At 48.3% G+C, this 143,479-nt stretch overlaps 2 protein-coding genes across 2 annotated transcripts; one reads left to right on the forward strand and one right to left on the reverse strand.

Annotated features, from left to right (window-relative positions):
- Positions 1–5,862: 5,862 nt before the first annotated feature.
- On the forward strand, positions 5,863–69,794 carry LOC140645735 (E3 ubiquitin-protein ligase RBBP6-like). The gene is given in 25 exon segments (XM_072849201.1): positions 5,863–6,028; positions 10,617–10,736; positions 13,377–13,441; positions 14,023–14,067; positions 14,972–15,060; positions 15,181–15,277; positions 16,118–16,257; positions 17,114–17,283; positions 18,024–18,127; positions 18,574–18,768; positions 18,872–18,927; positions 19,022–19,078; positions 19,644–19,900; positions 19,903–19,954; positions 20,578–20,631; positions 20,731–20,838; positions 31,123–31,219; positions 31,466–31,549; positions 32,968–33,065; positions 33,872–34,081; positions 34,417–34,587; positions 35,762–35,803; positions 36,863–37,004; positions 38,968–39,130; positions 69,532–69,794. Coding segments are annotated over 25 exon segments (3,045 nt in total).
- A 3,379-nt stretch (positions 69,795–73,173) lies between these two features.
- LOC140645736 (E3 ubiquitin-protein ligase RBBP6-like) lies at positions 73,174–83,482 on the reverse strand. The gene is made up of 5 exons (XM_072849202.1): positions 83,317–83,482; positions 78,665–78,764; positions 75,931–75,967; positions 75,335–75,400; positions 73,174–73,317 (listed from the first exon to the last, which is right to left on the reverse strand). Exons 1-5 carry the CDS (start codon positions 83,480–83,482, stop codon positions 73,174–73,176), a joined length of 513 nt encoding a protein of 170 aa, XP_072705303.1.
- Between the last annotated feature and the right edge of the window lie 59,997 nt (positions 83,483–143,479).

A 143,479-nucleotide genomic window follows, 5' to 3' on the forward strand; every position in this document is an offset into this window, starting at 1 on the left:
CTTGTGAGGTCACTGGTGTCTGAGGAGCTGTTAGCGTCGGAGCAGGCCCCGGGCTTGTGCAGGTGCTTGTGATGTCACATGTTCCCAAGTAGCTCATTGGGTCTCAAGGAGAAGCCACCTTGCTTGTGACGCTTCTTCCGATGTCACCGATTGCTGAGTAGCTGATAGGGCAGGAGCAGTCCCCTGGCTTGTGCAGCTGCTGGTGCAGTTATGAACTGCAGTTTTCACATCTTTGGAGAGAAGAGGCATTTAGCTGCTGGTTCTTAGCACTGACTGTTTTGCAGATCTTTTGCTTCTCTGCCGTGTTTCCTGCTCTCTGTCCCTGCCTCTCCCTTTCCTTCTTCCTCTCATCCTTTTCCCTCTGCCCTGCTCCCTTGCCCTGCCTGTGTCAGTCCGTCCCTCTGTCCTTGCTCCTGCCCTCCTCTGCTCTCTCTGTCCTTCTGTCCCGCTGCTCATCGCCATGTTCCTGGCCGCGCCCCCCCCCCCTTCCCCTCCACCCTGCTTCTCCCTGTCCCTGTGCCCGTTCCTCACCAGGGGTTTCCTTTCTCCACTCCCTGCCCAGCTCCCCCCTTGTTCCCACCTTCCCTCTGTCCTGCTCCCGTGCCTCTCCTGCCACCCCACTGCCCTGCCCCACCCCTCTCTCTGCCGCTCTGTCCCTATCTCCTCCTCCTCCTCCCTGCACCACCAAGGTTCCAGGACCTGGGTAGGCTCGGGGAGGTGGCCATGGAGCCTGGGGTGGGCCAGGTCCGGACATGGGGAGGGGGTCCTCGCAAGGTCAGACAGAAGGGCGGGAGCGCCCCGTGGCATGCCGGGAGCTGTAGTCCTGGGGCATGGGGCTGCTGGTCGGCCATGTCGGTCTGGGGAACGGCAGGGATCAAGGGAGATGAAAGGCTGTGGGACGGCTCTGCCAGGGACGCTGAAATGCCCTGAGTGCTGCAGGGGGATTTCTGCTTTGCAGCAGCAAATCTCCTCACTGCAGGAGACCGATCCTCCCTGGATGGCATCTTTGCTGGCTCTCTGTCACCCTGTCAGTGGCTTTTTGGGGCCCTGGCTGGTGGGACCCACAGGGCATGTTCTGAAACTTCCCTTCCCTAACTATTAGATCAACCAGTCTTTATAGCATTCAAGTGTCTTTACTTTGTTTGTATAGATATATATATGATGAGTTATAGAGATCTCTATATGAGATGTAGATATATATGATGAGTTCACATGATACACTGTGATGTGGTAGTGGAGTTTTCCTGGAGACTTTGGTATTGTTCATGCTGAAGGAAAACAAGCGAAAGGACAGCCTGGCCCTGGAAAGAAGGACTTTGCTTCTGGGAAGCTTAGAGCTGTCCATGAAGGATAAAGGATACCCTGGGTCAACCAAGATAACGCCAGCATCCTAGCCCCTCTGACATGTCTTTGAAGCCCTCCCAGCATCGTCTGGCATCATAGATCAGTAACTCCAGGGACAGCTGGGTCAATAAACAAGCAGCAAGAAAGCTGCAAAACTAGAGTTGCTTTGCACAGTTTGACTATGGTTAGTAACCGGTAGTGCGGGGTGCTAGTGATTAGTCAAGTAGTTTTGTACCTGAATGATTGGAGGGTATAGGAACCCTGTGTAAAAGCACATTTGGGGTGCCCCAGTTGGGCTGTGACACAGCATGCAGATGAAAAAAATCTTTGCCCTTGCAATTCTATACTTTGCGTCCTGGCCTCTTGCCTCGGTCGGCATGGGCCGGTAGCGAATTTTTCATGACAGCGGCTCGGGGCTCACCTGCGGGCAGGGGTGTTTGCTGGATGAGGTCCAGGCAGTGCTGGATGAGGCGGTAGAGGGGGACGAGCGAGCTGGGCAGCTGGTGCAGCGCCAGCTCGGGGATCTCAGCGTGCAAACCCCAGCCAGTGATGCCCGCTCGCTGGCCAGGCGCAGGCTGAGGTTTCGTGCTCAGCCAGTCCCTGCCTGGCCCCGCGGGGCAGCTGCGGCTCCTTCCCGGGGCTGGATCCAGCTCACCGGCAGTGATGCTGGTGCTGGGGCAGTGATGGTGATGCCGATACCAGGGTGGTGATGTCGGTACTGAGGCAGTGATGGAGGTCTCCGTCCTCCCGACGTTGATGCTGATCAACGTGGTTTCTCCCATGGGCACCTGCCACCCGCAGCGATGCCCCGTCCGCCCATCCTCTCGGTGGCCATCCCCAGCCCAGCTCAGCCACCCGCAAGGTGGGCAGGGTCTGCATTAACCCCCCCACCCCACCTCCCACTGTGCAGATGACCGCAGGCAGAGGGAGGTGCTGCAAAGCAAACACCCAACTCTTTTAATGAATTAAGCAAGAAACAGGGATCTGGGAGAGGGCTGGGGCTGGAGCGGGTGGGTGCAGGTCTCTGCCTCCGGATCTCCTCTGCATGTGAGCGCTACGCAGGACGGTGCTGGAGCAGTGGGTTATGGGTAGCCGTACTCGTTGGCTATCTCCATGTCGGTCTCCCTCTGCACAAAAATGGGCAGATGGCCCAGTGACATCTGCAGGGCCACCCGCTCCTGCTCCTCCTGGGCCAGCTCCTTCATGTGCTCCTGCTCGGGCCACTGCTCAGGTGTGATGGGCACCGGCTCCTCCAGCGGGGTGGGTGCAGCCGTGAGGCCCCCCCATGGCCCGAAGGACAGCAGGGAGTCGGCGGGAGGGCGCGGCAGCTGCGGTGGCATGCACAGCTGCTGCGGCAGCCCCTCCGGTGGAGTTTGGCCCCCCGTGGGCGACAGGCGCAGCCAGCTTGGCTGCTTGGGTTGGGCAGCCGCCCCGGTGGACGCCTTGATGCTGCTGCTGGTGCCGTCTCCCTCTTGCCATAAGCTACGGGCTTGGAGGCAGCCGGCCCCGTGCTGGGTCTCGGGGGCCGCTGGCAGGGCACTGGGGACCCCATGGGGCACGCTGGGCTCACTTGGGGCTCTGTGTTGTGGGGTGTTGATGGACCGGCTGCATTAAACCTGTTCCCTCTGCTGCACGAAGGAGCTGTGCCCCCTGGTGTCCCCCTGGCTTCTAGGTCGCTTGGCGGGCACGTTGTTTTTGTCAGATGCTCTCCGCTTGCTGCTTCCTGCCTGCTGCCTGCTGCCACCCGCTGCCGCGCTGTCCCCACCCAGCTTCCCCTCCCACAGGGCTTTTGAGTGTTTGGCCCGCTGGCGCACCACCATCTTCTTCTTTTTCTTTGGTGGCATGTTGTCCTGTGGGGAGGCCTCTTGCACCTTGGGGGTGCTGGCTGGTGCGGGGCGCTTGGCCTTCTTGCTGCCCATCTCTCCCGGTCTGGGCACCACCCGGCAGGAGACAATGCCTGGCGGCAGCGGCAAGCGGCTGAAAACCTCCTGGGGCTGTCTCCGCAAGGCCTCCTCCACCAGTTGGGCCACATGAGGTGGATGACACTGGGGGGCAGGCAGAGGGCTGGCCAGGGGACTCAGCAGCGGGATCCGCAGGGGGCTCAGCAGGGGACACTCTGGAGGAGTCTTCAAAGGATCCTTCCGGGGACTCTCCACAGGACTGTCCTCTGGAGACTCCTCTGAACTCTCCGGAGAACTCTCCGGAGAGCTCTCCTCAGATGTCTCCGAGGGGCTCAGTGGCAGCCAGGTGGGGAGGTCTGCCGCCAGCCCGCCCTGCTTCCCCTTGGGATCCTGCAAGGGGGAGGCCACCACCCCCCAGAAGGGGTTGGCGTCCCCCAGCATCGCCCCTGCCAGGCGGTCCTCAGAGCAGTCGCCCTCCTCCCTGTACTCCAAGAAGTCGGGGTCTTCGTTGAAGGAGGTGGTGCTGGCAAGGCTGTCGGGGACATCAGGAAAGGTGTTTTCTCCGTCCACCAGCATCACCGCTGCCACTTGCTCCTTGTTGCAGCTGCCCTCTGCCCTGTATCCAAGAGGTGGGGGAGCTTGTTGAGGGAGGTGGTCAAGTTGGGGCCATCAGGGCCATCAGGGACACTGTCCTTGCCATGCCCTAGCCCCACCGCCACCGCTCAATCCTTCGGGCAGCCACCCTCCGCCACGTACTTGGAGAGGTCGGGGAGCTCATCGAGGACCTCAGCGATCAAGCTGGGGATATTGGCGGTCAAGACAGTGTCCTCGCTGTCCCCTAGCCGTGCCACCACCCCTTGGCCCTGGCAGCAGTCACCGTCTGCCACATACTCGGAGAAGTTGTGGATCTCATTGAAGAATGTGGTGCTGGCGAGGCTGTTGGGGAAATCAAGGACATCAGGGATGGTGTCCTCACTGTCCCCCAGCCCCGCAGCCACCACTCACTCCTTGGGGCAGCTGCCCTTCACCACGTACTCGGAGAGGTCGGGGAGCTCGTTGAGGAAGGCAGTCATGTCGGGGACATCAGGGATGGTGTCGTCGCTGTTCCCCAGCCCCGCAACCACTGCTCGCTCCTTGGTGCCGCTGCCCTCCGCCACATACTTGGAGAGATCAGGGAGCTCATGGAGGAAGGCGGTCAAGCTGGGACTGTCAGGGACATCGGGGAAGGTGTCCTCGATGTCCGCGTTGTTGAGCCAGGTGAGCATAGGGTTGACCATGGTGTCCTCTGCCTGCTCAGCAAAGGCCTCGGCAAAGGCGGCTGGTCCCTGGTCGGACAGGTCTGTGGGCTTCCCTGGGGCTGCCAGGTTGGTCACCGCTGCTGAAAAAACAAAGCCAGCCAACCCAACCCCAGGGTTATACAAGCTTTCCTCAGCATGGCTGTCCACCTGCGGGCTCTGGTACCCCTCAAGACTCACCTTTGGGCTTTGTTGTGGTTCTGCTGGTGAGCGGAGCCAGGGCGGACTGGTGGGGGCTGGCAGCAGGGATGCTGTCCTCGATGGCCACCCCGTCCTTGGTGGAGGCCTCTGACTGGTTCTGGGCGCTGCCGTGCAGGGTGTGGAGCACAGGGGGGCCCTGCACCCAATGCTGAGCCGGGGGGCGGCAGGGTGGTGGGGGGCCGGGGTGGGCAGGGACGTGCATCGGGCGGGAGCCTGTTGGGTACAGGGGCTCCCCCTGGACCATGACCTGGGGCCTCAGCCCCATTGGCTGGTGGGGCACCAGCGTCCCCGTCACCACCTGCTGTCCCCAGCCATAGGCAGGGGGACAGGGAGCAGCCACAGGGGTCAGCGGCAGCAAATGGGGGAGCTGCAGCAGCTGCCCCGGGGCCCCCAGGGGCCCTGGCACCCCCTGCCAGACGCTGGCCTGCCCCAGCTGGTAGGTGATGGGGTGGAGCTGGGCAGGCTCAGAGGACACCGTCAGCCCTGGAACAGAGGGCAGCACGCAGGCAGTGACTTGTGCAGGCATGGCTGGAACGGTGAATCTCACGCTGGGCACCTCCATTGCCATCGGCAGCTGGAGAGGGAAGCTCTGTGTTGGAGGAAGCGAAGAGGGGTGATGGGGTGAGATTTTGGCAGGCAGAGTGGCTGGGGGGTTACCTGGAGGGCAGGAGCTCCAGGAGGAGTGGGAGCCTGCTGCTGTACTTGCCGTGGCGCTTGGTCAGTGTGGGGTTTGTTTGGGGCAAACAGCCTCCGTCCCCATGGCGATCATTCCGCCAGCACCTGGGTGCAGTATGCCATTGTGAGCGCGCAGTGACGCGCTCGTGGTGGCCCATGCGGTTGTCGACCGGGAAGCCCCTGGGCGGAACGCTGAGGCAGAGTCTCCTGAGTCGCCATAGCGAGCAGTCAGACCTGGGAGCGCTGCGTGCGAGAGAGGGAGCGGAGGCTGAGCGCCATTGCCTTTGATTGCCTTCGGCCCACTCCACCTCAGCCTGTGCTGCTTGCCCTGGCCCCGTCGGTGGGCCCTTCCCCGTGCTGCCGCAAGCCGTAACCTGGTGCAGAGGCCGCAGCACTTTCTGCCACGGTAGACGCCGTTGTGGAGCAGGCACCACCTAGCCCCAACCATGTCGTGCGTCCACTACAAGTTCTCCTCGAAGCTGAACTATGATACGGTCACCTTCAACGGCCTCCACATCTCCCTGTGCGACCTCAAGCGCCAGATCATGAGCCGCGAGAAGCTGAAGGCGACCCACTGCGACCTGCAGATCACCAATGCCCAGACCAAAGAAGGTGCGTAGGGACAGTGGGTGCGGGGCATCGGGGTCCGACTGACTGGCGGCATCACAGACCGCACTGCAGCAGCCCTGACCTGTGGGAGCTGCACTCTGCTCTTTGTGGCTTGTCCCCACGTAGCGTGAGTCAGTCTGGGGCCCATCCTGCCAGCAGGCAGGGGACTGGGAGGGCAAGCGGTGCCGGGGATTAAGTGGTGTGCGAAGCGATAATGTGATTCGGCCACGATCGGTAGCTGTGTCTTGTGTTGGGGGCCTCACAGAGCTGTTCTTCTGTAGTTGATGTTCTGACAGCTGCCTTCAGGTCTGTGTTTTAGACGCGAGCTAGGCGTAGAAGAATACGTGCTTAATGTACGATGTGTAGTGCTTACAAAAGTTTTGGTTTCCTGGAATTCTTCTAGGTAAAATGATAAGGAAGTGTGGGAGGATATCTTATAATACCAAAGTTGCCAGATTTCTTTGAGATCTGGCGGAGAAAGCTGAAAGTGATGGAAATAGAACAGATGGCTAATTAGAAGCAAAAAATGGGTTTGGTGACTTAATTTTGTCTTCAACTTGTTTGACTCCACTGCACTGGAAAACCGGTTTTGTGGCTGTTGCAGAAACTGCTCACTAGCAACATTTTGGATGAAGAGTGTATCTGGGAGTTATAATCTATGCAGACCCTTTAAAGCCATCTTGCACATGAGTATTCTCTGTATCTAAACTACACTTTGGAATGTCTTGTTAATATAGCTCCTTTTCTACAACAAAGACATTGTCATTCAGACGCTATTGAGCATCATTTCATCATTCATTTCTAACCGTGGTTTTTTATTCTGCTACTACGTGTTAACCATATCAGGGCAGTACTGCAGTTTTATGGCGGAACATTTATGGTGGATATACATAAGAAACATTCCTAAAGAAGTCACAAATTCTTTAAATTGAATAAATGGTGCTTGATTCTCAGAGATGATAATGGTTTCGTATTACTTAGTATGATGTTTCAGTTTGGTAACCTGCCATCGTGATAAGTTTGAAAGTGATGAAAAATGTTGGGATGTGACTTTTCAGAAAGAAAGACTTGTAAAGTGTTTCCATTCCTTAAACTTTAGATTTCTTTTTTTTTTCTTTTTCCCCCCCCTCTGGTTCTGTGACACTGTAACAACAGTCTTTTCTTTCCAATGTGTACTAGTGGTTTTTGTTCTCTTCCTGTTTGATGTATTGAAACTTAAACAGAACAATATGTACTCTGCGGTAACTGTAACTTCAGCCCTCGCATTTAAAGTAGTTGGACCTAAAGCTCGCTGTTTATCTGCAGATATTGAAACTGTTTTCAGGAGAATGTCCGTGAAGAGGCTTAAGAGCACAATGTTAGGGGTCTTAGGGATGCCCTTGGATTGCATGACATGCGCAGGTAGAGATACATTTCATCAGTCTTGAATTCTTCATGTAGTATTGAATACAGTTGTCAAGAGCTTTTGAAAAATGTCTAATTGGCTTCAAGGGCTTTGCTGCAGAATGGTCTGTGAATTTGGTCTGCAGTTGCCAATGTACTTTCAGGTTCACAAGTGCTAGCAGGCTGAATGGCCACCTGGCCGCTGTCACTCCTGTAACAGTTGGGTCTGTGTAAAACAGAGCCTTAAAAGCAGAATGCTGGATGGTAATAAACTGTGATGGAGCCCGATTATTATCACCCAAAGAAAAAATGTTTTGAAATAGGCGAAACACCTGAATTCTGTTATAGCAGGTGAGGAACAGAAAGCAAAGTTGTAGAGGAACAATTTATGCTCCTAAATATGTTACCCCATAAAGTGTTACTCTACTATACATACTACCAGTTTTGCACAGTGTGTGGCTTTGTTTTGATACGTGATCAGAATGCAGAGAAGAAAAAGCATCTGCTTGGCTCGGTTCTGTTAAATGTGGTGTTGCCTACAGGTGAAGTCAAAGGAGGAGTATCTTTCATACCTTAAAGAGCATCACTCTTGTTTAACAGTGACAAGATCCTCCTCTAGGTAGGTTGTGTTGCACCTTGACCTTTGTAAAATGAGGATAAAATTTTAAACTTGGTATATGAGTGACACAGATGCTTATTGAAGCTTTTGTAAGGCTGTTTTCCATGTGAAAATGCAAAAATCCCCCAGTGGTTTTCAGAGCAAAGCTAGAGAATACATTTCAGTGTCAGATATATGTATGCCAAATTTTTGGTTGCTATGCATAGCCGTGAATTTCAGTTTTTATTAATCAGATGTAAATGCTTCAACTCACCTTCAGAAGAGAAAGGGAAAAACTCAACCCGGATATTCTGCCTAAATGGGATGTTTGGAATTCTTACATGCGGACATAAAGTATTGGTTTTTTATAACTTTGTCTGTGCAGGAGTCCTGACTGAATGTTGAAATGATCTTGGAAAGAACAAAGTGAACCTTGAGTGAAGATGGCCTACTTGTTCAGATTTTTTGAATAATCTAACATTTTGCAGTCAGGAACTGTTACTTTTCCTACTGGAAATCTAGTAGTAGAAGGAATGCTAATATAAGCAAAAAGTAAACAGGACTGTAAATATCAGTGGAAAAAAATGATATGATGGACTCCTTTGAAGATGCTGGCAAGGCAAAATGGATGGTTAGCACCTATTTTAAAGGGCAGGGGGGTGTGTGCGTCCTCTTCCGTGCTTGCTATAAGAGGCATGTTCTATAAAGGCAGAATTCCCTTCCAAAGGCCTATGCTCAAGAATGATGCCTTTCAACTTGCCTCCTTTGAATTTGACCTGAATGTCTTGACCTGTCTTTTAGAAGAGATGTTCTCACAATATTGTGGAAGAACTGCGAACTCCAGAACTCAGGGTTTTGAGTACTCTTTCCTGCCCTGTAACTTTCTGACACAAAACACTTGGAGAATGTGCTCTTCTGCTTCTCAGGCAAAATACAGAAAAAAAGAAAACAACCCAAACCGCAATGGGACTCTGATCTTAAGCCAGTGGTTTGTGATCTGGACCACAGAGAATAGCCTGCATGACTCTGTTCAGCAGGTAGAAACAGCTGCTTTGGGCTTCTAGGACTGCAGCTGGCATGATCTCCCAGTTGTTTGTCTGGGCCTCAGTACTGTTTGAGCTCCTCCTCCATCACCGACTCCCAGTGCAGGCCTTTCTTGACAGGTGGCTGTGTGATGGTCAGATTTTCCTTTTGAGAAGAGCTCTAGGGGTTGGTTTTAGGATACGACTTCTGTAAAAGCTTCTGTTTTCATCATTAAGTGTCCTTTCTCCGACAGTTTGAAACTGCTCTGAATTGCAGAGGAAGCTTGCTGTTCGGTTTCTTAGGGGCCAAGATCAGGAATTAGTTTCAGCGAAATGATTTCTCGGTTTTCTGAAGAAGCATTCTGTCATTTGGAAATAGAAGTAAAACGTTCATTGTGTCGTTGAAATAATGTGTTCTGGTAGGTATGTTTTGGTCTAAGAGAGGTTCCTGCCCATACGAATAATATACTGAAAAAGGGAGCATAAATTGTGACATATTCCTATTTTGCCTGTGATCACTGAGCAAAACTGCCCTGACAGAGCTTGACTGGAGATACAGCACCTTTGGTTTTCAGACCATCATTCTGATTCGGTTTGCAAGTTAAGGGCTTTTAGTATGTACAGCTGTAGGCAGATTACAGGGAATGGCTGCTGATAGTGCTTTAAAATATTTAGTCACAGCCAGCTCGTGTAAGTACAATATACAAACCATTCTGATGGAGAGATCTTTGCGTTTTAAGCTGACTCAGTCCAAGTGTCTCAGGGAGTTGTGGGGTTTTTTTGTTTGGGCCTTACAGAAAAGGTCAGAAGGCTTTCCTCCTCTTCAGAAGACTAACATGGTGTAAGCCAAGGCAAAGCATGGATAGCTTCAGGCACACGCTGTTTTCGAAAGGCTCTTCAGGGCTGTCTTCATAAGCAATTTTGTTTGAGTCTCTCTGCTCTGCAGAAAGTGCATCAAAAGAATCCACGTCCCTTGGGCTGATTCAAACTAGATGATTAGCTTAAGAGAGGAGATACCAGCTCAGTTGGAGCCAATTCTGCCGTACTTGTGAAAGCAAGCTCAAAAATCTCCAGAATCTCTGTGATCCAACGTCTAACAGTGCCAGTTGTGTTTCCATGTCAATGTAAAGCAGTGAGCAGCTGAGAAGTGTGGCTATTGATGGATTAAGCTCCAGGAAATAGACAGAGATGGCAGGCTGTCTTCTGTGTTCTGTCAGTCTTCATGGGTGAATCGTTTTTAGTGAACAGCTATGAAAGCAACGGCGCAGCAAAAGCAACTTAAGCTAGGTCAAGAAAGAACCTCATGCAGTAGCAGGCTCTCCTTTAGTGACCTGTGAGGCCATTTTGCTGTTGGCGTTCAAACTATTTTAACAACATGGAAAAGATGTTGCTGCTTGTGTTTGATTCTCAGACCTGAGGATTTCTTGAAATGTCCTGTTAGTGAGTTGAGACGATAAAGGCGTGATGTTACCTAGACCATTTTGCTTTTTAATCTGAAAGGGATTCTGTGAAGTGCTATGTAATGACATATTAATATACACTCTTACGAACTGACTCATGTGTTTTTCTGTGTTTGTGTTGTTTTCAGAATACACAGATGATAATGCCCTGATTCCTAGGAACTCATCGGTAATTGTTAGAAGAATCCCTGTAGGAGGTGTTAAAGCTACCAGCAAAACATATGTTATGTGAGTATCCATAAAGCATGGTATTCTTTGTTAGGGGTTCCAATGTGTGAACTTTTTGGATGGGTATTAGTTTACAGAGGCATTCAGACTGTATCTTTCTCGTTAAAGCTGCCGTTAGTTTTTGTTGTCATGGGGTAGATTTTACTGTACCTGTCCCAAAGGAGAGTTACATTTTTAGGCCTGCTGGGGCATGGGGTTCAAACTCCAACAATGGTAACTTTGAAGAGGAGTTTTTGGGTTTGTTCTTGGGGTTGATTTTTCTGAGACCCAAGCTGTAGATCCTGTTTCCTCTACATGGAGAGATTCCTCATCATATGTGTTTGCTTTTAGTGCTTTTATAGTACAGACAGATAGGCATTGTAGTGTAAACTGAGAATTGTTCCCATCTCAGAAGAGTCTGATTCTCGGTGTTGCATTTGCAGTAGGCGGGGCGGGATATGGCAGGTATTCTTACGCCCCAAATCTGGGTTTTGTGCATACTAGCTATTGAGGAAAGACCAAGGGTTGCCAGCTGGGGAACCAGGCAAACAAGAAGTTGCATTCCTAAGTGATTCCTATTAGTTTCCTAAACACAATGCCTGTTTCCGGCAAGAGAAGAAGAATGCTATCCTAAAGCATGTTGCCTTTTCTGCAAGTACGATGAAGGAGTAGTTAATCCTTTCCAAACTTGAACCTCAGTAAGCAGTTTAGCACGTTACCAAATGTTACGAGTTCTCTTTCCAGGTCGGTTTTTACCCTAAGCTGATATGCGTGCTCCAGGATTTAATTCTGTATTCCTAAGCTGTTTGGAGGACAGAGAATCGGGTGTATTGATTAAAATTACAGCTATTCAAATGCCATCCTGACTCGGGGATTATTGCTGTCATTTCTGTATTCCTACAGTCCAGTTCTCTATCAGCTGCATTAGCATTGTTTGAATGGTCATGTTTTCCAGCCTTCTTCAAGATATGCCTCTCCACCACAATGAGTAGATAGTATTAGCTTGTGGTTTTGCCATGCCTTTCTGATGTTGCTTCTCAGTAAAGAAAGTAGACTGATGAGTTACAGTGTGCCTTGAACAAACAGTACAGCAGCATCCTGGTACCCATGAAGCATTTGCAAGCAAAAAGCCCTGAATTTATGTGGCTGTATGTGTAAACTTTGGGCATCTTACTGCAGTAGTCGTTGCAGTGCTTTCAGGCACTCCCTAGTAATGCTGGACGCCACAGCCTTGAGCTTATAAACATGGCCTTGTTTTGGGGGTTCATTTAGGTACGTCTGCTTAGTGCTGTCCTGTCAACGCATCCTCCGTTTCCGGTTGGGTGGCCCCCTCTCCTAGTATGGTACTGCTGCCCTGAAAGGAGAGGAGAGATGCTGCTAGCATCAAAGACCAAATAAATCCCTGTCTGTGGGGATAAGGAAAGAATGGCACTGCTGTTCCAGCGTTGCAAATGAAGCAGGCAGATTGGCTTTCTGTTCCTTCAGCTGGAAACACTGCAGAACCAGCTGGAGGAGTGGTGAATGTTTGGGCATGAGGGATGTATGCTGTAATGGTGGAGAGGACTTCAAAAACGCATTTCTCGCTTTGTAGTATGTCCTTCAAGGTACATGGATGAAGAAGGCATTGTGTGGTGATCTAAGGTATTTCCTTGTACTTGCTCACCTTCAGGAGGCAGGTGGCTGTAGTTGCGAGCCTGGTGGTGTTCTCGCAGTGGCAGGAAGCATGAGCCTTTCTGTTTGCACATCAATTCCACAGCAGCCTTTGAATTGCCTCTGCTCATGGGACACTTTGGAGGATGTAACTTTGTAACATCAAATGTTACAAAAGTGATGTAACCGTTTGGATGATAGTTTGTTAACACTATCAATGGTTGCATGTCTGATTGGTGATGAGTAGCATGCAGACACAGATCAATGAGTACGTGGAATCTCAGCAAGTTTTCAAATGGAATAACTATTTCCTACGATATTGTAGCATTTTCAAGATTATCTTAAAGCAGATTCAGGCAATTAAGACCTTTTTTTTTCTCAAAAATCGTAGGAACTGCTTTCAGGTGAGATTTCTGCGCCTATTTTTAGTCAGTATAGCATATGCAACACATTTAGCACATTTTGGCACTTTCATGGCTAAATATGGTAGATATCTGAACAGAGTGCTTGGGCTTCCACAGAGAAACACTGTTGTAAAGACGATGCTGCTGACATTTTTGTTATTTCTTTGTCAGATGGCTGATTTTTTTCTTTTCAGTAAACTTGCACTTCAAAGTGTCTAGAGCCTCCCTATTCTTTCTTAGAAACTGAAGTACTCTGTCTGGTACCTACTTGTAATGCTAGGGATATACGGATTGGCTAAAGTTACCTTTGTACTTTCATGGTTGATTATTTAAGAACACAAAACTCTAGTAGAGACTTCATACTTTTGATACTTAGTCGCAGAGACAAAATATCTGAGGACTTTGCTTGCACTGTTGTGTTCTGTATCTGTCAGTCTTGGAGTAATTTGTGACAAAGTAGAAATGTGATTTTGGGGGTTTTTTTTAGTTGCACTGCATGTACCAAGAGAGGACGGTGTCTGTATACGTATAAATGTCCACATTCAGTATCAGAACAGAATGTTTTGATGTTCAGGTTTTAGAATCTGTTTCACTGCTTTATGTTGGGTACAAGTGCCTTATTTTAAGTTCTGATCACCTTTCTTTCTTCTTCTAGAAGTCGAAGTGAGCCAGTGAGTGCAACATCAAAAGCAGTACGTAAAAACAGAATCTCAGCCTTTTTTTCTACACAGTTCTTCATTCTAAACAATGTAGCCTTGTATTAATTTTCCACACATTACCTTAGTAGATATTTTCCAGTAAAAGATACAGTAAAAGATACAGTAAAAGATAGTTTTACAGTAAAAGAAATGTTGTAAATACAATGCATTTGATTCAGCATAGTAAAAACTGAGTAATGCCCTCATTTGCACAGTTCTCCTGTGAATATTGGTATTTGTGCCTAGTAATGCATTGTATTTCGTATGGAATACGCTAGAATATTTCCTGACTGACTTTGTGTTGTACAGATAATGTATGATGGTTTTTGGATCATGCAGGTTGAAGGTTTGCACAACTGAACATGGTGCCATGTTCTACATCTGCCTGTCCATAGCTAGTGCTATGTCTGTCTGTATAGCTTGTTGTGCACTTTTTCTTTCTTGCCATAAAAATGGTTTGGAGTATTTTTTTACATTTTCACAGTGTATCACTTAGCTTTTGTGTTTGAATATGAATATGTGTTTAATATGAATATCTGTTGAACATGAATGTGTGTTTATTTTTTTGGAAACAGACTGATGACTCTTCTGCCCCTATTTCTCTGGCCCAGCTTATTAAGGTATATCTATATTCTCGTCAAGTGCTTAAAGAAAAAAAGTGTTTGGTTTGTAGTTTTAAATCTTATACTGTGATCCATAGCTGGATAATTCTTGTAATGTGAACAAAACTTTAATTTGATTTTTAAGAATTTAAAGTATTTCTTTTCAGTTTGAAATGTCTGTATATTTTGATACCGTCCTGTAAAGAGTAGTTGCCAGTTTGGGAAGATAGAAGGGGAGCACCTTATCAGCCTCAACGTCATGTTGTGGTATTACTCATCTTCCAGACACAAAGAAGCAGCACTTCAGAAGCTCTTTACTGTTTTTCATACATTTCGTTAATGTTGCATTGGAAACTAACACAATTTTCAGAGAAGAATTTAATTGGCTGTAAGTGATGGACATTTCAGGGGGCTTTGCAACAGCCGAATTAGAGGTGTTTCTGGGGCATGGACGCTTGTGTGGCCATTTCTGCATTTCTATTTATTGCATTTATAGATCCATTCTTTGGATGCTGCACAATTTCATAAATTGTAGTATATCTTCTCCTTCAAACAGTCTGGAGCTTAAAGATCAGTTTAAAAATCTGGATAATATATTTTTTTCTACACATATCTTCAGTCCACTTGGAAGAAAATGGTATTGGTGACACAAGCCTTTATGTGAGGTACAAACAGAGCCGAAGGTTTTGAGTGCCCAAGAATGCTCTTCTCAAGGAGGTGAACAGGCACATAAACACCTTGTAATGGCGTAAGGACTCCCCAGAACATCTCCAGGGCAGCTGTATTTTATAGAAGCAGCTGTTTTCATGCAACCTCAGCTAGCGCTGTGCTCTTTACAGGACTGGGTGAGTGGGGTTGTCTTTGGCTGTGTGGGCTTAAACGCATTTCTAATGCGTGTGTCAAACAATGCCTTGTTCAACAGACTGCCAATCTGGCTGAAGCCAATGCTCCCGAAGAAGACAAAGTAAAAGCTGTGATGATACAGTCTTGCCACCAGTATGATCCCATCAAGTAAGTGTGGATAATGTCAAATCTGTTCTTTGAAGATTCTGGAAAAAATCCTGGAGGTGTTTGTTTTAACAAGAGAGACACATGCATGCCTTTCTCTTCTTTTCCCAAAAAAACTTTTAGTTACGTGAAGAAACCCTTGGGTCCACCTCCACCATCATATACTTGCTTCCGTTGTGGAAAACCTGGCCACTATATAAAGAACTGCCCAACACATGGGGTAAGATTGTGGGGGACTTCTGGTGGTAGTTTGTTTTTAATGTGTTTCCCTTGGCAGTTAGGTAACAAATGCATGAACACTGCTATTAAGACTGGTTTCTCTTGGGGTGAAATAGAGAGGCTAGATGGCAATGTTGCAAAGCCCTTCAAAATTCAAGGGAAACCTGGAAATAGAAATGAAACATTTTCTTTTTTCTAGGTCATTGACGTTAAATATGTCCATAGATCGTTCTCTGTCAGCTTTGATGCTTAGTTTTATATATTTCACTATTACTGGAAAGTTTTCTGGTTTTGACTCTTTCTGATGACAGTTCACAGTTTTTAGTATTCCGTATAAACCCATGGTGTTTCTGTTGACGCCATCTATTGAATATTTGCCTCTTTTAACTACACCAGTCTCTGGCTGAGCATTCATGCCATTTGACCTAAGTCACTGAATGCATATGCATGAGGTACGAATTCAACCTTCGTATGGATAGGGTGAATATAAGTTTCCCCAGTGAGTGATTCAGAGCACCGAATGAAGCTCTCGCTCGGAATTGCGCTTTGGAGGAGGAGCGGGTTTGTGTCTCTTGTCTGAGTGGGTGGTGAGCTAAGGGGTATTTCACCCTTAGGGATCCTGAAGTGAAGCCAAAGCATGTCGAATGAGTTCAAAACACTGCTCAAGCCTTTGGGACATCCTGGCTATATTCCTTTAGGAAAATAAGTATTTCAGTTGAGCAAGCCTGACGCTAGGTAAAAGGAGATCCCTGAAGGCTTTTGCTGCATAAAATAATCATTGCAATGTCATTTGAAGTGTGGGTCTTAAGATGAGCTATGTCTGCATTTCTTTTCTTAACAGGACAAAAATGTTGAGCCTGTTCCCAGAATTAAAAAGAGCACAGGAATTCCCAGGAGCTTCATGATGGAGGTGAAAGACCCCACTACAAAGGGTGCCATGCTGACAAGCACTGGGAAATATGCAATACCAGCTATTAGTGCGTAAGTATGGACTTAAGTGGACTGACCAAAAAGTGAATGAGAGAAACCACGCGTGAATGTCTGAGGGGCAATGCAACCAAGTTGGCCAACCTCTGTAGTTACAGGGGAGGAAGCATTGTCATTGTCTCTTAACCATAAAATCCGTGATGCTTTCTAATATTACAATAGGGTGGTCCTACTGTTCACGGCCCTGGACCTGGGTTAAACTGGTGGTATGCTAAGAATCTGTACTTCTGCAAAACATTTCAGTAGTGTTTACAGTGGAGTCGTTCTGTTTGAAAGCTCGTTTTGCTTCTGGTTTATGTTTCAAAGGCTTCTTGCAACATTTGTCAACTAGCAGTTGGACTGAGATTTCCCCCCCCTCTTATCGAGTAGTTGCTATAACCTAAGAAAATACTCCTGTGTGCTGACGAGAGTGGCGGCTTTAAAATGCACTTGGTAGCACCTCTGTTTTTCTGTCATGGATCTCCTTTTGTAGAAGCTGTAACATAGAGTTCTTCCATTTGTAAAATGTCCTTACTCGGAGACTAACTGTATCCTGAGCCTGCAGTTTACATTTACCCTCTGGCAAAGGAGAGGTGGGATCCTTCTCACCTGATTTGTAGCTGTCAAACAATTGTTTTTCTAGTCTGAGCTAATTTCTTAGTTGATCCAATGAATGGGAGAGTTCTGCAGAAGGAAAATTGTGTTGTGGCTATAGAAAAGTAGTTTAAACTAAATGCCTACGTTGTAGAAGGCTGATGTGGAGGGAGGAGAACTGCAGCTGTTCTCTTCCTTTGATAGAATCCAAAGCTTGGAAGAGTTTTCCTTTACCAACGTTTAACTTTTTCCTTTTTCCTTCCCCACCCCCTTCCAGGGAAGCTTATGCCAGAGGAAAGAAGGAGAAGCGTCCATTTTTACCAGAGGAGCCGTCCTCCTCCTCCGCAGATGACCTTATTCCAGAAGAGTTGTTATGTCTGCTTTGTAACGACTTAATGAGTGATGCAGCTGTTATTCCCTGCTGTGGAAACAGTTATTGTGATGACTGTAAGTGTTACTCCCACGTTTGTTAATTCAAAACATCACAGCTGATCTTCTGAAAGCAGAAAGAGGAGATAATGGCATGACTTTGTTACCAGCTCTATTTAATACTTAAGTATACCCTGAACAGGAAAGGACTCTTCTCCTAGAAAGGGAAAAAGAAAAAAAGCAGAAAGCTTAGTACCTAGTGAAAGCCTCTTTACATGCAGAAGGACGAGTACGAGAAGAGCGCATAATTGTGCAGGTGATGACAGTATTAGATATCGAATGCATTTAGTTTGTCCACAGCCTTTCTCTCCTAAAAAACTGCATAGCCAACTCTGGTGACTTCCTGTGGTCTGCAGCAAACGCAGAGTTAGGCATTTAATCCACATTCTTCTCCACGGGAGAGCTGGTTCAAACCTTCAGAACTCAAACCTACTCATGGTTTTTTGAGACGTGTTTTATTCATTAACCTGGAGGTTGGTGACTTCTCACTGTACTAGATAGTGGAAAGAAGACTAGTCGAAACATCGAGACACAGCCTACTCTACATCTTCAAATGTTGCAATAGTGCAATGTCAAGACTGTCTCGTTATTTGCTGCATACTAAAATTTTTTACACTATTGAACACGTATAGCTTCATGCTTTCCATTCAAGACCATATTCACCCATTACCCATATTCGTGTTTTTATACTTGATTAAGACCCCCAAAATTTCCTCTGTTTGGCTAAAAACTGTTTGAATGATTCTAAACATACACAGGTATTAGAACAGCATTACTGGCATCTGAGGAACACACATGCCCAACGTGTCATCAGAGTGATGTTTCTCCGGATGCTTTAATTGCCAACAAGGCCCTACGCAAGGTAAGGTGATGACTTTTACATCAACTGTTTGTAAGAAAAGTCTATTTGTAAAAAGCTGAAAGGGAAGAAAAGACTAATTTACACCTCCTTAAGCAAGGCGAAGTTGAATAAGACTAATTGTACCTTTCAAGTACATTACCTGTTGTTCCAGGAGCTTACAGCTCTTTAGAGACAATCTGGCACATTCAGGTCACACTTTTGTTTAACATGATTGCCTCACTTTCAATTTCGGTGTTAACACTGAGGTACTTTAAATGCAGATACTCTGAGTTACCAGTCCTTGATATCGGTGTTTAATGTGATGTGTTCATAGATCTGTATGTTGATTTATTTAGGCTTGATAGCATTTCCCAGAGTACACAAGTCATTTTACTCTGTGGAGGCTTTTGTTCGTCTGTCTACTGAAGTTTCATATTGCCTTTTTGTAAATGTTTTTCTGCCTCTAGGCTGTGAACAACTTCAGAAATGGAACTGGCTACACCAAAAGGCTGCGCAAGCAGCTTCAGCAGCAACAGCAGCAGCTGCCACAACCACCACCTCCACCACCGGTCATGACTTTTGTCCCTCCTGCTGCTCTGGTGACTGCCGCTGAACACTCCAAGTCTTCCCCTGGGTCACTCAGCGGTGTGTTGGAAGAGAAGGTAAGTTTCATTTCAACATCTGCAGTGATTCGTGTATCTTAGTAGAGCTGATTTCCCAACTCCTTGCATTTATTCACACGGGCTGTCAGGTTCCTCTGCTAAGACATCCGGCATTTGCACGTCTTCTGGGCCTCCAAGGAAAATCAATACCCACAAGTGGTAAGTAACTATAACTGTAGAATTTCTTTTAAAAAAATGATCTTCAGATAAACTGAATGGGATTTTTTTCTTTTTCCTCTCCCCACTCCAAAAGGGCCTCAAAGGGGAGGCAGAACAATTCGCTCAGCCGGTGGCAGACCAGGCTGGAACTGTAAGTATGGCACAGAAATTCAATCTATTACTACTTGTAACCTGTTAAACGAGGCCGTAACACATAACTCACGCAACAGCTGGTTTCTAATGAAATAAGTATGCCCATAGAGTTGCAAGGCATACAAGTGGTAATTAATTTTAAAAACATAGGCAGCGTACGTGGAAGAAGTTACCAGAAGTTCAAGAGAAGTTTAATTAATATCTGTGCAGTCCTTTGAAGATCAGCAGTGTGAAGTATGAAGCATCTCAAGGAGTGGCAGAGACGCGGTGGGCACTTGGCACATGGGAGGTGGGAGTCTCTTAAGCAGGGGCAGCCTCCATCCAGAGTCGCAAAGCTGAGTATAAGGAGAGAAGACTGAGGGAACTGTTGGGGGGGAGGATGTGGAAGGCAAGTCTGAGGATCAAGAAATGAGTGTCATCTCAAATGAACAGAAAGCAGGGAGAAAAATGCTGAAGTTGGGAACAAGAAGTGCTCGCCACCATGCTCCCGCTTCCTTTGCTTTCCTCTTGAAAATCAGGGCAGAGCGTAACAAACAGTGACACGTGTTTGGGGGTTTCTTTAGAAGTTCAAATCGAGGACGCCAACGTAGTGAATGTACCCAAAGGCCTCAGGCCCCAACACTACCAACGTCCACACCAGCCTTTGTGCCTGTGCCTCCACCTCCCTTGTCTCCTCCACCACCCCATGCACTTCCTCTTCCTCCGGGGGTACCAGCACCACAGTTCCCTCCTCAGTTTGCACCTGGTCAGCCTCCATCTGCTGGGTACACTGTCCCCCCTCCAGGATATCCCACAGCTCCTGCACACATATCATCAGCTTGGTACCAACAGCAGTACCCACGGCTCATTCAAATACCATCCCAACAACACACGCACCTCCTTCATAGATTCACAGAAACATAGAATCATTTAGCTTGGAAAAGACCTTTAAGATCGTTGAGTCCAATCATAAACCTAAGACTGCCAAGTCCGCTACTAAACCATGTCCCTAAGCACCACGTCTACGTGTCTTTTAAATACCTCCAGGGATGGTGACTCATGCGCTTCCCTGGCAGCCTTTTCCAGTGCGTGATCACCCTTTTGGTGAAGAAATTTTTCCTAATGCCCAATCTAAACCTCCGCTGGCGCAACTTGAGGCCATTGCCTCTTGTCCTATCACTTGTTACTTGGGAGAAGAGCCCGACACCCACCTCACTACAACCTCCGTTCAGGGCGTTGTAGAGAGCAATGAGGTCTCCCCTCAGCCTCCTTTTCTCCAGGCTAAACAACCCCAGTTCCCTCAGCTGCTCCTCACAGGACTTGTGCTCTAGACCCTTCAACAGCTTCGTTGTTCTTCTTTGGACGCGCTCCAGCCCCTCAATGTCTTTCTTGAAGTGAGGGGCCAGACACTGAACACAGGATTCGAGGTGCGGCCTCACCAGTGCCGAGTACAGGGGGACAATCACTTCCCTAGTCCTGCTGCCCACCCTACTTCTGACACAAGCCAGGATGCTCTTGGCCTCCCTTATGTAGGGAGGAGTTTTACGGAGAACAACGGAGACTTGAAGAGGAGTAAGTATTTGGCTCAATGAAGTTGCGTTGTTTTTCATTTTTTTCTTTCGATAGCGTATCGGACTGCAGTTACACGGAGGTGCAAAAAGAAAGAAGGAGAAAGAAAGAAAAGAGAAAGTCCAAACCTGATGAGTTTATAACTGATTTTGCTGAGGAAGTGATGGGGTATGAAAGGATTAAACAGGAGCGCAGGCGATCGTTTTCCAGGTAACTGCTTTACATGTCTGTAATGGAGAAGCAGATTGTCCAGAAGAATCAGGAGGAGTTCCTCCACTCCACCTCTCTAACCAAGAGTCGTAACCTTCGTTCTAGGTCCAGGTCACCCCCAGAGAGAAGATACCATGCCCGGTCAAGGTCTCCAGTATTTAGAGAGCAGTCTCCCAGTAAACGGACTCTACCTCAAGGGGACGGAGGAAAGGAGTATTTGAATTAGATAGTATAGTTAGGAGTAATTAAAGTAAATGAAAGACAAAGCAAAACCATTCCCTTCTTGCTTGCTCTGACTGTCCCTGACTGGGGCTGTGGGTAGCCATACGGAGGGTGGAAGCCTTGCGTCTCTTTACAAGTCCTCTCTCTCTCTCACTGTAGAAGCACTGCAGCTTCGGGTGCTCCTAGTGTTGGAGACACAATTAGCTTTATTCTTACAGCTACCTCAGGTCTTGGTCTAAAGTGTCGGCCTTTTGTTTTGGTTGGTTTGTGTTTTTAATACACATATTTCTGTATGTATTTCAAAGCAGAACCTGGATCTTAGTGCGGTAGGAATAAAGCACTGGGAAGCTTGACAGTTCTTGTTGAACAGTAGAGCAGCAAAATTAAAATTAGTGAAGGTTTGTTTCAAAAGGATGCATGAAAGCTTTTGTTCTGCATATTTCTTTATTGTCTTGCTCTTCTGTTAGCTGTCGTTCTACACTTCCAAAGTTGTGCTGCTGTCCTCCTGTTACTACAGCCAAAGCAAGACAGTGGACCCTTTTTGCTTTAGTATTGGTGTTTCAGTAACTGCAAGGATCTCTAGTTGGTATTTGTCCTTGGAGGCTGCAGAAGTGCAGAGAGTCATGCCCATTATTTTAGCGCCGTCAAGCACAACTGTGATCCTTCCTGGCTGAATTTTTAGTGTAGCCAAGCTGTGGGGTTTTAGGAAACCACTGTCATGTACACGTAGCACTCCCCCAGTGAGATTAGCCTTTTCCTCCTGTTTTCTGTCCCCTTTCCCACTTGCTTTGTGTCGGTTTCTGTTTAGTCTTCTGTTTGAAATGGGAGTTAATACATTGACGGTCGATGATGGGGTTTGGGGTTTGGTTTCTGTTTGTTTGGGGTTTTTTTCTAGTTCTTCTGCAGTATTATCTCTAGGGTTGTACAGAAGTTTCATGGAGCTGTAGTTTCTACTTGACTGATTGGAGCGACTGGCAGGAAATACAAAAATACAAGAACTAATTAGCAGTTTATGTCCTGTTCTGTTTCAGTTACTGGTCAATACTGGACTGTTTAATGCTAGACACCAACAGAGAGCTTTCCCCATTTCTTGTTTGCTTCTGAAAAACCACCAAACTGTCGCGGTTGTGCCTGCCATGAGAGAACACAGGCCTGTTTTTCCACGTGTAGAAAAGAGTGGCATATGGAGCATGAAGCTTCAAAATACTTGATGAGAGTTCCTTTTTACCAGAACTAGGTACAAAATGTCCTGAAAAGAAGGAAAGGTGAATCTTCTGGTAAGACCTGCCATGGAAAAAGCTCTCTTTGTCCAGGTCTGGGTGTTCCTCTCCAAAGGCACATTTTCAAGAACTTTTTAGTTAGTGATACAGTAATGCTGTATGTGCTTTCCTAAACACAGAGAGAAGGAATGACTAAGTGGAGTGAGGCATCACCTTCTGCATGTAACTATTTTTCCCCAGAGCCTACTAACGCTGCTCCCCTGAATTCTTCCACTACGTTAGGCAATAAAGGACAAGAGCTTTTTCCAAGGAAGGGTTTGAATCTCTCTTCTGGTCAATTTAGTGACCTCTTGAGGAGAACTGTTTGGATACTATGGCCTGTGGTCTAATACAATACAGGAAAGGAGTTTTCTCAGCTTTTGGAGGCTCCTCTGTCACAGTAAACACCTTTATTTCAACAATGGGAACAGTTCATTTTTTTCTACACAAAGTGGTGGGTTGCTTTTATGGCTGGAGTTTTGGATTGGTGTTTTTCTTTGGGTTTTGTGAGGTATGGCGAGTTTGGCATTTTTAAGCTTATTGAGAGGAGGGGCAGAGTTCCTGTTTCAGGGCTGATATGCCTGCGCTTTGTTTTGACAGGCAACTACTGTGTTCATAAAAGCACAGCCATGTGCATTTATAAATGATGAGGCATTAACTGATTAATTTACAAATGACATAGAAAATATGTTTCCTGTAGTGATGCTTCCTTCTGAAATCAACTGAAATACTGTTTTCAATCCTTTCTAGCTGAAAATGGACAGCTTCCTTAGCCCTTGGACTTTTAAGCAGTTGTGAGCATTTGACAAGGGTCCCTCTCGGAGATATTCTGCAGGAATAAATTGATCTCAGGCGGGTCTGGCACCTTAGTTCAGGAAAGCCAACTATGCTAAAGGACAGCACTGAAAAATACGCTGAAGCCCTGTGGAAACTGAAGCGGCGTGATGATGGCTAAGTGCTAGAATAAGGCTGGCGGGCTGTACTGCTCTAATAGAAAAAGGCTCCAGCTGATCTCAGTGCTGTTTCCATGATCCTTTAAGTGCCTTTTATGTCACCTGGAAACCCACTGCGAGATTGATTTTTGGAACACCCTAAATGCAACGGAACAATAACAGTATCTCTCACTATCGCCATGGACAAGTTACTTGCAATCTCACATCCAGACCCCCTCAACTCCCAAATGTCCCCATATACAATTCCTTCCTCCATTTTCCAAATGGCCCTGAAGGAGGGGGAAAAGAAAAAAGTTAACTGAATCTCAGTAACCCAGATTATTGTCTTCTACTGCAATGTGCAAAATCATTTGGAAGGTAGTAAAAAAGCCTTCCAAATCTTTCTTCTCATGTCGCAGACTTATTTTGCTTCTAAAACACCAGAGGAAAAAGACAACACAGACAATACCACATATTCGATACAAGACCTTCAATACATACGAGACAATAAAGACCACACCGTATATGACGTACCATACATACAATACAATACACACAATACAATAGGAAATACAATATAAACAATTGTTACCGCGTTCACAGAGAACAAATGGTGCCCTTCTTACTGTAGCGACATAGTCAAGTTTGGAATACTTTGTGAGCAGATGGTTTCAAAATTTGCTCTTTGTGATTAGATAGAAGGGGGTCTTGAGACACTATATCCTTGAGTAGAATAGATAGAAGCCAGTCCTGAGACACTGTATGCTTGAGTAGAATAGATAAAGGAAAAGGGTGTTAGAATAAGTTGGGTTTGTATATGCAAGAACGGTGTAACCGAGCCAAAACCGACCTGAGCGTGCACGGAAACGGAGTTCAACCAGCGGACACGGTGAGGAAGACTATCGATGACTGCCAGAGGACCCTGGAAGACGACCAATGGACAGGAATGCGCAGGCATCAGGGACATTGACATATATGCATGAGTTCTAGGAAATAGTAGGAAGATGATAATCATTTCCCAGAAACCTAAGGAAGATGTATATTTTGATTGTCTATCATTTCTGTCGTTGCGCAATTCGGCGTGCGCATTAGGTGGAGCGATCCCCTGTGCACCCGGCGCCGCAATAAAGAACGCCTGCATTCTAAAACTCCAAACTGAGTTTTAGAGGGTTCTTCTTTTGCCAACTTAGGGTATCACAATGCACGTGATACATACAATACAATACATTCAATACGATCCATACAATACGAACCAGACCATACCATAAAATACATACAAGAAATAATTTACCATACGATAAAAGACAACACATACAATCCATATAACACAATGGAATACAAAATGCAATTAAAAAATACAGTACATACAATACAATACATACAATACCATACATACAATACCATGGATTAAAACATACAATGCAAAACATACAAAACAGGTACAAAACAAGCAACACATACAACACGTGCCATACAACACCTGACACAGAATACACACCAGGCACACAATACACACGAACATACAATACAAAGTGCAACACAATTCACAGTGCAACACACGCTGCACCACCAGATACATTGCACTGCCCTTTACAGCACATGCAATAGGTACCATACCATAGCATACCATACAAATACAATAAATACCAAACCATACACAACAACACAACACACGCAAAACATACAATATAGACAATGCAACGCATCCAATACCATAGATACCATACCATACCATACCAACCACAAAACAATAACTACAATACAATAAAGAGATTTCAATAAAGACAATACAATAAACAGAAACCAGGTGGATGATTTGCTCTGCATGGTGGCAGAGCTACGGGAGGAGGTAGAAAGGTTACGGAGCATCAGGGAGGCTGAGACAGAGACAGACTGGTGGTGCCCTGCTCTGCCCCCCGAGACAGGAACAGGAGCAGCAGCAGCCACCAGTAAGAACCCACGATCAAGGGGATCCTGTACCCCCCCCACCGGGCTGAGGGCAGCAGCTCTATTACCCTCTACTGCTCTTCCATGTGGGGGGCGATGAAGCTGCAACACGAAGTCCTAGGGCAATCAAAAGAGACCTCAGGGCCTTGGGACGGCTGGTAAGAGACTCCGGAGCACAGGTTATTTTCTCCTCTCTCCTTCCAGTTGTGGGCAGTGACACTAGAAGGAACAGAGGTACCCAATCTATTCACTCATGGCTCCGTGGCTGGTGTCATCACCATGGTTTTGTTTTTTTTGATAACGGGATGGCCTACACAGCACTGGGTTTGCTGGCGTCTGATGGGATTCATCCTTCTCAAAGGGGAAAGAGAATCTTTGCTCAGGAGCTTGCAGGGCTCATCGACAGAGCTTTAAACTAGACTCGAAGGGGGAGGGGAGTAATATCAGGCTTGGTCATGAGAAGCTGAGGGACGACGTGCCACAGTTAGAGGGAGCGGGTGCCAGCGAGGGCACTCAGCCTGTGTCTCTGAGATGTGCTGGGTACACTGGGGCACGGCTGAAGTTGAACAGAGTTGAGCTAGGGGATACGGAGGCAATAGGAGCCAAGAGGGAAACGCCAGTGAAACCCCTCAAAGCCCATAAGGGGTGTTCCTCTGTGAAGGAGACACGGACGACAGCCCAGCTGAAGTGCCTCTACACCATTGCACGCAGCATGGGCAACAAGCAGGAGGAGCTGGAAGCCATTGTACATCAGGAGAACAATGATACCGTTGCCATCACGGATGGGATGGCATGGTGGGATGACTCGCACAACTGGAGTGCGGCAACGGATGGCTATACACTCTTCAGGAGGGATAGGCGAGGCAGGAGAGGCGGTGGGGTAGCCCTATACGTTAGGGAGTGTCTGGACAGAGCCAAGGGCCAGGGCAGCCCCCTCCTCCTCCTCCTCCTGCTCCCTCCTGCTGCAAAGGAAAACAGGGCAAGAGCCCGTCAATGGAGACTGCCAGGCCAGCGCTCTTGGAGCCTGCCCTGCCCTGCCCTGCCCTGCCCTGCCCTGCCCTGCCTGCAGCGCGGTGCTGAGCGGTGCGGCAGCACGGGCAGGGAGAGAGCAGCTGGAACCACGGCTCTGGCTCAGCGGCTCCGGCTCAGCGGCTCCCGAGAGCAGGCGTGCCACCACGACAGCCTGGCCCGGCCCTCGCCCTGCCCTCCTCCAAGCTGTGGGGCAGCGGCAGAGGCTTCGTGTCCCTGCAGAGCCACGTTCAGCAGCCGCTGCCCAGTGTGTGTCCTTGCTCCTCCGGGTCAGGTCCTCCCTCGGGGGGCCAAACCTGCATGGCAACACTCAAGGGAAACATGAGCACAGCTCCTCCCGGCTCTGCCCAAGGAGCCGGGACCCATCCGCCCAGCTCTGAGGACGGAGCTGCGGCAGGCGGCACCTCGAGCGCTCCCGAGGGCTCGGCTCCCTCCTGCTGCAGAGCGATGGGGACCGACTTGCCTGGGGCAATGGGCAGCAACAGCAGCAGCATCCCCAGCTCAGCAGACGTGCCGCTTGCAGGAGGAGGCCTTTCTTTCCAAAACTCACCTGCCGAGTGGCAAAGTCCCCCTGCCTGGCCAGATGGGACTGGCGGAGGTCCTTGCTTGGGATCATCCTGCAAGAACCAGGCTGCGCTTAGAGAGCAGCCCCTCAGAGGAAAGGGCCACTGGCGAGCTGCCACCTGGCACCAGCAGCCTGAGCGCGGCAGAGCCGGGACCGTCTGCCCTCCCAGGCTCTCTGCCTCGCGCAGCAGGTTTCCTCCCAGCGCCGCCAGCAAGGACGGGCCGGCGTTCCTGGTGGCTCCCCAACCTTGTCAGCTCCCCAGATGGCACCGCAGGACCCTCCCTCCCTCCCTGCCACAGCAGCTCACCCCCCTCGCCGCAGATCCCTGGCACTCTGGCACAGCGAGAGGCAGGTGAAAGGCAGCCATTCTCACCTGTGCCTGTCCCTCGAGCAGGGTCTCCAGGCTCCTGGCGCTTAACGTCCTCCACTGGGCAAGAGAGAAGGAGTGGAAGAAGGTGAGGAGTGATGCTTCTGAGGCTTGGCTGGAGGACCAGTGCTCGGGGGTCAGAGCTGAGATGAGAGAGACACTCACGGCACGGTGGCGGCTCAGCTCCTTCTCTAGGAATTGGATCGATGTCAGCTGGGTCACACGAGCCCTCCTCGCTCCTTCTGGTTGCCTGTGCACAGGGAAGGGATGGGGGCAGACCTCAGTGAGACAGACCCAAGCCACCTCTTCTCTCTCCAAAGGGACCCCGATGCCCCCGGGTACCGCCCCGGAGCCAAGCAGAGAGCAGAGCTGCCTGCAGAGCTCCTGCCTGCCAGGCACTCAGCCCCACTTCCCCGTCTGCCTCTCCCTTCTGCAAGCAGAGGAAGAAGAGGCTTTCCATCCCTGCTCATCCCCCACCTGCCCGAGAGCCGCCCGCAGCCGTGGGGGCACCTCTCCCCATCCGGGGAGCTGTGTTCCCCCGTACGGCTGCACCTGAGCACCCCTCGGCTTACCCCAGCAGCGTGCCCACCCACAGCTCCTTCACTGCGCGAGAGCTGCAGAAAGAGAGGAGAAACAGCGTCAGGCCCCGCTGCGCCCCAGCCCCTGGGCAGAGGTGGGCGCCTGCACGGCCCTGCCCCGTGGGGAAGGACACAGGGGCAGGACGGAGTCCCGTGGGGCAGGACAGAGGGGCTGCCAAAGTCCCGGCTCCCTCTGTCCTGCCAGAGGAGCTGCTTTCGGCCTTCCCTTCTGCTGACCAAAAGGTGACCAAGGGAAAGATGCCCCCATCCCTCTCGTTCCGGCGGCCTGCATGCCCACCCCTCAGCCCCTAGCCGGCAAACCCAGCCTCCCTCCCTCCCTGCCGGCGTGCTGCCCGCTCCCTGCCCCGGCTCTGCACGGGGGGCAGAGGCCCCTCACAGGATGGCGTGGCCATGGCTGGGAACATCTCCTGCCCCTTGCCAGCCCTGCCCGCAGCTGCCAGACCCGAGAGGACAGGGGCCAGCACCGCACCGCACCACCCAGCCCCGCTGTGGGACGTGGCACCACGACTGACCCGAAAGTGGCAAGGCAGGAGCCGGTGGGCCAGGCGAGGATGAGGGAGGTCCTGTCCTTGCCGCCGCCTTCCTCCTCCTCCTCCTCTTCTTCCTCCCCCGCCGCCTCCTTCCCGCCGCTCAGCACCCACAGCTGGTCCAGGGCCAGGCGGAGCTGTGGGCGCAGGGCGGTGCCGCGTCTGCAGAGAGGAGAGGCAGGCAGGGAGCGGGAGGTGGCCTCCTTGGGGTGCCCCGGGGCAGAGCCCTGTCCCCCCCCTGCCGCTGGGACGGACACTGGTGCGTCCAGCGCCAAGGCCCCGGGCCCTGGGGCTGGTGCCAGGGCCCCCCTGCCCTGCTCCCGGGGCCAGGGATGGGGAAAGGCAGCTGGGGTCTCAGGGCCTTACTGCAACTTGGCCATCACCAGTTCCTCCGGGAGGAGGAGAAGACGCCGCTCGCTCCTCTTGCGGCCCCGGGTCAGCCGCACGTCCGCGCTCAGCACCGGCTCGGCATCGGCGAGAGCCTCCCTGCGGAGCAGAGAGCGGCGGGCATGAGCGATGCTGCCGCTGCGGGGCTGGGCTGCGCACGCGTGTCCCCGAGGCACGGGAGGAGCCCACCTGGAGCCGCAGCAGCAGTTGGCCTGGCCCATCCCGCCCGGGACAGGAGGACCCTCGCCGTGCACCAAGGACACGGCCCAGCCGGCGGCAGCGAGGATGGGAAGCGGGGTGCTGGTGGTGGTGCCGGGGCAGCGCTGCTCGGCCAGACCCTGCCTCCTCCCCGTGCCGCTCCGTGCCAGCACAGCTCCGTCCTGCCGGCACTGGGGGCTGTTGGCTCCAACGGACCAACGTTCCGACCCCAACGGAAACTGGGGGTGGGGCGGGGGGTCTGTTCTCTCTGGTGTGTAAGAATCCAGACCAGCATGAAGTACTGGCATAGCCTAGTGAGGCCAGGAGGGTTTTAAGAGGGAGCAAAATCAGTCCCAAAATGTGACCATATGGTGAGTTCTTGTGGCTGTGGGGAACCGGGCATGGCAACTCGTCGCGTTGCCTTGTCCTGTGCTCGGTCCTGCCTTCCGGTGCTCAACAGCAATGGTCCTCGCTCCTCTGCCAGCAGTTTAGTGGGGAAGCAGCGGCCAGGGTTTCCAGTCAGCAACGATGCGGTGTTGCCATCTGCTTAGCAAGGAGGTCCCTAAGCCACCGAGCCTCGGTCAGGAGTGTGTGCGGCTTTCCCCGGATTCCCCAGGCCCCTGCCGGGGACATCCACCGTCAGTCCCACCCTCTGTCCGCAGGTCTCCTGGGCCACTGCCATGAGGATGACAAGGGCATCTTTCCTCTTTCCAACATGGCACGGCTACCTCTTGTTAGGGGACAGGGAGAGAGGATGGACCCTGGGGACAGAGCCCAGAGACGCAGCTTCCCCAGAACTCCAGCTTTATCTTTTGTCCTTAACTCCGGCTTTTCAGTGCCGGCTCAGTGTTTTGTGCTCCCTGCACGGCTCAGGGGCATCCCGTGTTTGCTGCACCACATCCCATGAGAGAGCCTCTCTTCTCTGCCCATCCCAGCCAGGCCTCTCGCATCTACAGGACAACAGACTCTCTAGATGCGGCTGTAGTTCATGAGCTCGTTAGGGAAGAAAACAAACAAACACGGCAAACACGGGCTCCATCCCCTTTGCAGGGACTCGTCTCACACGTGAATTCTCTCTTCACCACTTAACCCATGGGGTTTCTAACTCACAAGTTCTCTAACTCACAGCTCCCAACGTGCAACTCCTGCACCTGTGTACTGGTTTTTGCTGGGATAAATTTCCTCACAGTAGCTTGGATGGGGCTGGGTTTTGGGTTTGTGCTGAAAGGAGAGACTGAGTTTTGTGCTGTACTCTATGATCCAGAAGTTAGTCTCTATGGTCCGGAAGTCCTCCAACAATGGTGGCCGACCTCCGGACCACAGAGACTAATTTTAGGATCCTAGAGGGCTGAGTTCCCTTGTGCCGTCTGTTACCCGGAAGTCAGTCTCTGTGGTTCTGGAGTCCTCCAACAGTGCTGGAGGCTCCGGCTGTGATTTTTTTTTGTTTTAAGTGGTGGATTTCAGTCTGAACCCCTTGTGTCCTGTATGTCTTTTTGTTTCGTTTGTGGGGTTTTGGGCTGTAGGGTGTTTGTATTCGCTGTTCTGTGTGGTGGCTGTTTCAGTTGTGGGATGGGTTGGGTTTGTGGCAGCGTGTGTTTGGTTTCTGTCATATTTGTTTTCTTGGTTGTGTCCGTTTCTGTTTGTGATTGGTTTGGATGGGGTGGGTGGGGCTGCTGATGTCTGAGGGTGTTTGGGGAGGGGTGTGTGTTGGGGAGAATTTTTGCATGTAATTTGCATAATTGATTGATTCGCATAATGAGAAGTCAGTGAGTATTCTACCTGGGAGTAATGACTGGTTGCAATAATGTGTGGTGATGATTAGTCTCGTCAGAGATTACTTCCATTTATGGTCGTAATCCCTGTGTATATATGTGCTGTAAGAAAAAAATTAAAAATAACAAATCTGGTGCAGCAGTAGAAAATGGCACACTCCCTGGAGTAATTTTCTTTTAATTAATTTATTTATTTATTTGTTATTTGTATTACAGAATCCACCTGTAATTTAGTCAAGCACCGCGGATGGAGCAGCAAGAACTCTTTTCTTGTTGTGTCTTCTTGTCAGCGGTTTGCTGGTGCTGTTGCGTTTAAAACCCCGTAGCTTTGGGGAGGACTCTCCCAGCCTTGTCCTGCAGCGAGGAGGCCTTGACAGCGGAGCCGGGCTCTGGTCTCCATCTGCTCCACCGCTCCTGCAGGTGTTGGCATTCGGCCGACGGCGATGTCTTACTGACCGCTTCTCCTTTCTTTGCCCCCAGCCGATGTGAGGGTGACCCAGAAAAGCTTCAGCTTTGCCCGCAGTTCCGTTTGCCCTTTTCCTTTGTGTCTGCTGCAGAGGGCAGCGAGGCAGTGAAGGTAAAACACAGCTGTTTGGCTCAGCATCCGTGAGACCCTGTACAGCCCAGGGACACGGAGACTGCGGTAGGCAGGGAGGGCAGGCAGGGGGCTGGTGCATCTGTGTGGTACTTGTCAGGCCCTGGTAGCTATAGGCAGTTGCAGAGGTTGGGGTTGTTTTTCTCCTGGGGTGTGGGAACAGTTTCCATCTGTGACAGAAACCCAGCGCCCCTCCCTTGCAGTGACAAGCATTCTCCTTCTCATCAGCTCTGCAGTGGTGCTCTCAAACCGGCAGCTGCTTACAGACAGAATGCAGGAGATTCCATGGACGAGGTCATGCGAGAACTGCAGGTAAGAAAGGCTCTACTTACTGCACTCCTCCCAAGTGCTTAGCAGCTCTGCTCTTTTTTCCCTCAGGGAAAGCAGAGCCTGTGGCAAAGGGTGAACTTTGCAGGCGTGGAAAGATTGGCCTTATGCTGGTGACAGCATGGGGTTTGTGTGCTGCTGGTGTCTAGGTGGGAAGGGGTGAGGTGGTGACCCTCTGAAGAGCCCACGCTGCCCTAGACCGACTGTGAAAGAACCACAGCAGAGTGCAGCTGTTGCTCTTGTGCTTCTCAGCAGTTCCTTGTCCTGCTCTTTTCCCAAGCTTTGACCTGCAGAAGAAGAATGAGAATTTGTCGGATAAAGAGGAGTGCTGCCCTGAAGAGAAGCCCCCATCTGCCTAAGGCCCGGACCCTCAGTCTGTTTTTTCCCTTGCTCTAGATGTCTGGGGCTAGTTAGAGCTGGCCTCCAGAGAGGAAAGTGATTTTTCTCGTGCCCTGAGAGCTCTGGGGACGGGCAGCTGGGCCTCTCCCCTTCTCGTGGGAGACTGTCTGGGCATGACCTTCCTTGGCTCAGCCCTAGCCACGGCACATCCCGTTCAAGGAAAGGGCGAGAGTATCCACGTGGTTGCTGGTTACTGCACACTTCTTCAAGGCACAGCTTGCCAGGAGAGCTAAGCCACTCTTGGACCTGCAGGGAAGGGTCCTGCCCAGATGCTTTAATGGTACCTACTGGAGAAAACTAATGCTAAAGAATGTTTTTACAAAGCTTTGAGCTTGCATCCTTCCTGCACTTCTGTTACAAGGCAGTCCCGTTACCATACCGTGCAAGTCCAGCTGCCAGCCCCCTCCATTGCTTTCCCAGCCTAGCCTGTGCTGCCTCTCTGTCCACCCCTGTGATCTCTGCTGCAGAGTTTCTTTGGGTTTCCTTCCCCGTTCTGTTACAGAGCAGCCAGATCCAGTAGACGTCTGACCACAGGGGATTTCTCCTTTCAGGTCTGCTAGAGCTGAATGAGGTGGACTCGCACAGCCAGGAGGCTTGTCCTATCCCAGCCTGATGGATGTGGCTGCTGCTGTTCCCATGCGTGTGTTCAAGAGACTTACGCGGCATTCCAAAGAGCCAGCTACACAGACACACCCACAGACTTACACAGTTAATGTCAACGGCAAAACAGGTTGACAGAGGCAGAGCAATGTCTTTACCAGCACCCATGTGTATGTAACCACCACTTACATATACATGAACGCAGTCCAGTCCTGTTCTGCCTTTCCAGATGGTCAGGACTGGATGTTCACTAGTGAAACAACACCATGTTGGGCTGATCTGAGAGCCACGGCCAACTGTAAAACCCTTCTCCCCTGTTCCGCTAAGGGACAGTGCTAACAATTAAAAAAGCCGACACTCTTTTGCAGCTTCTCCATTGTGTTTTTGTTTGTCTCCTTCCCAAGCTCCTTGTGTCCCAAAGACAGATCCTCTTTGTGACCCAGCCCAAGCAGAGAAATGGACTGTGGCACCAAAGGCACTGGGGTCTGGCGGTGTCTAACGGGTTTGGTGGGACCGTTCGGGTGACGCTGGCATGCTTACCCGTGACCTCGGCTCACTGATACTGTGTCTTCCTCAACCACAGCCATCAGCACCTCGCTGCTGAGGATTGCCTGTCCGCAGCCTGCTGGGAGCAGGAAATCCAGGCTGTTACCCATTTTTCTTCCCCCCAGAGAGTCTCTCCGAGTCTGGCCTGAGCCCTGGCTCCAGTACGGAGGACCGGACAGAAGGACGGAACATCATCACGTCCAGAGAGGTGGTGGCAGCAGGAGCCGAGGTACCTAAGGGCTGCCTTTGGGAAGGCCTTTGCTCAGCTGGCAGGGGTCAGGCACGAAGTGTCTCTCTGGGCTCCGAGGTGACTCCTGCCAGCAGCTGTCTGCCTTGTTCAGGACCGTGAGCTTGCATGGAGTTCCTTTGGTTTGCTAGGAGTGTGGGAAAAGCCATTAGAGGAGGAGCGGCTCCTTGTGCCCCTTCGCCCCGGCCCGCTGCGTCCCCCCGCCCTGGGCGTGCCCCCTGCGCATCACAAGGTGCCATTGTGGCTCCCACAGCCACCCTGGCCACGGCCACCAGCGTCTCCCAGTGCAGCGCTGTGCTGGCACAGGCAGCGCCGGGGAGAGCCGGGCTCTGACCAGAGCAGCACTGCCCCGGCACAGGGGCATCGCTTCCCAGCCTCGGAAGGCCTTGCGGGGCCTTGCCCTTCCCCTTGCTGAGCGCTTCCACAGCACGACGGTTTGCCTGGCTGGGGCGGGATGGGCCAGCTGAGCTGCTGCTTCTCCCGGTGCGTGCCCGCTCCGTCTCTGTGGCCCCCAGGCACGGACGGTTCCGACGGAGCCGCGCGTCTCACGCCCGCAACTGTGTCCTTCACAGGGACGGCTCTGGTGGCAGCCAGCTGGGTGCCCTCGTGTCCCGACGGCATCCCGAGCTCCTCCGCAGCCAGCATGTGGAGGTGACCCGGCGTGGGAGGACAAGGAGGAGAGACCTCCTGCTTTTCCAGGACTGCCTTGCTATTGCCAAGTTCAGGTAAGAAGAGAAGATGGCAGTGCGGTTTCTTCCCAACTCCTGCCTGCGATACCAGCCCTCAGGAGACATCTTGCAGAGCCCTCCCAGGCTTGCCTTAGGTGCAGTGTCCAAGAAAGTCCCAGGGACGCTTCCTCAGTAGGGCCAGGCGGTCAGAAAGCAGGGCTATAAGAGTCAGGATGTCTCCCCGGCAGGGATGGTGCCGATATGTGTGACCTGCGACTCTGGGCCGCCCTTCCCAGGGCTCGCTCTGGGTTCAATGGCTCTCCCAGGGAGGATTGCCGTAGTTGCCCCCAGAAGGCAACCTCAGCGTCAGGCCCTGCTCTTCCTGGTTGCAGGTGTGGCAGCAGCTTCTGGCTGGAGCACAGGGTGCGTCTCAGCGAGCTGTGGGTGCTGTGCAGCGAGAAGGCAGCGTGCAGGAGTGCACAAGAAGATGCCGCGTTGGGCCTGGACTGCAGCAGTACCCTCATCCTTGTCTGGCCCACCAGCCTCTGCGTGGTCACTTTTGGGTGAGTGGCGGTGACGTGTCCCACAGGCGTTGGGCTGTCTGGCCCAGTGCTCGCCTTCGGACCCCAGCTGGCTCCTCAGGCTCTCCTCAGGGGGTGGGGAGGGAAAGCAGAGGCACCGCTCTGTTTTTGCAGAGGGACCAGGTTGTTTTCTGAGCTGACCCTCTCCCCTCTGGAGACGGCCCGTGCACCAGGTGTGTGCGGGGGGTGTGTGTAGACAGTCGATCCCATTTGGTGCCAGGAAACCCCAGGCACAGTTCTGGCAGAGCTGGGCTGTCGCTCCCCGCTCCAGAGAAGCCCCGTGTCTGCAACAGTGCCCCTCAGCCCAGGGCCATCCCAAAGGCTGTAGAGCTGCAGGATCGAAAGGGACTCCTGGAGAGAAGAGGCTCGGTGACGAGCAGACCTTTCTTGGTTTTGACTTGCTCCACTTAGGACGAGAGGAAATGGCCTCAGGTTGCATCAGGAGAGGTTTAGATTGGATATTAGAAAAAAATTCCTTAATGAAAGGGTGGCCAAGCATTGGAACAGGCTGCCCAGAGAGGTGGTGGCCTCACCATCCCTGGAGGAGTTCAAAAAATGTGTAGACGTGGCACTTTGGGACATGGTTTAGTAGGCATGGAGGTGTTGGGTTGACGGTGGGACGAGATGATCTTAGAGGTCTTTTCCAAGCTAAATGATTCTAGGATTCTATGATTCTTCATCTGTCCAAAGAGAGCAGAAAGACTTGCTTTTTCCTACTCCCCCTGATCGGCCCCTGTCAGTCCCTGAACTCCTGGGCACAGTGGGAGCCTCTTTTGGGGAAGGCCCAAGAACAAGGGGAAAGTGGCTTTTTGGACAGGTCTTCCTGGTGTCAGAGTGGCATGAGGTCCTGGGACTTGCCTCCAGCCCCCCAGCCCCCCTTCCCGGATGATCGGGGGAGGACAGCCCTGCTGTCCGTGTACTCCAGCTGCTGGGACTGCAGCACAGCTGCAGGCAGGCGCGGGGAGGGGAAGGGGCCCCGGGGGGGGGGGGGGGAGCAGAGGCATCAGCCTCATGTCTTCTGCTTCTGCTAGAAAAACGCTTCACACCTTGAGAAGCAAACCTGGTCCCAGAGGTCTGGGTTTTCCTGCTGGGGAAAACAGCATAACACCTAGGTTGTGGCAGCAGGGTGTGATACTGGTTCTCCTTTCTTCTGCAGCTCCCGGGAGATGAAAGAGCTCTGGCTGGACGCCATCCTCAGGTAAGCCCCGTTGGAGTAGCAAACCTGGCGTCAATGTGGCAGTCGGTGGGGTGCTCCGGCTGCAGCTGAAAGGCAGCTCGAGAGTTGGGGGAGAGGTGCAGGCACTGCCGGGGCAGCTGCAGGGCAGCGCTGGCCGAGTTGCTCAGCCTTGCACGGGTAAAGTAATGCCAAGCCAATCCGGCTGTCGTCACTTGCGCCTTTTGTGCCTGCACTTCTTCTTTGGTTGTTTTGATGTAAATGGCGCTGGACAGGCTAGCAGGGGAGAGAGCAAAGCCGGGTTCAGTGGTACAGGCTCTTCCTTTGTCCATTCCCTGTGCACAGGCAAAGGAAAGGAGCCCAGGAAACGCGAGTGACCACGTTGCCCTCTATTAATTTCCTCGTGAAGGTCTTGGGCCTCTGTAGATCTGTAAGTGTCTCTGTTGCTCCAGCTGGGTCAAGAGAGTGACTCTGCTTTCTAGCAGAGACCATCAGAGGAGTTTCTCCCACTTGGCCTTTGTTCTCTTGTCTAGCCGGTGACGTTAACTGCCAAGACCATCGAGACTTTGGTTCGGTGCCAGGCAAAAGTAAGCAGCTGCTACATTTCTCCACCTTGGCATTGTGTATGGGTGGGAGAGGCCTTAGGAGAGTGGGGTCAGCTTTTCTGGGATGGGAAGCCATCCAAACATGGGCCTCTTTCTCCCTGGAGGAGTTTGGGCAATAATCGCCAGTGCCGGGGCGGAGAGCACGGAGGGGTATCCTGTGTCCCCTGTGCTCCACTCAGATGACTGGTGCCCAGCTATGGCTTTTCTGGACCACACAGCAGCCGAGGAGGGTGCTGGGGCAGTGCCCCGTGGGGCAGGTCCCAAGCGCTGGGTGCAGCACGAGCCTTTGGAGCGAACACCCCTGTGGGGCACAGAGCCTGCGACTCCCTCCTCAGGGGCAGGGCCCCGAACTGCGAGTCTGAAATACTGGGTGTGGGGGGTTAGAGGCGAGCGTCTTCATTTATCTGTGGGGAGAAGGACTACCACTTACATACGGCAAGTAATCTGGGATGGATTTTTTTTTCCTCCCGCCTGCCAGAGGACCCCACATCGGCGTCCTCGGACTCAAAGGCACAGAGAAGTCCACAGAAGAGCCCTGGCCAAGCAGCAAGCACAGAAGCAGCTGGAGCCAAAAGCGCCTGAGCCTGAGGACGGCAGAGAGCGCGCTGATGTGCAGACAGGTAGGATGCTGTGAAGGTTTTAATTTGATGTCCCAACTCAAAGCCCGTGGATCCAGACGCACCTCGAACAGGCAATTCATGGTGCAGGCGGGAGCGTCCCCGCGGGCTGGGGTTCCCTGAGCGTTGCCCTCAGAACATCCTGGAACTCATCGCCTTGAACATTAACAAACAGGGCGAATTAGGGTGGCCTTTTCCAGCGGTTAGTTGACCTTTCTTCAGGTTTCAGTGCACATCCTGGCACAGAAGCCAGGGCTTCTTTCTTTGGTCTTCCCAGATGCTCCTCAGACGTGGCCTGAGGTTTGTGAACAGTGCTGCTGCTGGGGCCCCGCTGAGCCTGCTGCTCTGCTGCCCAGCTGCACAGAGGCTTGTCTCCATTGGCATAGCGTTTCACCCAGAACGAGGTGGTCTGCTGTGGAAGTTTTGGCCTCTTACCGCCTGACTAATGCAGATTGTCTTGTGTTCTCTATAGTCCTTCTTGTCTGAGCAAGGTCTCAGCTCTCCCAAAGGAGACAGGTACCATTCAGACCAAGTGCCCGCATTTCAGATGTGCTGTTACCTCCAGGGCTCTCTGGCAGGGTGGGAAGAGAGCGGGCATGCTCTTCACGGTGAGACCCAGTGGTCTGGCCTGCGCCGTCTGACAGCTGCTGAGTGACACCTGCTGCCAGCAGTCCTTCCCAAGGAGGGCAGCAGGGGTGGCAGAGCGCATGGCATCGGAGGGCCGACAGATCAAAACAATGTCCCTCTGCAGTTGGGGTGTAGGTTTTTGCCGTTTGATGTCACAGGAGTCATTTTGCTGCACAGTCTTGGCACGTAGTTTGTCCTCCTGAATCATGAGGCAGAGTCACGACTTTTAAAGCTCGCCCGACCCCAACACGTGTCATTCCTTCTGCCTTTGCTTTCCAGAGCTGCATTCAGATGAGCCTGGGGACTGGGCTGGTGTAAAGGCAGAGCTGGTAGGTCAGGCAGACGTGCCTCTTGAGCGACCACCCTCTTTGCTCTCCAGCCTGGCAGAAGGAGGAGGAGCCGTGGCCAGGCAAGCCGAAGAAGGAGAGGTATGAGGCAAAGCCGGGCTCACAAACCCTGTAGCAAAACAACCCCTATCTGCAGTCAGTTTCTGAGGCAGAACCGAGGCAGAAGACTGCTTTCTTTGAAGCAGTCATGCTCTGGTGACTCTGCCTCATTAGGCATCTGATCAAGAGGACAAGCCTGAGAGCAATTTTCTTCTGTACCTTGTACAGTTGTCAGTCACGCAGTTAGCTTAGCCATGTGCATGACGATAACGCCCTAAGTGAATACTCGCAAGGCTCTGAAATACAAAAAGCATGCTCCTGCCTTATAGCCTAAGTAGTAGCACACATGCACCCATGATTTCCAAGGAGTCAGTGGACGATATGAGTAATTCCCAACCAGCAGTCAGCAGAAAAGGCAAGCCTTTCTTACTCATTCCTACTCAACCTTATACATTTGGTTTTTCAATCTTGCCTCATAAGGATATAACAGGATATCCTGTTTGTTCTAACAAAGAGGGTAGAAAATACGAATGCTGGGAAGTGCAGAACATCCTGGACCACCTTCCGCTTGCCCCAAGGCTGTCTGTCATCTTTATCTGCAATCCCAATAAAGCCACACGTCTGGAGATCAGGGCATGCTAAGGCAGCAGGAAAGGCTTAGGTTGGCCAGTCACAAGACACTTGCTTTTCAGCCTTACCAAAAAGAAAACGGGTACGTCGAGGAAGACGTTCCCCTCTAGCCCGTGGGGGTGTTGCTACTGCACAGGTTGAGTGTGAGGCTGCTTTCCAGCACTTTCTCCTAGGAATGTTTTTTGCAGCCATAGAGGCTGGAGGGACCAGGTGCTGCACATACTGATGTCCTCCATCGTTACGTTGTTTGCCGAGTCATTCTTCCAGATCAGAGAGGTAACAGCTAAAGCCTGAATGTTTTACAGTCAGCATTGCCTTGGCAGGAACCTTGTGAACGCCAGCAGACGCAACCGCCGCAGGCACAGGAGGAGACCTCCGAGAAGGCGGCAGCTTGGGCGTTTGCTCAGCGGGTCTTGGCTGAGCTTGTTGACTCGCTCTTGAACAGCCTTTGCGAGAGCGACTGTTCTCACGACCCCACTGAGAGAGGTTTGTACTCTTTTTCTTTTTCTTTTCATATGTGAATGTAGCAATGTAACAGGCAGAACAGCCATAAACCAGACTTGACAGCCCTGTTCCCTAGCATTACGTGCTGAAAGGAACCTTTGTTTATCCCTTTCCAATTGTAGCTAGGCAGGTTGCTGCTTTTGGACCAATGTCAGTTGGAAAATGAACATTTCTGCTCATCAGTAGTTGTTTGGTTTGTTTTTTGTTTCCCGAGAAGAGCTGCTTCTGCATTCCCGTGAATTCAGCAACTGGCTAGCAGAAGCAGACCATGGAACGGGAGATTTCTATCATAATACCTGTATTTTGGCAGGCCAGACCTGCAAAATGGTCTTTCTGTACCCTTGTTAAGGGTTACCAGAGCAGCTCCAAGTTACTGGTGTTGAACTGAGGAAGCATTTTTGAGGTTGAAGGGGCTCTGGCCCAGCTCCATAAAGGGGGGAACCTCAGCAAATAGGCAGGACTTACAGACGGCTACCGTCTCCTGAGAGATTTCATCTGGCTCTTCCAAAGGGAGTGTCTTTTACGGAGGGTGGTCATCCTTTCATGTTTGTAGGAAAATGAAAATTACTCCCAAGGTGCTGCCCTTCCTCCTTAACCCAAAACCACTTTTTTTTGCTTTCTTCTTGTGAAGCTATTGAGACCGACTTCCTTCCATGGCTGATGGCAGAAGTGGAGAAAACATTGGAGGAGAAGGCTCTGGGGAGGGCAGAGCTTGGCTGCAAGTCCCCAGACCCTGAAATATAAGCTCTTCTGTGCGATATTCTGGGTTGTTGGTTGTTTTTTTTTTCCACTGAGTCACAACAAATCTAACGTTGCAGGGTAGAATTTCATTGTACCTTAAAAGGAAGGCCATTTGGAAATACCATGCCATCTCAGAGGTAAACCATACATTATCTGGGCACTTGTGAACCTAGCCGTAGAGTCCATTCCCCACTAGTGGCCCACACCCACGTAGCCACACAGCATCGCTTCCCTCTGCTCCCTTTCCTTGGATCTTCTAAGCCAAATTCTCGTCAGGCTGACAGAGGACAGGAGCTTTCCTCCTCCCAGCCATCGCGAGCACAGAGCAGCACAGAGTTTGTGCGTGAGGCTTTAGACCCCAAAGGTGACGCTGTCGGGCCCAACCCGAGGCTTTGGGGCTTTAAAATGCTGCTTTGGGGCTTTAAAATGCTGCTTTGGATCCTTCCAGGAGGAGGGGGGAGAGTGGGGGGACACGCACCCCAAATTCAGCCCCTGATCCCCCATCTCTAAGCGCAGAGGGGGGCAGGTGTCCACCTGCGGCTGGACGTGGCCCACTTGGCCCCGCACCCCATCGGCCTCCGCCAGCCCGTTCGTGCCATGGTCGCCGGCCGCGGCGCTGTTGCCTTCCTCACCAGAATGTCCCCCCCAAATCCCCTAAATTCCCCCCAAAACACACCCTTTCACATGACCTGCAATCTCCTGCAGAGATGGGGGACGTCCCCTGCCCGCCCCGTGCCCATCCCCCTGCCGCTGCCCATCAAGGTAGATGGGGTGTCCCTAGGGAGGTCCCCACCGCCCTTGGGGGGTTTCCCCAGCGATGTCATACTGATGTCCTCCTGTGTCCTCCATACTGATGTCCTCACTGTCACCCTGTCCCCAGGGTGGTGGCCTGCTCCGTGGGGTACAACCACCTGGGGCTGGACCGCATGGAGGTCACACAGGTGACAGGCCACCCCTGCCTGTCCCTGTCCCTGTCCCTGTCCCCGTCACTGTCCTGTCGCTGTCCCCACAGGTGTCCTGTCCCCACCTCTGACCTCATCCCTCACCCCAGTGTCATCCCTGTAGGTGCCCCCTTGTCCCCATCACTCTCCTGTCCCCACCACTGTCCCCATCCCTGTTCCCGTCACTGTCCCCATCCTTGTCCCTGCCCCTGCAGGTGCCTTGTCCCCACCCTTGTCCCTGTGACTGTCTCTAAAGGTGTCCTGTCCCTGTCCCTGTCCCTGTCCCTGTCCCTGTCCCCACAGGTGCCTTGTCCCTGTCCCTGTCCATTTGTTTTTCTCCTGGGGTGTGGGAACAGTTTCCGTCTGTGACAGAAACCCAGCGCCCCTCCCTTGCAGTGACAAGCATTCTCCTTCTCATCAGCTCTGCAGTGGTGCTCTCAAACCGGCAGCTGCTTACAGACAGAATGCAGGAGATTCCATGGACGAGGTCATGCGAGAACTGCAGGTAATGAAGGCTATTATTATTATTATTACTATTATTATTATTATTATCATCATCATCATCATCATCATTATCATTATCATTACATTTCAGTCTCTTATTTCAGTCTTCCATTTCATATCATATCATTTCATTCTTTCGTTTAATTTCATTTGATTTAATTATTTAATTTCACTTATAGTTTTAATTTCATTTCCTTCTTTCATTTCCTTTCATTTCATTCTCGCGTGTCATTTTATTTCACTTCATTTGAGTCTCTCACTGCATTCTATCGTTTCTTTTCAGTCTTTCATTTTATATAATTTCATTTCATTTCATTGTGTAATTTCATTTCATTTCATTTCACTCTTTCATTTCATTTCATTTCATTAATTTCATTTTAGTCCAGTTAATTTCATTATTTCATTTATTTTCCCTTCATTTCTTCATTCCTTTTCATTTCATTCCATTTCATTTCATTCATTCCTTTAATTTCCTTGTGTCAACGCATTTCATTCTTTCATTTCATTTAAATTCATTCTTCATTTCATTCCATTCTTTCACTTAATTGCATTTCATTTCTTCCTTTCCTTTCCTTTCCTTTCCTTTCCTTTCCTTTCCTTTCCTTTCCTTTCCTTTCCTTTCCTTTCCTTTCCTTTCCTTTCCTTTCCTTTCCTTTCCTTTCCTTTCCTTTCCTTTCCTTTCCTTTCCTTTCCTTTCCTTTCCTTTCCTTTCCTTTCCTTTCCTTTCCTTTCCTTTCCTTTCCTTTCCTTTCCTTTCCTTTCCTTTCCTTCCCTTCCCTTCCCTTCCCTTCCCTTCCCTTCCCTTCCCTTCCCTTCCCTTCCCTTCCCTTCCCTTCCCTTCCCTTCCCTTCCCTTCCTTCCCTTCCCTCCTCCCCTCCTCCTCCCCTCCCCTCCCTCCTCCCCTCCCCTTCTTCATTTGATTCCGTTTCATTGTTTCATTTCCTTCGTTCATTTCATTTCATTTCATTTCATTTCATTTCATTATATTATTTCATTATATTCCATGTCATTCTTCAATTTCTTCATTTGCTTTCATTTCACTCTTTCATTTCATTTATTTAATTTCATTTCATTTCTTCACTTCATTTTATTTCTTTCATTTTATTTCTTTTCATTTTGCTTTATTCTTTCATTTCATTTTCAAATTTCATTTCATTCCTTCATTTCATTGTATTGCATTGCATTTCATTTCATTTCTTCATTTGATTTCATGTCATTGTTTCGTTGTATTAATTTCATTTCTTTCCTGCTTTTATTTCATTGCATTGCATTTCATTTCATTGCATTGCTTTGCGTTGCATTGCATTGCATTATTTAATTTAATTTGAGAATCTGATTTCATTTATTTCATTTCATTCATTTAATATCATTTATTTCATTATTTCATCTCTCATTTCATTTCATTCTTTCTTTACATTTAATTTGATTTTGTTCTTTCATTTAATTTCATTTCATTCTGTCATTGGATTTTCATTCCATTTGAGTCTTTCATTTTATTGTTTCTTTTCATTTCATTGTTTCAATTAAGTTCATTTCATTTTTTCATTTTGAGCTTTCATTTTATTTCATTAATTTAAATGTAAGCATGAAATAAAAAGGAAGAACGTAATGAAAGGATGAGATGAAATAATGAAATGAAGCGAAATGAAATAAAAGAAGCAAATGAAATGGAAGAATGAAATACAATGAAACGCATGTACAAAATGAAACAATAAATGGAGATAATGAAATCAAATTAAATGCAAGAATGAAATGAAATGTAATGAAATGAAAACATGAAATGCAGGAATGACATGAAAGAAATGAAAGTATCAATGAAAGCATGAAATGAAATGAAAAAATGTAGTAAAATAGAATGAAATAATGTATTGGAATGAAAGAATGAAATTAAACAAAATAATGAAATGAAAGAAATTAAATGACAATGAAAATAAATGAAATGAAAGAATTAAATGAAAAAAAAGAAATGAAATTCAAGAGTGGAATGAAACAAAATAATGCTATGACGTGAAAGAAATGAAATGAAGCAATGACATGAAATGACATGCAATGAAAGTATGAAAAGATATAATGAAAAGAAAGAATGAAAGAATAAAAGAATGAAATGATATGAAAGGAAATGAAGGAAATGAAAATATAAAATGAACTAATGAAATGAAATGAAAGAATACATGAAATGAAAGAATGAACTGGAACAATGAAATTAAATGAAAGAATGAAATGAAAGAATGAAAGAATGAAATGAAAAAAGTGAAATAAAATGCAATAATGATATGCTGTAATGATATGCAAGAAATGAAATGAAATGAAAATGAAATGAAAGGGATGAAAAGAAATGAAAAAATGAAATTAATATAAATGAAGGAAAAAATGAAGGAACGACATGAAATGATGAAATGAAATGAAATTAAAGAAATGCAAGAATGAAATGAAATGAATGAATGCAATGAAATGCAATGATAGAATGAATTGAAAGAATTAAACGAAATTATAATATGAAATAAGGAAATGTAATGAAATCTTGAAATGAAATTAATTAAAGGAATGAAAATGAAAAGAAATGAAAAGCAAATGAAAGAATGAAATGAAATGAAATGAAATGAAACAAAAATTAAATGAAATTACAAAAGGAAATTATGAAATGAATGAGTGAAATGAAATGCAATTGTAGAATGAATTGAAAGAATTAAACAAAAGTATATTATGAAATAAGTAAATATTAGAATGACATCACGAAATGAAATTAATAAATGAAAGAATGAAATGAAATGAAAATCAAATGAAAGAATGAAATGAAATGAAATGAAAATATGAAATGAAATTAGGAAAGGAAAGGAAATTATGAAGTTAAATTAAATAATGCAATGCAATGCAATGAATTCATTTCTTTTCATTTTTTCATTTAATTTCTTTCATTTCATTATTTCATTTAATTACAATTATTTCATTCTATTTTGTTTCTTCATTTTGCTTCATTTCATTTAATTTCATTTTCGTGTTCCATTTCTTTTCAGTTTTTCATTCTTTCACTTCATTCTTTCATTTTATTCTTTGATATCATTCACATCCTTTCATTTCCTTTCATTTCCTTTCCTGGCATTTAATTTAATTTCATTTTCTTTATTTAGCTGCATTTCATTGTTTCATTTCCTTCATTTCATTTCATTTCATTTCATTTCATTTCATTTCATTTCATTCATTCATTTCATATTTTCATTTCATTCCTTCATTTCATTGCATTGCATTGCATTTAATTTAATTTAATTTCATTACATTATTTTGTTACATGTCATGTCATTCTTTAATTTCATTCTTTCATTTCATTTCAGTCTTTCATTGCCTTTCATTTATTTAATTTAATTTCATGTCTTCATTTGATTTCATCTGATTGTTTCATTTTATTTCATTTCATTTAATATTAGTCTTTCATTTCATTTTAAAATTTCATTTCATTCCTTGATTTCAATTCATTGCATTGCATACATTTCATTTCTTCATTTGATTTAATGTCATTGTTTCATTTTATTAATTTCATTTCCTTCCATCAGTTAATTGCATTTCATTTCATTTCAATCCATTGCATTTCATTTCATTATTTAATTTAGTTTCATAATTCTATTTAATTTCATTCTTTTATTTGATTAATTTCATTTCTTTCGTTATTTCCTTTATCATTTTGTTTCATTCTTCCTTTACATTTATATGATTTCATTATTTCATTTAATTTCATTTCATTACATTTCATCTCATTCTTTCATTAATTTCATTTCTTTCTTTCATTGCATTTCAGTTTTCTTTATTTTATTCCTTCCCTTCCCTTCCCTTCCCTTCCCTTCCCTTCCCTTCCCTTCCCTTCCCTTCCCTTCCCTTCCCTTCCCTTCCCTTCCCTTCCCTTCCCTTCCCTTCCCTTCCCTTCCCTTCCCTTCCCTTCCCTCCCCTTCCCTCCCCTTCCCTCCCCTTCCCTTCCCTTCCCTTCCCTTCCCTTCCCTTCCCTTCCCTTCCCTTCCCTTCCCTTCCCTTCCCTTCCCTTCCCTTCCCTTCCCTTCCCTTCCCTTCCCTCCCCTTCCCTCCCCTCCCCTCCCCTCCCCTTCCCTCCCCTCCACCCTCCAGGCAGCGCCTCTTGGAGCCAGCACACCAAGTTCCCCTGGCGTTACCAACATCTAAGGTTGCAGGCCTAGGGAACTCCCATGGAACGGATTCCTTACATGTCAGCCGCATTCCACCTGGGGAGCTTCTTCAATGCTGTGCCTTACCTAAAAGTGTGAATATAAGTTCTGATTTTTAAGTCACCTCAGCCATTATCCCACAGCATCCCATTCCTTACGGCTGCTGCCCCTGGCTCCGCAGGGGATGGATGAGGACGGCGAGCTCTGCAGTGCTCCTCAGGAAGGCATTCCCTTGGTCTTGCTGCTGCTATCCAGCTGCCAAGGATTTCCGTCCATCAGAGGAGCTTTGAAGGTGGCCCTGCCAGGAGCCGGCCTTGCAGCGGAGAACCTCCAGGAGCCTCGTCCAGCCTCCAGCCTTCCTCCCTCAGCCCCCTCCAAGTAATGCCACCGGCTCCTTGAGGGCTTCCTCTCAGATGCCTTCAGGCTGCCCCCAGGCCAGCTCTCTCCGGAGGGCGAGGCCAGGCAGGCTGGCAGCGGGACACAGGGGGATGGCCCCTTTATCCTGCCCCCGGGCACCGGGACTGCTGCGTTGCCGGGTGGTGGCACCGTGCCATGGGGCTGACGGGTCCCCCCATGCGCAGCCCCGCCCGCTGCAGCCGCGCCCGCCGCCCCTCCACCCAGCATCCTTGGGACGAAGGCTTTTGGGGTGCTGGCCCCGAGGCAGCCCCTGTGCCCAGGAGGCCCAGGGGGCTGTCCCTGCCCGTGGTGGCCATGCACTGGGCACAGCTGCTGGGCGTCCCTGACGCGTCCTCTGCCCCTCGGCTCCCAAGGACAAACCTCGTGCTCTTACTCTTCTCTCAGGCTGTGGCAGAAACCAACCCTGCAGCCCAAAGACCACCCCCATTAGCCGTCCCCTGTCTGCACCAGAGCCAACGGCCATGAGGCCACACAGCGAGGAGGACCAGGGACTTGATCTGGCTGGACACAAACCCTTTCCCGGGGGCGTAGCGGGGGTGATTTTGGCAGCCGCAGCCACAGTGTAACCAGAGCCATAGGCTGGGACGGATGGTGCCAATAGAACAACCGCCATGGGAATAGCACAGGCTTTGACAAACCAGTGAGCAGAGGTTTCACTGGTGTGAGGGACAGGTTGGGCATTTTCAGACCCAGAACATTTGGATCCGTGCCCAAAGCACAGCAAGGCAAATGACAACTCTTCCAAACTGTTAAAATTGCCCATTGCTGCTATCGCCCTCACATCCCCTTTTCCCACTGAAACCAAGCTGCACGGTTGGCCGTGTTTGTACGGGACACAAAACGTGCTTCAGCCGCAGGGTAAAACTTTCAGAGCTCATTTGTGACTTTAACCTTTCTGAGAGGTATTTGCCTACCTCCATTGGTGGGAAGATGTTCAGATCTTAACTAAAACCTTGGCAATTCTCTTTCTCTTTTAGGATGTAGTATTTTGAGTACTGAAAGAGTCAGGTAGGTACTATTCTTGTCATTTTTGTATGTTGGTGCCCAAATTGGTATGTACGTTCGGAGTATGTAAATAAGGGCATTTATAGGGCATACACATTCCTTTGGTTATGGCGATGCCAGAGGTGAAAGAAAGGGTTTGGTTCCCTCTGCATGAACTTTGCAGAGATGTTGAGAGCATGCATACGGCCTTTTCTGGCTCATGGGTGCCATGAAATCCAGAACATGACGTGGACAAGGAAACCCTGATTTCCTGACCGATGGTTTTCTCTACTCTAAATGTAAAAGACCTGACCATGAACTTCACTGTTTCGTTCATGTGATGACATCAAGGCCTGAAGGGTGGAGCCTGAGAGATGTGTTAACGAGGCTTTCACCCATCAGTAGCCTGCTGGAGTCCAGCTCCACGCAGTCACGGCCAGCAGATCCAGCCCTCCTCCGGCCGGCTGCGCAACGGACGCATGGTGTGGGTGGGCTCGGAACGTGAAGCTGGTGGGGTCAGTCCAGTCGTTTTCAGAATGGGTGTCTGCCTTGTAGGGAAGAAAATAGCCACAGCTGGCGTTAACTGAGCTTCCATTGTGGAAGTTGCATTGGAAAAAGTGCCAAATCAGCCCAGACACTGAAAAAGCTACAAGAGACAAAACACGGGTGGGTCAGCGCGATGCAGTTCATGGCACTGCTGTCTGTGGGGACGTGCTTTACTCTCCAGGAGTGTGAATAAAGATCGACGAGTTTTTAAATGAATTCTGCAGGCATTTAGTGAAGACGAAGGTTGTGGCTGATAATGCTGATATGGGTGAGGAGGTGGCTGGCCAGGTGGCCATCCGACACTAAAAGCCAACTGCCTGTCGTTAAGAGTCCCTGCATTCCTGTAAGATAGCTGCAAAGAAGGACTGAAGATTTTGCTTTGTATACGCCCACCTAAAACCACCCGAGAATGTCGGTGTGATGCAATGACTGATGACGGTATTCAGATGCAAAGGAACTTCTTTTTTTTTAATAAAAGAAACTATGAAAAACTGTCTTCTAGCACACAGGTGGTAATTAGTTTGGAAAAGTGGTGCAAGGAGTGCAGAAAGCTGCCAGACTGTGCCTATTCGGTTAAAGAATCTCAACGTTTTGATGCACGCTGAGTGTGAGGAGACAGGCCCTTGCATGTGTCCAAACGTCCATCTGACAGATCAGCAGGCAGAGCGAGGCTGGAGACGAATTCCCCTGCCATGTGTGCCCCGTCTTTAAGTAGCAAAGATTTCAACAGCCCTAGTTATGGGGGGGGGGAACACCCCAAAGCCAACAAACATTTCTCCATTTTTATTCACCCAACACCCTGGGGAAGTTTTAGTGTGCAGCACTGCAACCTATTTTCCAAATGTTAAATGCAATTTAGTAGGCAGGCATCTGTGGACTGCAAAAAATAAGTACTCACCTGAGACCTGAGAATGCCTGGGAAGTTTATGATCCTGCACGTGCTCACTCAGGAAAAGCAGGGAATGATTTTAAAGAGTGTTTACGAAACCTACCCCTAGTGATTGTTATCTGTTGTTTGCAAACATCCAGAGGCCCCCAGCACTAGTAGGCACCACTTGTGCTGGACACCTCTTGCTGGACACCTTACAGATACAACCCCAAGGACAGCAAAGCAGCAGAAACACCTCCACACAACACGGTAATGCAGAGCACAGAGGAGCAAGGTTAAGGTCTCCTACATCCCAACACAGTCACACCCAAAGACTATATTGACCCTTCATGGTTCACGCTCATCACACTGCAAGAATAAGATGTTACTTCTGTCTAATTCTGATGGTGTAAAAAAACATGATCATTCAAAAAAGCCAGAACCATTCCAAACCAAGCTCCATCCCTTTGCACAATATGCCATTTTCATTTCCTGCAACACTCGCAGGCCCCTAGTTTGCAGACCTGTATGCTTAACACCTTTGGAGGTCAGTATTCGCTAACCGTCTTTGGACTCGTCACACTTCGCAGGCAAGCCAGCAGCATGGCGAGGCTGAATGGCCGGTCACTACACCACAAATGACATTGAGGATTCAGCTTCATGAATGCTTGGCTCAGCTGGAACAGTTTCCCTGCTAAGCCAGTAAGCTTGCTGGTGTGCCATTTGGTTCAGATTGTTTCAATTCCACAACTTGCATTGTAACTTCAAGCATCCTAACAAAAGAAAACAAATTAAAATCGACCCATTGCCATGGAATATTTATGTTATAGCAATCTGTCTTTTCTAGAAGAAGAATGTTTTTCAGAAAGTTTTCCAGCTACCTCTTGAGAGCTGAACCTCACTGTCCAGGGAGCTGGCATGAGTGGCACAAGCTGACAGCTTGCCCAGCTAACTTGAGTGAATTCCACATTTCTTGAAATCAGGAGCAGGTATCACCAGCTGCGTCTGCATTCAGTTCGGGGCTGCAGTGAGATGATCACTACAGAAACAGCAGTGTCACTATCAGATATCCCTGCCCTGGGGCTGCTTGCTGCAACCCCACAGCTCAGCAGCTAGAAAAGTTCATGGCACTGTTTCCCATCTGCTTCAGGGCAGTCAGCTGGCTTAGTCTGAAGAGCCCTTCTTGTCAGCCAGAGGCAAATGGTCCAGGGCCTCCTCTGCAGGGCTGTGCCAGAACTGCTTACATCAGGCTTGTAACCTGCCTGCAGTTATGTTTCTGACCTTCCCTTGAGACATGGACGAAGATGATCCAAAGCCTTTTAAGTGATGCAAACAAGGACAGAAATCAAGCTCTCGCGTATGAACCTAGCCCTCAGCAGAAGGCAGTTCCGGGCTACCTGACCTGAGGTAGCATTCTGGCGTGCCATTCCCAAACAACACAGGGCCTGCAACATTTTTAGGCATACGGACACCTGAACAGGTCAATCCTGTAGCGAGAAATCCAAGGAGCTGCTATTACAACTTCAGCTGCCAGTCACGGTAGAGGAGGAGATCTCGTTCCCAACAGATGTTGCTTAACTGACCATCGTATTGTCATACTGTAAAGCAATTCATTCATGCTCATTGAAGAAATCCTGTCAAATATAAAGCATAAAACCATGACAGGCATTTGAAGTCAGGACTCCCTTGGTCTTAGCACAAGTCTAATTTTGCAGAAGTGACTGTTCCACACCTAATTATGTAAAGACAAAAATCAATACCAAAAGTGGCACGCACTGGAAAAGAACAGCTGCTCAGTCCTGTAACGTGGTTATTCGTGAAGCATTCAAAAGGCATAGATCTAATCCCGGGTCCCCTGGCTAAAACAGCCATATTAGCTCTGAAAACCAGTCAGTCAGTGGAACTATCAAAGCAGCAGCAAAGGAAACCAGCTTCACATTGAGAACTGTGCATAATGAGGATCCTGTTGAGCATCCTTTTGTCTTGTAGAATTACTGGTGTGTCATTCCCTCGTTTTGTGATGCTTCTGTATTGTATGTGTGCATCAGTATTTCTGCCACAGTCTCAGAACAGTTTTCCCCAGCATATTGTCACTTCTCTACCACCCCTGTGTCACAGCTTGTTTGTATATAGAACAGCCAAATGTGTCATGAGTTTCTCCCTGCAAGAGCCTCAGCAATGGAGCTGGGTATGGAACTGGTTTTCCTGTCCTCTAACCCTTTTTTATCATGTGTTGTGGTTCAGCCCCAGCCGGCAACTGAGCACCACACAGCCGCTCGCTCACTCCCCCCTGGTGGGATGGGGGAGAGAATCAGAAGAGTGAAAGTGAGAAAACTCGTGGGTTGAGATAAAGACAGTTCAATAGGGAAAGCAAAAGCCACGCACGCAAGCAAAGCAAAACAAGGAATTCATTCACTCCTTCCCGTGGGCAGGCAGGTGTTCAGCCATCTCCAGGAAAGCAGGGCTCCATCACGCGTAGTGGTTACTTGGGAAGACAAACGCCATCACTCCGAATGTCCGCCCCATCCTTCTCCTTCCCCAGCTTTATATACTGAGCATGACGCCATATGGTATGGAATAGCCCTTTGGTCAGTTTGGGTCAACTATCCTGGCTGTGTCCCCTCCCAGCTTCTTCTGCACCTGGCAGAGCATGGGCAGCTGAGAAGTCCTTGACCAGTGCAAACACCACTTAGCAACAACTAAAACATCCCTGTGTTATCAACACTGTTTTCAGCACAAATCCAAAACAGAGCCCCATACTGGCTACTATAAAGAAAATTAACTCTGTCCCAGCCAAAACCAGCACATTCTGTCAGGACAATTTTGCTCCAAACTTAGGGCAGAGAGTTTAAATCTTGATGAAACAAAACCATCCAAGTGTTTCATTCAGACATCTCTGGTATCTTATGTCTTAATTGATGGAGCCTAAAATTACAGTGAAATGCCAACTGGCATAAAACTACGATTTGAAAAATGTCAAAACGTAACCTTTTGATCATCTGCCAGTATTTCCCCATTTTTCTCCTAGGAGTACTTGGCAAATTCACTTACCTCACACATATTCATGCTTTTGATAAATTTGCTTGCTATTTCATGCACAAGCTCTAACCAGTTCTACTCAGCATGAAAATCAGGAGTCAAGAGTACAGCCTGACAACCAGCCCAGGTGAGAACCAACTCACTTCAGTGCTAGAAAAAAGTTCTCACGCCGGATGCGGCGTGATGATGGCTACGTGCTAGCATAAGGCTGGCAGGCTGTACTGCTTTAATAGAAAAAGGCTCCAACTGATCTCAGTGCTGTTTCCATGAACCTTTAAGTGCAATTTATATCACCTGGAAACCCACTGCGAGATTGATTTTCAGAATACCCTAAAAGCAACAGAATAATAACGGTATCTCTCACTATTGCCATGGACAAGTTACTTGAAATCTGACATCCACACCCCCTCAACCCCCAAATGTCCCCATATACATTTCCTTCCTCCATTTTCAAATGACCCTGAAGGAGTGGTTGTTGTGGTTTAGCTCCAGTCAGCAACTAAGCACCACTGTGACGGTGTGCTTCCCCTGCCCCCGACCTTTATCTCCTGTAACCCTGCTTAGGTGATAACCACCAGCGGTGATTGCAATGGATGCATCTGGTCACGATGGCTGCATCAGCTCAAAGTGAATTCAGGAGACAGATAACAACACAATAGCCTAGGGCTATTGTGCAATGCGCCCACCAAAGAAACTAAAACCTGTGGTCGGCATGCAAATATGACTATGGGTCAATCATCTTATCCCCATAAAGAGGGAGCAGCCCAAGAGCCCTTTGAGCTCTCCTGCACGGCAGTGGGCTGCACACCAGGATCTCCCCTTGAGCAGGGATGCCTCTCAAGGTTACTCCTCGAGGTTGAGAGATTCCTTGCCGCAACAGATCCTCGGTAAGTGACTAATAGCATGCTAAACTTTGAAATCTTAGCTAAGTGATATAAAGGATTGATTGCGCATATATAATCCTTTAGATATAAACCGTTGACCAAGTCTGGGACTAGGACTGGATCTAGCCGCACCTAGACTCCTCTCTGAGAAGGAGTTTAGAAAGCAAGGGGATCCTTCCGAACCTCATGACTCAACGGGAGGGTCTCCCTGACAGTTCTGTCTGACCCTGTCCTCTATGCAGTAAATAATCAAGTGTGCCTCGCCATCGAATCTTGTTAAAACACTGTCGCATTGAACTTTGTTAACTCCTATTCTGTATCAATAAACTATATTTTTACTTCTCTCTCACGAGTGAAGTGCACGCTCACTCCATCCGCGACAAATTTGCGTAGTCGGCAGGATGGCAAGTAGTATCACTGATTATTTACGGATGCATGGAGTGAATCTGAGTCCCAAATTCTCAGCAGAATGGACTCGTGACAATTGGCATAATTGGGAAGCCATTGAAGAACACCTAAAAGTAACTAGAGGCCACACAAAAGATGGAAAAGGGAAAGGAATTATCTGCAAGATGCTAGGTGCCTGTTTAGAAGCTGCACATCAGGAAAGAGACAACAGAAATAAAAAGGAGCAGGACCTAGAGAAAGAAATAGAAGGTAGAAAGGCAACTGAGTTGTTACTATCTTTTAAAATTGAACAACTGCAGAAACAGTTACAGGAAGAAAAGGAAAAAAGACAAAAGTTGGGAGAAAAGGTCGAGATGATGCTTATACAGGCTCCCCGCCCCCCCGACATTGTACAGATTAGGAAACTAATAGTATCCCCTGAAGATTGGGATGGAGACATCTGGGGTGATCCCGATGACAGCGAGCCAGAAGATGACGACCCTTTGTTCCCCACAAATCCTCCTGAGTATGAAGCCAGACCCATTGTTAAAACAGAAAGAACTGTGGGTCCTCGGGGTGGTCATTCGCGACATACTACGCGAACCATCCCCTGGGATCCGTTGCAATTGACAAATTTGCAAGAGAGATATAGCAGAAAAACAGGTGAAACTGAAACGGAATACTTGTGGCGAGTATGCCTCAGTGGCGGTGACCGAATAATGTTGACTGAGGATGAAGCAAGTGGCTATTGGGGTCCGGGAGTTTTCTTAAATTTAGGGCCTGACCCGACAAATACACCTCATTCTATCACCAGCCGAGTAGCTTATTGGGCTGGAGGAACAGACAGCATGGAGCGAGGTGAACCCTCCATAATTCCCATTAAATCTTTAAGTGAGCTCTCTACAGCCATCACAAAAGCCGCCTGTATACAAGCCATGCACAAACGAGGGTCCCATGATGTCCCACTGTCTGCTACAGTAGATTTCACAATGTTAAAACCACTGATTAGAGGAGCCCGGCAATTCTTAAATCCCATTTAGTTGCAAAACGATATGAGATCAAGAAAGACACAGAGCACAATGAGGGACTAGGTCATAACGCTAAAAATGCCCACAAGCAGCTCCCTACCGGGGCAGAACTGATGCACGGCATTGTTAACTACAGCCGTGAGATGGGCTGGGACGATTCACCAGCTGAAGAACAAAGCCTGAAGCCCCGGGGAGGAGATCACAAAGTAAGACCCATAAAACAGGGAACAGAAACTAGATCGAAGGGAAACAAATTTAAAAACCCCCAAACAGAATCTCGAGAACAGAGGAATGAGTTGTGGAGGAATGCATTAGCTTTAGGCATTCCCAGAGCTGCGATTCAAGGTCAGCCTACTGGCATTATTTTGAGTCTAATTGAAGCATTTCAAAAACGAGATAACGGTGAAAGGAAGGAGCATATCTCAACTCCTCCTGTGCCACACCCCAGAAGGGGAGACAACCCCTTCCTCCCCCTTAGAGAGGAATTGCAGGGCATGAAGTCAAAAAACGAGTAGTGTCCGGAAGGCAACTGGGCCTGCCTGTCCGGAAAGTGGAGGCTTATCAGTGGATAAGTGATAATGGCCCATACATTTTAATTCCAGTTGGTCCTCAAAGACAATTGGTAAAGTTTTTAATAGATACGGGAGCACAAATTTCACTATTAACACAACAAGATGCCGAGAAGCTGGGTGTACGACCCAGACGGCAAAGAGTTAAAATTACCGGCGTGAACGGAGTGAGTGTTCAGTGCCAAACTGCCAAGGTCAATTTATGGCTCCCGGGCGAGAAGCGCATGTCGAGTACTCGCTTTGCAATTAAAGATCACCATGAAAATATTTTAGGTTTCGATGTTTTAAACGGACGAACCTGGCGCCTGCCGAACGGCAGCGCGTGGTCCTTCGGCTCGAACATCGATCCCAACCCCAGCAGAAATCAGGAGGCTGCAGTGCGGGCACTGCGCGCAGCCCCTGCGCTCCCCGAGTCAAAAATCACTAACGTACCGCAATATCCCATGTCTGCTGCGGCACGAAATGGAATTTCTGAAGTCATAGCTGATTTGGAGAAACGACAAATTATCTCCAGAACGCACTCCCCATATAACTCACCTGTCTGGCCCGTCCGCAAACCAGACGGGAGGTGGCGTTTAACAGTCGATTATCGGAGCCTGAACGCCAATACAGCCCCGCTCACAGCTGCTGTGCCAAACATTGCCAACTTAACAGCTACTTTGCAAGCAGCTGCACACCCGTGGATGGCAGCCCTAGATGTAAAAGATATGTTCTTTATGGTTCCCTTAAAGGAGGAGGATAAAGAGAAGTTTGCTTTCACTTGGGAGGGAATACAATACACCTTTAACAGACTCCCACAGGGGTATAAACATTCACCCACGATTGCTCATGCTGCGCTTGCTGAACTTTTACAGAGAGTCTCACTCCCCCAAGAAGTGAAACTGTACCAATATATAGATGATATTCTGATTGGAGGAACTTGCCCTGAAAAGGTTGGGGAAGCAGCAGCAGCAGTATGGCAAGCACTAAATAAAGCAGAAATTGAGATTCCACCCGGAAAATGTCAGGGACCGAGCAAAGAAGTAAAATTTTTAGGTACTTGGTGGATAGCAGGCAGTGCAGCGATTCCTCCAGATACCTTAAGAAAAATTGAAGAGCTGCAAATATCCCAATCAAGGAAGGAGTTACAACAATTAATGGGAACTTTAGGATATTGGAGAAAACATGTGCCTGGATTTTCTATCATTTCCCGTCCCTTATACTCACTCTTACGGAAAGGCAAACCCTGGGAGTGGAAATTAGAACATAAAGAGTCAGTCAAAACTCTAACTGAAGAGTTAAAAACATATCAGTCACTGGGACCAGTGCACCCCCGCGACCCTATTATAGCTGAATGGGGCTTCGCCGAACACGCTACTTACTGTAACCTGTTCCAAACTGGGCCCGATGGGCCAAAAAGACCTTTATTGTTTAGCTCAACTGCATTTAAAGAAACAGAACAACGATACTCTGAATGGGAAAAGGGACTTTTATCTTTAGTCCGAGCAGTTAAACAAGTTGAGAAAATACATCAGGGACAACCTGTGCAAACTAGAGGACCATTTAATTTACTAGAAGCAATCCTAAAGGGGACTGCTCCCCCAGAAGGAGTTGCACAAAAACCCACTGTCCGAAAATGGTATGCCTACCTAACAGGAGTTGCAGAAAATATGCAACTAACTGAAGGACACACTAAGGTTTCCAAATTGCAGGTGCCCATAAACACAGACCCTTCAGCTTTACAACAACCTTTTAAACCTTCACCCATTCTGGATGCACCACCCCTCACTGAGGGTACACCAACAGAAAACATTTGGTTTACAGATGCTTCAGCAAAAAGGGTAAATGGTAAATGGCAATATAAGGCTGTTGCATTAGACATTACCACCGGCAAACAAGTAGTAGAAGAAGGTGAAGGCAGTGCACAAGTAGGAGAAATAAGAGCAGTTGTTTTAGCAGCACAGAATGGAGCAAAAATCATATATGTAGACTCCTATGCTGTGTGGGCCGGTGCCACACAGTGGCTCTCTCAATGGGAAACCTTGAATTGGGAAGTAAATAGATCCCCAGTTTGGAGAAACAAAGATTGGCAATTATTACTAGATATAGCCAGGAAAACACCTTTCAAGATGGGATGGGTAAAAGCTCATGCTAAAGATAATCAACCAGCCACAAAGTGGAATCAAAAGGTAGATGAGCTAACTAAAATTAGGAAAATCACCTTAAATCCTGAGTGGTATCGACTGGGAGAATGGTTACATCAAAACCTAGGCCACACAGGTAAAGAAGCACTTTACTTTGCTGCACAGAGTAAAGGCTGGCCTATAAATAGAAAAACTTGTGAAACTATTCTTACAGAATGTCCTCAGTGTAGATTGAAATTACAAGCAGATCATCCTGCCAAAGCACCACCTTTACATATCAATGAAGGGAAAACTTTATGGTCTACATGGCAAATTGATTATATCGGACCATTCAAATCCTCTGCAGGATATCGATACATCCTTACAGGAGTGGAAGTAGTCTCCGGCTTGCTTATGGCGACTAAATGTCGGAAAGCCGATGGGCGAAATACAGTGCGAGGGTTATCATTTTGGTTCTCAAATCTACCTACTCCTGATGTTATCCAGAGTGATAATGGCTCACACTTTTCTTGTAAGGAAGTGCAAGATTGGGCAAAACAAGAGGGAATTAGATGGGTTTTCCACACCCCATACTACCCTCAATCAAATGGGATGGTAGAAAGAGCTAATGGCTTGTTGAAAAGGAGTCTCAAACCACAGGAAGCTCAATGGGATACGAGACTTCCCAAAGTACTCCATCAATTAAACAATCGGTATGGGCCTACTGGAAGCCCTGTAAGCCGAGCATTCTTTGTAAAAACTGAGCTTAGCGCTCCACCTACTAGGAAAAGAGAATATCCAATGACATTACAGCCAGGACAGCCTGTGATGGTCAATTTACCATCCATCGGTACTGTGCCTATGACTTTAACTAAACCTCGTGGCCCACTTGCCTGGGAAGCTACTGATAGCAGTGGTGCAAAACACAGAATTAGTTCACGATGGATTTTTCCTTCTTCTTAATGGGGTAACCTGTTCGGACTCTCCCCACCGAAACAAATCTCTATTTTCTCTTACAGCACCCCACAGGATGGCAGACGGAAATGCTGTGTTCATGTTGCTATTCCAAACCCTAACAATGCTGCTCTTCTTAGCCTGTGGTCAAAGAACCCTAGAATGGCCATGGTCCCAAGCTCGTGTTAAGTACACTGGAAGTATGGGAATACACTCTAGTAAGGGGGATTTAAAGCTTTCCACCGTGGTCATGCACGGAACTGAAACATACTTAGAAAACGAATGGAGCTGGGATAAAGATGAAGCTGATGATAAAGTTCCCCGGCTCCGAGGAACAGCAGGGAAAGAAATTAAAATAGCATGCCAGATGATCAATGGGTCTACCCATGAGAAGGCATCTCAGATTTCTGTGTACAACATTACATCAAGGCCAATAGTCAAAGATACGAAACTTTGCGCCTTTGAAAGACTGGACTGTTGGTACAATTTTACCTTAGTACAACCTGTTTTTGTAGTCTGCCTCTGGGCTCACCGTCGTGTGGGATTATCCTTTAAATTTAAAATAGACATTATTAAGCCTAGCACAACATCCACCCTGACTGTAAAGGATGAGACAATTATATCCCCACAAGTTTCTGAAGTTGGACCATATGTGATCAAAAATACAGGCCAACAACAAGTGTTATTTAATCCATCATGGTCTCTTAAATGAGTAGAACTACTGATGCAAATTAATATGTCTGCAATCAAACCGACCTGTTCACCATTCCTAGGTACGTCCTATGCAGGATGGTTAGCATGGTTACATGGGCGAACCCTCAGCTCTCCAAGACGAACAAGGAGAGATGTGACCGGTATCATAGGGACAGGATTGGGAGTCTTAAATAGTATCAATGCCGAAGTACTCGTGAACAAACTGAGCACAACAACAAGTGATTTAAACAAATTAGAGCACCCATTACGGTCTTCTCTATTAGCATTGGGAACTAACCAATGGCTCTTATCTGATATATTACCTCAGTGGAAAAGAATTAATGAAAGGGACCACCAACTGATTGTGGATGCACTTGGTGTAGCCCAAACCAATGTTTCTCTAGCTCTTAGTTGTATCCAAGCTCAACTGTGGATGCAATCTGTGGTAGCAGCAATTATAAGAGAAGGTGAAGAGGGCACCTTACCCACTGAAATTCGAAAGGTAATTTGGGATAATGCAACTAAATTTGAGAAAGAATTCCAGTCCTGGTGGTATTTAGTCAATTTCACTTATGACCCCATTAGCAATAAGGCCACAGCTTTTGTCTTAACAATACACAATGCTTCGGTATACACCATATACCCAATCATTGTGTTGGGATTAAATCACAATGGAACTGTACTCTATCCATTAGAACATAGAGTATGGGCCCACCAAAATGGAAACAAATGGCAAACTGTTGATGTTAATGCATGCGTTGTACGGGAACAACAAGGATTTATTTGTGAGAGTAACACCCTCAAAGCCCAAGACATCTGTCTTGACACTGAACAAAAATGTTTGTCATATCTGATGAAGCCCCTGAAACTGTACTTGTATGTGTTTGTATGAGAACCCTTTGTGATTTTATATTTGTAGATAACATTACTGTAGATACAAGCAATCGCTCAAATATTTGTGTTTGTAACTTTACTAAAATTGTGGGATGTGACTTCAATTATTCAGCTCCTGTTACGTCTTATCAATTGTTACAATCTAACTATACATTGAGTTGAGATTTATTGCCTACCCCCATCGGAATGAATCTTACATTGGTGAAGAAACTACTACAACACGATGACCTGTGTCAACTGCTAGAACGCATCCAAAACAATGGACACAAAACTCTGATCACCGTTCATCATGATGCAGAAGAGATACACCATGTCTTGGAAAGAGTAAAGAAGGATGGAGAACACCATTGGTGGGAGACTCTTCTTGGATGGTCACCGACAGCAACGGGAGTGTTTAATCTTATGCTTCACCCAGTTGTTATTTTACTAACTCTAACATTAGTGTGTCTATTGCTTATAATTATATTGTATATAAAGGTTTGGCACATGATAAAACAAATAACCCAACTTCAACCACCCAAAACATACAAATTAATGCATAACAAATAGCAGTGCTTCACTGTCTACTTACTGTGGATCTATAAGTGCATAAATTATCAATATACTATTTATGGCACAGAGGCAAGAGGTGACCGTACCACCACTCTGTGAGAATAAGATGAATTGACTATAGTCATGGGGTGGAGTGTGACAGTGTGCTTCCCTGCCCCCGACCTTTATCTCCTGTAACCCTGCTTAGGTGATAACCACCAGCGGTGATTGCAATGGATGCATCTGGTCACAATGGCTGCATCAGCTCAAAGTGAATTCAGGAGACAGATAACAACACAATAGCCTAGGGCTATTGTGCAGTGCGCCCACCGAAGAAACTAAAACCTGTGGTCGGCATGCAAATATGACTATGGGTCAATCATCTTATCCCCATAAAGAGGGAGCAGCCCAAGAGCCCTTTGAGCTCTCCTGCACGGCAATGGGCTGCACGCCAGGATCTCCCCTTGAGCAGGGATGCCTCTCAAGGTTACTCCTCGAGGTTGAGAGATTCCTTGCCGCAACAGATCCTCAGTAAGTGACTAATAGCATGCTAAACTTTGAAATCTTAGCTAAGTGATATAAAGGATTGATTGCGCATATATAATCCTTTAGATATAAACCGTTGACCAAGTCTGGGACTAGGACTGGATCTAGCCGCACCTAGACTCCTCTCTGAGAAGGAGTTTAGAAAGCAAGGGGATCCTTCCGAACCTCATGACTCAACAGGAGGGTCTCCCTGACAGTTTTGTCTGACCCTGTCCTCTATGCAGTAAATAATCAAGTGTGCCTCGCCATCGAATCTTGTTAAAACACTGTCTCATTGAACTTTGTTAACTCCCTATTCTGTATCAATAAACTATATTTTTACTTCTCTCTCACGAGTGAAGTGCACGCTCACTCCATCCGCGACACTGCTGCACCAGATTTGTTATTTTTAATTTTTTTCTTACAGCATATATAAACACAGGGATTACGACCATAAATGGAAGTAATCTCTGACAAGACTAATCATCACCACACATTATTGCAACCAGTCATTACTCCCAGGTAGAATACTCACTGACTTCTCCTTATGCAAATCAATCAATTATGCAAATTACATGCAAAAATTCTCCTCAACACACACCCCTCCCCAAACACCCTCAGACATTAGCAGCCCCACCCGCCCCATCCAAACCAATCACAAACAGAAACAGATACAACCAAGAAAACAAATATGACAGAAACCAAACACACGCTGCCACAAACCCAACCCATCCCACAACTGAAACAGCCACCACACAGAACAGCGAACAAAAACACCCTACAGCCCAAAACCCCACAAACGAAACAAAAAGACAGACAGGACACAAGGGGTTCAGACGGAAATCCACCACTTAAAAAAAACCACAGCCGGAGCCTCCAGCACTGTTGGAGGACTCCAGAACCACAGAGACTGACTTCCGGGTAACAGATGGCACAAGGGAACTCAGCCCTCTAGGATCCTAAAATTAGTCCATAGGGGATGATGTGATCGAGAGCAGCCCTGCGGAAAAGGACTTGGGGGTACTGATGGACAAAAGCTGGACCTGAGCCAACAATGTGCGCTCGCAGCCCAGAAGGCCAACCGTATCCTGGGCTGCATCCAAAGCAGCGTGGCCAGCAGGTCGAGGGAGGGGATTCTGCCACTCTGCTCTGTTCTGGTGAGAGCCCACCTGGGGTACTGCGTCCAGCTCTGGAGCCCTCAGCACAAGAAGGACATGGAGCTGTTGGAGCGGCTCCAGAGGAGGACACGAAAATGATGCGAGGGCTGGAGCACCTCTCCTACGAGGACAGGCGGAGAGAGTTGGGGTTGTTCAGCCTGGAGAAGAGAAGGCTGCGGGGAGACCTTCTAGCAGCCTTCCAGTACTTCAAGGGGGCCTATAGGAAAGACGGGGACAGACTTTTGAGCAAGGCCTGTTGTGACAGGACAAGGAGCAATGGTTTCAAACTAAGGGAGGGCAGATTTAGACTGGAGTTTAGAAAAAAATTGTTTACAATGAGGGTGGTGAGGCACTGGCACAGGGTGCCCAGGGAGGCAGTGGAGGCCCCATCCCTGGAAACATTCAAGGTCAGGTTGGATGGGGCTCTGAGCAACCTGATCTAGTTACAGACGTCCCTGCTCTTGCAGGGGCTTGGACTAGATGACCTGTAAAGGTCCCTTCCAATCCAAAGCACTCTATGATTCTATTCTGTGAATCTGTGAAAATATGTGAGATACAATACCATACATACAGCACCAGACATACCATACCATAAAACACAGACAAGACACAAAACTATACAAGCTGCAATATACGATACAAAACAAACTACAGTACAATACAAGACATACAGTGCAAAGCAACACACACAACGCCATGCATACAATATAGTAAAACCCATGCAATACCTACAACACAACACATGCAATACGTGAAACACAATGCCTACAATACAATAGAAAATACAATCCAATACGATACATAGGATAGGATACGATACATACGATATGATGCATACAACACATACTATAAATACCATACCATACAATGTATGCAATACACAATACAATACACAGTGCAAAACTACAGTACAATATGTACAATACATACCATACGTTCCATACAATGCCATAGGTACCACAGCATACCATACAACGCAACACAGACAATACACCAGAATCCCAGAAAATATCGTACCATACCATACCTACAATACCTACCATACAATAACTACCATACCATGCAGTACATACGCTACATGCGCTACAGAACAAAACAAAGTACAAAACAAACTGCAACACGCACCATACAACACGTACCATACAATACATACCGTACAAACAGTGCAATACAAACAATGCAACACAAACAGTGCAAAAACCCCCATACAGTACATACCACAGGATATACATACCATAGAATACAGTACAAAATGACGGCTGCACTCGCCCTCCTGACCCAACGAGCAGTAGTTTGGTACAGGCTCCAAAGGAGGTAAAGGCCTGAGCCGTGGCCGGGCCAAGAACTCCTCTGGTCCCGATGTGTTCCCTGAGAACCCACAAAGGAGCTGACGGCACAGGGAGCATCGATGCGCGTGAGCCTGGAACACCCCTCGTGCGACTGACACGTGAATAGCGGGTGGCTTTCCCAAGGCTCATTCACCAAGGAACACGGAAAGTTGTGGGTACAAGGAGCCCCAAGCGTACCTTTCCTACCGCCTGTAATTTGGCTACGAGCCAACCACTTTATCTGTAAATGCGACAGCCTACGGGAGCCGCCTGTGAGCTCTCCCGGCCAGGCAGCGCGGCTGCACGGCGGTGCTCTCCCCTGGAGCTGGGACACCTCTCACGGCTGCTCCTCGAGGCACAGAGACCCGTTACCAACGGCAGATCTTTGGTGAGGTACGGTGTCTGCTCTCCGTGGAACGGTACGTGTGGTATGCCTTGGATTGTATGCGTTCTATGGATTATATTGCACATCGCATTGTATTGTATTTGGCATGGTACGTACTGGTTTGAACTGCAGTTCATGTAGTGTATTTTAAGAACTGGATGTCTGGTATTCTGTTTTGAATTGTAGTGTATGTATTGTGTTTTGTATTGTGTTTCGTATTGTCTTGTCTGCATTGTATGCATTGTATTGTATTTTCTATTGTATTTTCTTTTGCTATTTAGTCATTATATTTTAGGATTGTAGTTTAGGTATTTTATTTTAGGTATTGTATGTATTGTAGTATATGGTTTGTAGTGTATGATTTGTATTGTATGCTACGGTATGTATGGTCTTGTATGTATTGTATTGGGTTTTGTCTTGGGTTTTGGATTGTATTTTTATTGTATTGTATTTCATACAGTATTTTGTATTCCATTGTATTGTGTGTATTGTATGGGAGATGTACTTCTTTACTGTATTTTGTATTGCGCTGAGCTGTATGGATTGCATGTGTTGTAGTGTATGATAGGGTACGTGTTGTATGTATTGTATTTGTGTATATTGTATTTTTTGGTATTGCTTGTATTTTGTGGTATGGTACGTGTTGTATAGTATTTATTTTACTGCACTGTATGTGTTCCATGGTATGGTATGGTATGTATTGTACTTATTGTATTGTATGTATCTGCTATATTGTAGTAATACTATGTATTGTATTGTGTATTTTGTATGTAGTCTATAGTATGGTATGGTATTTCTTGTACGGTATGGTGCATATTGTGTGTTTTGCATGTATTGTGTTTTTTGGTATTGCTTCTATGGTATGGTATGGTATGTATTGTACTGTATTGTGTGTATTTCATTGGACTCGTGCCTTGTATTTTGTATGGTTTGGTAACGCCCGGTATGGCAAGGTATTGTATGCCTTGTATGGCATCATATGTATTGTATGTATCATATTGTATGTATTGCATGCGTTGTATGGTATGGGATGTATTGTATGCTAGTTATTGTATTGTTTGCATTGTATTGCAGATATTATATTACATGTGTAGTGCTTTCTGTATTGTATGTATGTATTGTATATTTTGTACGTATTTTATGCTTTTTATGTGTTTATCCATTGTATGCATTGTGTTGTAGCGTATCTATTCTGTTTATTGCATTGTCTTTATTGTAATCTATTGTATTGTAGTTATCGTTTGTGGTATGTATGGTATGGTATGGTATCTGTGGTATGGGATGGGTTGCGTTGTCTATATTGTATGTTTTGCGTGTGTTGTGTTGTTGTGTATGGTTTGGTATTTATTGTATTTGTATGGTATGCTATGGTATGGTACCTATTGCATGTGCTGTAAAGGGCAGTGCAATGTATCTGGTGGTGCAGTGTGTGTTGCACTGTGAATTGTGTTGCACTTTGTATTGTATTTTTGTGTGTATTGTGTCCCTGGTGTGTATGCTGTGGCAGGTGTTGTATGGCACGTGTTGTATGTGTTGTATGTTCTGTACCTGTTTTGTATGTTTTGCATTGTATGTTGTATTGCGTTGTATGGTGTGGTATGTATTGTGTGGTAAGGTATGTGTTGTATGTGTTGTGTTGTATCTATTGTGTTCTACATTTTATATTGTACTGTAGTCTGCTTCATGTTGTATTTTTTATTGTACTGTTACAGTATGGTATTTATTGTAATGTATGTATCATATTGTCTTCTATGTATCGTATTGTATGTACTGTATTTTGCATTGTATGTATTGTGTTGTATTGTATATATTGTGTGGTATGCCTTGTGTGGTGTGTATGGATGGTATATTATGGTATGTATTGTATTTTATTTTCTGTATTGTATTTTGTATTCTATTCTATTTCTTATTGTGTTTCCAATTTATTTTACGTATTGTATCTATGCTTTGTATTCTATAGTTTGTATTCTCTGGTTTGAAATCCATGGTATTGTATGTATGGTATTGTATGTATTGTATTGTATGTACCGTATTTTTTAATGGCATTTTGTATTCCATTGTCTATATATGTATTGTATGTGTTGTCTTTTATCGTATGGTAAAGTATTTCTTGTATGTATTTTATGGTATGGTCTGGTACGTATTGTATGTATCGTATTGAATGTATTGTATTGTATGTATCACGTGCATTGTGATACCCTAAGTCGGCAAAAGAAGAACCCTCTAAAACTCAGTTTGGAGTTTTAGAATGCAGGCGTTATTTATTGCGGCGCCGGGCGCACAGGGGATCGCTCCACCTAACGTGCACGCCGAATTGCGCAACTACAGAAATGATAAACCATCAAAATATACATTTTCATTAGATTTCTGGGAAATGATTATCATATTCCTGCTATTTCCTAGAACTCATTCATATATGTCAATGTCCCTGATGCCTGCGCATTCCTGTCCTCTGGTGGTCTTCCAGGGTCCTCTGGTGGTCGTCGATAGTCTTCCTCACCGTGTCCGCTGGTTGAACTCTGTTTCTGTGCACGCTCAGGTCGTTTTTGGCTTGGTTACACCATTCTTGCATATACAAAACCAACTTATTCTACCACCCTTTTCCTTTATCTATTCTACTCAAGCATACAGTGTCTCAGGACTGGCTTCTATCTATTCTACCCAAGGATATAGTGTCTCAAGACTCCCTTCTATCTAATCACAAAGAGCAAATTTTGAAACCATCTGCTCACAAAGTATTCCAAACTTGACTATGTCGCTACAGTGAGAAGGGCACCATTTGTTCTCTGTGAACGCGGTATCAATTGTTTATATTGTATTTCCTACTGTATTGTGTGTATTGTATTGTATGTATGGTATGTAGTGTACGGTGTGGTCTTTATTGTCTCTTATGGATTGAAGGTCTTGTATCGAATATGTGGTATTCTCTGTGTTGTCTTTTTCCTCTGGTGTTTTAGAAGCAAAATAAGTCTGCGACATGAGAAGAAAGATTTGGAAGGCTTTTTTACTACCTTCCAAATGATTTTGCACATTGCAGTAGAAGAAAATAATCTGGGTTACTGAGATTCAGTTAACTTTTTTCTTTTCCCCCTCCTTCAGGGCCATTTGGAAAATGGAGGAAGGAATTGTATATGGGGACATTTGGGAGTTGAGGGGGTCTGGATGTGAGATTGCAAGTAACTTGTCCATGGCGATAGTGAGAGATACTGTTATTGTTCCGTGTATGTAGGGTGTTCCAAAAATCAATCTCGCAGTGGGTTTCCAGGTAATGTAAAAGGCACCTACAGGATCATGGAAACAGCACTGAGATCAGCTGGAGCCTTTTTCTATTAGAGCAGGACAACCTGCCAGTCTTATTCTAGCGCTTAGCCATCATCACGCCGCATCAGTTTCCACGGGGCTTCAGCGTACTTTTCAGTGCTGTCCTTTAGCATAGTTGGCTTTCCTGAACTAAGATGCCAGACCCGCCTGAGATCAACTTATTGCTGCAGAATATCTCCGAGAGGGACCCTTGTCAAATGCTCACAACTGCTTAAAAGTCCAAGGGCTAAGGAAGCTGTCCATTTTCAGCTAGAAAGGATTGAAAACAGTATTTCAGTTGATTTCAGAAGGCAGCAGCACTACAGGAAACATATTTTCCATGTCATTTGTAAATTAATCAGTTAATGCCTCATCATTTATAAATGCATATGGCTGTGCTTTTATAAACACAATAGTTGCCTGTCAAAACAAAGCGCAGGCATATCAGCCCTGAAACAGGAACTCTGCCCCTCCTCTCAATAAGCTTAAAAATGCCAAACTCGCCATACCCCACAAAACCCAAAGAAAAACACCAATCCAAAACTCCAGCCATAAAAGCAACCCACCACTTTGTGTAGAAAAAAATGAACTGTTCCCATTGTTGAAATAAAGGTGTTTACTGTGACAGAGGAGCCTCCAAAAGCTGAGAAAACTCCTTTCCTGTATTGTATTAGACCACAGGCCATACTATCCAAACAGCTCTCCTCAAGAGGTCACTAAATTGACCAGAAGAGAGATTCAAACCCTTCCTTGGAAAAAGCTCTTGTCCTTTATTGCCTAACGTAGTGGAAGAATTCAGGGGAGCAGCGTTAGCAGGCTCTGGGGAAAAATATCTACATGCAGAAGGTGATGCCTCACTCCAGTTAGTCATTCCTTCTCTCTGCGTTTAGGAAAGCACATACAGCATTACTGTATCACTAACTAAAAAGTTCTTGAAAATGTGCCTTTGGAGAGGAACACCCAGACCTGGACAAAGAGAGCTTCTTTCCATGGCAGGTCTTACCAGAAGATTCACCTTTCCTTCTTTTGAGAACATTTTGTACCTAGTTCTGGTAAAAAGGAACTCTCATCAAGGATTTTGAAGCTTCATGCTCCATATGCCACTCTTTTCTACACGTGGAAAAACAGGCCTGTGTTCTCTCATGGCAGGCACAACCACGACCGTTTGGTGGTTTTTCAGAAGCAAACAAGAAATGGGGAAAGCTCTCTGTTGGCGTCTAGCATTAAACAGTCCAGTATTGACCAGTAACTGAAACAGAAGAGTTCATAAACTGTTAATTAGTTCTTGTATTTTTGTATTTCCTGCCAGTCCCTCCAATCAGTCAAGTAGAAACTACAGCTCCATGAAACTTGTGTACAACCCTAGAGATAATACTGCAGAAGAACCGGAAAAAAAACGCAAAGAAACAGAAACCAAACCCCAAACCCCATTATCGACCGTCAATGTATAAACTCCCATTGCAAACAGAAGACTAAACAGAAATCAACACAAAGCAAGTGGGAAAGGGGACAGAAAAGAGGAGGAAAAGGCTAATCTCACTGGGGGAGTGCTATGTGTACATTACAGTGGTTTCCTAAAACCCCACAGCTTGGCTACACTAAAAATTCAGCCTGGAAGGATCACAGTTGTGCTTGACGGCGCTAAAACAATGGGCATGACTCTCTGCACTTCTGCAGCCTCCAAGGACAAATACCAACTAGAGATCCTTGCAGTTACTGAAACACCAATACTAAAGCAAAAAGGGTCCACTCTCTTGCTTTGGCTGTAGTAACAGGAGGACAGCAGCACAACTTTGGAAGTGTAGAACGACAGCTAACATAAGAGCAAGACAATAAAGAAATATGCAGAACAAAAGCTTTCATGCATCCTTTTGAAACAAACCTTCACTAATTTTAATTTTGCTGCTCTACTGTTCAACAAGAACTGGCAAGCTTCCCAGTGCTTTATTCCTACTGCACTAAGATCCAGGTTCTGCTTTGAAATACGTACAGAAAGATGTGTATTAAAAAAACAAACCAACCAAAACAAAAGGCCGACACTTTAGACCACGACCTGAGTTAGCTGTAAGAATAAAGCTAATTGTGTCTCCAACACTAGGAGCACCCGAAGCTGCAGTGCTTTTACAGTGAGAGAGAGAGAGGACTTGTAAAGAGAGACGCAAGGCTTCCACCCTCCCTATGGCTACCCACAGCCCCAGTCAGGGACAGTCAGAGCAAGCAAGAAGGGAATGGTTTTGCTTTGTCTTTCATTTACTTTAATTAGTTCTAACTATACTATCTATTTAAAATAATCCTTTCCTCCTTCCACTTGAGGTAGAGTCCGTTTACTGGGAGACTGCTCTCTAAATACTGGAGACCTTGACTGGGCATGGTATCTTCTCTCTGGCGGTGACCTGGACCTAGAACGAAGGTTACGACTCTTGGTTAGAGAGGTGGAGCGGAGGAACTCCTCCTGATTCTTCTGGACAATCTGCTTCTCCATTACAGACATGTAAAGCAGTTACCTGGAAAACGAACGCCTGCGCTCCTGTTTAATCCTTTTATACTCCGTCATTTCCTTAGCAAAATCAGGTGTAAACTCATCAGGTTTGGACTTCCTCTTTTCTTTCTTTCTCCTTCTTTCTTTCTGCACTTCCGTGTAACTGCAGTCCGATACACTATCGAAAGACAAAAATGAAAAACAACGCAACTTCATTGAGCCAAATACTTACTCCTCTTCAAGTCTCTGTTGTTCTCTGTAAAACTCCTCCCTACATAAGGGAGGCCGATAGCATCCTGGCTTGTGTCAGAAATAGGGTGGGCAGCAGGACTAGGGAAGTGATTGTCCCCCTGTACTCGGCACTGGTGAGGCCGCACCTCGAATCCTGTGTTCAGTGTCTGGCCCCTCACTTCAAGAAAGACATTGAGGTGCTGGAGCGCATCCAAAGAAGAGCAACGAAGCTGGTGAAGGGTCTAGAGCACAAGTCCTGTGAGGAGCAGCTGAGGGAACTGGGGTTGTTTAGCCTGGAGAAAAGGAGGCTGAGGGGAGACCTCATTGCTCTCTACAACACCCTGAACGGAGGTTGTAGTGAGATGGGTGTCGGGCTCCTCTCCCAAGTAACAAGTGATAGGACAAGAGGCAATGGCCTCAAGTTGCGCCAGCGGAGGTTTAGATTGGGTATTAGGAAAAGTTTCTTCACCAAAAGGGTGATCAAGCCCTGGAACAGGCTGCCAGGGAAGCGGTTGAGTCACCATCCCTGGAGGTATTTAAAAGACACGTAGACGTGGTGCTTAGGGACATGGTTTAGTAGCGGACTTGGCAGTCTTAGGTTTACGATTCGACTCAACTATCTTAAAGGTCTTTTCCAACCTAATGATTCTATGTTTCTGTGAATCTATGAAGGAGGTGCGTGTGTTGCTGGGACGGTATTTGAATGAGCCGTGGGTACTGCTGTTGGTAGCCAAGCTGATGATGTGTGTGCAGGAGCTGGGGGATATCCTGGAGGGGGGACAGTGTACCCAGCAGATGGAGGCTGACCTGGTGCAAACTGAGGAGGGAACTGTGGTGCTGGTACCCCTGGAGGAAGAGGAAGTGCATGGGGTGGTGGAGGAGACAAGGGAGGTGGAGGCACAGGCACAAAGGCTGGTGTGGACGTTGGTAGTGTTGGGGCCTGAGGCCTTTGGGTACGTTCACTGCATGGGCGTCCTCGATTTGAACTTCTAAAGAAACCCCCAAACACGTGTCACTGTTTGTTACGCCCTGCCCTGATTTTCAAGAGGAAAGCGAAGGAAGCGGGAGCATGGTGGCGAGCACTTCTTGTTGCCAACTTCAGCATTTTTCTCCCTGCTTTCTGTTCATTTGAGACGACACTCATTTCTTGATCCTCAGACTTGCCTTCCACATCCTCCCCCCCAACAGTTCCCTCAGTCTTCTCTCCTTATACTCAGCTTTGCAACTCTGGGTGGAGGCTGCCCCTGCTTAAGAGACTCCCACCTCCCATGTGCCAAGTGCCCACCGCTTCTGTGCCACTCCTTGAGACGCTTCATACTTCACACTGCTGATCTTCAAAGGACTGCACAGATATTAAACTTCTCTCAAACTTCTGGTAACTTCTTCCACATACGCTGCCTATGTTGTTAAAATTCATTACCACTTGTATGCTCTGCAACTCTCTGGGCATACTTATTTCATTAGAAACCAGCTGTTGCGTGAGTTATGTGTTACGGCCTCGTTTAACAGGTTACAAGTAGTAATAGATTGAATTTCTGTGCCATACTTACAGTTCCCAGCCTGGTCTGGCACCGGCTGAGCAAATTGTACTGCATCCCCTTGGATGCCCTTTTGGAGTGGGGAGAGGAAAAAGAAAAAAATCCCATTCAGTTTATCTGAAGATCATTTTTTTTAAAGAAATTCTACAGTTATAGTTACTTACCACTTGTGGATATTGATTGTCCTTGGGGGCCCAGAAGACTTGCAAATGCCGGATGTCTTAGTAGAGGAACCTGACAGCCCGTGTGAATAAATGCAAGGAGTTGGAAAATCAGCTCTACTAAGATACACGAATCACTGCGGATGTTGAAATAAAACTTACCTTCTCTTCCAACACACCGCTGATTGACCCAAGGGAAGCCTTAGAAAGTGCAGCAACAGTCATCAGAGCAGCAGGAGGGCCAACAGTCTTGAGTGGTGCTGGAGGTGGTGGTGGTGGCAGCTGCTGCTGTTGCTGCTGAAGCTGAAGCCTTTTGGTGTAGCCAGTTCCATTTCTGAAGTTGTTCACAGCCTACAGGCAGAAAAACATTTACAAAAAGGCAATATGAAACTTCAGTAGATAGACGAACAAAAGCCTCCACAGAGTAAAATGACTTGTGTACTCCTGGAAATGCTATCAAGCCTCAAATAAATCAACATACAGATCTATGAACACATCACATTAAACACCGATATCAAGGACTGGTAACTCAGAGTATCTGCATTTAAAGTACCTCAGTGTTAACACCGAAATTGAAAGTGAGGCAATCATGTTAAACAAAAGTGTGACCTGAATGTGCCAGATTGTCTCTAAAGAGCTGTAAGCTTCTGGAACAACAGGTAATGTACTTGAAAGGTACATTTAGCCTTATTCAACTTGGCTTTGCTCAAGGAGGTGTAAATTAGTCTTTTCTTCCCTTTCAGCTTTTTACAAATAGACTTTTCTTACAAACAGTTGATGTAAAAGTCATCACCTTACCTTGCGTAGGGCCTTGTTGGCAATTAAAGCATCTGGAGAAACATCAGTCTGATGACACGTTGGGCATGTGTGTTCCTCAGATGCCAGTAATGTTGTTCTAATACCTGTGTATGTTTAGAATCATCCAAACAGTTTTTAGACAAACAGAGGAAATTTTGGGGGTTCTAATCAATTATACAAACACGAATATGGGTAATGGATGAATATGGTCTTGAAGGGAAAGCAAGAAGCTATACGTGTTCAATAGTGTAAAAAAATTTTAGTATGCAGCACATAACGAGACAGTTTTGACATTGCACTATTGCAACATTTGAAGACGTAGAGTAGGCTGTGTCTCGATGTTTCGACTAGTCTTCTTTCCACTATCTAGTACAGTGAGAAGTCACCAACCTCCAGGTTAATGAATAAAACACGTCTCAAAAAACCATGAGTAGGTTTGAGTTCTAAAGGTTTGAACCAGCTCTCCTGTGGAGAAGAATGTGGATTAAATGCCTAACTCTGCGTTTGTTGCAGACCACAGGAAGTCACCAGCGTTGGCTATGCAGTTTTTTAGGAGAGAAAGGCTGTGGACAAACTAAATGCATTTGATATCTAATACTGTCATCACCTGCACAATTATGCGCTCTTCTCGTACTCGTCCCTCTGCATGTAAAGAGGCTTTCACTAGGTACTAAGCTTTCTCTTTTTTTTTTTTCTTCCCCTTTCTACGAGAAGAGTCCTTTCCTGTTCAGGGTATACTTAAGTATTAAATAGAGCTGGTAACAAAGTCATGCCATTATCTCCTCTTTCTGCTTTCAGAAGATCAGCTGTGATGTTTTGAATTAACAAACGTGGGAGTAACACTTACAGTCATCACAATAACTGTTTCCACAGCAGGGAATAACAGCTGCATCACTCATTAACTCTTTACAAAGCAGACATAACAACTCTTCTGGAATAGGGTCATCTGAGGAGGAGGAGGACGGCTCCTCTGGTAAAAAGGGACGCTTCTCCTTCTTTCCTCTGGCATAAGCTTCCCTGGAGGGGGGTGGGGAAGGAAAAAGGAAAAACTTCAACGTGGGTAAAGGAAAACTCTGCCAAGCTTTGGATTTTGTCAAAGGAAGAGAACAGCTGCAGTTCTCCTCCCTCCACATCAGCCTTCTACAACGTAGGCATTTAGTTTAAACTACTTTTCTATAGCCACAACACAATTTTCCTTCTGCAGAACTCTCCCATTCATTGGATCAACTAAGAAATTAGCTCAGACTAGAAAAACAATTGTTTGACAGCTACAAATCAGGTGAGAAGGATCCCACCTCTCCTTTGCCAGAGGGTAAATGTAAATTGCAGGCTCAGGATAAAGTTAGTCTCCGAGGAAGGACATTTTACAAATGGAAGAAGTCTATGTTACAGCTTCTGCAAAAGGAGATCCATGACAGAAAAACAGAGGTGCTACCAAGTGCATTTTAAAGCCGCCACTCTCGTCAGCACACAGGAGTATTTTCTTAGGTTATAGCAACTACTTGATAAAAGTCTGAGGGGGAGGAAATCTCAGTCCAACTGCTAGTTGACAAATGTTGCAAGAAGCCTTTGAAACATAAACCAGAAGCAAAATGAGCTTTCAAAGAGAACGACTCCATTGTAAACACTACTGAAATGTTGTGCAGAAATACAGATTCTTAGCATACCACCAGTTTAACCCAGGTCCAGGGGCGTGAACAGTAGGACCACCCTATTGTAATATTAGAAAGCATCACCGATTTTATGGTTAAGAGACAATGACAATGCTTCCTCCCCCGTAACTACAGAGGCTGGTCAACTTTGTTGCATTGCCCCTCAGACATTCACGCATGGTTTCTCTCGTTCACTTTTTGGTCAGTCCACTTAAGTCCATACTTACGCACTAATAGTTGGTATTGCATATTTCCCAGTGCTTGTCAGCATGGCACCCTTTGTAGTGGGGTCTTTCACCTCCATCATGAAGCTCCTGGGAATTCCTGTGCTCTTTTTAATTCGGGGAACAGGCTCAACATTTTTGTCCTGTTAAGAAAAGAAATGCAGACATAGCTCATCTTAAGACCCACACTTCAAATGACATTGCAATGATTATTTTAAGCAGCAAAAGCCTTCAGGGCTCTCCTTTCACCTAGCGTCAGGCTTGCTCAACTGAAATACATATTTTCCTAAAGGAATATAGCCAGGATGTCCCAAAGGCTTGAGCAGTGTTTTGAACTCACTCGACATGCTTTGGCTTCACTTCAGGTTCCCTAAGGGTGAAATATCCCTTAGCTCATCACCCACTCAGACAAGAGACACAAACCCACTCCTCCTCCAAAGCGCAATTCCGAGCGAGAGCTTCATTCGGTGCTCTGAAGCAGTCACTGGGGAAACTTACATTCACCCTCTCCATACGAAGGCTGAATTCCTACCTCATGCATATACATTCAGTGACTTAGGTCAAATGGCATGAATGCTCAGCCAGAGACTGGTGTAGTTAAAAAAGGCAAATATTCAAGAGATGGCGTCAACAGAAACACCTTGGTTTTCTACGGAATACTAAAAACTGTGAACTGTCATCAGAAAGCGTGAAAACCAGAAAACTTTCCAGTAATAGTGAAATATATAAAAATAAGCATCAAAGTTGACAGAGAAAGGTCTATGGACATATTCAATGTCAATGACCTAGAAAAAAGAAAATGTTTCATTTCTAATTCCAGGTTTCCCTTGAATTTTGAAGGGCTTTGCAACATTGCCATCTAGCCTCTCTATTTCACCCCAAGAGAAACCAGTCTTAATAGCAGTGTTCATGCATTTGTTACCTAACTGCCAAGGGAAACAGATTAAAAACAAACTAACACCAAAAGTCCCCCACAATCTTACCCCGTGTGTTGGGCAGTTCTTTATATAGTGGCCAGGTTTTCCACAACGAAAGCAAGTATATGATGGTGGAGGTGGACCCAAGGGTTTCCTCACGTAACTAAACGTTTTTTTGGGAAAAGAAGAGAAAAGCATGCATGTGTCTCTCTTGTTAAAACCAACATCTCCAGGATTTTTTCCAGAATCTTCAAAGAACAGATTTGACATTATCCACACTTACTTGATGGGATCATACTGGTGGCAAGACTGTATCATCACAGCTTTTACTTTCTCTTCTTCGGGAGCATTGGCTTCAGCCAGATTGGCAGTCTGTTTAACAGGGAATTGTTTGCCACACACATTAGAAATGCGTTTAAGCCCACACAGCCAAAGACAACCCCACTCACCCAGTCCTGTAAAGAGCACAGCGCTAGCTGAGGTTGCATGAAAACAGCTGCTTCTATAAAATACAGCTGTCCTGGAGATGTTCTGGGGAGTCCTTACGCCATTACATGGTGTTTATGTGCCTGTTCACCTCCTTGAAAAGAGCATTCTGGGGCACGCAGAACCTTCGGCTCTGTTTGTACCTCACATAAAGGCTTGTGTCACCAACCCCATTTTCGTCCAAGTGGACTGAAGCTATGCGTAGTAAAAAATACATTATCCAGATTTTTAAGCTCCAGACTGTTTGAAGGAGAAGATATACTACAATTTATGAAACTGTGCAGCATCCAAAGATTGGATCTATAACTGTAATAACTAGAAATGCAGAAATGACCATGCTAGTGTCCACATTCCAGAAACACCTCTAATTTGGCTGTTGCAAACCCCCCTTAAATGTCCATCACTTACAGCCAATTAAATTCTTCTCTGAAAATTGTGTTAGTTTCCAATGCAACATGAACAAAACGTATGAAAAACAGTAAAGAGCTTCTGAAGTGCTGCTTCTTTGTGTCTGGAAGATGAGTAATACCACAACATGACGTTGAGGCTGATAAGGTGCTCCCCTTCTATCTTCCCAAACTGGCAACTCCTCATTACAGGACAGTATCAAAATATACAGACATTTCAAACTGAAAAGAAATACTTTAAATTCTTAAAAATCAAATTAAAGTTTTGTTCACATTACAAGAGTTATCCAGCTATGGATCACAGTATAAAATTTAAAAATGCAAACCAAACACTTTTTTTCTTTAAGCACTTGATGAGAATATAGATATACCTTAATAAGCTGGGCCAGAGAAAGAGGTGCAGAAGAGTCATCAGTCTGTTTGCAAAAAATTAAACAAACGTTCGTGTTAAACACATATTCATATTCAAACACAAAAGCTAAGTGATACAATGTGAAAATGCAAAAAATACACTCCAAACCATTTTTATGGCAAGAAACAAGAAGCACACAAGCAGCTATACAGACAGACATAGTACTAGCTATGGACAGGCAGATGTAGAACATGGCACCATGTTCAGTTGTGCAAACCTTCAACCTACGTGATCCAAAACCCATCATACATTCTCTGTACCACACAAAGTCATTCAGGAAATATTCTAGCGTATTCCATATGAAATACAATGCATTAGTAGGCACAAATACCAATATTCACAGGAGAACTGTGCAAATGAGGGCATTACTCAGTTTTTACTATGCTGAATCAAATGCATTGTATTTACAACATAGACTATCTTTGACTGGAAAATATCTATTAAGGTAATGTGTGGAAAATTAATACAAGGCTACATTGTTTAGAATTAAGAACAGTGTGTAGAAAAAAAGGCTGAGATTGTGTTTTTACGTACTGCTTTTGATGATGCACTCACTGGCTCACTTCGACTTCTAGAAGAAGAAAGAAAGGTGATCAGAACTTAAAATAAGGCACTTGTACCCAACATAAAGCAGTGAAAACAGATTCTAAAACCTGAACATCAAAACATTCTGTTCTGATACTCTAGTGAATGTGGAAATTTATACGTATACATAAACTGTTCCCTCTTGGTACATGCAGTGCAACTAAAGAAAAACCCCACAATCACATTTCTACTTTGTCACAAATTACTCCAAGTCTGACAGATAAAGAACACAACAGTGCAAGAGGAAGTCCTCAGATATTTTGTCTCTGCGAGTAAGTATCAAAAATATGAAGTCTCTACTACAGTTTTGTGCTGTTAAATAATCAACCATGAAAGTACAAAGGTAACTTTAGCCAATCCGAATATCCCTAGCATTACAAGTAGGTGCCGGATAGAGTAATTCAGTTTCCAAGAAAGAATAGGGAGACTCTAGACACTTTGAAGTGCAAGTTTACTGAAATGCAAAAAATCAGCCATCTGACAAAGAAATAACAAAAATGTCAGCAGCATCGTCTTTACAACAGTGTTTCTCTGTGGAAGCCCAAGCACTCTGTTCAGATATCTACCATATTGAGCCATGAAAGTGCCAAAATGTGCTAAATGTGTTACATATGCTATATTGACTAAAAATAGGCACCGAAATCACCTGAAAGCAGTTCCTAGGATTTGGGGGGAAAAAAAAGGTCTTAATTGCCCAAATCTGCTTTAAGATAATCTTGAAAACGCTACAATATCGTAGGAAATAATTATTCCATTTGAAAACTTGCTGAGATTCCACGTACTCATTGATCTGTGTCTGCATGCTACTCATCACCAATCAGACATGCAACCATTGATAGTGTTAACAAACTATCATCCAAAGGGTTACATCACTTTTGTAACATTTGATGTTACAAAGTTACATCATCCAAAGTGTCCCATGAGCAGAGGCAATTCAAAGGCTGCTGTGGAATTGATGTGCAAACAGAAAGGCTCATGCTTCCTGCCACTGCCAGAACACCACCAGGCTCGCAACTACAGCCACCTGCCTCCTGAAGGTGAGCAAGTACAAGGAGATACCTTAGATCACCACACAATGGCTTCTTCATCCATGTACCTTGAAGGACATACTACAAAGCGAGAAACGCGTTTTTGAAGGCCTCTCCACCATTACAGCATACATCCATCATGCCCAAACATTCACCACTCCTCCAGCTGGTTCTGCAGTGTTTCCAGCTGAAGGAACAGAAAGCCAATCTGCCTGCTTCATTTCCAACGCTGGAACAGCAGTGCCATTCTTTCCTTATCCCCACAGACAGGGATTTATTTGGTCTTTGATGCTAGCAGCATCTCTCCTCTCCTTTCAGGGCAGCAGTACCATACTAGGAGAGGGGACCACCCAACCGGAAACGGAGGATGCATTGACAGGACAGCACTAAGCAGACGTACCTAAATTAACCCCCAAAACAAGGCCATGTTTATAAGCTCAAGGCTGTGGTGTCCAGCATTACTAGGGAGTGCCTGAAAGCACTGCAACGACTACTGCAGTAAGATGCCCAAAGTTTACATGCAGAGCCACATAAATTCAGGGTTTTTGCCTGCAAATGCTTCATGGGTACCAGGACGCTGCTGTACTGTTTGTTCAAGGCACACTGTAACTCATCAGTCTACTTTCTTTACTGAGAAGCAACATCAGAAAGACATGGCAAAACCACAAGCTAATAATATCTACTCATTGTGGTGGAGAGGCATATCTTGAAGAAGGCTGGAAAACATGACCATTCAAACAATGCTACTGCAGCTGATAGAGAACTGGACTGTAGGAATACAGAAATGACAGCAATAATCCTCGAGTCAGGATGGCATTTGAATAGCTGTAATTTTAATCAATACACCTGATTCTCTGTCCTCCAAACAGCTTAGGAACACAGAATTAAATCCTGGAGCACGCATATCAGCTTAGGGTAAAAACCGACCTGGAAAGAGAACTCGTAACCTTTGGTAACGTGCTAAACTGCTTACTGAGGATCAAGTTTGGAAAGGATTAACTACTCCTTCATCGTACTCGCACAAAAGGCAACATGCTTTAGGATAGTGTTCTTCTTCTCTTGCCGGACACGGACATTGTCTTTAGGAAACTAAAAGGAATCACTTAGGAATGCAACTTCTTGTTTGCATGGTTCCCCAGCTGGCAACCCTTGGTCTTTCCTCAATAGCTAGTATGCACAAAACCCAGATTTGGGGCGTAAGAATACCTGCCATATCCCTCCCCCAAATGCAAGAAATAGTCAAGCCCTGAGAATCAGACTCTTCTGAGATGGGAACAAATTCTCAGTTTACACTACAATGCCTATCTGTCTGTACTATAAAAGCACTGAAAGCAAACACATATGATGAGGAATCTCTCCATGTGGAGGAAACAGGATCTATAGCTTGGGTCTCAGAAAAATCAACCCCAAGAACAAACCCAAAAACTCCTCTTCAAAGTTACCATTGTTGGAGTTTGAACCCCATGCCCCAGCAGGCCTAAAAATGTAACTCTCCTTTGGGACAGGTACAGTAAAATCTACCCCATGACAACAAAAATTAACGGCAGCTTTAACGAGAAAGATACAGTCTGAATGCCTCTGTAAAGTAATACCCATCCAAAAAGTTCACACACTGGAACCCCTAACAAAGAATACCGTGCTTTATGGATACTCACATGACATATGTTTTGCTGGTAGCTTTAACTCCTCCTGCAGGGATTCTTCTAACAATTACCGATGAGTTCCTAGGAATCAGGGCATTATCATCTGTGTATTCTGAAAACAACACAAACACAGAAAAACACATGAGTCAGTTCGTAAGAGTGTATATTAATATGTCATTACATAGCAATTCACAGAATCCCTTTCAGATTAAAAAGCAAAATGGTCTAGGTAACATCACGCCTTTATCGTCTCAACACACTAACAGGACATTTCAAGAAATCTTCAGGTCTGAGAATCAAACACAAGCAGCAACATCTTTTCCATGTTGTTAAAATAGTTTGAACGCCAACAGCAAAAGGGCCTCAAAGGTCACTAAAGGAGAGTCTGCTAATGCATGAGGTTCTTTCCTGACCTAGCTTAAGTTGCTTTTGCTGCTGTTAGGCTACAAAACCAAGAGATCTCTGGAGAAAAACAAACCACAGCAAAGTCTCACCTGCATAAACCACATTCCAAATTCTGACTAGCTTGCCCTGCAACAACACAGGCACTTAGCTAAAGCATGGAAACTGCGCCATTGCTTTCATAGCTGTTCACTAAAAACTATTCACCCATGCTGCTGGTGCTCAATACTGACAGAACACAGAAGACAGCCTGCCATCCCTGTCTATTCCTTGGAGCTAAATCCACACTGTTGGATCATAGACGATTCAGAGAGAGGCAATCACAGAGATTTGGGGGTTTTTTTTGAGCTTGCTTTCACAAGTAGGGCAGAATTGTCTCCAGCTAAAGTGATATCTCCTCTCTTAAGCTAATCATCTAGTTTGAATCAGCCCAAGGGACATGGATTCTTTGATTGACTTTTTGCAGAGCAGAGACTCTCAAACAAAATTACTTATGAAGACAGCCTTGAAAAGCCTTTCGAAAAGAGCGTGTGCCTGAAGCTATCCATGCTTTGCCCTGGCTTACACCATGTTAGTCTTCTGAAGAGGAGGAAAGCCTTCTGACCCCTTACAGAAGGCCCAAACAAGAAAACCAACTCCCTGAGACACTTGGACTGAGTCAGCTTAAAACGCAGAGATCTTTCCATGAGAATGGTCTGTATGTCGTACTTACACGAGCTGGCTGTGACTAAGTATTTTAAAGCACTATCAGCAGCCATTCCCTGTAATCTGCCTACAGCTGTACATACTACAAGCCCTTAACTTGCAAACTGAATCGGAACGATGGTCTGAAAACCAAAGGTGCTGCTGTATCTCCAGTCAAGCTCTCTCAGGGCAGTTTTGCTCAGTCATGACAGGCAAAATAGGAATATTTTACAATTTAAACTCCCTTTTTCAGTATATTATTCCTACGGGCAGGAACCTCTCTTAGACCAAAACATACCTACCAGAAGACATTATTTCAACCATGAAATGAACGTTTTATTTCTACTTCCAAATGACAGAATGCTTCTTCACAAAACTGAGAAATCATTTCACTGAAACTAATTCCTGATCTTTCCCTCTAAGAAAACGAACAGCAAGCTTCCTCTGGACTTCAGAGCTTGCTTTTGGAGCTTGCTGTTGGAGTTTCAAACTGTAGGAGAAAGGACTCTTAATGATGAAAACAGAAGCTTTTACAGAAGTCATATCCTGAAACCAACCCCTAGAGCTCTTCTCAAATGGAAAACCTAACCATCACACAGCCACCTGTCAAGAAAGGCCTGCACTGGGACTTGGTGATGGAGGAGGAGCTCAAACAGTACTGAGGCCCAGACAAACAACTGGGAGATCATGCCAGCTGCAGTCCTAGAAGCCCAAAGCAGCTGTTTCTACCTGCTGAAGAGAGTCATGCAGGCTGTTCTCTGTGGCCCCGATCACAAACCACTGGATTAAGACCAGAGTCCCATTGTGGTTTGGGGTTCTTTTCTTTCTTTTTGTATTTTGCCTGAGAAGCAGAAGAGCACATTCTCCAAGTGTTTTGTGTCAGAATGTTACAGGGCAGGAAAGAGTACTCAAAACCCTGAGTTCTGGAGTTTGCAGTTCTTCCACAATATTGTGAGAACATCTCTTCTAAAAGACAGGTCAAGAAATTCAGGTCAAATTCAAAGGAGGCAAGTTGAAAGGCATCATTCTTGAGCATAGGCCTTTGGAAGGGAATTCTGCCTTTATAGAACGTGCCTCTATAGCAAGCACGGAAGAGGACGAACACACCCCCCTGCCCTTTAAAATAAGTCCTAACCATCCATTTTGCCTTCCCAGCATCTTCAAAGGAGTCCATCATATCATTTATTTTCCACTGATATTTACAGTCCTGTTTACTTTTCGCTTATATTAGCATTGCTGCTACTACTAGATTTCCAGTATGAAAAGTAACAGTTCCTGAACTGCAAAAGGTTAGATTATTCAGAAAAATCTGAACAAGTAGGCCATCTTCACTCAAGGTTCACTTTGTTCTTTCCAAGATTATTGCAACATTCAGTCAGGACTCCTGCACAGACAAAGTTATAAAAAACCAATACTTTATGTCCGCATGTAAGAATTCCAAAGATCCCATTTAGGCAGAATATCTGGGTCGAGTTTTTCGCTTTCTCTTCTGAACGTGAGTTGAAGCATCTACATCTGATTAATAAAAACTGAAACTCACGGCTATGCATAGCAACCAAAAATTTGGCATACATATATCTGACACTGAAATGTATTCTCTAGCTTTGCTCTGAAAACCACTGCGGGATTTTTGCATTTTCACATGGAAAACAGCCTTACAAAAGCTTCAATAAGCATCTGTGTCACTCATATACCAAGTTTAAAATTTTATCCTCATTTTACAAAGGTCAAGGTGCAACACAACCTACCTAGAGGAGGATCTTGTCACTGTTAAACAAGAGTGATGCTCTTTAAGGTATGAAAGATACTCCTCCTTTGACTTCACCTGTAGGCAACACCACATTTAACAGAACCTAGCCAAGCAGATGCTTTTTCTTCTCTGCATTCTGATCAGGTATCAAAACAAAGCCACACAGTTTGCAAAACTGGTAGTATGTATATTAGAGTAACACTTTATGGGGTAACATATTTAGGAGCATAAATTGTTCCTCTACAACTTTGCTTTCTGTTCCTCACCTGCTATAACAGAATTCAGGTGTTAGGCCTATTTCAAAACATTTTTTCTTCGGGTGATAATAATCGGGCTCCATCACAGTTTATTACCATCCAGCATGCTACTTTTAAGGCTCTGTTTCACACAGACCCAACTGTTACAGGAGTGACGGCAGCCAGGTGGCCATTCAGCCTGCTAGCACTTGTGAAGCTGAAAGTACATTGGCAACTGCAGACAAAATTCACAGACCGTTCTGCAGCAAAGCCCTTAAAGCCAATTAGACATTTTTCAAAACCTCTTGACAACTGTATTCAATACTACGTGAAGAATTCAAGACTGCTGAAATGTGTCTCTACCTGCGCATGTCATGCAATCCAATGGCATCCCTAAGACCCCTAACATTGTGCTCTTAATCCTCTTCACGGACATTCTCCTGAAAATAGTTTCAATATCTGCAGATAAACAGCGAGCTTTAGGTCCAACCACTTTAAAGGGGAGGGCTGAAGTTACAGTTACTGCAGCGTACATATTGTCCGGTTTAAGTTTCAATACATCAAACAGGAAGAGAACAAAAACCACTAGTACACATTGGAAAGAAAAGACTCTTGTTACAGTGCCACAGAACCACAGGGGGGAAAAAAAGAAAAAAAAAAGAAATCTCATGTTTAAGGAATGGAAACACTTTACAAGTCTTTCTTTCTGAAAAGTCACATCCCAACGTCTTTCATCACTTTCAAACTTATCACGATGGCAGGTTACCAAACTGAAACATCATACTAAGTAATACGAAACCATTATCATCTCTGAGAATCAAGCACCATTTATTCGATTTAAAATAATTTGTGACTTCTCTAAGAACGTTTCTTACATAAGTGTAATTTAGATACAGAGAATACTCATGTGCAAGATGGCTTTAAAGGGTCTGCATAGATTATAACTCCCAGATACACTTTACCAGAAACATGTTGCTAGTGAGCAGTTTCTGCAACAGCCACAAAAGCGGTTTTCCAGTGCAGTGGAGTCAAACAAGTTGAAGACAAAATTAAGTCACCAAACCCATTTTTTTCTTCAAATTGGCCATCTGTTCTATTTTGATCACTTACAGCTTTCTCTGCCAGATCTCAAAGAAATCTGACAACTTTGGTAGCATAAGATATCCTCCCACACTTCCTTATCATTTTACCTAGAAGAATTCCAGGAAACCAAAACTTTTTTAAGCACTAGACGTCGCACATCAACCACGTATTCTTCTACGCCTACCTCTGCCTCTAAAACACAGACCTGAAGGCAGCTGTCAGAACATCAACTACAGAAGAACAGCTCTGTGAGGCCCCCAACACAAGTCACAGCTACCGATCATGGCCAAATCACATTATCGCCTCCCACACCACTTAATCCCCGGCACCGCTTGCCCTCCCACTCTGCTCGCCCGCTGGCAGGATGGGCCCCAGACTGACTCACGCTACGTGGGGACAAGCCACAAAGAGCAGAATGCAGCTCCTGCAGGCCAGGGCTGCTGCGGTGCGGTCTGCGATGCTGCCAGGCAGTTGGACCCCGAGGGCCCCCGCCCGCTGCCCCCACGCACCTTCTTTGGTCTGGGCATTGGTGATCTGCAGGGCGCAGTTGGCCGCCTTCAGCTTCTCGCGGCTTATGATCTGACGCTTGAGGTCATACAGGGAGATGTGGAGGCCGTTGAAGGTGACCGTATCATAGTTCAGCTTCGAGGAGAACTTGTAGTGGACGCACGACATGGTTGGGGCCAGGTGGTGCCTGCTCCACAATGGCGTCTACCGTGGCAGAAGATGCCACGGTCTCTGCGCCAGGTTACGGCTCGCAGCGGCACGGGGAAGGGCCCACCGACGAGGCCAGGGCAAGCAGCACAGGCTGAGGTGGAGTGGGCCGAAGCACTCAAAGGCAACGGCGCTCGGCCTCCGCTCCCTCTCTCGCACGCAGCGCTCCCAGGTCTGACTGCTCGCTATGGCGACTCAGGCGCCCCTGCCTCAGCGTTCCGCCCAGGGGTTTCCTGGCCAACAACCAAACGTCCTGCCTCGAGCGGGTCACAGCGCACGCACAATGGCATACTGCACCCAGGTGCTGGCGGAATGATCGCCATGGGGACGGAGGCTGTTTGCCCCAAACAAACCCCACACTGACCAAGTGCCACGGCAGGTACAGCACCAGGCTCCCGCTCCTCCTGGTGCTCCTGCCCTCCAGGTAACCCCCCAGCCACTCTGCCTGCCAAAATCTCACCCCATCACCCCTCTTCGCTTCCCCCAACACAGAGCTTCCCTCTCCAGCTGCCGATGGCAATGGAGGTGCCTGGCGTGAGCTTCACCGTTCCGGCCATGCCTGCACAAGTCACTGCGTGCGTGCTGCCCTCTGTTCCAGGGCTGACGGTGTCCTCTGAGCCTGCCCAGCTCCACCCCATCACCTACCAGCTGGGGCAGGCCAGTGTCTGGCAGGGGGTGCCAGGGCCCCTGGGGGCCCCGGGGCAGCTGCTGCAGCTCCCCTGCGGGGTGCAGCTCCCCCACCTGCTTGCTCCCTGTCCCCCTGCCTATGGCTTGGGACAGCAGGTGGTGACGAGGACGCTGGTGCCCCACCAGCCAATGGGGCTGGGGCCATGGGCCATGGTCCAGGGGGAGCCCCTGTACTCAATGGGCTCCTGCCCACTGCACGTCCCTGCCAACCCCGGCCCCCCGCCACCCTGCTGCCCCCCGGCTCAGCATTGGGTGCAGGGCCCCCCTGTGCTCCACACACTGCCCGGCAGCGCCCAGAACCCGTCAGAGGCCTCCAACAAGGACGGGGTGGCCATCGAGGACAGCATCCCTGCCGCCAGCCCCCACCAGACCACCCTGGCTCCGCTCACCGGCAGAACCACAACAAAGCCCACAGGTGAGTTTTGGGGGGTACCAGAGCCCGCAGGTGGACGGCCAAGCTGAGGACAGCTTGCACTGCCCTTGGGTTGGGTTGGCTTTGTTTGCTTTTTCAGCAGCGTTCACCTACCCAGCGGCCCCAGGGGAGCCCGCGGACCTGCCCAAACAGGGGCCTGCCACCTTCACCGAGGCCTTTGCTGAGCAGGCAGAGGACACTACCGTCAACCATATGCTCGCCTGGCTCAACACCACGGACGGCGAGGACACGGTCCCTGATGTCCCCGACAGTCCCAGCTTGACTGCCTTCCTCCACGAGCTTCCCGACCTCTCTGAGTATGTGGCAGAGGGTGGCAGCACCAAGGAGCGAGCAGCAGTGGCGGGGCTGGGGAACAGTGAGAACACTGTCCCCGATGAGCCTGACATGACTGCCTTCCTCAATGAGCTCCCCGACTTCTCTGAGTACGTGGCAATGTGTGACTGCCCCAAGGAGTGAGTGGTGGCGGTGGGGCTGGGGGACGGCGAGGACGCCATCCCTGATGTCCTTGATTTCCCCAACAGCCTCACCAGCACTGCTTTCCTCAATGAGCTCCACGTCTCAGAGTATGTGGCAGAAGGCATCTGCCCCCAGGACCCAGCAGTCGTGGAGCGGCTAAGGGACAGTGAGGACACCAACTTGACCACCAAAGTCCTTGATGAGGTCCCCGACACGTCCTGGTATGTGGTGGAGGGTGGCTGCCTCAAGCACCGAGTGCTGGGGCTGGGGCTGGGGGAGGGCAAAGACACCATCCCCAATGTCCCTGATGTCCCCAACTTGACCACCTCCCTCAACAAGCTCCCCCACCTCTTGGATTCAGGGCAGAGGGCAGCTGCAACAAGGAGCAAGTGGCGGCGGTGATGCTGGTGGACGGCAAAAACACCTTCCCTGATGTCCCCGACAGCCTTGCCAGCACCACCTCCTTCAACGAAGGCCCTGACTTCTTGGAGGGCGACTGCAGGGAGGAGGGCGACTGCTCCGAGGACCACCTGGCAGCAGCGATGCTGGGGGACACCGACCCCTTCTGGGGGGTGGCGGCCTCCCCCTTGCAGGACCCCAGGGGGAAGCAGGGCGGGCTGGCGGCAGACCTCCCCACCTGGCTGCCACTGAGCCCCTTGGGGACTTCCAAGGAGAGCTCTCCAGAGAGTTCTCCAGAGAGGTCAGAGAAGTCTCCAGAGGACAGTCCTGTGGAGACTTCCCGGAAGGATCCCCTGAAGAGTTCTCCAGAGAGTCCCCTGCTGAGCTCCCTGCAGATCCCGCTGCTGAGTCCCCTGGCCAGTCCCCCGGCTGCCCTGCAGCATCATTTGCCCCGCCTGGCCCAACTGGTGGAGGAGGCCCTGCAGAGGCAGCCCCGCGTGGTTTTGACCCGCTTGCCACTGCCGCCGGGTGTTGTTTCCTACTGGGTGGTGCCCAGATCAGGAGAGACGGGCGGCAAGAAGACCAAGCGCCCCACGCCAGCCAGCACCCCCAAGATGCAAGAGACCTCCCCGCGGGACAACATCCCACCAAAGAAAAAGAAGATGATGGTGGTTCGCCAGCTGGCCAAACACTGAAAAGCGCTCTGGGATGGGAAGCTGGACGGGGACAGCATGGTGACAGGTGGCAGCAGACAGGAAGCAGCAAGCGGAGAGCATCCGACAGCAACAACGTGCATGTTCGCTAGAACAGGTGACACAGCACTGCAGGACGCTAGCACGGCCAGCGTCATGTCCGGTCAGTCCCCGTGGCTCCCGGCAGCACAGGGCCGCATGTTGCTGCAGTGCCCTGGGGCAGACCCAGGAAGGCCCCGGGCTGGGAGGAAGCTGCGGAGCGGTGGGGGCAGGGGCAAGGCAGGGCAGATGCACTCAATGCTCCGGTATGGGGGAGCCCCCTCTGCCCACCATGATGGCGCCGGCCCGGGGCCCACCAAGAGCTACTTCCACTTCCGATGCCTTAAATCCGCACCATCGTCGGCCCCGCTCCCGGAGAGGAGGCCATGCCCCCTGCCCGGCAGGAGCGAGCAGCCCTGCACATGTCAGTGGGCCAGATGCAGTTTTTTGCGCAGAGGGATCGACATGGAGAGAGCCAACGAGTACGGCTACCCATAACCCACTGCTCCAGCACCGTCCCCCATAGCACCCATACCCAGAGGAGAGCCAGAGGCAGAGACCTGCACCACCCGCTCCAGCCCCAGCCCACTCCCAGATCCCCATTTCTTGCTTAATTTATTAAAAGCGTTGGGTGTTCGCTTTGCAGCGCCTCTCTCTGCCTGCCGTCATCTGCGCAGCGGGAGGTGGGGTTGAGGGGTTAATGCAGACCCTGCCCACCTCGCAGGTGGCTGAGCTGGGCTGCAGATGGCCACCGAGAGGATGGGTGGACGGGGCATCGCTCCGGGTGGTGGTCGCCCGTGGGTGAAACCATGTTGATTAGCATCAACATCAGGAGGATGGAGGCCTCCACCACTGCCCCAGTACCAGCATCATCACCCCGTACTGGCATCACCATCACTGCCCCAGCACCAGCATCACTGGCGGCGAGCCGGATCCAGCCCTGGGAAGGAGCCGCAGTTGCTGCGGGGGGCCGTGCAGGGACTGGCTGAGCGCGGAAATCTCAGCTCGCACTTGGCCAGCGAGTGGGCAAACCTGGCCGGGGCTCGCAATCCGAGATCCCAGAGCTGGCGCTGCACCAGCTACCCCGCTTGCTCAACCCCCTCTATGGCCTCATCCAGCGCTGCCTGGACCTCATCCAGCAAAACCCCCTGCCCACAAGTGAGACCCGAGCCGCTGTCACGAAAAATGCGCAACTGGCCCGTGCCAGCCGAGGGGAGAGGCTAGGATGCAAAGTATAGAATTTAGAGGGGCAAAGATCTTTTCATGCGCATGCTGTCTCCCAGCCCAACTGGGGCACCCCGAGTGTGCTTTTACACAGGGTTCTTATACCCTTCAATCGTTCAGGTACAAGACAAGTGGACTAATCACTAGCACCCACGCTACCCATTACTAACTATAGTCAAACTTTGCAAAGCAACTCTAGTTTTGCAGCTTTCTTGCTGCTTGTCTATTGATCCAGATGTCCCTGCAGTCAGTCTTGCTAGAGTTACTGATCTATGATGCCAGACGATGCTGGGAGGCTTTCAAAGATGTGTCGGAGGGGCTAGGATGCTGGCGCTATCTTGGTTGACTTGAGATATCCTTTATCCTTCATGGACAGCTCTAAGCTCCCCAGAAGCAAAGTCCTTCTTTCCAGGGCCAGGCTGTCCTTTCATTTCTTTTTCTTCAGCATGAACAATCCCAAAGTCTCCAGGAAAACTCCACTACCTCATCGCATTACAGAGTATCATCTGAACTCATCATTATATATCTACAAACAAAGTTAATACACTTTCATGCTATAAAGACTGGTTGATCTAATAGTTAGGGAAGGGAAGTTTCAGAACATGCCCTGTGGGTCCCACCAGCCAGGGCCCCAAAAAGCCACTGACAGGGTGACGGAGAGCCAGCAAAGATGCCATCCGGGGAGGATCAGTCTCCTGCAGTGAGATTTGCTGCTGCAAAGCAGAAATCCCTCTGCAGCACTCAGGGCATTTCAGCGTCCCTGGCAGAGCCGTCCCACAGCCTTTCATCTCCCTTGATCCCTGCCATTCCCCAGACCGATATGGCCGACCAGCAGCCCCATGCCCCAGGACTACAGCTCCCAGCACGTCCTGGGAACCAACAAGGCCACCCGGCAGCCCCATGCCCCAGGACTACAGCTCCCGGCATGCCATGGGGCACTCCGGCCCTGCTGCCTGACCCTGCGGGGACACCGTCCTCGTCCCACCCAGCTGCTTTTGGTTTAGATTTGTGCTGAAAACAGCGCTGATAACACACCGATGTTCTGATTACTGCTGAGCAGTGCTTACACAGCGTCAAGGCCCTTTCTGCTCCTCACACTGCCCGCCAGCGAGGAGGTTGGAGGTGCACAGAAAGTTGGGAGGGGACACAGCTGGGACAGCTGACCCCAACTGACCAAAGGGACATTCCATACCATATGACATCATACTCAGCGATATCACTGGGCGGGAGGGTGGCAGGGAGGCCACTGCTCAGGGACCGGCTGAGCATCGCTCCGTTGGTGGTCAGCAATTGTTTTCATTTGCATCGCTTGTTTTCCTTGGGTTTTATTTTCCTCTCTGTTGTTTTTCTTCTTTTTCAACCCCATCCCACCGGGTTTTGTAATTACCAACATCTTAGTGACACAACAGGTCCTGCCAAACCTACAACCTGCAAAACCTGAAGACCAGTTTATGCAAGACACTTCCCAGAAATTGCGATCAGCACAGAGAAGCGTATGTGTCTATCTTGTTCTGTCCTTGCCAAAACTGCTGGGTGACCCGTCATCAGCCTCAGTGACTCACAGCAGGCAAGACTCTCTCACCTGGCTTAGCTCAGATGCAGCTCCTAGGAAAACAGCTCTGTCAGCGAGTCGTGCCTTGTGATTTTGGGAAAGTGTTTCAAGGAAATGGGTTTAATACTCCAGAATGGTAAGACTAAGCATGGTAATCTCACTCCAAGTTCTAGCTCGGCCACAGATTACCTTTTTTATTTTTGCTTTTCCTCTTTCCACCAAAAGGGTGGCACTGCTTTCTCAATGCAAGATGACTTACATGGGGTATACAGACAGCCCATGCAAAACCCAGAAATGAGTCTGTGATCACCTCTATCCCCATTCCTGGGTACTCCTACGCTCCTTTCAACACTCCTTCCTCGCCACCAGTCAGGCCTCACGCAGTCTGCACAACATGTACAACACGCTGACTTTGCCCAATATTGCCCAAATCATCTCCTACTTGAGTTCTGATCGCCTCAACTACTGCCACAGCCTTTTCTGGCCTTACATGCAGTCTTGACCCCTTCTGACCCACTCAGAAAGCTCCTACAAGGATCATCTCACTCACTGCCTTAATCGCAACTAACTGTCCTTCCTTAACACCCAGAAGGTGTTCCCGTCACTTCACGCATACAGTTAATATGGCCTTTCATGACTTTGCCTCCTCCTTCGTGTTATTTCCCACCGAGTACCACAACAACAGCTCCTAAGTACATGTCCTGAGAGCAGCTTCCACCGACTGTCACCTGCTACACGCCAACAGGAACAGCACTGTCTTCTCCCATGCCCCTCTCCATGCTCAGCAGGAGCTGTTCACACACCCCTGGCAGCCGGCCTTGCTGCCTCAAAATCCTTGCTGTGCTGCTCAAGGCCATGAAACTGTCATGCTACGGCTGTACCCACATCGCTGTCCTCCTTCTGAGCGACACTGCCCATTTCTGTGTATTCCCACCTGCCCTCAGCCATCTGCTCTTTTCAAGCTTGTAAGCATTTTGGAAAAGCACAGTTGGGGTTTTTTTAATACCTGCTTTGACCTCACTACAGGATAGGCTCAGAGTCCATGACTATGGCTGGTAAAGTCGTAGCCATACAGAACTGTGTAGGGAGGAAAAATACCCAGTAGTTCAGCTCATTTCAGGTGTTGAAGACAAGGCTTTTGGCTACAACACAGTCAAGAACATTTAAAAGCAGAACTAACCTATTCTCCCTCCTTGATTGGCACCTCTTTCTTCATCAGTTCTTTGCCTTGCTTTAGTTCCTGGGGAGTACGTATCAAGATTTTCCTGTGTAAAAGAAACAAGAAAGATCAGTCACAAATATGCAGGAAACCTGCCATTCACACACTTGGTGCCCACGCAGTAGCATTATCAAGGCCCTGCCTATACACAAAAGATGACATTAATGCACCGCGGAGGAGAGAGCAGGGACAGCACCCTGGCACCCACGATTAGTAACAACAATTGCTGCTCTCAACTGGGGCTTAGTCAATGTGCAAGCACGCTGCCGAGCCAGACACAAAACCGAGCGCATCACTTAATCCCGGGTGCCACATACACTCTACCTTCTTCCATCGCCTCCTGCCGAGGAATTGTTTTCCAGGCTCCTCCATCTCATCGCACCTTAGATAACTGCACTCTGGCTCAGGCCTGACTGGGGGAACTGCTCAGGGCTTTAACTTTGCTTCGGGCTTGGTACAAGCATGAGGCTTCATCCTTTTGGCTTGGCCCCCAGCAGAAGGTGGGCAAGGGGCAGGTTTGCAAGTGGTTTGAAACTGAGTGGTTTTGGATCTGAGCTTGGACACCTACCAGAGATTAAACAGCAACCAAAGAAAGAGCCCAGAGAAACTCTCTTAGAGAGCAGCAGAAAGAAACATCAGGGCTGACCACTGCTTAACACACAGGGTTTGGAATTTTGGAGACTGCAGCTCCCAACACACTCGCCTCTTTGAAGCGAAACATCCTTTAGCTTTTGAGCCTGACAGAAATATCACAGACTGCCCTCACCTCCACTTTGCAGTTGCCTGAAGCGTTTGCTTGGCCACGTCCAGTTCTCTTCCGTGCTTACAAAGTGCGTTTAATCTGCAAAACAGTCAGGACTACAAACTGGCAGCCAAATGCCTCTCCTCTCAAAGATGTGAAAAGTGAACTTAAAGGCAACACAGGCACCATGACAAGCCTTCTGCTCTGGGATAGCTTTTAAAAAGCAAGGTCTTCTGAACCTCTGTTTTCCAGCTGCTGCCAACAGCTGCAGAAAGGGTCTGCTCTTGATCAGCTGGATGATCAATGCTAACTACCAAAGTCCAGTACAGCACGTTACACCTCAGGCTTCACGTTTTAAGCACAGCCCCAAGGCCTGAATAACCTCTCTCCTGCCACTGGGCTGACTGCAGCATTGCACATCCCCTGGCTTCTCAAGCTCTTCCCCAGCACTCTCCTCCTGGCCGCTCTGCTATAGGCTGCTATAGGGTCTCAGGGAACCATATTCTGGATCCACTCTGGCATCTCCCGTCAATGAGGATACAGACATGCTCTCCCAGCACACTGTGCTCCTCTCACCTCTTCTGCTCTCTCTGCCTTGGCCGTTCCTCATCTCCAGCCACTGCTTTTGACCTTCAGTCAGATCTCCACTGCCTGTAAAATTCCCCCCTTTCAAGGAAATCAACAACATGACCACGTCTTCCTCATCCTTGTCTTTCACAGGAACTTTGCTCTGGCAACCAATACAGAAAACAGCAGTGTGATCACAAAAACAGCTGGGCTTGCCCCAGAGGTAGGGGGGATGTGATTTGCTGTTGCTCTGCAGGGAAGCACAGCACAAAGAAAACCTGGGGAGGTTTACGCATTAACAACTTTACTGGGCTTTACTGGGCTTTCGCTGCCTTCTGCAGACCTCTCGGCTGTTCACATGCCAAACTTCCCAGACCCCGCCTTTGCAGAAGGCTTCTTTTGGCATGGACTAGAGTATCAGTTAACACCTGCACTGCCAAACCTGCGTAGACCTGAGCGTGCTCCTCACAGCTCTGTACTGCTGCACCCTGTGGGAAGTGAGGCTCAGGGTGAGCAGTGCTGCACAGATATGTGCTGGAAGGCAGCACAATGCAAATAGAAATACGAGACTGGTGGGGAAAGGTCGAGTATCAACACTGGGAAACACGATGCCAGTTCAGTGTCTGCAGCAGGATCCCGGCAGCTACAGAACTGAGCAGTGACTCTCTTTGGAGACCACGAGGCAACAGGTCCCCTCACTCCCGCAACCCGCTCTACACGACATCCCACTTCTCACATCCTTGCCTTCCCTTTCCCCTCCAGCTTTCCAGACCGTGGGAGTCGTCCTCTGAGGGTAAGACAAGAGAAAGTGCCCCTTGCTGAACCGCCACCATTTCCTCCACTGGAACCACCCTGGCTCTGCACACATGGACACAGAGCAGTGGCAGCAGTTCACTCCTGTTCTGCTCCCTACATACCCCTTTGATGACTTGAATGAAGTCTGCTCCCGGGATCCTTCTCATGCCCACACCAGCCTCCTTGAAGAAGTCAACTTTCCGCCACTTCTGTTTGCGCTGGAGGTGATGCAGCGTGACAAGATCCTGGGCTGCACAAAGAAGGGGCCAACAGCTCTCTGGTGGTGAGCACTGGAAAAGGTTAGAAAACACCCTGAGAGCACCCTTACCCGTAAGAGTCACCGTGACACCATCTGGGGTAAAGCAGCGTAACTACTCATCTGTTCTTCTCTCTCTACTCTTCCTCTTCTTCTGAGGGCTTCCGTCAGCAGGCTTTGCTCCTGAGCTCTTGCAGATCCAAACACAAACCCTTCTGTTAAGGCCTAGGAACTAACTCACCCACGAGCTATTCTTCAGACAGGGCTGCCGTTACTTGTCTGACATAAGCAATGCCCAGACAGAGTTTCTGATGCACCTCCTGAGCACAGGGATGCCAACAAGGGACTGCTAAGGCTCAGAGTAGCTCCCATCATCTCAGAACCCACAACAGGCGATTGAATGTGAAAATGAGCACAAAGAAAGGGCTCTTTTCAGAATCACTATCCATTTCTTTTTCACGTCCATATTTTCCCCACCATGGGGAGGAAGCACAGACTCTGCAGTCCCTGCAGTCAAATACGGTTCTGCGGGACAGGGGGGAGAAGAAAGTAGAGACACCGGAACAGGGAATTTTCAAATCTCGGAAGAATCCAGTGGAAACAGTTGCAAAGCGTAGCATCAATTTACAGAAATTTCAACCTGACAGAGCCAAGAAGTACAAGTGAGTATTACAAAGAACTAGAGGGGAGCACTGCAATCAAAAGGGGAAGCAGCGCAGACAGCTCTAACTGCACATTTTCACCTGATTGCCTTCAACAAAACAGGCTTGGGATCCCGACTGCTCACTTCACCCTGGAATAGTCCTGCTCCTCGCCTGAAAGCTGCTGTGTGCCTGGCTGAGCACAGATACAATCCACACAAGGAGCAATCAGAGCTAAACGCTGCACCTTCCTTGCTGAAGTTGCCTTGGAAAAAACCTTTTTTTAAAAAATAAAAACTTGTTACTGCAAGACCCAGGAAGAAAAAAATCTGTCACAGGGTAACTGGAACTTCCTGGCTGTGGTAAAACCATCCACCCTCTGTACCCCCATTTCCCAAAAGCCAGCAGCACAGCTTGGGTGGGGGGAAAGGCTCGTATCAGACCTTGGGGCCGAGAAAGGGCCACAGGCATCTGCCAAGGGAGCTGCAGCCAACCAGGAGCACTCCCCACTTGCTTCTCTGGCAACAAAGCCCTGTTGCATGCTCTCACCAGGAGGGAGAAACGCCTTCTGTGTCTGGAAATCCCCATTTATGAAAGGCTGTCAACAGCGATGGGGTTGTCCACAAGCACGAGACCCACATGAAGGCCTGGGGACAGCAAAGGCACCTGGCCTGGCCCCACCACAGCATGCCTGCTCCAAAGCTTGGAGCCGCCTCTTGGAGAGGAGGCCACTCTACCTTCCCCTGGCCTGTGGACATGAAACCCCGACCTCCAGCTCTCAGGGCTCAGGCTGGTGCCCCTTGGGGCAGCAGCAGGAACCGCTCTGACCCTGCTTGTGGGGGTGTCCCTGGGGCTGAGCACTTGGCCCAGGGCTGGTGAACTGGGCCGTGGCAGGGCCCGTGGGAGATGAGGTCTCCAGGTGCCTCCCCCAGGCCCATCCGCACTGGGAGATACCTGCTCCTGCTCCTGCAGCACCCCTGGCCCTGGTCCTGGTCCTGGCCCTGGCCCTGGCCCTGGCCCTGGTCCCCCCTCGCCCCGGCTGCCCCCGCCCCTCTCTCACCCCTTTCTCCTCAGGCTGCGCGGCCTCTGCCCCCTCTGGCCCCGCCCCAGCCCGGCTGGGACTGACAGGCCACCTCCGGCTCCGCTGATTGGCTCAGCCGTGGCCAATGGCGCAGCTGTTGTGGGGCGGGCACAGGCAGCCCGGGCCTCTCCTCACGGAGCCGCCCTGCGCCCGCTGCCCCCCGCAGCGCAGCCGCTCCTCAGCCCGCCGGGACACGGGGCCTGCGGAGAGACGGCCTTCAAGAAGGGCCATGGCACCAGGAGCGGTTCTCTCAGCAGCGCAAGGTGTGCGCACAGCTCTGCCGTCCCGCAGTACTCTCTTGGGGTCTGGGCCTGCTCAGGGAGGGAGGGAAAGGAAAGGGGGGAGGGCAGGGCAGGGCAGGGGAGGGGACAGGACAGGAGGGGAGGTGCCAGGAGGGGAGCTTCCCTGGGTTTGCTCTGGATTGGCAAGTCTTTCCGAAAATGCGGGTCTGTCTGTGCTGCCAGCCGCAGCCCCGGGCCGGAGGAACTGCGTGGCGGGAGCCGCTCGCATCGGCCAGGCCGGCAGCTGGCAGGAGACAGGGCTCTGCCCCGGTCACACCGCCCGTGCTGAGCCCAGCACCAGGGCCTTCCTCAGGCCTCAGGGCAGTGAGGAGGAGAGATGCCCTGTCCTGGCATGGCCCGTGGCATCCTCCTGTGGCCAGAAGGACAGACGGAGCCCCTGTCATTCTCCCCATGGGGGCTGAGCGCTGTCCTTCGCTTCTGTCCCTGGGGCTCCCCAGCGCTGGCAGGCCCCACGGAGCTTCAGGGCCAAGCAGATGCTGGGGTGCCAGGGGCTCCTGGGGCTCAGGGCAGCTTTGGGCATCTCCGAAGCCGAGGTGCGGCTGCCCCTTTGGTTCTGCAGATGCAGTTGTTTGCTACCCCCTTCATGGTCAAAACCATTTCTCCTCATGGCACATGGACTGGACAGAAGCCACTTCCCTGTTAGTCTGGCAGGACTTCAGGGAAACGAGGTAACAGGACTAACAGGGAAAGGAGGACAGTCAGGGAAACGAGGAAGTCACAGCATGCACACAGGTATGAGGTAGGTGAAAAGGAGCCGTATCCAAGTTTTTCTGCTGTTTCAGATCTGAACTCAGACATTTGTGTGCATCCCAGCACCAAAGTCAGGATTTTTCCTTCCAAGCTGCACAGCTTTTCAGCAGCAGAAGTGAGTTGGGCTGAGCTGGCCTTTGGGATAACTCGGCTCCTTTCTTTTTTCATTGTGTGCCTGCACTTTCCCTTTTTGCCATCCTCTTTCAAAGGTAATTCTGATTTGACTTTCTGGACAGTTCATCGAGTAGGTAGACACAGGATATAAGGATAGGCTGCTCTGTACCTCCAGAGCTGTAGGCTGAGCTACTCTACCTTTAAGGGCTAGATAGATATGGGCTATGGGTAGGGTTAGTGTTTGCCAGTTATTCTTTCTTTTGGGGTCCTGTGATGGTGATGGTAAGGTCATGGTAAGGTCACAGTGATGGTAAGGTCATCAGCCTGCAGCTCTGCAGCAGTTAGAACTACCACTGAAAGAGTTTTGATGGCAGATGCTGCTCTGTGTCCTTCATTTCCGGTAATCATTCCATTGAGCTAGAATTATTTCTGTGCGATTAGGTGATGGGGATCTTCTTGCACTGGTCTTCTGTTTCTGGAGCGTGTCCTGACAGCCTTTGTCATCCAGAGCTTTCCTGTCTGTTCCTGAGAGGGGTGATAGCCGCGACGTGGAACGACTCCTGTGAGTAAGGGCTTCACCAGTAGTCTTGGACTTCGTGAATCTCTATGGACAAACGTATGTAGCAGGTCCTTCATCCAAGAATTTTGATGTGCTGACACTCTAGAGTGCATTTGGAGGTGTTTCCTCCTCCTCCTCCTCCTCCTCCTCCTCCTCCTCTTCTTCGTCTTCCCTGTTCTTCCTCCTCCTTTTTTTCGTCCTCCTGCTGCTCCTCCTCTGTTTTTGTCGTTGTCGTCCCCGTCCTCCTCCTCTTCTTCCTCCTCCTCCTCCATTCCTCCTCTTCCTGCTCTTCTTCATGTTCTTCCTCCTCCTCCTGCTCTTCTTCCTCCTTCTTTTCCCCCTCATCCTTCTTCTCTTCCTTCTCGTCCTCATCCTCCTCCTGTTCTTCCTCTGCCTCCTGTTCTTCCTCCGCCTCCTCCTCTTCTCCTTTCTCCTTGTCCTCCACCTCGTTTTCTTTCTCCTCCTTTTTATTTTCCTCTTCATCCTGTTCTTTATTCTCCTCGTCCTCCTTATCCTGTTCTTCCCCCTCTTCCTCCACCTCCCCTTCTTTCCTCTCATCCTCATGTTGAGAAGAAACAAGAGTACCTCTTAGGTTTACTTAGCTAAAGTCTCATCCATTATTACGCACACCAGTACACCATGCAATGCCATGCCAACAAATACCAAAGATGAGAAATCATAATTAATTCTTGTGTTGGTGAACTCCTAATGCTGCACGTGGAATCAGGTCCTAAAAATGTGGCTGCAAAAGCAATTCCCTGAAGTGGGGTGGTAGTTATTTACTCAGCGCTGGTGCTGGCACACCAACATCTATTTAGGAGGCTGGATTTGATCTCCAGACGTAAGGTCTTACTTCTGAATTGTACCTAAAGAAAATGAAACAAGCAGTGCCTGTGAGGACAAATGGTCCTCTTCTGTACCTAACCAAATGGGAAATATTGCCCAGGCTTTCTGGGAGAATTTGATGGAACCTTGACCACTGCAGTTCCTGTTTTTAAGCAACAGGTCTGTCTTGTTCACTCAGTCACATAAACCACACATAAAACACATGGCACGATAGAATCTTAGCTGTGGACAATACAAATGTGGAAGAGACTCCATGAGCCTCATCTAAGGAAGGAATTCTGTATTTGCTTGTATCCTGCTGACTTCTAAATGCCTGTGAAGTGTTTCTTGGATGGGATTGCTTACCTGAAGTAGGGCCTTCTGCCAGGGCGATCCTTTCTGTCTTTCCTGTGTGCCACTGATCTATTTTCTCCTCTGTTCATGTAAAACCTAGAACTCATCAAATACCGTGCCGGTGTCAAGTCCTGAGCCAGTAAAGCACTGTGGGAAGTCGGCACTCTTCCCGTTGGCAGAGGTAGAGTTATACCCATTAGCGTCACAATGGGAAGATGTGTGTATCTTTTCCCCCCAAAAGTATGAATTGTGTAAGGTTTGCTCTAGTATCAATTTTAGTCTTTCCAGAAGCATAAATTAGTTACTAATGGAACAGGAAGAGAGTATAGGCAGTGCAATGGCCCCAGGGACCTAGCTTTTCTTATACACTTATTAATGTGCACAGTTTCTTGAAGGCCACGCAGAAAAAATTACGCTTCTTTTTAGAAAAATTAGCCGCATCACTATCATAGAAACAATGCTCAGGACAGTAGCAGAGACAAGAGACAACGGCATTCTTCTTCATGAGGAGCTGGCTACCTCGATTCAAAAAGGAAAGCTTTGGTTCTAGGGACTGGAAGGTGCATTGCTGAATCGGGGACCAAGAATAAGAAGAGAAAAGTAGCCTTTGAGATCATCGGGAACCTCTATGAAGAGTTAGAAGTTGTAGTAGCATATTAAATTCTGAAATTGGCAATTGGCAGCTGTCAGCAGTAATCAGGAATCCTAGGTCAGGTTTCCCATCAGTCCTAGAAATTCTCTGTGAGTCTTAACTATACCTTGTAGAGGTCTCCCCTTTGATACAGATGAATCACTCAAAAACCTTTCAGGCTTGGTGTGCAAATATTAGCCTTCTTGATGACTGAAAGATGAAGATACATGCTGCATTCCAGGTAGATAAGAGAGGATGCTAGCACCTCACTCGTACACTTTTTTTGCATTTTTTTTTTCCAAATCACTTCCTAGTTCAGTGAGGAAAATGGTTCTCTGGATCCCATCTAGTGGTGTCCAGCCATATGTTCTTGCTGGTGCAGTTGATCCCTCTCAGGGAAAAAAAGCCCAGAGAGTGGAAGCCCTGAAATCAAAGTCTTTCATGCCTTGTTCCATGGATAGTAATGCTACTATCTGACTTGACAGGAACTTGTACGAGTGGAAGAAAAGCTGCCTTCCCCTACAGGCAGTCCCTGGCAGTAGTAGAGTTTGTGGGTGTGTGCTCCGTTGCCAGCAGTGCCTGTGCAAGGGTGATTACACCTAACTGTGCTCAGTGATGCCTAAGGGCATTCGACTGCTGCAGCCCTGGGACAGCAGAAAGGCTGGTAACGTGCAGTCAGGGACAGCAGAAGTTTTTGAGGCGTCCTCTGACAGGACAGCAGCAGGCTTTGAAGAGTGCTGTTCTGGAGGAAGGCTGTTGCTGTTGGAAGTTAGCATTAAAAGTTGTGATGTGAGTGTGAAGCTTGTGAAGTCCTAATGTGGGGGAAGGACGGGTGCTTGTCCACAGGAGTGTGGAGTTTGTACTGCCGTTGGCAGAAAAGTGAAGCTGAGCCTGTCAGCATGATGTCTGCATGTTGGACAGGTTTTTGTGATCTCTCTCTCTCAGTGATTGCTCAAATGGATTCCTACAAGCCTAATATAATATACAAAATGAATGTCAGAGGCTCTGATTCAAACTGAGAAAAGCATGGCAGGAGTGCTAAGCACATCCTCCTTATCTCTAGCTCTTGCAGTACATTAGTGCTATTGATGTTTTCCAATGTTAAGGATCTCTGTAATGTTGGATTGTAATTGGATAAATAAAATGTGAGAGAGGCAGCTTACCTTTTCAGATAGCAGAGAGTCCCAAATAAACTGTGTTCATTATCACCTTGAGGGTGTCTTAGGTCTCAAGGTTATTTGGCAGACATCTGTGCCATGCCACTGTAACTCCAAACCACAGCTGCTGTGCACCGGAGGGGACTGGCCTGCTGTCTCCATGTGGCTGGCATGGCAGGGGTCTGGCGCGGGGGAGCCTGTCTGCTTCAGCACACCACACTGCTCTGCTCCTCCTTTGTCTCTCTGCTCTGTGGATTAACTAACTTGGTCGCCTCCCCCTCCCTCCCCTATGTCTTCCTTTTTGCTATTTCACAGTATTTCACAGGTGGTGACAAAATAAAATGCCAAAGTGGGTTAAGTTGTTTTTTATAAAATTCTGAGAATTGGTAAGTTTTGAAAAATGGTTGGAGCAGCCGCTCTGCCGTCTGCAGCCTGGGAGGCTGTTGCTGATCAGCTCTGCTGAGTCTCTTGCTGTGCCTAAAGGCATGCCTTGTCTTGAGCCTTCAGTGCGGAGACATGAGAGTGAGGGGAGGCAGTGGTGGGGGTGCGCGCGTCACCTCCACAAGACAAGGAGGCCGCTTCTGCCGCAGAGGGCTCACAGCACTAACAAGGCTGGGCTGTAAGCGGCCTTTGGAGACTTGAGCTGTAATGGTCAGAGCTTGGGAGATGCTGTGAAAAGCTGTAGCTGCCAGGAGATGTAGAGATGGTATTGTTAACCTTTTTGTTTCTTTCCTTTCCGGCAATAATGGGTTGATTTCTGCAAAATCGACTTTGTGGGCCCGTGTTGGTTGAGAGCAATGAAAACTGAGTTTGGGGCGATAGGGGGAGCTAAAAGGATGCAAACACTTTAGTTGCCCAGTCCCCAGAACTCCACCTCTTTCTAAGGAAGCAAGTGGAAGAAACCTGCAAGCCTGATGAGAGATTATGGGCTATGTCCTTAAAAAGAGAATATTTTCTTCTCCATACTAATATGATGCTTTTAATTTGTTTAGGTAAAGATCATTTCTTTGCAGCTAGCTGAAAACTGATACAGAACACTCTATTGAAGAGGATCACGACCTGATATAGGAAAAAGATTGTGGAGAATAATCAGCTACCTGCTTGCCAGACAGCCTTCCAAACTCTGAGGAGTAGTAAAGGTTACCAAAGGCTTGAGGGCTCCTCCTTCACTTTGGTTTGATAGCATCTCTTTTGTATGAGACCTGTAGGACAGCAACAGGCAGTGCCATAGCCTGACAGGAGTAACCTTCTTAAGCTGTGGCAATGAAATGATTTTGCAATCAAATGTCCAAGTAAGCCTTCAAAACCACCACCAGCTGGGTTGCATGCTGGTGTAGATTGGTGCTGAGCCACTGGAGTCTGTTTCTGTGTGAGAGAGCAGGTGCTTCAGTCCACCCTGCTCCTCAAGGAGAGTCCTGACAAGAAGATCCCCAAACCTGGAAAGAGCTGTTAGTGTCCAGTGGTATTATCCACTGGAGCAGTGGTGGAGCAGGGTTTTATTTCTAACAGCATTCACAGGTCTGCACTTCTTTTTCAATATATCATCTCATGAATGAATTTTGGGAAGAGGGAGGAAATAATCCGTTCAAAAGCTGTGTGGTAAACATAAAAGAATTGTGCTGGTAAAATAATGTTTTCCTTTTTTCTCCCCCTCTGTTTGTTCTTTAGATTTCTTCAAGTACATCCCATTCAGGTCCTTGTGATTTAACAAAACAGGGTGGAACATCAGCATTATTTCAGCTGGCAGAGGTAATATTAAAATCCTGGGGACTAATTACCACAGGTGCAGTGGGGCAGAGAAGTTCATGAGGTTGATTGCCGAAGTCTGGAAGGAAGAAGAGTGCTACAGTTATAAAGGCACTGTTGCTTATAGAAGCCTAAGTGATGGTGGCTGGGGTGCTGCAAGTCAAGATCTGCCCAGACTCGCCATCAACTTGGAGGTTTCTAAGAGTCTGTGCTGCAGCTGAGAAGAAGTACCAGTCCCTGGTGGCAAAGGGATTTTCCAGTCACCACTGAAATGGTTTCAATTCCTTGTTTTAGGGTTTGGGGTTTTGACTGTGGGGTTTGGCCAGGGGGGCGTGAGGAGTTGAGACAGAGGGCTGGATTAGTCTGTTACTCAGATTAGGGCATTGCCATTACAACTGCCTGTTAAAGGTCACTAGCCACTTCTATGTAGTTTGGATTTTTGTGCCTACTGTATTTTGAAGTGGGGAATAAAGAGGTCAATAACTTCTATAGAAACTCTGCTGTGATACTCTCAGCGCATCCTCCTTCTGGGAACAGTAAAAACCAACGGCCTGGTATTCAAATGTTGTATTTCTCTGGTTTCTAAGCTTTTTTTAAGCTTTCCCAATCTTAAAGATTGATCTTTAGGTTTTGAAAATCACAGGCTGTGTTTACATTGCTGTGCAGTAAAAAAAGTCGCAGAAGTACCTTGGTACCAAGCACCCACCTCAGCATAGTTGTGGGGTTCTCCTCTGCACAATTTAACCTGCTTCCTAATGGTCTCGGTGCTGCCCAAGCTCCCGTGTTTCCAGTGCTCAACCGAGCTTGACCTGAGCCACGTCAGGAGTTTCTACCCTGTGCAGCAAGAGTTTCACAAACTTAGGACAAAGCATTCTATCGCTGCTGTTCTGCTCAGACGTGTATTGGTGTCAGAGATGTTTTTAGTTTGCAAGGAAAAAAGGCCTTGCCGATGTGAGAAATCTCCAGCTGACCTAAAGAGAACCCAGGGATCTGGAGGGTACATCCATCCTGACCACAGGGCCCGTGGGCTGAGCTGCGGGACAGGGAAACTCCTGATGTCTGGTTCCAAGCAAGCCTCTCCCATCTGGTTTTGCTCCAGGTGGCTGTTTGGTTGGCATTTGTTTTAAAAACAAACTAGCCTTGGGAATTCAGCTTGGGGGCTTTGGGAGGGAGAGTGAGAAGAAGAAAGCCTGTCTTCCCAAGGGCAACTGCTTGGTGCTGTGGAGGACGACCCTCTGTGGCAGTGTCAGCGTAGCTTACAGGGGAGGCAAAACCAAGGGGCTCTCCCCAGTCAGTGCTGCAGGAAGATGGCAGTTTGAGGGCCTTGTTACAGTTCTTTTTCTGCATATCACTATTCCTCAGGCAGGATGAGCGTTTTGGTTTCCATTAATGTGATCCCCAGGAGGAGATAACCATGGCAACCACTGCTGCTTTGCAGGTCTTTGCAAAATAAGTCTGTGACATGAGAAGAAAGATTGGGAAGGCTTTTTTGCTACCTTCCAAATGATTTTGCACATTCAAGTAAAAGAAAATAATCTCGATTACTGAGATTGAATTAAATTTTTACACACCCCCCCCCCCTTCAGGACCGTTTGGAAAATGGAGGAAAGAATTGTATGTGGGGACATTTGGGGGTTGAGGGGGTCTGGATGTGAGATTGCAAGTAACTTGTCCATGGCGATAGTGAGAGATACTGTTATTGTTCCGTTGCATTTAGGGTATTCTGAAAATCAATCTCGCAGTGGGTTTCCAGGTGATATAAAAAGGCACTTAAAGGATCATGGAAACAGCACTGAGATCAGTTGGAGCCTTTTTCTATTAGAGCAGTACAGCCCGCCAGCCTTATTCTAGGACTTAGCCATCATCACGCCGCATCCGTTTCCATAGGGCTTCAGCGTATTTTTCAGTGCTGTCCTTTAGCATAGTTGGCTTTCCTGAACTAAGGTGCCAGAGAGATTCCCTGTGTAATGCTCCTGTTAATGTAGGTAAGTAATGTTAACACTGGTTACAGAGATAAAATGAAGTAGCTTTCTGTGTAGCAAAGCTTTCAGAATGCCATTTGTTTGAAGTGCTGCTTCAGAGAGCAGACAGAAACATCGTGTTTCCTGTGATACTTCCAAGGGTACAGTGTGTAAGAGCCATCCCTCCAACAGTCATGCCAGCTTTTGTCAAGTTCAGGTTTTCCATAGCAAACAGAATTAAAGACGAGTAGAAAACATCATTGTTCCCCTGTCCTTGATGGTGCTATTTATACTCTGCCTAGCTGGGCGCATTGCCTTTTCTTAAAATCCAGTTCCTTCCTATGCTCCTGCCTGGCTGCCAACATTTGCTGGAACAGAGTGCTGGTACAGGACAGCATAGTCATTACAGCCAGAAATGCCATGCCATACCATCCAATTCAAGTGGTTTCTTTTCATCTGGCTATGAGGAGCAACAATCCCATGGCTGTGGATTTCCTGAGCTGTAGGTAAAGCTAATTACAGTCCTTCAGGCGGGGCTGAAGTAGGGGGGATGTTGGGTTTCAGGAAAGCATGAGCTAGTTGCATTTTTTCTCTTGCAGCAAATACAAGATGAGGGGAGGAAATATAATCCCTCAGAACAAGTACAAAGCTAATTCCCACCCCAAAGCGTCAGGTTTTAGAATATCCCCAGAAGACTGAAGAGATTGACATTTTTCTTCTGGTAGGAATTGTTGTTGTTTTCATTCCGGCGTAAGGACTTTTACGTGAAGTTATTTTATTGGTTTGTTCATTTATTGGGTTTACTGTCTTGTTTTCATTCCCCTCACAGAACAGACACATCTCCTGGACAAATCTGTGCAGCAAACAGAGCGTGATGTCGCCAGTGTGACACTGATTTTTTTTTCCTAATTTTGATATATGTAACTAAGGTAATCAATTTGTAGTGAGTTACAAATGCAGAAGCTGGAGCGTACATTCTCGTCCCAAAGTTGGATTAATATGTACTAGTTTGATATTTACAGTGCGTGTGCGCTCATCTCTTTCCCCCTCTCTCTATGTAGATAGATGTGTACATACACACACATGCTCCTAAACAATAGAGTTTTTTCTCTGGGAACAGAGTTACATTTAATTTGATTGGGTTTGTTTCCCCTTTAGCTTAGCAAAGTTGGAAGAAGAATTTGAGAAGAAATTCAACAGCCTCCCTCAATACAGTCCTATTACCTTTGACAGGAAAAATCCAGCTGTTCCAAGGAAAAAGAGAAAGGTTGGAAGCGGCTCATCGGAACAACCAAAATCCAAAAATGGTGGATGACCATGTGCAATACATTCTTCAGCAACAACAATGCTACGAGAAGCTCAGGAACGGACACTTTCTTACTTGACTGTTACATGTGACAAGTGTGAAGTCAAAGAGAACGTTTTTCTAGCACTGAAGTGAGTTGGTTCTCACCTGGGCTGGTTGTCAGGCTGTACTCTTGACTCCCGATTTTCATGCTGAGTAGAACTGGTTAGAGTCTGTGCATGAAATAGCAAGCAAATTTATCAAAAGCATGAATATGTGTGAGGTAAGTGAATTTGACAAGTACTCCCAGGAGAAGAATGGGGAAATACTGGCAGATGATCAAAAGGTTATGTTTTGACATTTTTCAAATCGTAGTTTTATGCCAGTTGGCATTTCACTGTAATTTTAGGCTCCATCAATGAAGACATAAGATACCAGAGATGTCTGAATGAAACACGTGGATGGTTTTGTTTCATCAAGATTTAAACTCTCTGCCCTAAGTTTGGAGCAAAAATGTCCTGACAGAATGTGCTGGTTTTGTCTGGGACAGAGTTAATTTTCTTTATAGTAGCCAGTATGGGGCTATGTTTTGGATTTGTGCTGAAAACAGTGTTGATAACACAGGGATGTTTTAGTTGTTGCTAAGTGGTGTTTGCACTGGTCAAGGACTTTTCAGCTGCCCATGCTCTGCCAGGTGCAGAAGCAGCTGGGAGGGGACACAGCCAGGATAGTTGATCCAAACTGCCCGAAGGGCTATTCCATACCATATGGCGTCATGCTCAGTATATAAAGCTGGGGAAGAAGAAGGAAGGGGGGAACATTAGGAGTGATGGCGTTTGTCTTCCCAAGTAACCACTACGCTTGATGGAGCCCTGCTTTCCTGGCGATGGCTGAACACCTGCCTGCCCACGGGAAGGCAGTGACCGGCCATTCAGCCTTGCCATGCTGTTGGCTTGCCTGAGAAGTGTGACGAGTCCAAAGACGGTTGGCATTCTCTTCCAGGCATTCCAAACTTCCCAGGCATTCTCAGTTCTCAGATGAGTACTTATTTTTTGCATCTACATATCTGCCTACTATGCACATCACTAAAGCTTTCTTTTTGCGAAGGCAAGGAGAGGAATGCATAGTGTGCTTTTATTTGGGAAAGGGATTGTCTGCAATTGTTTTTTGTCTGTGGCCTCTAGGACTAGAAATAAAGCATCACCTTAAAACGGATGCTTCTTTGTGGCATTCCTCTTGGTCTTAGCTCAGGGGTTTTTTGGCTCAGTTCAAAGCGTTCAGATGCCTGGGCATCTCGTGTTGTAACGTTGCAATGATCATGCCCTGAAAATACAGCATCTTCCTCCTGAGAGAGACAGAAATGCACAGACAAATCTGCTTGTCTGGTTTTCTTCCATAAAGTTGAAATGTTCCCTGTTTGATCAGGCCCTTTAAAATAAGGAACTTTGTGAGAGCAGAGGGAGCATATGCCCAGAAATGTTCAGGAAATGGAGTTAGGGTTCAGTAGGTATGGTGGGTTCATGTTCTTGCCTGCTGCGTCCCCAAGCAGCTGCCGTTGGCCACACTGAGCATTCCCAGGAGGAAATCCCTGCTGCCCTCAGTGAGCACAGTGGAGGAGCCCGTGATTAGCAGGTGGTTAAATCCTGGGGCAACTGCTGTAGTGCTAGGAAAAGGAAGAGCAAAGTAGCATATAGCCAATAGAGAAAGGTGAGCAGGAGAAAAGGACTGACTCGAGGCTTACAGATGGCTGGATAACAACAGCAAATAAGCTGTAACAGTAGTTTTCAGCTTTCCATAGGAAATGACATCCAGGGTCTGCTGCCTAACAGCAAGCCTTTTAGGCTGGTTAGCTTTTTCAGTCATGGATTTTCTCCGGATTGAATGTTGACAAGTGGCTTTTGTTTGAAATCTCGGAGTACTTGCCTGCTGTCCCCATGAAACAGGTGTAGCCCAGCCAGCCCTCCTGTAAGGTCCTGCACGGGTGAGCGTGCCTAAGCCGTGCCCTGATGAACGTATACACCAGTCTCAACACCAGCTGATGGGTGAAGGAGCCCCGTCTCCCGTGGCTGGTAGAGTGAACTGCCTGCTCCTGATCCTCCCTCAGCTCTCCCAGACGCACATCACTCTGTACAGCCTTAGCGCCCATGTTTGAGAAAGAACAGAAAGTGCAGAACATTACCAGAATGACCTTTTATTTTCTGCTGCTGAGAAAGGCCTGTTGTGTGGGGCCTGCAGCCCCGAGGGAGCCAGCAGCTCTGTGCCACCGAGCCTTTGGCATCCATCAGGCTGGAAGAAGGCTGGTCAGCACAGGCTCATGCAGCAGAGCTTCCCATCCAGGCAGCCGTTCCGTACACCCGGCTTGACCGTCTGCTGCCTTGTTGGCCGGTGCCACTCTGCTTGTTAGTCCCCAGCCCTTGTGCAGCTCCGTGCGCTGCCTGACCCCACAAGCGGTATTGCAGCAGCATCCTGTTGTCAGAAGAGCTGCAGTTTCCACCAGGCTGTAGGTCAGAGCGTGCTTGGTGTCACTTCCTTGGTGAATTGGTTCCCCAGGCACTGGTGACTTGAAGCTTTGCTCTGCCTTGATAGGCTTCCCATTTTTTAACATAATAAACGCCATTAAACCATTTAATATAATAAAGACCATTAAGCCCACCTTTCCTTCTGGGTACCAGCATGCTTGGGCACACAGAGCGTTCGTTCTCCACCAGACGTGGTTAAACTCCTGCAGCTCTCTCTGGTAACGGGCATCGCTGAAGAAACTGTTTCAAATGTCTCTGTCTTGCTGAGGTTCAATCTGAAGTGCTGGTCCTCTTCTGCGGTGTGCTGAGTCTGTCCAATTGCCTTCATTTTTCTTCTTCACAAAGGCAGATGACAGATGTTCAGGCTTGAGTAGATCAGTAGCAAATTCAGTGCGGTCTTGAATTCAGCATTGTCAACCTGATCTGAGTGCGTTTCCCAAAGGGAGTTCTGTCTTACCCCACCCTTGTTCAGCATGGGATAAAGATGCTACGTAATGCACGTTACTGCTGTTCCTGAGAGCACCTTGGCTGGCTTTGCTTTAATTGCGTACTATTACACTGCAGCCTTCAGATCAGGGCTAGCAAGAACATTCCCATCTCCAGCCGCAAGCTTTACACAAATACTGATAACTGACATAAATGAGCAATGTCAGGGCAGCAAGTCAGGTCTTTTAAATCCTCACTTTCTCTCTTCACTGTGGGTTTATTTTCTTTTAATTGGCTTAAGACATGAGTTACAGCTAAGCCAGGTTCTCATCTGCTATGTCAGACTTGTGTTGTGTTACACGGCATCTTGCGCTCTACGCTTGGTTCCTTCTCGCATTGTAGATGGGGGGAAATAAGAGTACACATGCTCTGCAGGCTGCAGAGCAGGGTAAACCGTCTGTGTGAGCCGGCACAGGCAGGACGCAGGAGCAACCACAAAACCACGGATGAAATGCAAAGAGTAAATTTGTTTCCGTTACCTCACCAACTGGGGGATCCCCGAAGCAGCACCCGGGCAGAGGCACACAAGTGGGGACGCAGGCACCGCGGAGCTCGGTCCATGCTCGAGGATCACCAGACCTGCTGTGTTCGCCTGCATTTCAGGGATTCGCGCAGGCGTAGTTTACCCCTGTGCTTTGATCTTTCCCGTAGCAGGGCAGGAATCTCAAGCATCGATAGGGTGCCTCTAAGTCTATCACAGGCCTGTGTTATCTGAACACAGGTGTTCCACTTGTCAAACACACAAGGCTGAACAACAATTAGTATGGTAGATGTGTTTTTCTACACCCCAGCTGCAGGTCCCTTGAGCATGTTTACCATCCTCCTTGCCAATCTTCTGTTATTTTCCCACAGGTGTAAAGGACCCACTGAGCCCCACATCAGAGCCAGCGAGCCCCGAAGGGCACCGAGCCACCCCATGGCTGAGTCACCGCCAGCGGGGCAGGCAATGGCGGGGGGTGACTGCCCTGTCCACTTCCCTGGGAGAAGGAGCCCTTTGGTGGGGGAGCCAGGACAGACAGGTCCCTGCAGGGCTCACGGACACCGCCCCATGCAGAAAGCAGCACTGAGCCCCTGGGACAAGGACAGACCTGGGGGCCAGGAGGGAGGACAGACATACACGAAGACAGGCCGCAACGCCTTCGTCTTGAGCACCACCAGCGTCCCCTCCAGCGAGGACAGGGCTCGGTGCAAAGCCCTTCAAAGCCTCAGGACAATCACGCCCTTCCTCGGGTCCCACTGTGCTCAGCTTCAGAGCCCGGCTTTGTCTCAGCAAAATAACCCAAAATAACGCAAATAATGCTGAGGGAGGGAGCTGCAGGCCAGGCAGGGACCCTCCTCCCCTTGTCTGGCTGCACCTTGGGCAACTCCAAGACCAGGAAGGGAGGAAAAAAATAAATAAAAAATTCACTGCACCAGCCTGAAAGTGCCTGGAAACCTCATCTCTATTGACCATTTCCCACCCCAGCTCCACAACTTGGGGCCGATGCAGCCAACAGTGCCTTCGGGAAGCGGCCTCACCTTTCCAGGTCTGGCTTGCAGAAGGTGCAGGGTGAGGTCTCTGTCGGGGCAGGCCCCCAGCGCCAGGGGTCAGGGGGCTGAGCCCCTTTCCTTAGGGCAGTCCCAGCGATGCCCGTGGGGCAGTGGGAGCCGCTCTTGACCCCAGGCAGGCGCAGTGCCGATCACGTCGGCAGGGCATGGCGCAGCTCCCAGTGCCGCTGCCGCTCAGCATCTTGCCTCACATGCTGACCCGCCCCGAGCATCGTCCTGGACCCAAAACTCCTGTCCCCTGGAGCAGCTGCACCACCACTGCCCACAGCTCTCAGGGGCCACAGAGAGTTACTCTGCTCGAGAGAAGGAGGAAAACAAAAGAAAAGAAAAATCCCAGACCCGAACTTCAGGGCTGACCAAAAGTTAAAGCATGTTACTAAGGGCATTGTCCAAATGCCTCTTCGACACTGACAGGCATGGGGCATCAACCACCTCTCCAGGAAGCCTGTTCCAGGGTTTGACCACCCTCTCGGTAAAGAAATGCTTCCTCACGTCAAGTCTGAACCTCCCCTGACGCAGCTTTGACCCATTCCCACGCGCCCTGTCGCTGGATGCCAGGGGGAAGAGATCAGCAGCTCCCTCTCCACGTCCCCTCCTCAGGAAGCTGCAGAGAGCGATGAGGTCGCCCCTCAGCCTCCTTCTCTCCCAACGAGACAAACCCGGAGTCCTCAGCCGCTCCTCAGAGGACATGCCTTCCAGCCCCGTCACCAGCTTTGTTGCCCTGCTCTGCACACATTAAAGTACCTCAACATCCTTCTGAAATGGTGGGGCCCAATTTACGGGATTGCATTCCCGTACTGTGTTTCCCCCCAGTACGGGAATGCAATTAGTACAGCTATAGCTAATTGTTTCGGGATGTGCTATGTCAGCGTTCATTTGCCTTGTGTGGCCCTGTGCAGAGAGGAAAGCATGGTCTTAAAATGCACTGGCTACCAGTTCATTTCCAAGCATAACTCAAAGCATAGGTCTGAGCTCATCAGTCCCATGTTGTTTGAAACCTTTGCTACTTAAAGACGGGGCACACATGGCAGGGGAATTCGTCTCTAGCCTCGCTCTGCCTGGTTTTTGCAGAAAACCATCGGTCAGGAAATCAGGGTTTCCTTGTCCACGTCATGTTCTGGATTTCGTGGCACCCATGAGCCAGAAAAGGCCGTATGCATGCTCTCAACATCTCTGCAAAGTTCATGCAGAGGGAACCAAACCCTTTCTTTCACCTCTGGCATCGCCATAACCAAAGGAATGTGTATGCCCTATAAATGCCCTTATTTACATACTCTGAATGTACATACCAATTTGGGCACCAACATACGAAAATGACAAGAATAGTACCTACCTGACTCTTTCAGTACTCAAAATACTACATCTTAAAAGAGAAAGAGAATTGCCAAGGTTTGAGTTAAGATCTGAACATCTTCCCACCAATGGAGGTAGGCAAATACCTCTCAGAAAGGTTAAAGTCACAAATGAGCTCTGAAAGTTTTACCCTGCGGCTGAAGCACGTTTTGTGTCCCGTATAAACACGGCCAACCGTGCAGCTTGGTTTCAGTGGGAAAAGGGGATGTGAGGGCGATAGCAGCAATGGGCAATTTTAACAGTTTGGAAGAGTTGTCATTTGCCTTGCTGTGCTTTGGGCACGGATCCAAATGTTCTGGGTCTGAAAATGCCCAACCTGTCCCTCACACCAGTGTAACCTCTGCTCACTGGTTTGTCAAAGCCTGTGCTATTCCCATGGCGGTTGTTCTATTGGCACCATCCGTCCCAGCCTATGGCTCTGGTTACACTGTGGCTGCGGCTGCCAAAATCACCCCCGCTACGCCCCCGGGAAAGGGTTTGTGTCCAGCCAGATCAAGTCCCTGGTCCTCCTCGCTGTGTGGCCTCATGGCCGTTGGCTCTGGTGCAGAGAGGGGACGGCTAATGGGGGTGGTCTTTGGGCTGCAGGGTTGGTTTCTGCCACAGCCTGAGAGAAGAGTAACAGCACAAGGTTTGTCCTTGGGAGCCGAGGGGCAGAGGACGCGTCAGGGACGCCCAGCAGCTGTGCCCAGTGCATGGCCACCACGGGCAGGGACAGCCCCCTGGGCCTCCTGGGCACAGGGGCTGCCTGGGGGCCAGCACCCCAAAAGCCTTCGTCCCAAGGATGCTGGGTGGAGGGGCGGCGGGCGCGGCTGCAGCGGGCGGGGCTGCGCATGGGGGGACCCGTCAGCCCCATGGCACGGTGCCACCACCCGGCAACGCAGCAGTCCCGGTGCCCGGGGGCAGGATAAAGGGGCCATCCCCCTGTGTCCCGCTGCCAGCCTGCCTGGCCTCGCCCTCCGGAGAGAGCTGGCCTGGGGGCAGCCTGAAGGCATCTGAGAGGAAGCCCTCAAGGAGCCGGTGGCATTACTTGGAGGGGGCTGAGGGAGGAAGGCTGGAGGCTGGACGAGGCTCCTGGAGGTTCTCCGCTGCAAGGCCGGCTCCTGGCAGGGCCACCTTCAAAGCTCCTCTGATGGACGGAAATCCTTGGCAGCTGGATAGCAGCAGCAAGACCAAGGGAATGCCTTCCTGAGGAGCACTGCAGAGCTCGCCGTCCTCATCCATCCCCTGCGGAGCCAGGGGCAGCAGCCGTAAGGAATGGGATGCAGAGATGTTGCCAGGGGTCCCAGTGCTTTGGGGCACCCACTGGTGTCCTGCCAGGCGCGGGAAGGATTCCTGCCCCAAGGTCGATCAGGCTGCGGGCGTTTTGCCACTCTCAGAGGCCCCGGAGATGGCTCCGGACTGAGAGAGAACAGGGCTTGGGCATCTCCTGGGAGGCGTGAGCAGGCTGTGGGACGAGGAGGCAGGTCTTGCTCACATGCTCAGGGAACAGCCGATCGCCAGCTCTGGGGTCAGGAAGGAATTTTCCCCCGGGCAGATTGGCACTGGTCCCCGGGGGATTTTTGCCTTCCTCTGCAGCATCGAGCATGACCACTTGTCAGGGCTCTTCTCGTCCATTTGGGCAGGGTACTGCCTGCTGCTCGTGCACCAGACAGATGGCCTGCTGTGCCCCCAGCCTGCGGAGAGGAAGGATTTTTGCAATTATATGAATTCATGAAAGGAAAGAATGAAATGAAATTTTAAAAATGAAAGGAAATAAATGAAAGAAATGAAATAAGTGAAATGAAAGAAATGAAATTAAATGAAAGAAATTAAATGAAAGGAATGAAGGAAACAAAAGGATGAAACAAAAGAATAAACGAAAGAATGAAATGAGACAATGAAATGGAACAATGAAACAAAAGAATTAAATGAAAGAATGAAATGAAATGACAGGGAATCAATGAAGTGAAAGAACTCAAAGAATGAAATGAAATGATCGAATGCAGAGAAAGACTGAAATGAAATGAAGATAAATTGAACTAAAAAAAAAATTAAATGAAAAACCAAAAGAATGAAATTAAATGAATGAAATAAAAAGCAATGAAAGAATGAAATGCAATAATGAAAGAAATGAAAGAACGAAATTAAAAGAAGAAATTAAAGAATGGAATGTATGGAAAGAATGAAATGGAATGAATGAAAGAATGAAAGAAATTAATCTAAAATTAAATAAGGAAATTAAATAATGAAGTGAATGAATGAAATTAAATGAAAGAATGAAATGAAATAAAATAAAATGGAACAAAGAAATGACATGGAATGATAATATACGAAATGAAAGTATGAAATTAAATGAAATAATGAAATGATAAAATCAAAGTATGAAATGGAAGAATGAAATGACAGAATGAAATGAAATGAAATGAAATTTAAAAATGAAATGTAATGAAAATTAAATGAAAGAATTAAAGGAAAAAATGAAAGGAAAGAATGAAAGGAAATGAAATGAACAGTGAAATGAAAGAAATCAAAGAATGAAAGAATGAAATTAAATGAAAGAATGAAATACATAATGAAATGAAACATACAAAGAATGAAAGAATGAAACACTCAATTGAAAGAACGAAATGAGATGCAATGAAACAAAATGAACAAATGAAATGAAAGAATGAAATATTGAAGTGAAATGAAATGGTGAAATGAAATGAAAGAATGAAATAACTAATTAAGGAAAGAAAGAAATGAAAGAATGAAATGAAATTATGAACTGAAATTATAAAATGAAAAATTAAATGCAATGAAAGATTGAAGTGAAATAATGAAACGAAAGACTGGAACTGAATTAAATGAAGTGAAAGAATGAAAACAGATGAACAGAAAGAATGAAATGAAATCAAAGAATGAAAATAATGGAAATGAAATAATGAAATGAAATGAAAGAAATATTCATTGCTTCCTTTAATTCATTCAAATAATTCATTGTTTCATTTCATTCTTTCTTTTCATTGCTTACTTTCATTCTTTCATTTCATTCTTACATTTCAATTGTTCATTTCATTCTTTCATTTCCTTTTCATTTAAATTCATTTATTCTTTCTTTTCATTTCATTCCTTTCATTTCATACTTCCATTTCCTTTCTGTCATTTAATTTCATTCTTTTATAGCATTATTTCATAGTATTTAATTTTATTTCATTTTATTTCATTCTTCCATTTCATTCTTTCATTATTTCACTCTTTCATTACATTCCTTCATTTAATTTCATTGTTTCATTTCATTCTTTCATTTAATGTCATTGTTTCTTTTCATTTGATTTGATTTAATTTCATTTCATTCTTTCACTGCATATTTTCAGTTTCATTTAATTTCATTCTTCATTTCTTTTTTTTTTTGTAATTTAATTTCATTTGTTTAGTTCATATCATTCTTTCATTCCATTCCATTTCATTTCATTCTTTCATCTCATTTCGTTCAATTTCACTCTTTCAGTTCATTTCAGTTAATTTCATTCTTTAATTTAATTTCATTATTTGATAGTATTATTTAATGTCATTTCATACTTTCATTTCAGTCTTTCATTATTACATCATTTCATTTTTTAATTATGTAATTATTTCCTGTCATTCTTTAATTTAATTTAATTCATTTAATTTCATTCTTTCATTTAATTTCACTGCTTCATTTCATTTCTTTCTTTTCATTCATTTCATTTAAGGTCATTTCATTTTCTCATTTCATTCATTTCATTCTTGCATTAATTTCTTTCATGTCATTACTTCATTTAATTTCATTATTTCATTCCTTTTCATTTCAGTATTTCATTCCATTTCATTTCATTACATACTTTCATTTCATTTCATACTGTCATTTAATTGTTTCATTTCACATCATTCATTCATTTCATTTAATTTCATTATTTCATTCCATACATTCAATTCATTTCATTCTTCCATTTCTTTTCACTCTTTCATTTCATTTCATTTCATTTCATTTCGTTTTGTTTTGTTTCGTTTCGTTTCGTTTCGTTTCATTTCATTGTTTCCTTTCATTTCATTCATTTAAAGGAAAGACTGAAATAAAATGAAAGAATGTAATGAAAGAATGAAATGAAATGAAATACTGAAATGAAATGAAATACTGAAATGAAATGAAACACTGAAATGAAAAGAAGGAATGAAGTAATGAAAGAATGACATGAAAATTTACATGAGATGTAATAATGATATGAAATAATGAAATGACATGACATGACACGACAGGGAAGAGAGAATTCAAATGAAAGACAATAAAAGAGTGAGGAAATGAAAGAATGAAACAATGAAATTAAATACTGAAATAATTAAAGAACGTAAGAGTGAATTGAAAGAATGAAATGAAATTGGATTACATTAAATTACAGGAAGTAATGAAATAAAAGAATGACATAAAATAAAATGATAAAACGGAATGAAAGTGTGCAATAATGAAAGAATGAATGAACAATTGAAAGAATGAAATGAAATTATGAAATGAAATTATGACATTAAATGAAATAATGAAATAATGAAATGAAATAAAATGAAATAAAATAAATGAAAGAATGTAATGAAATGAAAGTGAATGAAATGAAAGGATGAATTGAAAAAATGAAATGAAGGAATAAAATGAAAGGCAATGATAGAATGAATTGCAAGAGTCAAATGAAAGTATAATATGAACTATGGAAATCTTAGAATGAAACCATGAAATGAAATGAGTAAGTGAAATGAAATGAAAGACTGAAATGAAAATGAAATGACTAAAATTAAATGAAAGATTGACATGAAAATGAAATGAATGAAATTAAATAATAAAATGAAATGTAATGAAATTAAAAGAGAGATTGAAATGAAATTAAATGGAAAAGGGGAAGGGAAGGGAAGGGAAGGGAAGGGAAGGGAAGGGAAGGGAAGGGAAGGGAAGGGAAGGGAAGGGAAGGGAAGGGAAGGGAAGGGAAGGGAAGGGAAGGGAAGGGAAGGGAAGGGAAGGGAAGGGAAGGGAAGGGAAGGGAAGGGAAGGGAAGGGAAGGGAAGGGAAGGAATAAAATAAAGAAAACTGAAATGCAATGAAAGAAAGAAATGTAATTCCACTTCCGATGCCTTAAATCCACACCATCGTCGGCCCCGCTCCCGGAGAGGAGGCCATGCCCCCTGCCCGGCAGGAGCGAGCAGCCCTGCACATGTCAGTGGGCCAGATGCATTTTTTTGCGCAGAGGGATCGACATGGAGAGAGCCAACGAGTACGGCTACCCATAACCCACTGCTCCAGCACCGTCCCCCATAGCACCCATACCCAGAGGAGAGCCAGAGGCAGAGACCTGCACCACCCGCTCCAGCCCCAGCCCTGTCCCAGATCCCCATTTCTTGCTTAATTTATTAAAAGCGTTGGGTGTTCGCTTTGCAGCGCCTCTCTCTGCCTGCCATCATCTGCGCAGCGGGAGGTGGGGTTGGGGGGTTAATGCAGACCCTGCCCACCTCGCAGGTGGCTGAGCTGGGCTGCAGATGGCCACCGAGAGGATGGGTGGACGGGGCATCGCTCCGGGTGGTGGTCGCCCGTGGGAGAAACCATGTTGATTAGCATCAACATCAGGAGGACGGAGGCCTCCACCACTGCCCCAGTACCAGCATCATCGCCCCGTACTGGCATCACCATCACTGCCCCAGCACCAGCATCACTGGCGGCAAGCCAGATCCAGCCCTGGGAAGGAGCCGCAGTTGCTGCGGGGGGCCGTGCAGGGACTGGCTGAGCGCGGAAATCTCAGCTCGCACTTGGCCAGCGAGTGGGCAAACCTGGCCGGGGCTCGCAATCCGAGATCCCTGAGCTGGCGCTGCACCAGCTACCCCGCTCGCTCAACCCCCTCTATGGCCTCATCCAGCGCTGCCTGGACCTCATCCAGCAAAACCCCCTGCCCACAAGTGAGACCCGAGCCGCTGTCACGAAAAATTCGCAACTGGCCTGTGCCAGCCGAGGGGAGAGGCTAGGATGCAAAGTATAGAATTTAGAGGGGCAAAGATCTTTTCATGCGTATGCTGTCTCCCAGCCCAACTGGGGCACCCCGAGTGTGCTTTTACACAGGGTTCTTATACCCTTCAATCGTTCAGGTACAAGACAAGTGGACTAATCACTAGCACCCACGGTACCCATTACTAACTATAGTCAAACTTTGCAAAGCAACTCTAGTTTTGCAGCTTTCTTGCTGCTTGTCTATTGATCCAGATGTCCCTGCAGTCAGTCTTGCTAGAGTTACTGATCTATGATACCAGACGATGCTGGGAGGCTTTCAAAGATGTGTCGGAGGGGCTAGGATGCTGGCGTTATCTTGGTTGACTTGAGATATCCTTTATCCTTCATGGACAGCTCTAAGCTTCCCAAAAGCAAAGTCCTTCTTTCCAGGGCCAGGCTGTCCTTTCATTTCTTTTTCTTCAGCATGAACAATACCAAAGTCTCCAGGAAAACTCCACTACCTCATCGCATTACAGAGTATCATCTGAACTCATCATTATATATCTACAAACAAAGTTAATACACTTTCATGCTATAAAGACTGGTTGATCTAATAGTTAGGGAAGGGAAGTGTCAGAACATGCCCTGTGGATCCCACCAGCCAGGGCCCCAAAAAGCCACTGACAGGGTGACGGAGAGCCAGCAAAGATGCCATCCGGGGAGGATCGGTCTCCTGCAGTGAGGAGATTTGCTGCTGCAAAGCAGAAATCCCCCTGCAGCACTCAGGGCATTTCAGCGTCCCTGGCAGAGCCGTCCCACAGCCTTTCATCTCCCTTGATCCCTGCCGTTCCCCAGACCGATATGGCTGACCAGCAGCCCCATGCCCCAGGACTAAAGCTCCCAGCATGTCCTGGGAACAACATGGCCACCCGGCAGCCCCATGCCCCAGGACTACAGCTCCCGGCATGCCATGGGGCACTCCGGCCCTGCTGCCTGACCCTGCGGGGACACCGTCCTCGTCCCACCCAGCTGCTTTTGGTTTAGATTTGTGCTGAAAACAGCGATGATAACACACCGATGTTCTGATTACTGCTGAGCAGTGCTTACACAGCGTTAAGGCCCTTTCTGCTCCTCACACTGCCCGCCAGCGAGGAGGTTGGAGGTGCACAGAAAGTTGGGAGGGGACACAGCTGGGACAGCTGACCCCAACTGACCAAAGGGACATTCCATACCATCTGACATCATACTCAGCGATATCACTGGGGGGGAGGGTGGCAGGGAGGCCACTGCTCAGGGACCGGCTGAGCATCGCTCCATTGGTGGTCAGCAATTGTTTTCATTTGCATCGCTTGTTTTCCTTGGGTTTTATTTTCCTCTCTGTTGTTTATTTTCTTCTTTTTCAACCCCATCCCACCGGGTTTTGGTATTACCAACATCTTAGTGACACAACAGGTCCTGCCAAACCTACAACCTGCAAAACCTGAAGACCAGTTTATGCAAGACACTTCCCAGAAATTGCGATCAGCACAGAGAAGCGTATGTGTCTATCTTGTTCTGTCCTTGCCAAAACTGCTGGGTGACCCGTCATCAGCCTCAGTGACTCACAGCAGGCAAGACTCTCTCACCTGGCTTAGCTCAGATGCAGCTCCTAGGAAAACAGCTCTGTCAGCGAGTCGTGCCTTGTGATTTTGGGAAAGTGTTTCAAGGAAATGGGTTTAATACTCCAGAATGGTAAGACTAAGCATGGTAATCTCACTCCAAGTTCTAGCTCGGCCACAGATTACCTTTTTTATTTTTGCTTTTCCTCTTTCCACCAAAAGGGTGGCACTGCTTTCTCAATGCAAGATGACTTACATGGGGTATACAGACAGCCCATGCAAAACCCAGAAATGAGTCTGTGATCACCTCTATCCCCATTCCTGGGTACTCCTACGCTCCTTTCAACACTCCTTCCTCGCCACCAGTCAGGCCTCACGCAGTCTGCACAACATGTACAACACGCTGACTTTGCCCAATATTGCCCAAATCATCTCCTACTTGAGTTCTGATCGCCTCAACTACTGCCACAGCCTTTTCTGGCCTTACATGCAGTCTTGACCCCTTCTGACCCACTCAGAAAGCTCCTACAAGGATCATCTCACTCACTGCCTTAATCGCAACTAACTGTCCTTCCTTAACACCCAGAAGGTGTTCCCGTCACTTCACGCATACAGTTAATATGGCCTTTCATGACTTTGCCTCCTCCCTCGTGTTATTTTCCACCGAGTACCACGACGACAGCTCCTAAGTACATGTCCTGAGAGCAGCTTCCACCGACTGTCACCTGCTACACGCCAACAGGAACAGCACTGTCTTCTCCCATGCCCCTCTCCATGCTCAGCAGGAGCTGTTCACACACCCCTGGCAGCCGGCCTTGCTGCCTCAAAATCCTTGCTGTGCTGCTCAAGGCCATGAAACTGTCATGCTACGGCTGTACCCACATCGCTGTCCTCCTTCTGAGTGACACTGCCCATTTCGGTGTATTTCCACCTGCCCTCAGCCATCTGCTCTTTTCAAGCTTGTAAGCATTTTGGAAAAGCACAGTTGGGGTTTTTTTAACACCTGCTTTGACCTCACTACAGGATAGGCTCAGAGTCCATGACTATGGCTGGTAAAGTCGTAGCCATACAGAACTGTGTAGGGAGGAAAAATACCCAGTAGTTCAGCTCATTTCAGGTGTTGAAGACAAGGCTTTTGGCTACAACACAGTCAAGAACATTTAAAAGCAGAACTAACCTATTCTCCGTCCTTGATTGGCACCTCTTTCTTCGTCAGTTCTTTGCCTTGCTTTAGTTCCTGGGGAGTACGTATCAAGATTTTCCTGTGTAAAAGAAACAAGAAAGATCAGTCACAAATATGCAGGAAACCTGCCATTCACACACTTGGTGCCCACGCAGTAGCATTATCAAGGCCCTGCCTATACACAAAAGATGACATTAATGCACCGCGGAGGAGAGAGCAGGGACAGCACCCTGGCACCCACGATTAGTAACAACAATTGCTGCTCTCAACTGGGGCTTAGTCAATGTGCAAGCACACTGCCGAGCCAGACACAAAACCGAGCGCATCACTTAACCCCGGGTGCCACATACACTCTACCTTCTTCCATCGCCTCCTGCCAAGGAATTGTTTTCCAGGCTCCTCCATCTCATCGCACCTTAGATAACTGCACTCTGGCTCAGGCCTGACTGGGGGAACTTCTCAGGGCTTTAACTTTGCTTCGGGCTTGGTACAAGCATGAGGCTTCAGCCTTTTGGCTTGGCCCCCAGCAGAAGGTGGGCAAGGGGCAGGTTTGCAAGTGGTTTGAAACTGAGTGGTTTTGGATCTGAGCTTGGACACCTACCAGAGATTAAACACCAACCAAAGAAAGAGCCCAGAGAAACTCTCTTAGAGAGTAGCAGAAAGAAACATCAGGGCTGACCACTGCTTAACACACAGGCTTTGGAATTTTGGAGACTGCAGCTCCCAACACACTCGCCTCTTTGAAGCGAAACATCCTTTAGCTTTTGAGCCTGACAGAAATATCACAGACTGCCCTCACCTCCACTTTGCAGTTGCCTGAAGCGTTTGCTTGGCCACGTCCAGTTCTCTTCCGTGCTTACAAAGTGCGTTTAATCTGCAAAACAGTCAGGACTACAAACTGGCAGCCAAATGCCTCTCCTCTCAAAGATGTGAAAAGTGAACTTAAAGGCAACACAGGCACCATGACAAGCCTTCTGCTCTGGGATAGCTTTTAAAAAGCAAGGTCTTCTGAACCTCTGTTTTCCAGCTGCTGCCAACAGCTGCAGAAAGGGTCTGCTCTTGATCAGCTGGATGATCAATGCTCACTACCAAAGTCCAGTACACCTCAGGCTTCACGTTTTGAGCCCAGCCCCAAGGCCTGAATAACCTCTCTCCTGCCACTGGGCTGACTGCAGCATTGCACATCCCCTGGCTTCTCAAGCTCTTCCCCAGCACTCTCCTCCTGGCCGCTCTGCTATAGGCTGCTATAGGGTCTCAGGGAACCATATTCTGGATCCACTCTGGCATCTCCCGTCAATGAGGATACAGACATGCTCTCCCAGCACACTGTGCTCCTCTCACCTCTTCTGCTCTCTCTGCCTTGGCCGTTCCTCATCTCCAGCCACTGCTTTTGACCTTCAGTCAGATCTCCACTGCCTGTAAAATTCCCCCCTTTCAAGGAAATCAACAACATGACCACGTCTTCCTCATCCTTGTCTCTCACGGGAACTTTGCTCTGGCAACCAATACAGAAAACAGCAGTGTGATCACAAAAACAGCTGGGCTTGCCCCAGAGGTAGGGGGGATGTGATTTGCTGTTGCTCTGCAGGGAAGCACAGCACAAAGAAAACCTGGGGAGATTTACGCATTAACAACTTTACTGGGCTTTACTGGGCTTTCGCTGCCTTCTGCAGACCTCTCGGCTGTTCACATGCCAAACTTCCCAGACCCCTGCCTTTGCAGAAGGCTTCTTTTGGCATGGACTAGAGTATCAGTTAACACCTGCACTGCCAAACCCATGTAGACCTGAGCGTGCTCCTCACAGCTCTGTACTGCTGCACCCTGTGGGAAGTGAGGCTCAGGGTGAGCAGTGCTGCACAGATATGTGCTGGAAGGCAGCACAATGCAAATAGAAATACGAGACTGGTGGGGAAAGGTCGAGTATCAACACTGGGAAACACGATGCCAGTTCAGTGTCTGCAGCAGGATCCCGGCAGCCACAGAACTGAGCAGCGACTCTCTTTGGAGACCACGAGGCAACAGGTCCCCTCACTCCCGCAACCCGCTCTACACGACATCCCACTTCTCACATCCTTGCCTTCCCTTTCCCCTCCAGCTTTCCAGACCGTGGGAGTCGTCCTCTGAGGGTAAGACAAGAGAAAGTGCCCCTTGCTGAACCGCCACCATTTCCTCCACTGGAACCACCCTGGCTCTGCACACATGGACACAGAGCAGTGGCAGCAGTTCACTCCTGTTCTGCTCCCTACATACCCCTTTGATGACTTGAATGAAGTCTGCTCCCGGGATCCTTCTCATGCCCACACCAGCCTCCTTGAAGAAGTCAACTTTCCGCCACTTCTGTTTGCGCTGGAGGTGATGCAGCGTGACAAGATCCTGGGCTGCACAAAGAAGGGGCCAACAGCTCTCTGGTGGTGAGCACTGGAAAAGGTTAGAAAACACCCTGAGAGCACCCTTACCCGTAAGAGTCACCGTGACACCATCTGGGGTAAAGCAGCGTAACTACTCATCTGTTCTTCTCTCTCTACTCTTCCTCTTCTTCTGAGGGCTTCCGTCAGCAGGCTTTGCTCCTGAGCTCTTGCAGATCCAAACACAAACCCTTCTGTTAAGGCCTAGGAACTAACTCACCCACGAGCTATTCTTCAGACAGGGCTGCGGTTACTTGTCTGACATAAGCAATGCCCAGACAGAGTTTCTGATGCACCTCCTGAGCACAGGGATGCCAACAAGGGACTGCTAAGGCTCAGAGTAGCTCCCATCATCTCAGAACACACAACAGGCGATTGAATGTGAAAATGAGCACAAAGAAAGGGCTCTTTTCAGAATCACTATCCATTTCTTTTTCACATCCATATTTTCCCCACCATGGGGAGGAAACACAGCCTGCAGTCCCTGCAGTCAAATACGGTTCTGCGGGACAGGGGGGAGAAGAAAGTAGAGACACCGGAACAGGGAATTTTCAAATCTCGGAAGAATCCAGTGGAAACAGTTGCAAAGTGTAGCATCAATTTACAGAAATTTCAACCTGACAGAGCCAAGAAGTACAAGTGAGTATTACAAAGAACTAGAGGGGAGCACTGCAATCAAAAGGGGAAGCAGCGCAGACAGCTCTAACTGCACATTTTCACCTGATTGCCTTCAACAAAACAGGCTTGGGATCCCGACTGCTCACTTCACCCTGGAATAGTCCCGCTCCTCGCCTGAAACCTGCTGTGCGCCTGGCTGAGCACAGATACAATCCACACAAGGAGCAATCAGAGCTAAACGCTGCACCTTCCTTGCTGAAGTTGCCTTGGAAAAAACCTTTTTTTAAAAAATAAAAACTTGTTACTGCAAGACCCAGGAAGAAAAAAATCTGTCACAGGGTAACTGGAACTTCCTGGCTGTGGTAAAACCATCCACCCTCTGTACCCCCATTTCCCAAAAGCCAGCAGCACAGCTTGGGTGGGGGGAAAGGCTCGTATCAGACCTTGGGACCGAGAAAGGGCCACGGGCATCTGCCAAGGGAGCTGCAGCCAACCAGGAGCACTCCCCACTTGCTTCTCTGGCAACAAAGCCCTGTTGCATGCTCTCACCAGGAGGGAGAAACGCCTTCTGTGTCTGGAAATCCCCATTTATGAAAGGCTGTCAACAGCGATGGGGTTGTCCACAAGCACGAGACCCACATGAAGGCCTGGGGACAGCAAAGGCACCTGGCCTGGCCCCACCACAGCATGCCTGCTCCAAAGCTTGGAGCCGCCTCTTGGAGAGGAGGCCACTCTACCTTCCCCTGGCCTGTGGACATGAAACCCCGACCTCCAGCTCTCAGGGCTCAGGCTGGTGCCCCTTGGGGCAGCAGCAGGAACCGCTCTGACCCTGCTTGTGGGGGTGTCCCTGGGGCTGAGCACTTGGCCCAGGGCTGGTGAACTGGGCCGTGGCAGGGCCCGTGGGAGATGAGGTCTCCAGGTGCCTCCCCCAGGCCCATCCGCACTGGGAGATACCTGCTCCTGCTCCTGCAGCACCCCTGGCCCTGGCCCTGGTCCTGGTCCTGGCCCTGGCCCTGGCCCTGGCCCTGGTCCCCCCTCGCCCCGGCTGCCCCCGCCCCTCTCTCACCCCTTTCTCCTCAGGCTGCTCGGCCTCTGCCCCCTCTGGCCCCGCCCCAGCCCGGCTGGGACTGACAGGCCACCTCCGGCTCCGCTGATTGGCTCAGCCGTGGCCAATGGCGCAGCTGTTGTGGGGTGGGCACAGGCAGCCCGGGCCTCTCCTCACGGAGCCGCCCTGCGCCCGCTGCCCCCCGCAGCGCAGCCGCTCCTCAGCCCGCCGGGACACGGGGCCTGCGGAGAGACGGCCTTCAAGAAGGGCCATGGCACCAGGAGCGGTTCTCTCAGCAGCGCAAGGTGTGCGCACAGCTCTGCCGTCCCGCAGTACTCTCTTGGGGTCTGGGCCTGCTCAGGGAGGGAGGGAAAGGAAAGGGGGGAGGGCAGGGCAGGGGAGGGGACAGGACAGGAGGGGAGGTGCCAGGAGGGGAGCTTCCCTGGGTTTGCTCTGGATTGGCAAGTCTTTCCGAAAATGCGGGTCTGTCTGTGCTGCCAGCCGCAGCCCCGGGCCGGAGGAACTGCGTGGCGGGAGCCGCTCGCATCGGCCAGGCCGGCAGCTGGCAGGAGACAGGGCTCTGCCCCGGTCACACCGCCCGTGCTGAGCCCAGCACCAGGGCCTTCCTCAGGCCTCAGGGCAGTGAGGAGGAGAGATGCCCTGTCCTGGCATGGCCCGTGGCATCCTCCTGTGGCCAGAAGGACAGACGGAGCCCCTGTCATTCTCCCCATGGGGGCTGAGCGCTGTCCTTCGCTTCTGTCCCTGGGGCTCCCCAGCGCTGGCAGGCCCCACGGAGCTTCAGGGCCAAGCAGATGCTGGGGTGCCAGGGGCTCCTGGGGCTCAGGGCAGCTTTGGGCATCTCCGAAGCCGAGGTGCGGCTGCCCCTTTGGTTCTGCAGATGCAGTTGTTTGCTACCCCCTTCATGGTCAAAACCATTTCTCCTCATGGCACATGGACTGGACAGAAGCCACTTCCCTGTTAGTCTGGCAGGACTTCAGGGAAACGAGGTAACAGGACTAACAGGGAAAGGAGGACAGTCAGGGAAACGAGGAAGTCACAGCATGCACACAGGTATGAGGTAGGTGAAAAGGAGCCGTATCCAAGTTTTTCTGCTGTTTCAGATCTGAACTCAGACATTTGTGTGCATCCCAGCACCAAAGTCAGGATTTTTCCTTCCAAGCTGCACAGCTTTTCAGCAGCAGAAGTGAGTTGGGCTGAGCTGGCCTTTGGGATAACTCGGCTCCTTTCTTTTTTCATTGTGTGCCTGCACTTTCCCTTTTTGCCATCCTCTTTCAAAGGTAATTCTGATTTGACTTTCTGGACAGTTCATCGAGTAGGTAGACACAGGATATAAGGATAGGCTGCTCTGTACCTCCAGAGCTGTAGGCTGAGCTACTCTACCTTTAAGGGCTAGATAGATATGGGCTATGGGTAGGGTTAGTGTTTGCCAGTTATTCTTTCTTTTGGGGTCCTGTGATGGTGATGGTAAGGTCATGGTAAGGTCACAGTGATGGTAAGGTCATCAGCCTGCAGCTCTGCAGCAGTTAGAACTACCACTGAAAGAGTTTTGATGGCAGATGCTGCTCTGTGTCCTTCATTTCCGGTAATCATTCCATTGAGCTAGAATTATTTCTGTGCGATTAGGTGATGGGGATCTTCTTGCACTGGTCTTCTGTTTCTGGAGCGTGTCCTGACAGCCTTTGTCATCCAGAGCTTTCCTGTCTGTTCCTGAGAGGGGTGATAGCCGCGACGTGGAACGACTCCTGTGAGTAAGGGCTTCACCAGTAGTCTTGGACTTCGTGAATCTCTATGGACAAACGTATGTAGCAGGTCCTTCATCCAAGAATTTTGATGTGCTGACACTCTAGAGTGCATTTGGAGGTGTTTCCTCCTCCTCCTCCTCCTCCTCCTCCTCCTCCTCCTCTTCTTCGTCTTCCCTGTTCTTCCTCCTCCTTTTTTTCGTCCTCCTGCTGCTCCTCCTCTGTTTTTTGTCGTTGTCGTCCCCGTCCTCCTCCTCTTCTTCCTCCTCCTCCTCCATTCCTCCTCTTCCTGCTCTTCTTCATGTTCTTCCTCCTCCTCCTGCTCTTCTTCCTCCTTCTTTTCCCCCTCATCCTTCTTCTCTTCCTTCTCGTCCTCATCCTCCTCCTGTTCTTCCTCTGCCTCCTGTTCTTCCTCCGCCTCCTCCTCTTCTCCTTTCTCCTTGTCCTCCACCTCGTTTTCTTTCTCCTCCTTTTTATTTTCCTCTTCATCCTGTTCTTTATTCTCCTCGTCCTCCTTATCCTGTTCTTCCCCCTCTTCCTCCACCTCCCCTTCTTTCCTCTCATCCTCATGTTGAGAAGAAACAAGAGTACCTCTTAGGTTTACTTAGCTAAAGTCTCATCCATTATTACGCACACCAGTACACCATGCAATGCCATGCCAACAAATACCAAAGATGAGAAATCATAATTAATTCTTGTGTTGGTGAACTCCTAATGCTGCACGTGGAATCAGGTCCTAAAAATGTGGCTGCAAAAGCAATTCCCTGAAGTGGGGTGGTAGTTATTTACTCAGCGCTGGTGCTGGCACACCAACATCTATTTAGGAGGCTGGATTTGATCTCCAGACGTAAGGTCTTACTTCTGAATTGTACCTAAAGAAAATGAAACAAGCAGTGCCTGTGAGGACAAATGGTCCTCTTCTGTACCTAACCAAATGGGAAATATTGCCCAGGCTTTCTGGGAGAATTTGATGGAACCTTGACCACTGCAGTTCCTGTTTTTAAGCAACAGGTCTGTCTTGTTCACTCAGTCACATAAACCACACATAAAACACATGGCACGATAGAATCTTAGCTGTGGACAATACAAATGTGGAAGAGACTCCATGAGCCTCATCTAAGGAAGGAATTCTGTATTTGCTTGTATCCTGCTGACTTCTAAATGCCTGTGAAGTGTTTCTTGGATGGGATTGCTTACCTGAAGTAGGGCCTTCTGCCAGGGCGATCCTTTCTGTCTTTCCTGTGTGCCACTGATCTATTTTCTCCTCTGTTCATGTAAAACCTAGAACTCATCAAATACCGTGCCGGTGTCAAGTCCTGAGCCAGTAAAGCACTGTGGGAAGTCGGCACTCTTCCCGTTGGCAGAGGTAGAGTTATACCCATTAGCGTCACAATGGGAAGATGTGTGTATCTTTTCCCCCCAAAAGTATGAATTGTGTAAGGTTTGCTCTAGTATCAATTTTAGTCTTTCCAGAAGCATAAATTAGTTACTAATGGAACAGGAAGAGAGTATAGGCAGTGCAATGGCCCCAGGGACCTAGCTTTTCTTATACACTTATTAATGTGCACAGTTTCTTGAACACCACGCAGAAAAAATTACGCTTCTTTTTAGAAAAATTAGCCGCATCACTATCATAGAAACAATGCTCAGGACAGTAGCAGAGACAAGAGACAACGGCATTCTTCTTCATGAGGAGCTGGCTACCTCGATTCAAAAAGGAAAGCTTTGGTTCTAGGGACTGGAAGGTGCATTGCTGAATCGGGGACCAAGAATAAGAAGAGAAAAGTAGCCTTTGAGATCATCGGGAACCTCTATGAAGAGTTAGAAGTTGTAGTAGCATATTAAATTCTGAAATTGGCAATTGGCAGCTGTCAGCAGTAATCAGGAATCCTAGGTCAGGTTTCCCATCAGTCCTAGAAATTCTCTGTGAGTCTTAACTATACCTTGTAGAGGTCTCCCCTTTGATACAGATGAATCACTCAAAAACCTTTCAGGCTTGGTGTGCAAATATTAGCCTTCTTGATGACTGAAAGATGAAGATACATGCTGCATTCCAGGTAGATAAGAGAGGATGCTAGCACCTCACTCGTACACTTTTTTTGCATTTTTTTTTTCCAAATCACTTCCTAGTTCAGTGAGGAAAATGGTTCTCTGGATCCCATCTAGTGGTGTCCAGCCATATGTTCTTGCTGGTGCAGTTGATCCCTCTCAGGGAAAAAAAGCCCAGAGAGTGGAAGCCCTGAAATCAAAGTATTTCATACCTTGTTCCATGGATAGTAATGCTACTATCTGACTTGACAGGAACTTGTACGAGTGGAAGAAAAGCTGCCTTCCCCTACAGGCAGTCCCTGGCAGTAGTAGAGTTTGTGGGTGTGTGCTCCGTTGCCAGCAGTGCCTGTGCAAGGGTGATTACACCTAACTGTGCTCAGTGATGCCTAAGGGCATTCGACTGCTGCAGCCCTGGGACAGCAGAAAGGCTGGTAATGTGCAGTCAGGGACAGCAGAAGTTTTTGAGGCGTCCTCTGACAGGACAGCAGCAGGCTTTGAAGAGTGCTGTTCTGGAGTAAGGCTGTTGCTGTTGGAAGTCAGCATTAAAAGTTGTGATGTGAGTGTGAAGCTTGTGAAGCCCTAATGTGGGGGAAGGACGGGTGCTTGTCCACAGGAGTGCGGAGTTTGTAGTGCCGTTGGCGGAAAAGTGAAGCTGAGCCTGTCAGCATGACGTCTGCATGTTGGACAGGTTTTTGTGATCTCTCTCTCTCAGTGATTGCTCAAATGGATTCCTACAAGCCTAATATAATATACAAAATGAATGTCAGAGGCTCTGATTCAAACGGAGAAAAGCATGGCAGGAGTGCTAAGCACATCCTCCTTATCTCTAGCTCTTGCAGTACATTAGTGCTATTGATGTTTTCCACTGTTAAGGATCTCTGTAATGTTGGATTGTAATTGGATAAATAAAATGTGAGAGAGGCAGCTTACCTTTTCAGATAGCAGAGCGTCCCAAATAAACTGTGTTCGTTATCACCTTGAGGGTGTCTTAGGTCTCAAGGTTATTTGGCAGACATCTGTGCCATGCCACTGTAACTCCAAACCACAGCTGCTGTGCACCGGAGGGGACTGGCCTGCTGTCTCCATGTGGCTGGCATGGCAGGGGTCTGGCGCGGGGGAGCCTGTCTGCTTCAGCACACCACACTGCTCTGCTCCTCCTTTGTCTCTCTGCTCTGTGGATTAACTAACTTGGTCGCCTCCCCCTCCCTCCCCTATGTCTTCCTTTTTGCTATTTCACAGTATTTCACGGGTGGTGACAAAATAAAATGCCAAAGTGGGTTAAATTGTTTTTTATAAAATTCTGAGAATTGGTAAGTTTTGAAAAATGGTTGGAGCAGCCGCTCTGCCGTCTGCAGCCTGGGAGGCTGTTGCTGATCAGCTCTGCTGAGTCTCTTGCTGTGCCTAAAGGCATGCCTTGTCTTGAGCCTTCAGTGCGGAGACATGAGAGTGAGGGGAGGCAGTGGTGGGGGTGCGCGCGTCACCTCCACAAGACAAGGAGGCCGCTTCTGCCGCAGAGGGCTCACAGCACTAACAAGGCTGGGCTGTAAGCGGCCTTTGGAGACTTGAGCTGTAATGGTCAGAGCTTGGGAGATGCTGTGAAAAGCTGTAGCTGCCAGGAGATGTAGAGATGGTATTGTTAACCTTTTTTGTTTCTTTCCTTTCCGGCAATAATGGGTTGATTTCTGCAAAATCGACTTTGTGGGCCCGTGTTGGTTGAGAGCAATGAAAACTGAGTTTGGGGCGATAGGGGGAGCTAAAAGGATGCAAACACTTTAGTTGCCCAGTCCCCAGAACTCCACCTCTTTCTAAGGAAGCAAGTGGAAGAAACCTGCAAGCCTGATGAGAGATTATGGGCTATGTCCTTAAAAAGAGAATATTTTCTTCTCCATACTAATATGATGCTTTTAATTTGTTTAGGTAAAGATCATTTCTTTGCAGCTAGCTGAAAACTGATACAGAACACTCTATTGAAGAGGATCACGACCTGATATAGGAAAAAGATTGTGGAGAATAATCAGCTACCTGCTTGCCAGACAGCCTTCCAAACTCTGAGGAGTAGTAAAGGTTACCAAAGGCTTGAGGGCTCCTCCTTCACTTTGGTTTGATAGCATCTCTTTTGTATGAGACCTGTAGGACAGCAACAGGCAGTGCCATAGCCTGACAGGAGTAACCTTCTTAAGCTGTGGCAATGAAATGATTTTGCAATCAAATGTCCAAGTAAGCCTTCAAAACCACCACCAGCTGGGTTGCATGCTGGTGTAGATTGGTGCTGAGCCACTGGACTCTGTTTCTGTGTGAGAGAGCAGGTGCTTCAGTTCACCCTACTCCTCAAGGAGAGTCCTGACAAGAAGATCCCCAAACCTGGAAAGAGCTGTTAGTGTCCAGTGGTATTATCCACTGGAGCAGTGGTGGAGCAGGGTTTTATTTCTAACAGCATTCACAGGTCTGCACTTCTTTTTCAATATATCATCTCATGAATGAATTTTGGGAAGAGGGAGGAAATAATCTGCTCAAAAGCTGTGTGGTAAACATAAAAGAATTGTGCTGGTAAAATAATGTTTTCCTTTTTTCTCCCACTCTGTCTGTTCTTTAGATTTCTTCAAGTACATCCCATTCGGGTCCTTGTGATTTAACAAAACAGGGTGGAACATCAGCATTATTTCAGCTGGCAGAGGTAATATTAAAATCCTGGGGACTAATTAATACCACAGGTGCAGTGGGGCGGAGAAGTTCATTATGTTGATTGCTGAAGTCTGGAAGGAAGAAGAGTGCTACAGTTATAAAGGCACTGTTGCTTATAGAAGCCTAAGTGATGGTGGCTGGGGTGCTGCAAGTCAAGATCTGCCCAGACTCGCCATCAACTTGGAGGTTTGTAAGAGTCTGTGCTGCAGCTGAGAAGAAGTACCAGTCCCTGGTGGCAAAGGGATTTTCCAGTCACCACTGAAATGGTTTCAATTCCTTGTTTTAGGGTTTGGGGTTTTGACTGTGGGGTTTGGCCAGGGGGGTGTGAGGAGTTGAGACAGAGGGCTGGATTAGTCTGTTACTCAGATTAGGGCATTGCCATTACAACTGCCTGTTAAAGGTCACTAGCCACTTTTATGTAGTTTGGATTTTTGTGCCTACTGTATTTTGAAGTGGGGAATAAAGAGGTCAATAACTTCTATAGAATCTCTGCTGTGATGCTCTCAGTGGATCCTCCTTCTGGGAACAGTAAAAACCAATGGCCTGGTATTCCAATGTTGTATTTCTCTGGTTTCTAAGCTTTTTTTAAGCTTTCCCAATCTTAAAGACTGGTCTTTAGGTTTTGAAAATCACAGGCTGTGTTTACATTGCTGTGCAGTAAAAAAAGTTGCAGAAGTACCTTGGTACCAAGCACCCACCTCAGCATAGTTGTGGGGTTCTCCTCTGCACAATTTAACCTGCTTCCTAATGGACTCGGTGCTGCCCAAGCTCTGGTGTTTCCAGTGCTCAACCGAGCTTGACCTGAGCCAAATCAGGAGTTTCTACCCTGTGCAGCAAGAGTTTCACGAACTTCGGACAAAGCATTCTATCGCTGCTGTTATGCTCAGACGTGTATTGGTGTCAGAGATGTTTTTAGTTTGCAAGGAAAAAAGGCCTTGCCGATGTGAGAAATCTCCAGCTGACCTAAAGAGAACCCAGGGATCTGGAGGGTACATCCATCCTGACCACAGGGCCCGTGGGCTGAGCTGCGGGACAGGGAAACTCCTGATGTCTGGTTCCAAGCAAGCCTCTCCCATCTGGTTTTGCTCCAGGTGGCTGTTTGGTTGGCATTTGTTTTAAAAACAAACTAGCCCTGGGAATTCAGCTAGGGGGCTTTGGGAGGGAGAATGAGAAGAAGAAAGCCTGTCTTCCCAAGGGCCACTGCTTGGTGCTGTGAAGGACGATGCTCTGTGGCAGAGTCAGCGTAGCTTACAGGGGAGGCAAAACCAAGGGGCTCTCCCCAGTCAGTGCTGCAGGAAGATGGCAGTTTGAGGGCCTTGTTACAGTTCTTCGTTTGCATATCACTATTCCTCAGGCAGGGTGAGCGTTTTGGTTTCCATTAATGTGATCCATAGGAGGAGATAACCATGGCAACCACTGCTGCTTTGCAGGTCTTTGCAAAATAAGTCTGTGACATGAGAAGAAAGATTGGGAAGGCTTTTTTGCTACCTTCCAAATGATTTTGCACATTCAGGTAAAATAAAATAATCTTGATTAATGAGATGGAATTAATTTCCCCCACCCTCTCCTTCAGGATCATTTGGAAAATGGAGGAAGGAATTGTATATGGGGACATTTGGGAGTTGAGGGGGTCTGGATGTGAGATTGCAGGTAACTTGTCCATGGCGATAGTGAGAGATACTGTTATTGTTCCGTTGCATTTAGGGTATTCTGAAAATCAATCTCGCAGTGGGTTTCCAGGTGATATAAAAGGCACATAAAGGACCATGGAAACAGCACTGAGATCAGTTGGAGCCTTTTTCTATTAGAGCAGTACAGCCCGCCAGCCTTATTCTAGCACTTAGCCATCATCACGCCGCATCAGTTTCCACAGGGCTTCAGCGTATTTTTCAGTGCTGTCCTTTAGCATAGTTGGCTTTCCTGAACTAAGGTGCCAGAGAGATTCTCTGTGTAATGCTCCTGTTAATGTAGGTAAGTAATGTTAACACTGGTTACAGAGATAAAATGAAGTATCTTTCTGTGTAGCAAAGCTTTCAGAATGGAGTTTGTTTGAAGTGCTGCTTCAGAGAGCAGACAGAAACGTCATGTTTCCTGTGATACTTCCAAGGGTACAGTGTGTAAGGGCCATCCCTCCAACAGTCATGCCAGCTTTTGTCAAGTTCAGGTTTTCCGTAGCAAACAGAATTAAAGACGAGTAGAAAACATCATTGTTCCCCTGTCCTTGACGGTGCTCTTTATAATCTGCCTAGCTGGGCGCATTGCCTTTATTAAAATCCAGTTCCTTCCTATGCCCCTGCCTGGCTGCCAACCATTGCTGGAACAGAGTGCTGGTACAGGACAGCATAGTCATTACAAGCCAGAAATGCCATGCCATACCATCCGATTCCAGTGGTTTCTTTTCATCTGGCTATGAGGAGCAACAATCCCATGGCTGTGGTAAAGCTAATTACCGTCCTTCAGGCTGGGCTGAAGTAGGGGGAATGTTGGGTTTCAGGATGTTGGGTTTCAGGATGTTGGGTTTCAGGATGTTGGGTTTCAGGAGCTAGTTGCATTTTTCCTCTCGCAGCAAATAAAAGATGAGGGGAGGAAATATAATCCCCCAGAACAAGTACAAAGCTAATTCCCACGCCAAAGCGTCAGGTTTTAGAATATCCCCAGAAGTCCGAAGAGATTGACATTTTTCTTCTGGTAGGAATTGTTGTTTTCATTCTGGCGTAAGGACTTTTACGTGAAGTTACTGTATTGGTTTGTTCATTTATTGTCTTTATTGTCTTGTTTTCATTCCCCTCACAGAACAGACACATCTCCTGTACGAATCTGTGCAGCAAACAGAGCAAAATGTCACCAGTGTGACACTGATTCCCCCCCCCCCCCCCCCAATTTTAGTATATGTGACTAAGGTAATCAATTTGTAGTGAGTTACAAATGCAGAAGCTGGAGCGTACATTCTCATCCCAAAGTTGGATTAATATATACTAGTTTGATATTTACAGTGTGTGTGCGCTCATCTCTTTCCCCCTCTCTCTATGTAGATAGGTGTGTACATACACACACATGCTCCTAAACAATATGAGAAAACAAACTCCGTTTTCTCCAGGAACGGAGTTACATTTAATTTGATTGGTTTTGTTTCCCCTTTAGCTTAGCAAAGTTGGAAGAAGAATTTGAAAAGAAATTCAACAGCCTCCCTCAATACAGTCCTATTACCTTTGACAGGAAAAATCCAGCTGTTCCAAGGAAAAAGAGAAAGGTTGGAAGCGGCTCATCGGAACAACCAAAATCCAAAAATGGTGGATGACCATGTGCAATGATTCTTCAGCAACAACAATGCTACGAGAAGCTCAGGAACGGACACTTTCTTACTTGACTGTTACATGTGACAAGTGTGAAGTCATAGAGAACGTTTTTCTAGCACTGAAGTGAGTTGGTTCTCACCTGGGCTGGTTGTCAGGCTGTACTCTTGACTCCTGATTTTCATGCTGAGTAGAACTGGTTAGAGCTTGTGCATGAAATAGCAAGCAAATTTATCAAAAGCATGAATATGTGTGAGGTAAGTGAATTTGACAAGTACTCCCAGGAGAAGAATGGGGAAATACTGGCAGATGATCAAAAGGTTATGTTTTGACATTTTTCAAAACGTAGTTTTATGCCAGTTGGCATTTCACTGTAATTTTAGGCTCCATCAATTAAGACATAAGATACCAGAGATGTCTGAATGAAACACTTGGATGGTTTTGTTTCATCAAGATTTAAACCCTCTGCCCTAAGTTTGGAGCAAAATTGTCCTGACAGAATGTGCTGGTTTTGGCTGGGACAGAGTTAATTTTCTTTATAGTAGCCAGTATGGGGCTATGTTTTGGATTTGTGCTGAAAACAGTGTTGATAACACAGGGATGTTTTAGTTGTTGCTAAGTGGTGTTTGCACTGGTCAAGGACTTTTCAGATGCCCATGCTCTGCCAGGTGCAGAAGAAGCTGGGAGGGGACACAGCCAGGATAGCTGACCCAAACTGGCCAAAGGGCTATTCCATACCATATGGCGTCATGCTCATATATAAAGCTGGGGAAGAAGAAGGAAGGGGGGAACATTCGGAGTGATGGTGTTTGCCTTCCCAAGTAACCACTATGTGTGATGGAGCCCTGCTTTCCTGGAGATGGCTGAACACCTGCCTGCCCACGGGAAGGAGTGAATGAATTCCTGTTTTGCTTTGCTTGCGTGCGTGGCTTTTGTTTTACGTATTAAAATGTCTTTATCTCAACCCACGAGTTTTCTCACTTTGACTCTTCTGATTCTCTCCCCCATCCCACCAGGGGGGAGTGAGCGAGCGGCTGTGTGGTGCTCAGTTGCCGGCTGGGGCTGAACCACAACACATGATAAAAAAGGGTTAGAGGACAGGAAAACCAGTTCCATACCCAGCTCCATTGCTGAGGCTCTTGGAGGCAGAAACTCATGACACATTTGGCTGTTCTATATACAGACAACCTGTGACACAGGGGTGGTAGAGAAGTGACAATATGCTGGGGAAAACTGTTCTGAGACTGTGGCAGAAATACTGATGCACACATACAATACAGAAGCATCACAAATCGAGGGAATGACACACCAGTAATTCTACAAGACAAAAGGATGCTCAACAGGATCCTCGTTATGCACAGTTCTCAATGTGAAGCTGGTTTCCTTTGCTGCTGCTATGGTAGTTCCACTGACTGACAGGTTTTCAGAGCTAATATGGCTGTTTTAGCCAGGTGACCCGGGATTAGATCTATGCCTTTTGAATGCTTCACGAATAACCACGTTACAGGACTGAGCAGCTGTTCTTTTCCAGTGCGTGCCAGTTTTGGTATTGATTTTTGTATTTACATAATTAGGTGTGGAACAGTCACTTCTGCAAAATTAGACTTGTGCTAATACCAAGGGAGTCCTGACTTCAAATGCCTGTCATGGTTTTATGCTTTATATTTGACAGGACTTCTTCAATGAGCATGAATGAATTGCTTTACAGTATGACAATACGATGGTCAGTTAAGCAACATCTGTTGGGAACGAGATCTCCTCCTCTACCGTGACTGGCAGTTGAAGTTGTAATAGCAGCTCCTTGGATTTCTCGCTACAGGATTGACCTGTTCAGGTGTCCGTATGCCTAAAAATGTTGCAGGCCCTGTGTTGTTTGGGAATGGCACGCTAGAATGCTACCTCAGGTCAGGTAGCTCGGAACTGCCTTCTGCTGAGGGCTAGGTTCATACGCGAGAGCTTGATTTCTGTCCTTGTTTGCATCACTTAAAAAGCTTTGGAACATCTTCGTCCATGTCTCAAGGGAAGGTCAGAAACATAACTGCAGGCAGGTTACAAGCCTGATGTAAGCAGTTCTGGCACAGCCCTGCAGGGGAGGCCCTGGACCATTTGCCTCTGGCTGACAAGAAGGGCTCTTCAGACTAAGCCAGCTGACTGCCCTGAAGCAGATGGGAAACAGTGCCATGAACTTTTCTAGCTGCTGAGCTGTGGGGTTGCAGCAAGCAGCCCCAGGGCAGGGATATCTGATAGTGACACTGCTGTTTCTGTAGTGAACATCTCACTGCAGCCCCAAACTGAATCCAGACGGAGCTGGTGATACCTGCTCCTGATTTCAAGAAATGTGGACTTCACTCAAGTTAGCTGGGCAAGCTGTCAGCTTGTGCCACTCATTCCAGCTCCCTGGAGAGTGAGGTTCAGCTTTCAAGAGGTAGCTGGAAAACTTTCTGAGAAACCATTCTTCTTCTGAAAAGAAAGATTGATAAAAAGTAAATATTCCATGGCAATGGGTTGATTTTAATTTGTTTTCTTTTATTAGGATGCTTGAAATTAGGATGCAAGTTGTGGAATTGAAACAACCTGAACCAAATGGCACACCAGCAAGCTTACTGGCTTAGCAGGGAAACTGTTCCAGCTGAGCCAAGCATTCATGAAGCTGAATCCTCAATGTCATTTGTGGTGTAGTGACCGGCCATTCAGCCTCGCCATGCTGTTGGCTTGCCTGCGAAGTGTGACGAGTCCAAAGACGGTTAGCGAATACTGACCTCCAAAGGTGTTAAGCATACAGGTCTGCAAACTAGGGGCCTGCGAGTGTTGCAGGAAATGAAAATGGCGTATTGTGCAAAGGGATGGAGCTTGGTTTGGAATGGTTCTGGCTTTTTTGAATTACCATGTCTTTTTACACCATCAGAATTAGACAGAAGTAACATGTTATTCTTGCAGTGTGATGAGCGTGAACCATGAAGGGTCCATATAGTCTTTGGGTGTGACTGTGTTGGGATGTAGGAGACCTTAACCTTGCTCCTCTGTGCTCTGCATTACCGTGTTGTGTGGAGGTGTTTCTGCTGCTTTGCTGTCCTTGGGGTTGTCTCTGTAAGGTGTCCAGCAAGAGGTGTCCAGCACAAGTGGTGCCTACTAGTGCTGGGGGCCTCTGGATGTTTGCAAACAACAGATAACAATCACTAGGGGTAGGTTTTGTAAACACTCTTTAAAATCATTCCCTGCTTTTCCTGAGTGAGCACGTGCAGGATCATAAACTTCCCAGGCATTCTCAGGTCTCAGGTGAGTACTTATTTTTTGCAGTCCACAGATCCCTGCCTACTAAATTGCATTTAAAATTTGGAAAACAGGTTGCAGTGCTGCACACTAAAACTTCCCCAGGGTGTTGGGTGAATAAAAATGGAGAAACGTCTATTTGTTTTGGGGTGGTTTTCCCCCCCCATAACTAGGGCTGTATGCCTTAATGTGTTGTAGTTTGGAGTGAATTGTGCCAGACTGATTTTGTGTCAAATGTCATTAACCTGTACCTACAAGAGGCCTGATCTGCTACCTAACCCAAACAGCCAGGACGGCCAGGGTGTTTTCCTACCCCTAAGTGGAAAATGAGTGGGTCAGTGCCCACTGACTCCCTCCATTGTGCTTGTCATGTGCAGTCCTCGCTTCAGCCAGTTCTTGTCATTTAAAAACACGTGCAGAACCCTGTCACGTGAAAGCTGTTTCAAATCCCCATGTATAATAAGGGAAACTTTGAACTTTCTTAAATGAGAGGCAATTTTTTCCCCAAAGCTTTCCAAATTGTCCAAATTCTGCTCCCACTGAAATTAATGGGGGTCTTTCTTCAGTGGGAGCAGAACTGAACAAGCCACGACACTTTGGCAAATTCTACCCCAAGCATTTTGAACTGGGAGTGTGCACATGCAATAATAATGTCACAAAATGGCTGAACAATACAGCTATACTGAATCTGTGCAGATGGCCTGCTCCGACATTTGCTGCAGCTGTGACTGCAGGGATTTTTTACTATTTTTTCCCCCCTTCCTGGTCTTGCGGCTGCCCAAGGTGCAGCCAGACACGGCGAGGATGGTCCCTGCCTGGCCTGCAGCTCCCTCCCTCGGCATTATTTGCATTATTTTGGGTTATTTTGCTGCAGCAGTGAGGCAAAGCCGGGCTCCAGAGCTGAGCGCGGTGGGACCCGAGGAAGGGCATGATTGTCCTGAGGCTTTGAAGGGCTTTGCAGCGAGCCCTGTCCCCGCTGGAGGGGACGCTGGTGGTGCTCAAGACTTGCAGGCCTTGCAGCCTTTGTTGTCATGGGTGTCCGTCCCCCCCGCTGGCGGCCAAGGTCTGTCCTTGTCCCAGGGGCTCCGTGCTGCTTTCTGCGTGGGGCCGCGTCCGTGAGCCCTGCAGGGACCTGTCTGTCCTGGCTCCCCCACCAAAGGGCTGCTTCCCCTGCGGAAGGGGACAGGGGAGTCCCCCCTGCCATTGCCTGCCCCGCTGGCGGTGACTCGGCCCTGGGGGCGGCTGGGTGCCCTTCGGGGCTCGCCGGCTCTGATGTGGGGCTCGGCGGGGCTTTTGCACCTCCTGGGTGCTGTTTCCCGGTGCCCCCTGCTCCCTCCCCCTCCCACACAGACACGGAGCGGTTCTGCACAAACAGCGTTTAATGGAAAAAAAAAACATAGAAAAGGTCCCATCAAAGCTACTATAAGCCCCTCCCCCCCAAAATACACCTACCCTCCTCTCCACCCCTCCACTCCTCATCTCTATCTCATCCCTGCGGTGGGGCTAATCCCTCCCTGCCACCCCTGTGCTGCCTGCGAGAGCCCTGTGCTTGCTGGGTGCCATTGACAAGGTGCTCTTCCTCCGCTTCTTCCCCCGCTTCTCGGACGTGGCAGGCTGGGACGACGGCAGGTCCCTCCCCGCATCCCCCCACGGCTCCTGGGGCTCCATCCCCATGATGAATTCTTCGAGGCTCAGGATGGCGTCGGTGGTCTCAGGGACGCTGTAATTGGGGGTGAGCAGCTCCTTGGGCAGCCAGAGCGAGCTGATGTCGCAGTGGGGGATGTCTCTGCCGCTGTCACCAGGGTCCCCAGGCACGGGGCCGCTGCCGGGACCATCCTGGCTGACCCCCGCCGCATCCAGGGAGCACTCAAAGAGCCTTAGGGCCTCTTGGAGAAGCATCTCCTCGGACGCTGCAAGGTCATCTGCCGGGTCCCCAAGGGCTTGGTTGTGGGGGTCAGCAGAGGGGCTGGGCGGGACGTCGCCGCCCAGGGGGATGTTGCTGCCCGGGGGTGCCCCCGCGGGGGTGGCCGTGCCGGAGATGTTGACCCATGCAGGCTGCCCCTCGATGCGCTGGTAGCCGGAGAGGGATGTCAGCAGCACCAGAGGGGCTGGGGCCACCCCCCGGCCCTGATGGTTGTAGGGCGGGAGGTGTTGTGGTTGTCCCTGGCGGGTCCCTGGGACTGCCCAGGCCAGGGGGGTCCCGCAGCCCCCGGGGCCCCACAGGGCAGCACCCGGCAGAGAAGCAGCACTGTGGCCAAGCATGGCGGTGGCCAGTGGAGGCAGGTTGGTGCTTGTCCACTCGATGTGGAAGAGCCGGGGGTCGAAGAAGCAGCCACATGGAGCCCTCTGCAGACCTGTGTGGGTGAGTGGGAGCCGTGCTGGGCCGGGGGCACCCTCCAGGGGCACCCACTGAGCCGGGCCCGATGGCCAACATCCCCCGGCTCTGTGCCAGGCACGTTGGGAGCTTGTGGCCGGGGCGCTCCCCACGGGGTGAGCTGCTGTGCTGGCAGGACGGGGTTGCAAATCAGGGAGGAGACTTGTTTCTAGGAGGTGAAACGGGAGAGATGGCCCCAGGTATTTGCAAAATTATCTGGAAATTGGATTTACTGGGCACCCGTCACCCAGGCAAGGTCAGGGACGCTCACCCGGGCTTGCTGAACCCCTGCGCAAAAACTGCCAGGGGTACAGGGCTGGCGAGGATGCTGGGAGTGCCGGGGGCTGGGGATGCTGAAGGTGCCGAAGTGCTGGGGTGCCAGAGCAGACAGGGGTGCCATACCTGCTGGTGGGGCCTGGGGGGCCTGGGGTGCCACCCCCACGAAGGGTGCCCAGGCTGCGGGGAAGGGCTGCTCCTGCCCGGGCAGTCGGCACAGCTTGGCTGAGCCTGAGAGAGAGACAGGAGCGATGGCCGGCGGTCACCTCCGCTCTTGCCCCCAAGAGCATCCCCGGGCTGCAGGGGTCGGGTCGGTCCCTACCTCAGTGGTAGGAGGTTTTGGGGAGCACAAAAGGCTGAAGGAGCTGGGGCGCCGGGGGAGCCTGGGGACCGTGTGCTGGGAGCCGCAGTGGTGGCAGCACCGTGGTCCATTGTGCTGTTGGCTGCTAAGGACTCTCTGGCGTGTCCCAGGAGGGAATGTGGGGGCTGCCCGTGTTCCGTCCCGCCCCAGCAGCCTGCCCAGCGCCTGCTGGGGAGGGAAAGCGTTAAGGGGGGCTGGGGTGCCCCCGGCCCCTAGAGGCAGCTCTTGGGGGCTGTGGGTGCAAGTGCCTTTGGCTGGAAGCCTTGGTCCATTCCCAGAGCTGGGCTGTGCTTGGGATGAGGGGGACTTGGTGGAAGGAGTGCCACGCCTGGAGCGCTGGGACGGAGGGTGCAGGCTGTGCAGGAGGGGTGGGCAGGGCAGGCGAGGTGGAGCTGTGGCACTGGATGTAAGGGAGAGGTTTGATGGTACAGCCCTTACAGTCAGCAGTGATGTGCTTGAGAGCCTCTGGGTGAGGATTAGGGGGACGGAAAACAAAGCAGATGCTGTAGTGGGTGTCTGCTCCCCATCGCCCAGCCGGGATGCCAGCACTGAGGAGTTATTCTAGAGGCAATTAGGAGAAATCTCTGCATCATGAGCCCTTGTCCTTATGGCTCGTAATTTCAACTTCCCAGGCATCAGCAGCTGGGAATGCCATGCTGCTGTGATGAGCAGGTCTGGGGAATTCCTCAAGTTTGCAGGAGAGAACTTCTTGTCACAAGTACTGAGGGAGCCACCCAGGAAGGATGCCCTCCTAGACTTGCTCGTTGTGAATGGAGAAGGACTCGTGGCAGATGGGATGGTCTTGGCCACAGTGCTCCTGAAATGGTTGAGTTTCAAATTGTCAGTGTGATGAGAAAAAAGGACAGCAGAGTTGCTCCCCTGGATTTTGAGAGAGCAAACGTGACGCTCTTCAGGGAGGTCCTTAGCAGAGTCCCCTGGGAATCTGCCGTTGAGGGCTCTGGGGTCGGCGAGTGCTGGTGAGTCTTTAAGAAGCACCTTTGAGAAGCTCCGGAGCAGGCAATTCCCCCATGTCACAAGCCAAGCAAGTGGGGCAGAAGGCCGGCTTGGCTGAACAGGGAACTCCTCATGGAGCTCCAGAAGAAAAAGGAATTGTATGATCTCTGGAAGCAAGCTCAGGCTTTGCAGGAGGATGACAGAGCCGTGGTTCATACGTGCAGGGAGAAGACGCGAAAGGCCAAAGCTCAGTTAGAGTTGGAAGTGGCCAGTGCTGTGTCAGAGGACAAGAAGGGCTTTTTGAAGTACGTTCATAGCAAGAGGAGATCTAAAGAAAACATTGGAGCCCTCCTTGTTGAAGATGGTCATCTGACTGATAGGGATGGAGATGTTCAACGTTCTGATCCATGATCTGGATGCGGGAGTTGCAAGCTCCCCATTAGCTGGGATCAGCCGGAGGGGCAGGGTAAGAGAAGGCGGCTTGGAGACACAGGGAGGGCCTTGGAGACTGAGGAGGGCATCTACGCCAACTAGAGATGACTGAGTGAGAGAGGAACCGAACAGAGACACCCTCGATGGCAGAGAGAAAGAAAAAGGAGCACTGCATAGCAAAGACGGGAGGCTGTGACTAACAAGACAGACAGAAAGGGAGATAACGTGCTACAAGGTGCTGTGGAGAAGGAGGAAGGTCTCAGGAGGCATCGTGACTGTGAGGAGAGGGGTGTTGAGGCCGCTGACAGACAAAAGAAGACGTGGGACAAGAAGGAGGAACTCGGGGAATCATCTGAGCAGATGGTCTCGGGAAGCCAGGGACTGAACACAGGAATCCTAGATAGCGTAGAGGAACAACTGAGTGCTCTACAGCTCAAATTGCTACAAGATGGATCTGGAGCACAAGGAAGGTCTTGGGAGGCATCGTGACTGGGAGAAAAAATGTCCCGAGGGAGCCAGAGAGACAGAAAAAGGACTGGGGACATGACAATTAAATCCAGAGGGGATCTGAAGCGAGTAAACATGTCATCGGAGGGCCAGGGAACGACGAGAGGCAGGGCTAGAGGGAAGAGAGGACAGAATGACTGGGCTGGTCACAGATACGGACTCAGGAAGTCTCCTGAGGGAACACGGGGACGTGTTCGTTATTGCTGAGCAGCGCTTGCACAGCGTCAAGGGCTGTTCTGCTCCTCACACTGCCCTGCCAGCAGCAGGCTGGGGCTGCACAAGGAGCTGGGAGGGGACACAGCCGCGACAGCTGATCCCAGCTGACCAAAGGCATATCTCACGACACAGGACATCCTGCTCAGCAATAAATCTAGGGGTGGAGGCTGGCAGGGGCTGCCCTTGCTCGGGGACCGGCTGGGCAGCGGTGAGTTGGTGGTGAGCAATTGCTTTCTTTTGCAGCACTTGTTTTTCTTGGGTTTATTTTCCTCTCTCTTTGCTGGTGGGGGTTTTTCCTTACAATTTTTTTTAAAATTCTTGACCTGTCTTTATCTGAACCCATGAGTTCTCTCCCTTTCACCCTTCCGATTCTCCCCCCATCCCACTGTGGGGCAGTGAGCGAGCGGCTGTGTGATGCTGAGCTGCCGGCCAGGCTTAAACCACGACAACCTGTGAGCAAAACAGTTACCCAGCCGACGGGCAGAGTGCTCATCCTTCCTCCTCCGTCACGCTGCGGGCATCCCCTGTATCACACCGGGACGCAAAAAGGCCTCAGCTGTCCGGCTGCTGTTGGAGCCACCTTGAAAGCTTTTTGGGTGAGCTGAGGTATTCATGCCGTCCAGCGTGGCAGTTCATCTATCCCACCACCAGGAGCGAGGGGCTTCTGAAGAACCTGCTCGACGGTCATTGTGCAAGGACGATGGCTGCAGGGGACAGCAAGCAGCAGGTGACGGTGGCTGCATAAGGACCTTTAGCCCTTCCTGGCCACCGTGCCCCGCCTGCGCGTCGCCCTCGCTCTGAGCTCATGGCGTGCTGCCAGCAGACGTCAGGCCTTAGCATGAGCTGCATGTTAGCCACAATCTGAGGGGGAATTGAGCGAACGGTCGCACTCCAGAGGTCCTGTGCAACCTCCACCCTCCGGTGTGACTCTGTGCTGTGGTTTGACTCCTAAAGCACCGGAACTCAGCCCTGCTGCCCGCTGGAAAGGACTCTGGGTCAAGGGATGGTCCCAAACTCCTCTGTTGCAGGGCACAGAGTAACCCTCGGTGGATAAGGGGCATTCTGATCGCCGTCAAACCCTCCCACAACGAAGAATAAGCAGAGATAGGTCGCCAAACCACAAAGCCTCCCACGATGGAGGCAGATTGCTGAACAGCACGAGGTTGCTAAACCACACAGAAAGGCAGATTCCCGTATGCTTGCTCTGTTGGAACATTACTCAGTACATGAACAGGTTCTGGTATTATGCTACCCACGTAAAAGGTGAAGGTGTCGAACAGTCAGATCGAGTGCCAAGCCAGCAGGATCTCCAGCCCATTGGCACTGGGTTGCAGCCAAGCAAGGAGACCTCTGGCTCGGCGTGTAAATCTTATTATTGAATGATGCTTGCTCAGGTCACTTCCTATGTTATTATTCATTGTGTCCGATACCGTTGTATGATGTGTATACAGTAATAAAGATAGTACTATAGACTTGTGGCCCTGTAATTTATTGTCAGGGGCTTAATACAAGCAACCTGTGTGTCATCCCAACTAACTTCTGGCTTGTACTCTGTGATCCAGAAGTTAGTCCCTATGGTCTGAAGTCCTCCAACACTACTGGAGGACTTCTGGACCACAGAGACTAATTTTAGGATCCTAGAGGCCTGAGTTCCCTTGTGTAGTCTATTATCCAGAAGCTAGTCTGTGAGGTTCCCGTCACTGTCCCCATCCTTGTCCCTGCCCCTGCAGGTGCCTTGTCCCCACCCTTGTCCCTGTGACTGTCTCTAAAGGTGTCCTGTCCCTGTCCCTGTCCCTGTCCCTGTCCCCACAGGTGCCTTGTCCCTATCCCTGTCCCCAGTGTCACCCCTACAGGTGCCCCGTCCCCATCCCTTCCCCCACAGCTGCCTTGTCCCCACAGGTGCCCTCTCCCCAAGGGGGCCCTGTCCTCACCCCTGTCCCAATCCCTGTCCCCATCACTGTCCTCAGTGTCCCCACTCCGCAGCTCCCCTGCCCGCTCTGCCCTCACTTCATCTGGTGCAGCCTCAACCACTCGCTGGTGCCGACGCGGGACGGGACCCTGCTGGGCTGCAGCTGCAGGGCCAGCAGCCACGTGCCGGGGTGGCCCCGTGGCAGCGTCAGCTTGGTCCACCTCCACGTCGCGGTGAGACCAGGGGACATCGGAGATCCCCCTGGGCACCCCACCGGGGAACCCATCGGCACCAGAGGGGACCCCTTGGGCAGCCCCTCACCCCTCTGCCCCCCCTTCCACAGGTCCCCCCCCGGGTCAGTGGCCTCAGTGCCTCCCACCATTGCCTCTTCCTCCGCTGCAGCCATGACATCAATGGCCACGGCTTTACCGGCGGGCTCGGTGGGGGTGGGAGAAGCAGCAGTGGCACCGGTGCTGGTGGATATGCCAGATGTGCCAGGGACATCCACGGTCAGTCCCACCCTCTGTCCGCAGGTCTCCTGGGCCACTGCCATGAGGATGACAAGGGCATCTTTCCTCTTTCCAACATGGCACGGCTACCTCTTGTTAGGGGACAGGGAGAGAGGATGGACCCTGGGGACAGAGCCCAGAGACGCAGCTTCCCCAGAACTCCAGCTTTATCTTTTGTCCTTAACTCCGGCTTTTCAGTGCCG

The sequence above is a fragment of the Ciconia boyciana genome, unplaced genomic scaffold, assembly GCF_034638445.1.
Source record: "Ciconia boyciana unplaced genomic scaffold, ASM3463844v1 HiC_scaffold_37, whole genome shotgun sequence".
NCBI classification, from domain to species: Eukaryota; Metazoa; Chordata; class Aves; order Ciconiiformes; family Ciconiidae; genus Ciconia; species Ciconia boyciana.

Excerpts from the sequence above, each read along its gene's own strand:
- LOC140645736 (XM_072849202.1), bottom strand. The coding sequence starts at position 83,482 with ATGTCGTGCGTCCACTACAAGTTCTCCTCGAAGCTGAACTATGATACG. Across the intron at positions 78,765-83,316 it reads CAATGCCCAGACCAAAGAAG|AATACACAGATGATAATGCC; the intron begins GTGCGTGGGGGC and ends TGTTGTTTTCAG. Across the intron at positions 75,401-75,930 it reads TGAGTGCATCATCAAAAGCA|ACTGATGACTCTTCTGCACC; the intron begins GTACGTAAAAAC and ends TTTTGCAAACAG.